This window comes from Lepisosteus platostomus, chromosome 3 (assembly GCF_059453375.1).
Source record: "Lepisosteus platostomus isolate fLepPlt1 chromosome 3, fLepPlt1.hap1, whole genome shotgun sequence".
Lineage (NCBI taxonomy): Eukaryota > Metazoa > Chordata > Actinopteri > Semionotiformes > Lepisosteidae > Lepisosteus > Lepisosteus platostomus.
This window is the reverse complement of record NC_142613.1, coordinates 61,872,151-61,994,046: the sequence shown is the minus strand read 5'-3', so window position 1 is coordinate 61,994,046 and position 121,896 is coordinate 61,872,151. Positions and strand designations below refer to the sequence as shown.

General features: G+C 38.2%; 1 protein-coding gene and 1 long non-coding RNA gene across 10 annotated transcripts; both read left to right on the top strand.

Moving 5' to 3' along the window:
• The first annotated feature begins 3,977 nt into the window (after window positions 1-3,977).
• Window positions 3,978-105,830, top strand: hivep2a (HIVEP zinc finger 2a). Of its 8 annotated transcripts, none has more exons than XM_088626309.1 (10): window positions 3,978-4,725; window positions 12,893-12,963; window positions 68,468-68,612; window positions 89,181-89,251; window positions 89,926-95,517; window positions 96,150-96,304; window positions 98,077-98,252; window positions 98,939-99,040; window positions 99,773-100,698; window positions 103,736-105,830. In XM_088626309.1, the coding sequence occupies exons 5-10, from the start codon at window positions 90,334-90,336 to the stop codon at window positions 104,558-104,560; spliced, it is 7,368 nt and encodes a 2,455-aa protein (XP_088482435.1). In that variant the 5' UTR covers window positions 3,978-4,725; window positions 12,893-12,963; window positions 68,468-68,612; window positions 89,181-89,251; window positions 89,926-90,333; the 3' UTR covers window positions 104,561-105,830. The 8 variants fall into 8 exon arrangements, with proteins under 8 accessions (XP_088482435.1, XP_088482442.1, XP_088482441.1 ...); XM_088626312.1 differs by lacking the exon at window positions 3,978-4,725 and adding an exon at window positions 9,593-9,756; XM_088626310.1 differs by lacking the exon at window positions 3,978-4,725 and adding an exon at window positions 11,857-12,385 and having other exon boundaries at window positions 68,468-68,547.
• A 1,553-nt stretch (window positions 105,831-107,383) lies between these two features.
• LOC148675208 (uncharacterized) lies at window positions 107,384-116,283 on the top strand. Of its 2 annotated transcripts, XR_015935468.1 has the most exons (3): window positions 107,384-113,377; window positions 114,275-114,390; window positions 115,732-116,283. It is a non-coding gene; the product is annotated as an uncharacterized LOC148675208 (long non-coding RNA). The 2 variants fall into 2 exon arrangements; XR_015935467.1 differs by having other exon boundaries at window positions 114,275-116,283.
• The last annotated feature ends 5,613 nt before the right edge of the window (window positions 116,284-121,896 follow it).

Here is a 121,896-nt window from a genome sequence, read left to right as displayed (position 1 = left end):
CATGCAATTTTCTGGCACAGTTTTATAGCAAAGCTCCAGCATTAAAGAGTCAAGATTTCTCTTCATGACAGGCTTAGGGAAAATAGATGTTGGTTGGAGAGCTGTAACAGTTACAATTTAAATCAAATAAGTTCTACATAAAACTAGGTGTCTGTGGGGTGGAGTGAATAATCTTCAGCCATCTGTCAGCTGTCAAGGGTGGATTACATCTGCAGCAACAATAAATGCACACCATGCCTGCTGGTGAAGTTGGTTTGGCACATATACAGGTGAGGTTTTGACAATAGTGATTTGCAAAAGAAACAGGAAATTTGTCTTTGTGCAATGAAGGGTATTTGGGAGTTCCCTTCTCACAGAGCTGCAGATAATGTTTTTCTGCATTCAGCCTATGAATGCAGAATGTGGGGAACGCGACAAACTGATTAATGTGCACTTGGTTGGAGATATTTTGCATGCCTTGTAGCAAGTGTCAACATCAAAGCATCTAATTGTTTGAAAAAATGCTGCATTTAAGTATTTCGGCAAATACATTGCCTTGCAAAAGTGTGTTGATCCCTCCTGTGGTGTCCCATTTTGTGAAAGTATAAAATGATGCAAATGCAGTTTTTAAATGTAATACTTTAGTAAAAAGTCAGCAGAAACAAAAGAGCAAAAGCTGAAATATTTTAATTGTTTAAATTCAGACCTATGAACTCAATATTTGGTAGAAGCACCTCTGGCAACAGTTAGAGCCTCAAGTCTTTTTGCATACGTCGATGTCAGCAGTTTTGATAAAAAATGAATTCCACACAACACTAATAGCAAGCTGCATGGGAATCATTTGATATCAGACCCTATGCATTTGGTAGTGTCTAATGAGATTCTTCAGTTAAATTTCAGAAATTCTGAGTATTTTATAGTTTCAGATGTGCAAAGCTCTTCCATACTGACGAACCTCTCAGATTACCTTGAGCAGATGTAAGAACATTAGCCTCAGTCTTAGCAGGCACTAGGCCTCGTTCTCCCATGTGTGAAATCCCAGTTAAAATATAACCAACACCCCCTAGCCCAGAAGGTATATCTACTTGTTTTCCAACAAGAAGTTCAGGGATTTCAGTAAACTCCCACAAGTGTGGAATATTTGAATGATAAATTTATGTTGGATACTGATTTGGCCTTGACCCATTTCGCTGCAGGAACAACTGCCTGGCTATGAAGATTAGGGCTATGGGAACCTCCCACTAGGTGCAGCGAGCCAAGGACATGATGCAAGTTTGGTGACTGAGGAGGAGGAGGTGTGGTCGAAGCATTTCTCTTCTCTCCTTTAAATTGTTCAGAGCACCATATATTATGTCTTGAAAGTACTCTTCTGTTATTTTGAATTTGGGTTGTGTAAGATGCACTTGCATAATTCAGGATCTGAATTTTGTAGTAATTCACAGGTTTTATAGTCCTACGAACAGCAAATGGTTAACCTCAAAATGATCTCATATACTGTTCCTTTGTACTCATACTATTTACAGGCTACACCTAAAATGGATAAGCATTTCTTCCACTTTTGAATTTTTATATCTGACATCTATAGTGCTTTGCAAATGTATTCAGACCCTGGGACAGTTTTTTACATTTTCTCCCCTTAAAGCCCAGAGACATGACACTTTGAAGCAGCAGTTAAACATTTGTCTATACATCCTACTCCACACAGTCAAAGTAAAAACAAAATTGAAAGAAGTAAATATATAATTAATATGAAAGAAAAATGTAAAAGCCAGGATTGCATAAGTATTCAAACTCTTGGCCATAGCAAACCGAAATTAGTTTAGGTGCACAGAAATATCTTAACAAGCCATTTGCTTGAGTATGTGCAATGATAGAAGTTCTCATGATTTCAGACTAAAAACACCTGACACAGTGGGGTTACTTGGTCAGAGTTGAGCGCTCAACCATAAAAAAGACTAAGGAGCTTTCAAAGTAAAAGTTAGAGCTAGAGAGACCAGTGGTTTAGATGGGTGAAAATGTGCATCAGTCAACAATAACCAGAACAATTTATAAAACTAGTATGTATGGCAGGGCAGCAAGACGGAAGTCATTACTAAAAATAAGCCATCTCAAAGCCAGCAAGGAGTCTGCAATAACACACACAGGGGATCCTGCTCAAATGTGGCAAAGGGTGTTGTAATCACAAGAAACCAGAGTAGAAGTTTGGTTTCAATATCAAGTGAGAAGCTTGGTGCTGACCCAAAACAGCACTTCTCTCAGTCGACTCCATCCCTGCACTAAAGCTTGGTGGTGGAGGATACCTTTCCTCTGTAGAGACTGGAAAACTTGTTCTGATTGACGGAAAAATGTCAATACAGCAATGTACAGTACAGGCAAGTATTAGAAGGAAACCTGATTCAGGCTACTAAAGAGTTAAATATTTGTATTTGACATATATATTTACGCATGGAGAAATTCACAACTATGAATACATACAAATAGGTAATTACAGTGATTAATTTGGGGGTATACTGTATGTATATGCAAGTCTGGCATTAACTCCCCTACAGTTGTAATGCAGTGGGTTTTGGGGTCCAAGTTTTGCTAAATTGTTTAATTTGGTTTTTACAACATGCTTTGAATTTCACCAATGGCGTGTGATCTGTAAGAAATTAAGCCATTCAGATGTAGAAAGTGTGTGCCTGCTTTTCCACTTAAGTAGTAAGCTGTACAGTACGTGCATTTCTTAAAAGTGTGTACTTAAGAGCTTTGTATGATGGAGTACTGTACCAATTATTTGCACAATAATCCTTGATTTCTTCCTTCTACTTTTGTTTTCCCCTCAGATTAGAGACATGTTATTTACAGTGTGCACAATAGAAATCGCCGGATTAGAGTAAAACTGATTGTGAGCTACTGTATAACCTCTTTTACGGAAGACATAAACCAATGTCGCTTTATCCTTTCCCTAGTTGATAATCCACTTAACCCAATATAAACAAGTCACATGCATGTAACAGACACTGATAATGCCTAAGAAGTCTTTATAATGCAGCAAACGCCAAAAAAGCTACAGTATCTCCCCTTCCTTTTAGACCACCGGTGTTTAAATATCTTGATTTCCCTGAACAGATGATCATCTATGCACAAAGCTGCACCACAATTCAAAAGAAGGCAAATGATGCTGGTTCTTAATTGTGCGTTTATACACAGTAATGCAGACCTACTAGTTATGTTTGACTTGAAATGTAATGACTACTAATAAACGTATTGTAGCTGGTTAGTACAACAGTATTTATCAACAATATGGTAGGCAAATCGTATGTTTCTATTGCATCAGTTTTCATAGGTCTGATTAAGAAGGTCTTAATAATGCAAACTGTGTATTATTCTTCACAGTTACTGGGACAGACTGGCGCGACTCTACAAAGAGAATCTGTGAGGGCAGTTCTGATTGAAAGCTACGGCAGTTTCTCGAGATGTCCGTATCCGAGATTCTTCACTGCTGTGAACCAGCCTCTCGCACAATACCCACTAATTAATTTCAAATGTCATTTGCGCTTCTGAAACAGCTTTGATAAACCATTAGCATTGTCTTGTTTAGCAAATTGCCATCTTATCGATGTGCAAGGGTATGCATCAATAACATTGTCAGGTTGTTTATTTGTGGTTGGCCACATTCCTCTCATTCATTTCCTGTTATGAAGCACAATTTCCCCTGAAAATGAATCAGTCTTTCCATTTTTGTTGACAAAACTACAGGTCTGCTTATCGGTGGATATTTAGAATTGTCAGCCTCAGGTTTTTAAGACGTATACTTGTGCTGCATCCTGCAGAAAACTGGGATTTAGAAAAAAAAGTTATATAATAACTAGCCTTATGTGGTATTTTTCCACTGAACTTTTCAATACGTTTGTAGAACGTATTTGGGTAGGCTGTAGTTCGGTGATATCCATGCAGCGTGTTCTTTTGTATAGTCCACCTATTCACCGCCACCTGCAAGGAAAGTGAGGATATAGCTTAATTATGAAGATGAAAATTTGTCTGTAAGTCTTACGGCTACTCGAGACACACTGTAAATACGTGCACTGCTTTAATGCAGCAGTGTTGAAGTGAAGCGAAAGAGGACTTGGGGAAAAAAAAATCTCATCTCAGCAGGCTTCCTTTTCACCCCGACAAGATCTCAGCGCGGCAGTGCAAGTCAAGTTCTGCTTTTCTGCTCGTCACGTCCCGGCCTCGGCGCTGAGGGAGTTCCCTGTGTGCGGAGCCCCGGGAGGTGGCTGGAGCGCAGCTCTCCTCAGCGCGCAGCCTGGTTTCACTAGTTCAGCCTCACTCTGGGACGCGAGGGGGGATCCGATGACGTCACGGGCCAAGCTCTCCTTTTTTTTCTATTCTGGGAAGTGGTGCCAGGAATAACCCTGTCTGTCTCCTGATCACAGGCTCCTTCTGAGTTCACGCTCCTCAAAAACTTCGCGACGGCAGGAATTCACTGACAGCTTTCCTTCCGCAGGTGTAACGAAGCCGAGCGTTAGCTAGACACCAGATTTTATTTTAATTTGTCGTTGTTGTCGTCGGAGATAAGTTGTCATTAACTTATTTCGTTTCTGTTACAAATTCCTCCGACTTCCAACTCTCATCGGAGTGTCCGCATCGAAGAGTTTAAGACGGAGCTGCCAACTAGTTATCGTTTTCACGAAAGGGGCTGACATTTCTCTAGCTGGATGTAGGTGGACGTGTGTGGATGTATGACACTTCAGACGTGACACGGTGAGTGGCTTTGCGCTAACCGGTCGCCGGCGTGACGACACCGCAACGTTTGGTCGCTGAGAGCAGAAACCATCGCCGAAATAATAAATCGAGTTCGTACTAGTTACTGGGATATGTGGGGAATACCCAGTTGCTTGCATGCAGATTAGGAAGGTTGCGTAATATCCCGAGGAATTTGCATAGCTGTTCTAGGGTGTGCGGGGTTGGGCCGCTTGCTTTGAAACGGTCACGATTGCTTAGGAGCCGAAAAGGTCTGTTTTGTGTCCCAACACCCGCCCTTAGTGGGACGCAGTAGGACCGCGCACAAATTTCCTTTTTCGTTGTCCCCTGCTGAAAGCGGTCGGTGATCTCTGTGTGAACTGTCACAGCCCGTCTTGCATGTACGTGTGTGTGAGAGAGAGGGAGGGAGAGGGAAGGTGGGTGGGACGCTGGCTCGTTCCGGGAATGTTCCATGACGCGTTGGACGACAGGAAGGGGGTTAACAAGGGGAGCTCGGCTCGTTTCAAAGAAGATGTTCTCCGCTCGCAAAGTTGTGTCCGCCGTGGGTACAGCAACAGCAACAGAAAAGGGCGCCCTGCTCTTCACGGGTTGGCATTTGAACCGCGGAAGCCGTCGTGTAGGTTTGTGTAATGCACGCTTCAGAAAGCACCACCTCCCCTCCCATCAAGTCTCTCAAAATTCCCTGCAATCACTGATTCGTTTTGCATTGTTGGGAAGATATTTGTATTTTATTTTATTAGTCGACGCTGAAATTATCTCGGTCTTAACGCAGAACGTCCTGCAGTTACAGTAGTAAATGAGTATTACTGAAGTAACACCACCGCAGTGAATTACTGTAATGTAAGAGGGTTACTGCTTTCACAATATCGGTGTCTTCCTATTTCACTCATATTATTCCCTCCAATCAATGCTATGGCTAGTAACCCTTCTAAAAGTACAGAAAATTAAATGTTTACTGTATGTAAACGTCTAAAAGCAATTTAATAAAATAAAATTGCAAGCCAATTTTTATTATTTCTAGGTAGGTGTACAAGTTCTTTTTTATACAAACCACCTTAAGATTGGTGTTCGACATAAACAATTGGGTTGTTTCTTCTTGGTCACCAGATCGTTAATAAAATCCTTTTTTTTCTTCTACTGCAGCCTTTGTTGGAATGATCTCAATAATTCTGTAAGCAGAGAGCTTAACAATTGTAGAAGCAGGGTTGGTAGTTTTTTTTTTTCTTATGCACAAAATAATACTTTTAAGGCAGCGACCATCCAGGTAATTATTTTTGTGTTAAACAAGAGCAGACTGAAGTCATGAAGCCATTGTGTCGGGTGAACCTTGAAGTGGCTCTGATATGTACAACAGGTTTTCCTAAATAAAGACCTATTTAATCAGATATTGACTCTTTTCTGGCTGGAGGTGTTCTGTAGGATAGTTTCTGTAGTATCTGTAGGACAGCAATATAGACATATAGTCATGGTCAAAACTGTGCATCAGTTGCAACTAACCAGAACATTTAACCAAGGCTGATGTACTGAATATGCAACACAAAAGTCAGAGTGCTTGTATTTTTGAAAAAATACAGTAGTTTGCTTTCTTCATGTTCGCTGACGTTTTTTTTTACCAAAACATTTGTCCATGACTGTATTTATTAAGAGGCAGAATGGTGGCACAGTGGTTAGCATTGTCACCTTGCAATGCTGGAGCCCTGTGCTCAGTTCTGGATCTGCAGGGCTGTCTGTGCGGAGTTTGTATTCTCTCCACGTGTTCGCATGGGTTTTCTCCAGATGCTCCGGTTTCCTTCCACAGTCCAAAGAGATACCGGTAGGTTTATTGGCTTCTGTGAAAATTGGCCCTGGTGTGAGTGTTTCAAAACTGTCTGTGTCAGTGTGTGGTCTGCATGGGACTGGTGTGCCATCCTGAGGGTATCCTGCCTCCCACCCGTTGCTTGCTAGGATAGACTCTGGCTGCTCTGTGACATAAATTGGATGAAGTGATTACAACATGGATGGATGTATCCATGAAATGCTTTAAAAAGGTACTCTTGCCAACTGTATATTACAACATGAATTACAACTGTGTTAAAGTTGTTTTAACAGTATAGAATAAAAAACATATTTTCCTGTCCAATAGGCTTTTTTTGTGGTAATGTAACTCTGACACTGTTCTCTAAGAAGTTCAAGGGCAGATTAAGTTTTCTCCATATATTCTGTCTAGTGAATTGTATGAGAACTTAAGTGTTGGTACTATATTTATGGCAATTGTACACTTACTGTAATGGATGAAGAGGAAAACCATCTGTTTTTTGCTGCAGCAGAACGCTGATGGGTTTGGTGGAACAATTGTTACTGTTTTAATCTGCTTCATTTATTGAAGGTGATGTTAAGTACTTCTTCGCATCTCTCAGTTTACTGCAGAAATTTTACATTGAAATACACTGAGGAGAAACATCTGTTTTTAGTTGTAGGAACAGTTCTTGAGTGATTTAAAGCAGATTACATAAAACGGCGATCAGAAGTGAGTTAATGTTGCAAAGTGCTCAGAACACAGAGCAAACAATTTGTTTTTAATGCCACACTCCCCTTTTCATTTATTTAGCTGAGATGATTATGATATAATATACTTCTTATAGAAGTACTTTTCTTGTTTAAATAATTAGGAAGCTAGTAGTCTAAGCAGAAAAGAGAATCACTACAAACAAAGAGATAAAAAGCAGAAAAAACATGAAATAAGTTAAACAATCTGAATGTAGACCTATAATTTCAAACTCTACAGTTTAAACACAAATTGTAAGCAGCTCAGTAGCGATCCATACAAGAAACTTGATAATACTCTTTTCAAAACAGGTACACCTCCTGCACACCCTCTATTATTTATGGTGGTTTTGGTTTTCTTCTGTGAGAAACTAAACAATTTTGTAACCTAAAATGGCACTTTGGTATTAGTGCATAACATGTCCTTACCTGGTTGTGCATTTACTAATTAAATAAAATATGTAGAAAGAGTCCATATTCCTTTTTGTGCCTTACCTAGTAATGGGCCCAAGAGGTTGATTTTCATAGCCACTTGACACACAGGAAGAGTTTTCACCTGTCTCTCTAATTAGTCCTTTCAGGTGTACTTTAAAAATTGAACATGTGAGTTATGCAGACAGGCAATGGTCGAAGTGTGTCTGTGTGTCAGACTCTATGCCAAGAGAATGACAGACCTTCAGTGCATGTTCCCAGAAACATAAGAAATGTTACAAATGAAAGAATATTTGGCTCATCTAGCTCATTTGGTTGCCATTAGATAAGTGATCTGAGGATCAAATCCAGCTGTTTCTTAAAAGAAGCCAGGGTTTCAGCTTGAACAGAGTGACTGGGTAGCTTTTACTATCTCCCACAATGCTCTGAGTTAAAAAAAAAAGTTTGTTGGATCAACCGTTCAATCTGAAGAAGAAGAAAGGAGCTACAGTAGGTGATTTGCATGCCTGACATTGTTTTACATTTCAAGTAAAAAATAACATTGCAATCAGGGAACTGAAACCTCAGAAATATATTGTGGTGACTGATGGCTCACAATGTTTTTGTGCCTTTTCTAAAGTCACTTCAGTACTGTGCCTTATTTGATTTCTTACGCGTGCTTTGTCTTCGTTATTTTATTTGGATGGGAGTAATTGAGAATTGAGAGAAAGTGTCTCTTAGAAACGTTAAAATCTAAATTCTAAAAAAAGAAGCCTTCATTTGTTGTGCAGATGCAGTCTCTGTAATTGGAGTCTACACAAGGATTTTCTTCATGTGTCTGTCAGTGCCTGAGAATGAAAGTCATTGACCCTTGACTCTAAAGATTTGTTTTTGCAGTGTTCCACCATATCGAGTCAACAGTGTTATTGTTTGAGGCAAGCATAATTAATAATTAAGAAAACTGGAGTGTAGCTGACCAGTAGTGGATGGGTGATTAACCATTCATGAGGACATGCAGTGCTGATGTTTTTGACATATATGAACAATATAACCAGTGGCTCAGAATTGCCGATTTTTTTCAATTACTTTCATAATCTGAGAGTTTTAAGATTAAGGATATCCACAGCTTGGCACAGTCAGTCCCCTCAGATCTTCCAAATTTCTGATTATAGTATTCGTAAGTATTTTTAATAACTTTGAGTGGAATCATAGTGTTCCATCTACAAGCTGCAGGCAAAATCACTCAACCAAAATAAAATTTTAATATTGATGAGCCGAATGAGTAAAGAAGTGTAAAGTCCAATATCTAAGTCTTTTAATGTTTCCTTCTCTGTAGATATCATGCAGCTGTAAACTCAACTAAATAGGTGCGAAATTTGAAACTGACCAGCTCCCTTTTTGTTGTTTTTGTCAGATAGGTCATCAGAAGGAGAGGTAAGCAGTTTTGGAAGAGATAAAACAATACATGTATTCATGACCAGGTTGTAGAAGAAAAAATAATAATTTCTGTTTCATTTTGTAAAACACTGACAATTTTCCAAGCAAGTTTTCTGGAGACACGTATTGTTCCAGCTTCACGTTTTGAACTTGCCCTTTGAAGCAGTGAAGCTTTCTTGTGCTCTCTTCCGAGTATCCCACTAATACTGCTGCACTTAACGTAATGGGTATTGCCCTGCATTTAAGCCCGGGTTTTGTGAATTGAGCTATCAGTCGGTGCTGAGTAGCCCCCGGTTTCCTTTCCACTGCGGCACGAGACAGCGCAGCGGCAGACTTTGTTCTCACGGCCTCCTACGGCGCACCAGCTAGTGGGGTGTGCGTGTGGAAACGGAACAGTGCCCAACGTCAGCCGGCGCAGCTGTCAGCCCTTCGCATGCAACGGTGCCGAGGGCATAAGGGGATTTGTCACCAGGTGAATACTTAATTACGAACGCTGTGCTGTCTTTTGTGTTTGAAACAGCTGGCTGTATTTTTATATTTTGGACACAACTGCGGTCCAGCGTGTTTAACTCGCAACCGTCTTCACCTCTCTTTGTATCGAATTCTAGCTTGAACTTTTAAGACCGGAGATTTTTTTTTGTGGAAAGGTAGAAGATCGTGGTAAGTTTCGGATGTAAGTCACTGTACCCGTTGAATTTGTTCATGGCCCTCTTACCATTCACTCTTCCGTGCGCTTGATGCTCGCTTTCTGCGTGCCTTAAAAACTACACTTCATCAAAGTGGTTTTCTCAAACCAGGAACTTGGCTTAGGTGTTATTTTCTATCTGTTGCATCAGTGTCTTTTAAGAACGAGGCACGCTTTGCCAATGTGATTTTAACTATTTGGGGTTCTCCCCGCTCCTGTTATCTGCGTCAGTAAAATGTTAGTCATGTCATCATTCTCTAAAATTCGCTGATGGTAAAAGATAAAGAAACCTACACGTGTCTCAGCATGTTTATCATACGGTCATTTGTAAATGACAGAATCGGCAGACACAAGAAGGAAACATGTCTGTGTGGCCTCTTTGAGAACACCTTGGCAACTCCCAGTGTTATGAAGAAATAAAAATGGGAGATTCCTGTCTTGGCTGGAGAGTAGGATATGCTTTAATAATGGTGTAAATTTAACGTTCCCTTAATGAACAAGGAAAACAAAACACTCAACCACCCCACAACAGAACACAAGTGCTAACACCTCTTTTAAAATGGCAACTTTTTCCTTTTGCATGCTGTCCTTTTGCCTGTCTCCACTTTTTGGAGCCTTGCCATTACTGTACTGCATTTTTTCTTGTTTATACAGTATATGCAATATGTTATGTAGACCATACAGTATGTACACAAAGATGTACACATTGCTTATCACAATAGCGTCTGGACTGTCATTCATTAGAGAAGCAATAATCGCCAAATTTTACAGTCGTTAAAAATTAGAACACTGAAACAAAAATGCAAAATATACAGCAAAGCATAACAACTATATTAGAACATTGTATATTATAAAGATGTTAATTTCCACAATTTTGGAATATATATAGTATGTAAATTGTGCTGAGTTATCTGTGGTGTAGATCTAAAAATGCCTTAAAGACATGTGTGCAGAATTGTGTAGCTAAACATATTAAACTCACAAGTTAAAGTTGGAACTGGTTCTTTAAAAATAAGTAATTTATTAAAATATTAGAGTATTCGTTCGTATGGCATAAACAAGGAAACTCAGTCTGAGCTCTCATTGGAGTTGTTTTCTGCTGGAGTTCTCCTGAAAACCCTGGACGATGAAATCTGTGCGACATTGCCATACAGCAAAGAGATAAAGTGTAGCTTTGAGGGAATTATTAGTAGTTTATTCTTAATCAATCATAAAGCAGCTTTATTTAATGCACTGCAGTAAGAGCTTGTGTGGTGCTCCTGTTTGCAGACCTGTGGAAATGACTGCGCTTGGTGTGATGCGCCTAACGCTAAAACACACAATGAAACTGAGTCCACCGATACTTTGTCGAGTAGGTGCTGCGTTACAAACATAATTTGTTTGAGCCCTATGTCATATCTCCATTTGTTTTGTAGTGTTAAGGTGAATAGTATTTTGCTGTGAGATGTCCATTTACTTAATTTTAATAACAGAATTAGTACAGGAGGAAGTTGGATACTATCTCTGCTTGGATTAGGATCTGTATCCAAACAATGGTGAAACAACTCTTTGTTTCTGGAAACCAGGCCAAATGAGAAGTGCTAAGAATGAACACTGCGAATAAAAAAACACAGGCCCATTAAAAAGGGTGTGAAGAAAACTTTATTTTTTCCTCCTTGTAAATCATATTTTCAGTGAAAGAAAAAAGTGGGAGAAGTTCTTATTTGCATCTTCTAAAACACGTGATAAGAGCTCACTCCTCATCAAGCCACAAAGTATTATAACACTAGTTTCCTGGTATCAAATTTGCTAGGTGTATTGCACAAACTATGACTAAATAGTAAACTCAGTTCCTCACCAGGACCTTGTCTTGTTGAGATAAAGGCAGTTTATTTTGCGGGAATCGTAAAGTCAAAAAGTCTGGTTTGTATCGGAACAGCCAAAGAATTCATTCTACGTTTGTAGAAATAGAATTCCATAAGGAAAAAAATATATTTCTTTAATGCGATTTAATGTGAGATCCAATAACAAAACAAAACTATAATCCCGTGATTTTTAATTCAAAGCAACGGAGGACAAGTTGTATTTACAGTGGGTTCCTTCAGTGTATTTGAATTTGTCTAAACTTTGGCCCCTGGTCCTGCTGACGCCCCCAGGGAGTGTGAACAGTGACGTCCTTGCTTGCCTCAGCTGCACAACAGGAAACACTCATGGCCTCCCCTCCTTCCTGCTTTGAGAAAGTAGTAGTCTTTTTTTTTTCCCTACCTCCCTCTGTCTCTCGGTTTCTGCAGCAGAACCAGCTGAGACCTAATTTTATCTCCGCACTCTGCAAACAGCCACTGCCTGCATCGCTGCTACGATTGATGTTTCCACTGCTCTCAGCCAGCCAATCAGCAAGCAGGTGTTTATGCCGAAGAAATATGATAATTTTTTTTCTCTTTCCTCCTCTGTACAAGCTGGGTTAGTGACAGAGAGGGAGGGAAGGCTGCTGACAGTAGATGGGAATAGCTCACTTTTCAGAGCATGTCAGTGTGTTCACTAACGCTAAGAGGACCTGGATGCTTAGGTGCTAATTTAACCCCAGGAGGCTTCATTACTCAGAGGATGCAAAGGACAGACTGTCAGGTGGGCAGCACGCATGTGAGCCGCCGTGTGCCGGTTTTGAGACAGCTCTCGAATAATGCTGAATAACGTCGGCCTGCGGAGCCCAGAGCAGGGTCTGCTGCTTCAGAGCTTGCAGGGAAATGCTGGCTGCATCTCTGATCTTCTCTGTTTTAGTCCCCATGACTGTGGGCTATAACTTTGGGGTAGTTCTGCATTAAACGGACATAGAGTGATGTCGTGTGCCAAGCTACAATTCTCTGTGCTGTCTTTAGGGCAGAAACAATTATGGGAAAGTTGTTTCATTGGCCAGTTCACTTTGACATGGTCAGGTTTTGGTCTGGTGTGCCCCCAGGCCTGTTCTGAGCACCTGCTCTTTGCAGTGACGTACTGAACTGGTACGTTGTTACCTCACAAGTCCCCAAAAAATGTCTTCCCTTGGACGGGAGCTAGCTGGGTTCGCTTTAGTGTACTGTAGCTGTGTGTGTATGAGAGTTTGTTGGTGACCTTTTCACTGTCTCTCAAACACAGGGCTTGTGAGATGGATGTGAACTGGGATTAGATTGGGACTGCCAAGAAGGGTGGACTGACAGCTGACTGAGGTGGGTGACTGAATATGTTCATTTCTTTGCAATTTGTGGGCTTCAACTTGGGTGCTTGCCTGCATACTTGTTCTGAACAACAGGATGTGTTCTCTCTCTTTCGAGTGGAAAGGGAGAAATGTTTTGCATTGAAAATGCCACTGAAAAGGAAAATCAACTAATGTGGATAAAATTAAACAGTGAAATGACCAATAGTTATTTTTGGATCAAGCCAGTTAGCAAGATGATACAAGATTTTGTTTTTGGGGCAGATATTATTCCTGTTTACCTGATAGAGTGTACGTGGAGCTTATGAAATATGTATTTTTTGATATTCCTATTTTTATTTTCAGCATTGAATTTCATAGGCACCCACTGACAGTGCCCAAGAATATTCTTTGGTTATCATTTTAACTCTGTGAACTTTGAGTTTCGAGTTTGACATGCTCTTCCTGTCACTTTGTAGCAGTGTGTCAGTGTAGTGAAGGTGCCATACCACTGGGTGAATCTAGGTAATATCACATTTGAGAGAATATTGCTCACTGTGCCATTGCGAAAGAACAGCCGTTATTGTTATGGAATTAATCATTTTGCTGTGGATAGGCCTCAATAGTCCTTTTGAGTCAATGGAGTTAGAAAGCAAAGTGTTTTCTTATTTTTAAAGTAATGCTCCGATTTAACCTTTTAATTTGCTTCTTTGAGAAGGGCCTACCATGCTTAATTGTTTCATATTTGCAGAGCTTTGAGGACTAAAGAGATGCCACTGTTTTGCCGGGCTTTTAAAAAATGAATCCAGTGCTATAGTGGGGCAATGAAAAATCCAGAGCATAAAATAATTTAACATGAGTTGTTTTACAGTTTTAAAGAAAGACTTGCCCTTTCTTGAACTGGCTGGATCTTTTTTCCCCTCCTGAACCATCATGTTTGCCTTGAAGGAGGAGAATGAGTAAGCCTTTGAAATGCATTGCTGTTGTGAAATGTGTTCTCCTCTACCAATCTGGATGTCTGCCAGCTGAGAGGGACTGGGATCACATTCTGGTTAGAACACAGAAGTGTTATGCTGGCATCTGTGTCATTGATTTGGCAGTGCTGTGTGGGTTGGCACGGGTGTTTAGTTGTGTGTAAATGTCACAGGTTGCAGAAAGTGGATGAACAAGCTGTTTGACAAGCACTTACAGAACATTTTCTTCATGCTTTCTTAAAATGTAACATGACTATTGAGAGTTGCATATAATATGTATTACAGCACATAAGATGAATGCATATGACTTTCAATAATTGTATTAATTGTTAATGTATAAATGAAGGCTCTTTAAAGGAACAAATAAGTGGTGAGGTCATTTATTCAAGTGTATTTTTTTGTTCAGCCCTTCAAGATATACTGTACAAGCAATGTGCATGCATTTTTATGCCTTAGATTTAGTATACTTGTAAAAGAAAAAAAAATCTTCTCACCAGTTGCAGTGACAGAAACAAATATGATAATGTTTTTTGTTGACAAGCCATCTACGCCATTAGGAGTGTTCTGTAACTGAATAAGACATTTACATAGATCAACAACAAAATAACAGTTTTAGAGAGAGTTCTGGTTTGTTATATCTTTTGTTCTTCTGCTGCTCTACTGTGCAGTTTGCCATATTATCACTATCTCTGAGAGATAAAACACATGGAAATGTCATTCCCTCATATTAGTAGTCCTCAAAATCTGTTTTCTTTTATACTCAGAAAAACATCAAAGACAAAGAGCTGTAAAAAAAAAAAACCCAAGGTTTCTGCGTTCATTTGTAATTTGAAATAGAAGCTGTATCCCTCATATAGGGCAGAAAAAGCCTGTCCTTTAAAACATTTTTGAGAAGAAATTGTGAAATATGTGTAGTATCTTGTTGACTATGTCTGAGGATTCTGCTGACTTGTGGACACAGGCAGTCTGAGTCTTGGACTTGTGACTTGAAGGCAATGATATGTGATTTGTAGGTCTGTTGCTGACAGTGGTACAGTATGATCTGGTAGCTGGTGGAATGGGGTGTGGTGTATGGGGATCATTAGTCCCGAGCATAAGGACTAATTCTGTGGATCAGGCTGAGGAGACCGAGAACGTGAACTGCAGAAACATCCTTGTACTGAAGTCACACCCTTGTTTTCTTCATGTTCAGGAGACAGCATGGGAATGCTTCAGTAGTCGTGATGTTTTGTTACATACTGTATGTTGGAAGCACACCCAATGGCTATTCACCTTGCTGTCGTTTATATATATTTTTTTAATCTAAAAAGTATAAAATTGCTAAATTTATAATCGATTTCACCAATTATTTTAGAACCAACAGAAAATAATTTTGGGGTTATTTTGCTTTATTTTTTGATAGGTGATTAATGCCTAAAATCCAGAATCTATTTCTTGAAGGATCTTATAGTCAGTAGTTCAGCCACATACTCCCCTGTATAAAAAAAATGTTCCCTGCCCTCTGTCTGGACTGGCCCTGAACTTAATTTCACTTGTGCCCTCAGGTCCTCATGTTGCTGCTCATCTAGAAGAAATCCTCTTAGTGCACTTGGTCTTGCGCTTGGTGCCTTTCAGGACTTTTAACACCTGAATCAAATTCCAATGTAGTGCTCTCTATTTCAGGTTAGAAAAACTGTCTGAGTGACATCCCCATCAGACCAGGAAGTAGTCTGCTTGCTCTCCTTTGACAATGAAACTACAGTATCTTTTAGCATGGTTTCTAAAATTGATGACAATTTTAAGATAACTTGATTTACATTCTACACTCTTAACCACATACTGTATATAAGCATTTTATTGACCTTTTTGTTGTTTCCCCACACTGCGTAGTTGAATAAAGTGAAGATTCAGCATGAACACCATCAAGTATGTCTAATCTATGCCTACTTCCAGTTCAGTACCATATATTAGATATTTACAATTCTCTTTTTCTTTCCTGCTTGTAATATCTTTCTTTGTTGTTCATTAAATTTCATTTGCCAGCTATCAGACCAATCCTTGTTTATTTGCTCAAAGAAATCTATCAGGTTAAGCATAATCTACCCATTTAAACCACTCTTTTGCATATCTGATCTGCATGATCTAGATGCTTTTCTAATTTTTATATAATCCTTTGGCTCTGTTTTGAGCCCTTTTCATGAATGAATATTGCATTTCTGATTTTACCATGAGTAGGCACATTTCTTTGAGCACAAGAAATGCATTGGATAAAAAAGCAAAATAAACCGTTTTGTCATTACTCCTTGTTTCCTTGTAGACCGTGAAACAATTTAGAAATAAGATGACTGTTTACCCAGCGTGTGTGCATGAAACTTTGTTTTGAGTTGCCTAGCTTTCTTTAGATAGTTTTTATAACAACTTCCACAAACATTTGTGAGTCTGGTGGTTCTAATATGTACTAAAGCCACTGTGTGTGGGTAACTGCTGAAGTCCTGATAGTGATAGAAGAGCTCAACAGCACTACAAAGCCCCCATTGTTGTTCATTACTGTGCTGTAGTGTAAAGCACTTGAAGACACAGCCTGGCACTGCAGGCCAGATTTCGCCAGCACCAGCAGTGCTGCCTAATACATTCACAGACTTACAAATCACCATAGGACATATAATCTCCCATGGCAGAGATACAAGCTGGCAGTGCGCAGCTGAGAACTTTTGGGAACCTTTTTTGAGTCAAAGGTAAAATTATCCTTGTTCTTTTTCTGAGAAATTAACTAAAAGGTATGTTGACGCTGCTCTTGCCCATTGCTAATTCATTTAACTTAAAAACTGTCCCGCAGCTCTCTGAATTTTTCTTAGATTTCTGTTCTTTTATTTCCAGTCTTTTATTCAGCTTACCTCCTCCGCTAACCATTTCCTGCCCTAAGGATAACTTTTAGATACTGGTGACTTTGTCTTGTTTACTGTGGGATGGTTAAGGGTCTCACAGCTGCAAATGCATTGGAGGGGTTTTCAAGCAGCTGTAGGAATTGTGTGAATTTCTATCTTGTGCCTAACAAGCGATATGCCAGACCTGAGAAGAGCCATAAGACTACATTGTGTAATCTTACCTTTGGAGGGAGGACGCAGGTTTTTCCCCTGACACAGACAGTCAGTAAAGTCATTTTAAAGTTATTAAATTTGCATATAGCAGACAGCTCTGCAGCACCGGTTGGAGATGACATCAATTGTGAAGGCTTGTAAAAGGTTAGGTCTTGTAACAACTGTGCTCTGAGTACTCTGTCACAAGATGATGCGCGCGTGATTCATCCCGGAAGACACGTACCTACAGTACCTACACAAGTGCAACCCATTGCACTTTTGCAGGCAACGTCTGTTAGACGACATAGCACTGCATAGCTAGGCTATATTTAGTCAGAATGCTGAGGCTGTGTGTCTGGTACCCGCCTGGTTAAGTTGGAGGGGACTTTAAGAAAAAAAAAAGATGCCTTGTGTCTTTCAGCAAACAGTATTCTTTGGAGATAATAAGAGTGTAGGTATTCTGCATACAAGGCAACATGATGGCACAGTGGTTAGTACTGCTGCCACACAGTTCTGGGGCCCTGGGTTCAATTCCAGATCTAGAGTGCTATCTGTGTGGAGTTTATAAGTTCTCCCCGTGTTTGCTTGGGTTTCCCCTGGGAGCTCCGATTTCCATTCACAGTCCGTAGACATAATGCAACTTAATTGGCTTCTGAGAAAATTGACTGAAAATTGTGTGCGTTTTTATGTGTGTGTGTTGCCCTGCGATGGACTGGCGTCCCATCCAGGGTGTACCCTGCCTTGGGCCTGTTTCTTGTGTGGATAGGCTCCAGCTCCCCTGCGACCCTGTATTGGATAAAGCAGTTAGAAAATGGATGGATATGTTAATATTCCATGTGTGTTGAAAAATTATTATTCTAAAGTCTTACGTTAAGTAGATATCTCAGTTGTATTTTGTGCATAAAGAACTGTAAATTCCGTATCTGTATTTGCAGTACTGACCAACCATTGTCCTTTGGGAACAGTATTGTAATGAAATACAGCAGAGTAAAATAGTACCTGAATTGTTAGAATTTAAGGAAAGCCCCTAAAAAATAATGTATCCGCCATTTGTGGAGTAATTAACAATTTTCAAACCTAATCATTAGATAGGTGGTGAGACTGTGCAGATGTTGTTGAACTGACTGTAGAAAATCAACATGCTTGTATTTACAGACTTTCGTATTTCTATCAAGCACCTATATAGTAACGATAATGGTTTGTATATTTCTGTTCCTTTAAAGAACATTGTGCTTTTCTGATCATAGGAGGAATCTGAATTTTGCTTGTCCTATTTATTGGTCATTGGTTAGCTTTTGTATGAACCTCGGGTGTAGACAATGCGTGAAACCGAACTGTATAGAAATACAAATTGTGTTACTATGGGAACCCTGACAACAGTGGTGTCCTTCACTGATTCTGATTGAAAGTATAATGGTGTGAACAGGGATTAAAAATAGGGCTGAAGCCGTGGTGTCTGATAAACAGCAATGAGAAAATGTACAATCAGGGTAAAAGAGAAATATTCAGGCTTTTTTGTACAAAAGCTAAACATGCATATGACTAACTGTGATTTCTGCTGTAACATGAGCAGCAGCTGAAAGAAATGGGATCTTTTTATTCTGTAGATCAATAAACTCTAAAGGAAAGAAGTGCTGTTTTTTCCATTATATATTCATTGATATCTATTGGTAAGATTAAATGAAAAGTTCATACTGTATTAGATTATTATTCATATGTGTGTTCTTTCTCTTCATTGCTGTATGTTTTAATTTGAAATGTAGAAACGGGAACTATTCAATCATTAAATGTAAGTATTCTTCTTAATATGGTGCAAAACATTTTGGATTAACACACCGTCCTAATACCCTTACCGGGATGGAAATTTGATGTTTCATTGTAGAGATATTGGATGTAGAAGTATGGTGGAAAACAAGCTGTAGAACAAAAGAAACTAGTCAGGTTGCGTAATATGCATTACTTTTCTCAGTTTTAGCTTCTTCACAGATGCTGCCTCAGAAAAGTAGAGTACCTTACTGTTAGCACCTGCTGCACTGCACTAAAGTGTTCGTGCCTGGCCACCCACTCTCACCGTCAGGAATAAGTAACTTGTACCACATGTTTTAATAATGACTCATTGCGCTGGATGATAATGCACAATGTAGGTAACTACAGTGGGGAATGTTTCTTAGTTTTATGTTTACCTTACGTTGAAACTAAGCTTACAAAACTATCCACGTCCGGATGTAGGAGTATCCGATGAGTTGCTCATTTCACACCTGAAGTTTATGACTTTGTTTTGAACCTCAATTTATTGCTGATTGTGAGCGGGGTAACGTCTAGGTAAACTTCCAGGCAACTGGGATTCGACCCAGCAGGAGCCCTAAGCCCAACCATTTTCAACATACTGTAACTACGTGTTTTCGTTTCCTCCTCAGCACAAATGCAAATGTCTTGTTTAGGAACTTTCTCAGCTGCAGTCCAGTGCTTCCTCTTTCAGTAGAGGTTGCTGATAATTACCGACGCCTGTGGAAAAAGGAAAGTGAAAACGTCCTGAGCTGCACGCTCACAGAGGAGCTGCTCTTATCTTCTGCCCAAGAAGGCACATTGAAACCAGGCACTCATTTCTTGACAAGGCTGCAGTACCAAGCCGCTTGCCTGGGCTGCCTGCAGTTTTTTCTCTTGTTCATTTATCCTCTGTACAGTACAGTCACGTTCTGTGAATACCATACTGTTTTGAGACAAAGGAACATTTATTTGGTCAGCCTTCGTATTTGCAAAGGGAAATAACATATTTCAAATGTTCGTTCGTAGAGGGGCATTAGGGATGTCTGCACTTTTAAATGTTGCAGTGGAGTAAGATGCTTGCATCAAAAGCCTTATATTTGTTGAATGTCATCAAAGTAGCAAAGCATTTATTCCTCTACATGCCTTACTGCACTTGTTTGTCAGTTTCATATTGTAGTCTCACACATAGTTTCAGTGTATGCATGATTATTTGTCTGTTAATATGTTGTAGTCTGTTAAATGTAGTCTGACTTTGCCAGGATATTAAAGAGAACAAACATAAAATAAATACACCTGAGAACCTAAACTAAAAATTCACCTTCTGAAAGAAAAATATATATTTTGTTGGCACAGGCAACATTTGTATGAGTGAAAAAACCCTCACTCCACACTAACACTTTTATAGTTTGCCTGTGAGCAGTGTTTTGTAACTACTTCACCACTGTAGTTCAATTTGTTTGCTTAACATTGTGTTCCCTTAGTGTGTGTCGATAGTTGGGTATTGCCCTAACAAACATAGATCAGCCCCGGCTCCTGTGTAACACTGAATCGGAAAGTTGGGAGATGGGTGGACGTGGTAAAGTGGTCTGGAGTGAATCACAAGTCCTTCTGAGCAACTCGTAAAATTGAAAAGTTAAAAAAAAAATCTGTTTAGAATTTATTATTCACAAAGAGTTTGATGTGTGATGAATGCAGAAATGCTGTTTTGTAGATGTTATGTCTCAACCTCTGGTAAATAGGTACAATGTAATGAAATTACACTTTGAATTTTCTCACCCTTCTCATTCAGTTCCTATGCTGTTACTGTTACTCAGTTACTCAGATATCAACATATCTCTTAACAATAACTCTTTCTCAAGAAGTGGTACGAAATATTCAGTCCTAAAGAAACAGTAGGACCATACTGGAAAGTGTAACAGTCTCACTTGGGTGTGGACTTAACACTTCTTACTTTTTCCATTTAATAGGTTTTGACAGCCATAAGCAGTAGCCGAAAGCAAAGAGTGTACACTGTAGATATAAAGCTTCTGTTCTTCTTCCTGTTTAACGTAGATTCAATAAAATATTATTTAGTCACCTTTTATGTGGTGTGAGTTGGCAGCGGTAAACCTTTAAGGGATCTTCAGATTCACTGAGATGTGTCTGAACATGAGAAAAATTTAGGTTTGGATCTGGCTGTGTTAAAAAATTACATGACTTTCCATTGGTTTTGTACTCAAAGCCCGGGTTTTCAGTTAGTAAAGGGATGCCTTGTGACTGATGACAGTGTATATTCTGTAATCATTGATTGAAAGTTGCATAAAAATTGAAATCTGAGCTTGTCAAAACTGAGTTAACTGAAAAGTGTACAATTATTCAAAAGCTTGACCTTTCTTTGAAAGATTTAACCAGCTGCCTTAAAATATTGTAGATGAATTTTTATCCTTTTATTTTGAAGTCTGTGCAATTAACTGCATTTCATGTAAACTGCTCTTGCTTTTTAGCAATCAGATTTGGTCAATCTTAACTCATGCGTGTGTTATTTTATGTGTTCTGTGTGATTTGTGACATGTTATTTAACTCCTTCAACAAAACAAATTTGGAAGAGCTTTACACAGTGCTGTGGGTGGCATGGTGGTGCAGTGGTCAGCATTGCATTGCATCTGTTCCATTTTGCACCTGGGATGCTATCTAAGTGGAGTTTGCATGTTCTCCCTCTTTTCCTTTGGGTGCCCCTGCCCCTGATTTCCTCCCACAGTGCAAAGACATGCTGGTGGGTTAATTGGCATCCAGGAAAATGGGCCCTGGTGGGTGTGAGTGTGTGTGTCTGTGTGTCTGCCCTGATACGGACTGGTATCCTGACTGGAGTGTATCCTGCCCTGCGTCCACGGCTTACCAGGACAAGCACTGGCTCCTCTGTAACCCTGTATTTGATAAAGCAGTTTAGAAAGTGGATGGATGGATAGTTACAACTGCTCCCTGACCTATTGGTAAATATAAAAAACAGTTTTCACACTAGAGGATATCATTTTCCTAGTAAGTACCTACTAGCAGTCTGGTAAAGGGATATGATGTCTTGTAAAGGTCATGTGATCCCCAGAGTGTTTGCTCTCAAGTCTTGTTTTCAGAAATCGTATATTCTGTAGATAGTAATTCCGCATAGTAATGTAGAGAGAGCCACTGAGAGTGCACATATTTACAAATAAGGAATTAAAAAGCTAAGTGCATGTTATGTAGCCTACCACTTTAACAATCTCTCCTGTCAAAGAGTATGTTTTTTTATGCCACATGTGTGGCTCATGATGGAAAGAGAAAGGAGAGGATGCAGTTTCTCTTGCTGTTTTTTTTTAACTGCCAAGTACAGAACAGGTGGTGAACTCACTAAAGTACCAGTTGGTACCAAAAGCTCACAGCTGCGCTGTGCACAGGCGGAAGTGTTCTTGTGTACACCCACATACTCAAGAGAGCAAATACCAGGGATGCAACTTTTTTGTGCTGGTTTTGATGATGGATGTCGAGGACAAAAAAATATATATATAGTAAGACAGAGAGCAAAGTTACGGTGGACCGAGGGAGACGATAGATGGTCGATCAGAGCTTTGGAACAATCATATCAAGAGCTGGGAGTGATTCTAAGGAACAAGACATTGTGGATAGTAAGAAATCCCGAAAGAGAAAATTATCTGTTCATGTCATCTAGGGAAAATTATGGAGATGTGAATCAGAAAATGGAAAGCATTCCAAATTTAAAAGAATTCAGTGTTGGAATCATCCAGGTATGGAAGCATTACATGGGACTCGCTACATAGTTAATACATCTTATGTTTTTCCCTAGTGAAGAAGTATGAACCTTTACAGTCCTACGGTCTGTCCCTGAGCTGGCCCTTAGTTCAGTGTTGAGATATTGTGCAATAATATGTGTGTCAGATAATGGGAGCTCATAAATGTGGCTGATTTCACAATAACGGTGTCTTGCCGATTCTGAAAACGTATTATTTACTTCAGATCAGATTAACTGTTTCAATACAATCATTTACACCCATCCTTGTATTGAAATGCGGCGTTTTCAACACAGAGGCCGCAACAGAAAATGGAAAAATGGAATAGACGTCACGCAGGGACAGAGTCAAATAGCTGGTATGGAAATCGTGAAGAACTTTACACAATGGACATTTGTGTTGTTCTTGTAACGGCCATTGTACTGGGGTATGGCGTAGCCTGTTGTCTCCCAAGATAAGTTATCAGTATGTTGTAACCTGATTTTAAATTCGATCATGCAGACAGGCCAATTACAAAGAGCAAATGGTTGTTTACAATTGTGTTTGCGTAGTAAAACTAAACTTGGCATGTACTGTATGTTAATTCACCAATTTCTTTGAGGGGTGGGGAGAATTTACATTAATACTTTGTGTTTCAATTTCTAGGTGGCAAAGTATGTTGGCACAGTAAAATCTTGTAGTGGCCTTGTAAAATCCACAAGTAAATTCAAACAGCCAATTTATCTGGTATATAGTTGGGAATAGATGCCAACCAGACTAAATAAATGAAACTGATCAGAACAATCCTTAAGTAATCATCATATCAGTTATGTTTTGTTCCAAAAATATGCTGTGAATCATAATGTGGGGGCAGTTATGTACAGTATAGTATCTGCAGTATTCTACACGACTGCACTGTTTTGTGATTCTTATCTTAATATATATTTTAGAAAACAATTCAGTTGTTAAATGAAGTGTAGGGAAAAAAAAACAACTGGAAAGTAAGAAATCCAGACATTCAATATCTATGATATGAAGCTCATTTGTGTATGTTTATTATTTTTATACTTTTTCAGCAAAAGGATACATTTTGACCTATGGTATGTATAAATATTATACTGAATCATACAGTAAATTACAATTAAGCAGAGTTTTTTAACTGCACATCATTTGTTCAGTAGCACAGGCAGCTACAGTATTTAAATGTTACAAACCAGTATCCAGAAAGAATTATTAAAAATTTTCTCATAACCAGTTCCTGCTCATGTGATTTCCTAAGTAAATATCCCCTATTTATGTTCTGAGGAATGTGCATACAGTGTACTTCCAGTATATTTTCTTCATGAGATAAACTTTCTCATACTGTGTACTTTCACATATACTGGTAGATCCATACCAAATACAGTATCTGATCTTTTACCTTTATTTAACATTTACAGTTGAACTGAGTTGGTTGCTTATTTTTACTTGTAATTTTTGCCAGGGTATATTTATAGAATATTTTAATATTAAATTATATATATTATATGATATCCATAGGTCACCAACTACTTATTCTAAACAGTACATATTAGTGTATTTTTTAAATTGTAATTATTTATTTTGTTTTATTTTAAGTAATTAAAATAAATACCCACACTTGAATTTATTAAGTAAATACAAAATTGAAGTCACACACATTTCTACAATCAACAGCTCAAATATTAGACATATAGTTCAGGTGGGTAGCTGCGTCAGCATGCGTAGGCTGCAAAGGAACAAGTAATAGGTTTATTCCACGCTGAAAAAAAGAAAGAAAACACAACGTTTCGGCAAGAAGGCTCCAGGGCCGAAACGTTGTTTTCTTTCTTATTTTTTTCAGCATGGAATAAACCTATTACTTGTTCCTTATTAGACATATAGCCCATTAAGTAACTAATTGCTCACCTACAGTACTGATATTATTTGAGATAATGTCGTGTAAGAATGAGTTTTATAATTACACTAATATTAACTAAACCTGATTGTCTCACACTGCTTTTAAACTGTGCTTTGAGCTGTTAAAACCTACTTTGGAAACCAATATCAGGGTCTGTCAATGTACTGTATGTTAATAAGGGCTTTTTGGAATATGTACTCAGACTTTGAATCTCAGGCTGAAATGTCTTCATATCTAAAATGTGCAAGTGCTTGCCATTTGAGAGTACCATATTAAAGAGAACTTCACCATCTGAATCAGAATGGTGACTTCATCTTAATGTGATGCATGCCATCTGTGACAAGAAAATGTTCTGAGCTTTGCATCATTTGGCATTTGTAACTGCTATATAATAGCTATCAGACTGGATGTGCTAGGTAAAGCACTTTGTGTTTTTTCTTTCTCAGTCTGTGCGTAGGTGGGTGTGGGCGTGTTTTGTAGTGAACTGGATAAATACATTGAGTAGTGAATATTGTGAACTTTATAAATGTGTGGAAAATTAACAAAAAGCACACACTTTTCAGAATATAATCTGCAACTAAAGAATTATACCCTATTTTGTTGCAAAGAAATTGATTCCTGTATATACAGATATATTCATATGTGATGTATTACTGCAGTAGTATACATTCTTAGAACTGGAACTGCACAAAAGCATAAGAAATTCACACTATCACGTTAAAATCTTAGATATTTGTATCATTTACTGTACAAGTTGTCATCACTTTTGGTACACTAGGCAGAAATAAATTAGTTATACAAAACAAGGCAATAAACACTTGTAGGACTTCAGCCCTTTTCTGCATTTTAAAAAGATGTGTTATTATGAACACAGTATTGAGCTAAAGTACTTTGTGAATTTTTCCCATATTGTAATGTACAGTATGAGTTAAAGCACATATTAGGATATTCATGAAAGCACAAATATACGCATGAGCAGATAATTATTAAGAGGAGTAATGTAGAACATGTTGGGCTTGATTGCTTGTGACTGAAATCAGTTTCTTTTTGTCTCTGCTGTCCACTCTCACCCCGTTCTTTGTCACACTTTGCCGTCAGACTGATAAATTAATACACATCCAAGCTTCCCTGCACATCCATCCTAAAAATTCTGTAGCAGTCCAACATAGATTAGCAAAATTAGAATGGGTAATTTCAAAGTAAGGGGGCATCTTGACTCTGAGTAGTCTTAAGAGTTTTCTTTATCTGCTCATTGTATTTCTGTATGAAGAATTCCATATTTATAATTTGAAATTCAGCAGTGTCAGTGTTTACTTTGGGTACTTCACAATATCGGCATTCCTTAATTCCAATGACTTAACGATTATTAAAACTGGCTTGTCATAGGATTCCCTGGCATTTAGTTACACAATTCATTGTGATGCCTTCAATGATTCAGATCTTTCTGAAACAGCAGTCCAGGTTCCATAGTTGTAAGGTTATTAGAGCCAATAAAATATTGAGTGAGCAAAATGCCGCAGTCAAGCACGATTTTAAATATTGTTCTCATGGTGTCTCAGACTGTCACCAACAGGATTCTGAATCTCCACCCTGCTGAGCACACTACAGCAACTTTCAACATGTTCCGAGTAAAAGTAGCAGGAGGTAGAGTCTCATGGCTTAAGCATCCACTTCACAGAAGTCAGTGCTTCAGTTGTGGAAGATTAGCTGCCTTGACGATGTCCAAAAAACACACCTGTCTCTAGGACAGAAAGGAGAAAATGCAAGTAACAGGGAAACAAAGCACTTGAGAGAAAGTAGCATAGCACACTATTGGATTGGACTCCACTATAAAGAAGATGCCTCTTTACTAAAGAAATACTGCAGGATAACGATGGGCTTAACATGTATTTTTAAACATCACATTTTAAAGTCTTATGAGGAAGTGTTGTTTCCCTCCTGTACATTTTCTATGAAGTGCAGAGGTTGCTAAAAATCATAAAGCAGTTCAGCGAAGGTTTGAAATGAGACTTAATTTTTAGCCATTTTCCAGGGATCACCCAAGAAGACACACAAGGTGCTCAGATTCCAAGCTTTTGTTTTCAGGAACGTTTTATAGTCTGACAAGAGCTTCAGTCACTTTCCATTACTACCATGAATAGGTGTTTAGAAATGATTGTTGATACTTTATGCATTAGAACGTGTACAGAGTATTTATACACATGTTCCTGACAAGGTTATCCCCATCTTTCAGTTCGTGAAATGTCACATACAACAGGTATCTGTAAATTTAGAAAGTACTCATGTCAGTCCAGGAATGATCCCAGGTCAGGTCCTACACAAGCTGTAATTCTTGATAATTATTTTCAATTATTTTCACATGCACATATGTATTTTAAAGTAATGTCAAGGACCTAGGTAAACACAACTGTTAACACTGCTTGACTTTCAGATTCAGAACTGGAAGTGTCTGGTGTTTACACTGTACTGATTTGCTTTCTCCATTCAGACAGAGTCAAAAAGATATTAAAAGAAAAAGAGATCTTTTATCATATAAAATGGAGAAAAAAGTATGTTTAGCGTAAGTGATAGTTACAGTAATTACTCATTACTTTTATTCATTTGCTTTGTAACTGCCATTGCATTTGCTTGTAAGTCAGTAATAAATATAGTATAAAAAATATCAAATGTAGAATGTGACATAATACATTGTAAAACTATAAATGTATAGCAACACGCCAAATATGGAAACACAAATATTATTGTGAAATGTTCATATTGCAATAAAAATATATTGAGAGTGGTTAAAATTTTTTGTTCCAAATCGTTATTAAGTGCAAGGAGAATTACATTAACAGGTTTTCATGAGGCACTTTTGAGAGTGACATTTTTTGTAATTTAGACTTTCTATGGCTTATATGAACACCACATCATCTGAACTTCTGATTCCACAGGGTTATGTCAGTAGGGGGAAGTGTAATTTCTCAGCATTTGATGTTTCTGTGTTTTATAAATGTGCAGTCTGAGACACTTCCCGTGGTTTTGTGTCGTCTAGAACGAGCTGAAATCTAAAATACATCCACAAGTATCATTTAACAGCAAAGCGTGACAGAGTTATCCAGTGAAGGTAATGTATGTGTATCTGAATTAGTTGTTTCTGGAGCTGAAAATATCGTGCAGCAAAGCAATAGATAGGTTATTGTTGCTCCATGTGCTACACGATTTTTACTGTAATACAAAACAGTGAATAAGTCTTTATTGCTGCCCCATCTTACTGCCAGTTAAAGCTTATTTTGGACCAAATGGTGCAGATCTTGAAACTGCTTGAATTAAATTAGAGCGAGGTGGCAGTTTCTTTTTAGATATGCGCCATGAAATGGAGAAACAGCATCATTTGCTCAGGCTGAATCCTGTGAAATAGGTGTTGCAGGTCTTGCACAAAGTCACACTCTTATATTGGTGTTAAAAAGAACTGTAGGCATTAAACAGTCAGGCCTCATGTGTTTTGAAAAACACACAGGTTTTGCATGGATTCAAGCATTATTGATAATGTAAGCAGTTCAGTACATGATGCATTTTATTGCCTTCCTAACAGTATAATGTTATATGTAAAAAAAATAATAATGTGCTGCAAAAGCTTGAATATGAACAGTAGTTTTGTGAAGAGAAGTAGAGAGTCAGGGATAAGCCAGTACAGATCAAGCACTTGACACAGACTTGGCTGACCTGCTAATATTGACCAGTAGGCATGAAAAGAGTGGAATTCATGCTAGCAGATTCGGTAGCTGATTAAGAGTTTCCAGCAAACACTTGACTTGATTACACTGCTGTCAAGGTAGTGTGGCTTTGGCCTAACAGCAAGATTTACAGTAGGGATCGTGAAATGTCGAATGTTTGCAAATAATGACAACAGCGTTGCAGGTTCCAGATTATCCCAATTTAACAGTTTTAAGACCTTTTGTTTATCCTGATACAGTAGGTATTAAGTTAAGCACATCTTTTCTTCTGTGCCTATTTCTCTGCCCCATCTGCAGTCTTGGCAGCTTCCCTAAAACTGACATTGTAACTTCCTGGCCACACTTTTTAATTTAAGCATACAACCTGCCTTAGGACAGCAATTAAATCTGATGCTCGCTGTAGTTATAAACAAAGGCTTTTCACATCCTTTTAAGCTGTTGTATTGAACTACATTTTACCAAACTGCATGCATAGGAGAAGGTATAAGCTAGGAGCTATGTAAGCCCTATGATTAGTCATGGGCCATATTCCTTCTTTCTGTAGTATCCACCTTATTTGCAGGCTTAAGCACTAGCTACGGAACTGATGCCAGGATATATACAAGATACAGCACGATCTGCAGATAGCACAAAGTGCATTATGGTATGTATGAGATGTACCAGTGGCTTCAAAACATACCATTCATTGGGAGCGAGAGATATGACCTCTAACTACTGTAAATAGGACTGAGAGCAAACATTAATTCTAAAAAAAGGAAAGCTCACTGGAAAATATGTGGAACTTACACAGTATGTACAGTCTAGATATCTTTTCAAACTAGAATTCTCAGATATAGTGCAGTAGGATCTTTGTCTTTGAAAAATTGATGTAATTGATAGTCATAACTCTTTGTACTCAACCAGAGGAATAACAGCAGCAGCAACATGAGGTCTGCTAAAGTGTGTAACTGAGCCAAAAACATACAAAGTGTTTGAAACGTTCTCTTTACTGTATGTTGGAGCTACTGTACTACACACATTGTTTCCATTAAGAATGCTTCTGTCTGTAGAAACAACTTCAAAAATTTCCTTTTGCTGTGACAAATTTGTTTAATATTACACAAATGGCAAAGATATGCATTCAGAGGATATTAATAATCCCAAATCTTCAATTATCTTTTCATTTGTTCTTCTTAATCCTGATGGCAACCTTCTGTACTTGCTTATTACTCAGCCCAAAATGAGATTATAGCACAGTTCAGTGGAGTATTTTTGCCTGAAATTTAAAAATGTACTTACCTTTCTGTTTTCTCTGGCTGATGACCTTTCTACATGTAGTATGCTGCACCTATACAGAGAAAACAACAAACAAAATAGTGGTATTAGTGTCTTGCTCCATGCACACAGATGTCTGTTCTTTTTGGAAATAACTGGTTCTCAAAAAACACCCCAAAACCATTGGCTGTATCCAGGTGAGAATCATTTCTAAAGCATCGGTTATTCAGTGTAAACCCCTAGAAGTGATAGCTTCAGGACAGGATCTTAGCAGCTCTGATTGCTTGGCAGAGCTGCTTGGCAACCAGATGGCATGTTGCGTCCACTGCTTGCTTCACTGCATCATTGCCTCAGTCCTCCACACTCTCATTCTCCAACGCAGTACATGTTTATTTTTCATGAAAACCACTTGCTTGCCTGGCTTACATAGTTTCAACATCGTAGCTGTTGTTTTTATATATTGCTCATAAATGACCAGTTTCCACAAAAGCAATGCCTCGCAGACTGAAGGATTAGAGGAAAATCAAGATTATGGCTAGCTGCAGGTACTGTAGACTGTATATTTGTAATAAATGGAACATCTTGTACTATTGTAATATAATTTGTAAAATGTCAAAACAGTAAATATCAGTCAAATTACCTGTAGCTGGTGGTCCACTGTACCATTTTTTCAAATATTTTCACACGGGAAAGTCTAATCTTTAAAGCTGCAGTGTCTGTTGTGAATGCATATAAAACCAAGGCAAATATTGAGAGACAATGCCTAGATTTTGAATAGCACAATAATATTGTACACATCAATGTATATGCTTGGGCAGCTGGTATTCCTGCAGTCTTAGCTGCATATATTCACTTTAAAAAACAACAGTAAGATCCTCTTGCTCTGTCACTACATTACAGCTTTCTCTGGATCATCTTTATCAATTGCTTCTCAATTACTCAGATATAAGAGTTTGAATTCTCTCAAATGAGAGGTCCTTCAGGCTATTACTACTTTTCTAAACTAAGCTGAGTAGTTTACAAGAATAAATTATCAGAATACCTGCAGCCCCGTGTTACTACAGTATCTTCCTATTCTGGAATGTTTATACTTTTAAAGGGACAGCTGCATCATGTGCAACATAAATTTTGTATTATTTACACAGTATATTTTAAATTTGAAATAATTATTGCACAATCCAGGTACTTGCTGAAACGCTTCTCGTGCTTCTTTGCAAATGTGATGTTCTTGTTTTTTTTTGCAAGTGAAGATGTTAGAAGTCCTTGCAACTCCTATTGAAATTCGATTTCATCTGGGCTTTCACACTGTACCAAGGACATCCGCCCAGCATTGCATCAAATTAATCATTTCCACTCTCATCACAGAAAATGGACGCTACTTGTAAAGCATTAAGAAGTGTTATGAGGAACACAAGTTAAATGAAAATTTTCTTAATGGCCAAAACAGCTGCACCTCACTTCTTGAGTGCTTTAGAACATACGTCAAAGACAGATTTATTTTCTCTCTCCAAACTACTGACTGTTTCTCTAATGCTGCACAAGATCTCATGAAGCTCCTCCCGATCAATGTTATTTTGGAGATTTGCTGCCACCACAGCTGCAGGAATTTCTTTCTACTTCAGATGCTGATTGCCTTTAAGAGCCACAAACGGAAGGTTGTGCAAATGATCATCAATTAAAAACTGAAACCACTTCTCTGTGTACTTTATAACAGTGTGAAAAATATTGTAATCTCATTTTCAATTTACCATCATAGGTGCAGAGTGATATTGAAGTGTAGGAACACTGTAAAAAAATGGTGTCCTGTCAGACATTTGATCAGGATGCAGGACATATGTGATGTAATGTATTATCAGCTCTGTCAGAAAGTTAACAAATGCAGCGTTCAGTGTGTTAAAAAAGGACCATGGCACAAAACTGATGAATACATGTCTTCTGTAGTTTACCCTCAGGGATTTTGTGAATTTTATTCACAGAAAACAGAGCCCAGAGCATTTGTGTTTCCCCTCAAATTTGGACTGGGGGAGTCACCCAAATGCAGGCTTTGGCTTTGTAGCATCTAATATTTTATTATGTTTAAATTCATGTATATCCCTGAGGCTGTATAATAGTAATTTCCAATCTAAGCGACCTGCTCAAATCACTCTGTCTCATTACAATTTAAAAATATTTCCTTGCATTTTATAGCATTTTATATTTTCCAGAAGGACCCCAAAGCAATTTAAATATCTCAAGCATAAAAATTAGCTTCCGTAGAAGTGCAAAGCAAGCACAGTGGTAGAAGCAGAACACTGAGGTGCAAGCTGGTGACTGTGACATGCTTTTGATTATATTCGCCTGAAGCGGTGATCCCCCAACAACCAAGTTCACAAACACACACATAAAAAATGTATTCAGAGCTTCCAAAGCGGAAAATGTTCCTTTACTGAAGACACATTGTAGAGCTACCGTTTCATGTTTTGGGCCTACTTAATGCCCTGTAAGCTTACATATCATCCTTTGAATGATGTCTTTGTTAGCACGTGTCATGTTAAAAGGCTGTATTGCTTTCTTACAACTTTACTCTAAAGCTTCCTCTAATGCTCATAGTTCTGTTTGCTGGACGGATTCAGGAGGTCTTAAATTAGCAATTCCCCAGACTCTGTTTTTCTCACTCTGTGTCTGTTAATTGGCTGATACACATAGCATCTCTGAAAGAGAATTCAGTGCTAGACAGATTAAATAGTTCATATAATTTAACTCAATCTATTCCAAATACTCAGTATTTTATGCTGATACTTTGGCTCAAACTGTATGATTTTTAAGTCATTAGGTGAGGCAACAATTTCTTTTTCAAAGAGAAAGATTTCAGGATTGTTAAGGTGTCAAATGTTTTCAAATTGGATTTTAAGATTAAGATCACCCTATTAGCCATATACTGTACAATTTCTTGTATTAGGAATTCATCTTTTCGCATACCCCAACTTGCTCTCCATGAGACAGACAGGGAGAGAAGCTTGGGGTCAGAGCGCAGGGACAGCACCCCTGGAGCAGCTGGGGTTAAGGGCCTTGCTCAGGGGTCCAATGGAGTAGGATCCCTCTGCTGGCCACGGGATTTGAATCAGCAACCTCCCAGCCACAGGCGCAGATCCTTAGCCACAGTGCAACCACTCCTCCCATTTGGGTGCAGAATTACAATCAAAATCCTATTGTGTCCTATGTTGTGTCAGTGTTTCAAATGCCATTGCATTTTTGATAAGTTTGATAAGATAAAGATTAGAGTTATTCTGCTGTAGCATAGACCATTGTCTTCTGTGACATATGAAAAAAGTAACATATGTTGGTCTCAGAATGAGTGGGCATTCTCAATCAGACATACAATTGTGCATTGGAAAGCAAGAGTTGAAGACTGTGCTTTTATCCAGTTCGGAGTTCTAGATAGATGCTTGTACAACTGTTTCATCAGAATAATTTGATCTCCAAATACAATTACTTGATGCAGATTGTAGTACTGTGGATTCCTGAAATTCACTGGTAGGCTGTTTGGTTTCCTTTTATCAGTGAGATGCTGGACAAATATTTGACCACTTTAGTAATGACTAATTTATGTTACGGTATATCAGTGTTATTTTGTTCTGTGGTGCATATGACACTAAAGCATTTATTTTTTCTGCTTTGGGTGTGCTGTGATTAAAAATGACTCAAAGCACAGTTGATTGTTCATGTGTATAGTGACAATGTAGAAGGTGGCACTGACTGGTGGTGTGCACAGTAATGATGTAGAATTAGGCACTGTTTGCTGGTGTGCATGGTGTGCACAGATCTGACTGCTTCATGATGGTATAATGTGGTGTGACAAGGTGTAGTTGGATGAGTGTGGAAATGTATTGTATTTACACCTTGCCCAGATCGGTTGTCTCAAGTATAGCTCGAAATCAACAAGTGGAAATGAGACATTAGTGTCCATAAGAAAGCAATGCAATGGATGCTGGTGATTCTGGCTGTAAAATTATCTTCCAGTAGCATGATGAGGTTAATCAACTGTTTTTACAGTAAGTCTCTCTCATTTAATTTTCATAAACGCAGTTCTCCTTTTAGAGGAGACAATTTCTCATGTCTTCTTCATAGTTTGTGAGTCACATTCTTCCCAGAGACTATCTCCAGTAATGTGTATGTTAGCGTCATTTGTAAAAAGCCAGAACACAGAAATAGCTACAATGTTTGACGCATTGGTGTAATATTGGGCACAAGAAAGTGATAGCAAACAGAGCCTAGGGATTTGAACAGCAATAATCCATGGCAGTGATTCAATTTATGCTGCTGTAGTTGTAATAAAACATCATGGTGCATATGGTTTAGTGCCCTGGTAAAATCCATTTTAGATCTAATTGACTGTCATAAACAGGAATTAAAATATGCACACTGATCTTTTGATGGCATTCACTATTATCTTTTAAAAGATATTTCTTAGATCAGACATTGTCTTTTTATAGATATGGTAAAAACACAAACACAATCTGTGATTTCCTTATTGCTGGAGAAAAACAAATTGTGGCATGTTTTGAACTGATACATACACACAAGATGTGACATTGCTTGTATAACAGAAATACACTTAAAATCATTAACAGTGTGAATTAATATGTTGGCATAAAAGACAACTTAAACCCAAATGTTTTGAATGAAGACAAGGATTTGTGCAGTAGAGCTTTGCAAAATGGATCTGCCTGTGGGATCTGCGTTCTTGACAAATATAGAAGATATACAGTAGTTAAAGATATAGTTATATAGGAAAATAATAAGTGCAATATGATTTATCCTCCATAAAAAAGTGAATAAATGCAATTAAATACACCCTGTGCTAATTGTTCAAAATGGGCTAAAAGGACAGAGGCACTTGGTACAGTGTAGTGTATTTGTGTTGCTACACTGGTCATTCAAAAATGAACTGCAAACTGTCTGAACACTCTTCTGTGTTGGTGGATAGTACTGCATTTAGGCAATACTCAGCTGCTTGTAGTGCCTTCCTTTTCCTCATGGAGGCTGCTGACTGTAGAGGTTTGCGCAGTACACCTTGCGTTCTCTAAAAGTAGTGTGTTGCATTCAGGATGATGTCATGGAGATCCTTTGTCTATGGAAAGAGCTGACCTACATATACTGTAGGTTTCTGGAGACCATACTAAAAGCATTCCATAGACAATTAGGAAAATTTTTAAAAATTACTATCATCTGTTAAATTAAATTAAAAAGATTTTAAAAGATATTGATTTTTAAAGATAATATTACATTTTTGTACCATATAGATGTTAGAAATTGTTCTTAAGGTTGACTAAATGTAATGTGCTACAAAGCAGAAGCATACCATGAAAATCATGTAGTGAGATGATTATACAGTATCGTTTAAAAACTACGCAGTCAATGTATTTATGATTTCAAAGCCCTTCATGCATACACAGTCATCTATAGGCAAGTCTGTTTGCATGCTGAAACATTGAATGAATGAATGAATTAAGCCCCTGCTTTATAGCTTCAGGTTATGCAGGATGAGGAAGGCAATGGAAACATTACGGACTCTATTTGTAGAAACCATCAGAAGCAAAAGCTAATTGCTTCCCTTTTTCTTGGTCTATTTAGTTATCTTTTATCTCCCATATATATTTTCCTCTTTATATTTTAGCAGTATTATAATTTTTAATGCTGCTACTGTTTTAGAGTTGTCTTTAATATTCTTTCATATGCATTTCAGTAAGTATGGTGAAACCAAACAGATTTAATGGGATGAAATTAATAACAATTTAATTGTGCATTTATTGGAATTCTGAAAATATTAGTTTATTTTCTTTTAGTCTGGCATGAAGTGAAGGGGACTAGAAATAAGCTTAAGGTCCTCTTAAGTATGTAAGTATGTCCTCTATGTATGAGAAAATATGGGTCAGGTTTTCTTTCAGCTGTTGTTGTGCTCTTTGCACCAGTGCCATACAGTTTGAGCCCGTGGTGCACTGTTCTATAAATGCTAATGTAAGGACCTAAATCAAATGCAGTTTGCTTCTGTGTTGTACTAGACTAAACTATATGCCCGAGACATGCCCAGCTGTGTAGATTATTCATGGGGTAGACATTCATATTTAGAGATTGAAGCCGGCACCTTAACCTTCACTACCCATCCAGCAACATCAGTTTCAAGGCTGTCCCAGACTACTGAAGTGAACATTAAGGGACTTAAGAGCTACATTGCACATATGTACTCTTCAGGACAGTTGATTTTTACAGATGGCAGGCCTAGTGTTGTACTATACTGAAAACAATACTAATACTTTTTACGTTTTGTTATTAACTTATTTGGAAGATACACTTTCCCCCCAAAACTCTCAGATGAATCACAGGTTACCCACTTCTTCTCCTTCTGCAGCCACTAATAAGACTAAAAACAAGAAAAGCAGTGAGGATCACTGCCTTATTATATACAGTACCATATTTTAACTATTGAATACCTTACCTTGCTCACTTTTTTTATAACATGATTAGATTTAAAGAACATTTCAGGGGAAAACTAAGGGAATTTTTTTTTCCAGCTGGCCAGATTTGTTCAGGTCTTAACACAAGGTGATCTAACACTATTCAGCTGAACTTCACAATATGAATTTCCTATAGGTACCAATGGGAATTTAAACTCTTGGCTTAGTGCTTCGTCTTGTTAAAGTGCTGAAAGAAATGCAGTTTGCAGTGCTGTGCATTTAAAGGGGGAAGCTAATGCACTCTGGAGATCTGTTTAGGAAGACCCTATGTCTAAACATGTTGCCATTTGTCTGGGAGGCTGGAGCAAGTTGATCCTGTTGTGGAAGGAAAATGACCATGGAGACCTAGAGTTTGCCACTTTGACCATTTGATCTTGCCACTGGGGAAACAGGTGCCAGAAGCAACATGAGATCTTTGAAACTAACAGTGCGAGGGGGCACCTTTGGGAATTGTACAAGTAACACGTTTTGCATTCTTGGAGGGCTCCTGATTTCAATGCTGAATTTCTAAATTTGAATCACAACATGTACAGTACTAGACACAGGAGAGTTTCGTGGTAGGGATTAAGGACTGTTAGGGGCAGGATTATTAGCAGAAAATGTGTGGGTTTTTGTAAGATTTGACAGTTACATTGTTAAAACGAAACCTTTAGATTACACACCAATAAGCAATTGTCTCTGATGCATGAAAGCCTGCTTTCACATTACTGTTGAGTGTTTTCATGATTGTTTGCTCCTGTTCTGTCAAGGGACTTTGTACTTCTTGAGGACCTGACGTGGTCTATGAAGACACCGTGTGGGGTTATGAAGTCAGATCTGGTTTTACAATAATGTTCAGCTTACAGTTAGGAAGCTTAAATCTCATTATAACATCACAAACATAACAAACTGTCTAGCACTCAATTTCTCTGATAACCTTTAAGTTTTACCTTTACAATGACATTTGCAATCATGAGATCATAAGAAAAGGCTTCATTTATCTGAAAGTGTTGCAACCTATATGTTGTTCAGAGTTGTTCTGCTTTAGCTTCTGTTTTTCAGGTTTCTTCCACAGGGACTTTGATAAGTGTTTGAAAAAATACATACAGTAACCGCTGTACACTGTACATGGCGTAGGCTTGTGTGATTTTCAAAGCAGCTTGTTATGAATGAGAATATGAAGATCTGCAATGTCTTTTTTTGTCTCATACCCATCATTATTAGTTTAGGAGTTTCAATAGGAATAGCAATCTGTCCTAATCTACTGTACATTATTTTAAACAATAGCTTTAAGTTTTATGTTTTTAAAATACAATTAAAAAACCTTTTAAATTAAAGAAATTCGACAAAATTAAAATTCCTGACATTTTCTATAACAAAATTCTTCTTCCCATAATGTAAATAGTTTTTAAGAGCTTAAGGAAGACGAGCCTCCATTACACATTTAAGATGGTATGTGTATAGTAAATGTGACCATCAGGCCTACCTAAATACTCATCCTCCAGCCCCACTCTCACTACCTACTTCTTCTGCATGATTATATTTCTTAGAAGACAGCTGCTCTAATGACAACTTCCTGTTTTTTTTTTATTCTCTCTGGACTGTTGTATCAGGTGCAGCGCATTCCTTTGTGGTTTGTGCTCGTGGGCAGTGCTGAGGCACTGTCCTTCTGCCTTCTGCCTTCTGCCATCGGTCAGATGGAGATTTTTTCAAAAGATTTGGGTCTGGCGATGGACGCCATATTGCAGTGGTCAGAGCAGAAACAAGTTGTGCTCTTAATTTGTTCTGCTCCAATTATTTAATTAGTCGCACGTTTTTCTTTCTCAGACGGCGCATCATTTCAATGCTGAATTTGAATCAGAGACTAGCAAAAGGTCTTCTGCTACATGCAGAGCAACCCACAGTGTGTTAGGACATTGATACCTCTGTGCCTTTACTCTCACTGCCTTAGTGCTGCAGTATCATTTGCAAAATGAAGTGATTTTTTTTTTATTTGACTGACACATGTATCCATAGTGACTTGCAAGTCCAGAGCCCTAACTGCTACTCCACACTACTGCCTTGAATACCAGCAGTAGTTTTACCATGCACATTTGGTTGCATTATCCTGAAAGTGAAAACTGCTGCTATAATTTCATGAAACAGAGGAGGGCCAGCACCGTGTCACAGTGGTTAGCATTTCTGCCTCATAGCACTGGTGCCCTCGGTTCAGTTCCAGACCTGGGATGCTATCTGCATGGAGTCTGTATGTTCTCCCCTTGTTTGTGTGGGTTTCGTCCAGGTGCCCCTGTTTCCCCCCGCAGTACAAAAACATACTTCTAGGAAAATTGGCCCTGGTGTGAGTGTGTGCGTGTCTTTGTCTACCATGCGATGGACTGGCATCCTGTCCTTAACGTACTGTAGGTCGCTTTTGAACGTAAGCATGTAGTTGAAGAGCTTTTTTTAGTCTTGGATCCACTTGTCTTTCACCTGTTGCTTGCTGGGATCGGCTCCGGCACCCCCATGACCCTAAATTGGAAGAAGTTAAAAAACGGATGGATGAAACCAGGAGTGAGGAAGCTGCTTGTCATTGTTATTCATGATCTCATTTTCTTCAATGTGTATTTCTTATGCTTTCTCTATTGTTGCTTTTTTTGTTAAACTTTTTAACTTAGCTGGATGTAGTACATTTTCAATTGAGAAAAGGAGTATACATTTTCTCGTAAGAGCAAAAAAAGTGAACGTTGTCTTGTAAGACATTGAACTCTGAATGGCCACTTTAGTATTGTTGTTAAACCATGACTAATTGGAGTTGTCATAAATGGCAGATTGTCAACATTTAACTTGCTTTGCCAAGGGCCTTCTGAGAAGCTAATTTTACCCCCCCCCCTCACACCTCACAAGAAAGTATGAAAAGTCTGTTCAGAAAGTATTTTTTTTTAAATAATTGCTAAATATAGCAGTCTAAGATACTTGTTACCCGAAACAGGAAATTAATAGCTATATGCAGGTGTTAAAACTTTTTTTGATGTATTCTAATTGACAGAATTGCTGTGCAGTTACACATTAAAAAGGAAGTCAAATACGCAAACATCAAATGTAAGATGGGTAAGAGTTTTCATGTTTTACTGCATTTGTAATTGGTGTCATATTTGGTTGAAAGAATTCCAATTAAGTAATTATGATTCCTGTTAAATTTCAAGTTTCCTTTTCTACTGTGAAGCTGACTTTTCCCGTGCTGAAAAGTGCATATTAGAAAATCATTAGAACAATGGCTACGTTTGACAAAGTACACAACTGACACACTGTTGTAAATGTGAGTGCCAGTTTAAAACAAAGCCATAAGAGCTTTTTAAACCGGACGTTAAAATGAATGCATTTTAATGTATCAGTCTAGGAGAAAGGGTTTATTGCAGGGGGGGGTTAAGGTTATTAATATGAAAACACTTCAATAAAGATATCAAAGTTCTCATAGATGCACTATGGGAATAGGATACTTTAAGCAGTACTTATAATTAATTATTGATGCAATAAAGATGTAATGGAAGGGATAAAATTCCCCGGCCAGCATCTGAATTTCTTTGTAATACTTCTAGCAATGATAGCCCACAAGAGTCTCTCCTGGTAATTGCTGTTTAAAGGCCATTGCGTGTTCTGTTCATGTCCGAAGCTTTGCTTTATAGGCACTGTTAGTGAAAGCTGAAATAGCAAGCATATTTAATAGACAGACAAGTTGAAAAGCAGATTTACATTTTAACGTACAGTATGAGAAAAGATCCTTCTCCTCTTTCCTGTTGGTTTGCACCCTGGGTTTCCCCTGGGTGTGCTACCCAGAACAGGTCTGCCCAGAACAGAATGTCGCCTGCTTTGTTTTTAGGAATTTGCAGCGAAAACTGGGTTTCGGTGTCTTTCTCTAGAGCAGGCACAATAACTGTGGCGTCACCTCGTTACCCCAGCTCTGTGCCTCAGTCCTACTCTGGAGAGATAAATCATACCCTGTGAACACACTTTAGTTTCATTTTCTAAAGTAGGTCTACAAAAGCACAAGACCAAGAATGACAAATACAGAAAGACAAAGAAGGCCACAACGAATCAAATTTCACTTGTGCCCCAGCTTGAATGCTGGCCGAAAGATATGAATAGTTTCTAAATGAAAAGAAATTATATGCTTTCAACAGCTAAGGCAGGGTTACTACCTGTAGTATTGTTAAGAGATTTAAACAGCATTCAGAATGTTGTTTAGGAAAGATGTATACAGTATATTATATAGTTTGTGCTCTTTACAGTATATTATACATATCACATACATTCACTGTACGATTCAGCGATTAATATCATGCAGAATTTCTCATCTGGGATTCCTGTTCCTATTTCTGTTTGAATATAAGATTATTATCTCTAGAGAGGTAAACCAGCAATGTGAAGCAGTTCATACTTCATAACAGTCCCACCTTCCACAACAGAAAAGAAGACCTATAACAGGATATGATAATGATTTTTTTCTTCTAAATACCAGAAAGTGGACAAATAATTTTGAAAAAATGAACAGCAAATCACCCATTTGAGCTGCTAGGCAGACTGGTTTGTTTTGGAGGATTGTTTTCAGGAAAATCTTTAAATCCCCGCACATGTGTCAGGGTGTACTGATGAATGAGGCACTTCACAGCTGGCACTCATCCACACCAGCACCTCTGCTATTAACTTTCTCATTCAGTGCTAATGTTGTTTGGGAGTCTAAGTCTGACCTTTTGTTTCTGTGGTCGAGTAGCTCAATAACTTTTGTATTGGTGGAATATCTGCTGAGTAACTATGGCATTTATTTTCTTTTCAGCTCCACGCTAGAACAGTGTCACCACCCGCATGTCCAAGGCTACATTTGCCTTATCTTCCCAGCATTGTAGTAGTCAGGCCGCTTGTCTTTGAATTGGGTACCTTATTGCAAGCTTTATATATGGCATGATGTGTCTGCTGTGTTTTTAAATTAGTGTGGGTGTTCTCCTTCTCTTAAGCGTAGTTAATTTGCTGCATTTAGAAAAACAAAAGACTTCTGTAGGTAGATTCATACAGTGTGTACCTGAAGTGGTTTATGAAACTGAATAATATAGTTTAGATATAATTAAATATTGAAGAGATCCATGGCACCTATGTACAGTACATTGCATATTGAAAAAGTAATAGACTCATTTAAAATTGTGACAGATTTTAATTATTTACGCCTGGGGCCACAGTGAGGGCAAGACATTTTACTCTTGCAGAATATAAGTTTAAATTATTGGGCTCTTGAAACATGCTGATGGATGTTCAAGGCACCTTAATATATGACTTAAATCAGTTATAATTTTGATTCACTACAAATTAGAATGCAAAGTAGTTCATTAATGTTTATTTAAACCATGTAGAGACAGCAGATTTGTATTCTGTAGTTCCTTAAATTACTTTACTGGCATTAATATACAGCCATATACTGTATTTCAGACACTGCAAAAGAGCAAGCTACATTGTTGCCAAACACTGGCCAGCCTGTCAGTCCCTTCTGTCCTAAACACAATACTCCTGCGATTGCAGTGGAGTGTGCTCAGTTTACCTTTGGCTTTTAGCAGTTACTGTCTTTGACATGTGAGGTTTGGAGAGGTTGAGTATTTTTAGCTGTTTAAATTGGACCCTGTTATAGGGACAGAATGAAAGCAGTTTAGTAATGGATAGATTGTTTAAATTTGAGACAAATAACATGCAAGCCAGTGTTGTATCTGATCTGCCTCACTGTACTCAGGGAATAAAATGAAGGATTATTTTGCAGGATATAAATTCTTTGTGCTAAGGCTGTGAAACTTTAAAACTCTGTTTTGCTTTGGTCAAACAAGATGGTAAAAAATTCAGTGAAACCAGAATATTTTACTGACTTACTAATATGTAGGAAAACTATACAGAATCTATTGACTTATGCAAAAACGTCATCAATTAAACTACTCATGTGAACAGAATCCTTTCTGAGTTGCAGGCAGCTTTCAGAACCTGAATTGAGCTGAACTGAGTGAAAAATAGGACACTAGTGTGTATGTACACTTAATTTGTATTAGCATCCCTCATACTTAAATGCTTTCCTGCCGTTAAAACCTAGAATGCGTGTGTCTACATATACACAAGTCAGTCCTTGAGCAGCGCAAAGTTTCTTGGAAGATCATTTCTGAAAGCCTGTGCTTTAAGTCATCTTACCAATGTCACATTAAGTATGAGAACAAAGCAGAGAAAAAGCAGGATGCAAATCAGGTCACTGCACTGAGAGCAGCGATTGAGATAGGGGTAGCACATCTCTAAGAGGTTTTGCTAGTATTAAACTTGTGTACTATTTTTAGGGGCTGTGGAGAGGTATGGTAGTTACGAGATGTTGTTATCCCCGGCACTCCGAGGACAGCCAGCAGGGGAAAGACAGGAAGCGTTCTTCACCACTAGACAGTGGTTTCTGCATCACTTCATGTAGAGCTGTGTCAGAATTCACTGAGCAGCCTGTAATTTCTCCTAACTGCTGCCTTTTCGTTCGACCCCTCTATTTGTGGTCATGTCTGCTTAGGGAAATGTAAACTACCGTGTAAACCCTTCGCAGCCACCAATGAAAGCATAGTGAATCGACTGCCGGCCAGGCTGCTGGAAGTGTCTCTAAATGTGGGCTGTTGTATAATCCCTTTGGGGGCCCTATAGCTATTTTTGTTCCTGGATATGCGTCACGGCTGGGTATTTTCTCTGGTGACTAGCTTACATCAGTAGGTCTCCTAACATACGCTCTATCAGTGAGTGGCTTATGATTGATGGGAGTTACGCCTGCTGTTTGGCTTTATTAGTGACCTCAGAGAATGGACAACAGGAATTTCCAAGCTGTGGAATGCTGCGAATGACTGAAGATATGGGACTGGGGAGCTGATAAAAGCAGGTTGGTAGACAGACGTTTCTTTTTGTTGTTTTTTTATTGAGGGGTGATTTCCTTGTGAGAAACACAGTAGCTTTCCGTTTGTGAGCTGAATGCAGGAGGCTTTGCCAGTGTTTTTCAGCATTTGAATCGAGAAGCTGGAAAGAGACCTGTTGTTTTATTTGATGGTGTATGCCGTGTGGTGTTGTGCAGTGCTGTCCTGTTTCTATGTCTTGATTGTTTTCCTTTTTGTTTTGTTTGCTGCTCTATAGCTTTGCAGCTCTTAGTTGTGTTAGACTGAAGCAATATGTCTCATTTCTGTTCCGATGAGTTGTATACACAGCTCTTGCAGGTATTCCACAGCCATTACTGGAGCAGGCGATCGGAATGAAACAGTGACAATTACCTCATACCTTGCACTAAATCTGCCTTTCACTGTTCCTGTTCACAGGTCTCTGCCAGCCACCTCAGAGCTGAGGGACTAGTGTTGTCATGCTGTTTGTCTTGGTAGCAGTAGCTGCAGTAATCCTGTTCTCTTCTAGACTCCGATCGGCAGATTACATGGTAGTAGTTCCCATAATTTAAGGAACCCCCTCACTTACTACAGTCACTATTGCCATATCCCTGCATGGTTAAAATAACACAGACCTCATCCAGGAAAAGCTGTTAAGCCGAGACCAGTTTTATGGGCTGTGCCCTAAGGAATGTTTATTATCACAATGAAATAATAGGATAATTCGTCTTCTTGATAAGATGGGGAAACACTGCTGGTTCTGGCTTTATGCCTCACACGGCAGTCTCCCAGTGGTTCAAAGGTGTGCATTGTTTCTGAGAAGCTTATCTCCCAGCCACTCAGCGTTTATAATTCCCTCCACTCACTAGAAAGGGTAGGGAACCCAGTGGTGAGATTAGTACGACCTTGAAATGAGCTCCCAGGGCTCCAAATTTTATTACCCCCCCTTCCCCTCCCCTCCCTTGCAGGCTGAGTCTGCTGAAGAAATTTCATTTATTTATTTTCCTTTTTTTTCTCTGTCTGCAAAAGAGCAGCAAGACCGCGATAGCTGTGGAATGAGGACTTGTTCCATTGCCAAGTGTGCTAAACCATTTTCCATTCACAAATTCTCAGACGATTTATAATGTATGTGTTATCGCTTCTCGGTGAATTCTCAGTCTCTGTGTCCTAGCCTAGTGGCAGACCCCCCCCCCCCTTACTTTACTAAAGGTCGCTTTGCTGCATGCACTGTATGTGATGAACAAAATGAAGAGCAGCACGCACTAGTTACCTGAGTTCCACTTTCAGAGGTCAAAAAGAGGTCGGAAGGTCAATCTTAGAGCGGAAGATTTAATGATTTGCAAATGCGTGCATCTGTGTTTGGATGTCACTGATTATCACCCTCTTTTTTTACTGTAACATTCCGAAATTCCGCTGTTAACTTCTTTCTCTCCCTCCATTGCAATGTCTCCCTCCAATTGCATTGTCTACCATTGCAATGATATCTTTTCCCTTTAGCAGAGTTCCTTGGAATTGTCCCTTGGTCTTGTCACTTGCCCCTGACCTCTGCCACTTCCCCAGAGGTCAGAGGCTACCTGTTGGTGGTTTTGGAGTGGTAGATATTCTGAACTAAACATTGTTTTTGTTTTTTTTAATGTCTGCAGCATTTCAACAATACAGTTTAGCATTACATTTATCAGTCCCTTATTTTTTTGTGTAATTCAGGCATTTTTATTTTCCTTTTTTGAAGGGGACTGTTGGTAACTTTAGTCAAACATTGGGAGTCAAAGTTTCTTTAGTGCTCTGTTGTTCATTCTGATGAGTTTTGGACTCATTTTGGAACATGGCTAACTGTGTTTTTCTTGCCTGAAAAATCTGATAGTAAGATCTTTTTTTCAGTACAATACAGAGATGCCAGCAGTTTTCTCTCCAAGATGAAGTCTCTGAGAAATAGTGGGTATGTGGTGGGAACTCAGTTATGTTCTTGTCATTTTTTGGTTGAATTATATTTGATTTCCATTGTTTGTAGTTTATTTAATATGGCAATATATGACTTCACTCATTGTTTTTTATATCTGTTCACCATTTTACTTTTGCTGTTCCTTTGTGCACGTCTTCCAAAGCACAGAATTGAACAAACTTCAATTATTGTTCAGCCTTTAATTTTCAGTGAAAAACCTAAAATCTAGCATATTTCCATTTATTAAGGTTGATTTTACGGTGCAAGGAAAACCACAATTCAAATGACACTTCTCGGCAAGAGGCAAATCAGCATGCAGTGCTGAATCAGTAGGTATATTCAAACCAGAGAATTAAAAATGCATTTTCTGAATGTGAAAGACTTTGTTTTAATACTTTGAGCATAAGGATTGCTGGCCTGAAAAAGTGTTAACGCTATCTAACCAAAATAACTTCAGAATAACATAAAATCTAAGCCAATACAAAATTCCTGCTGTTTTCTTCGGAGCGGCATCAAAAGGCTCGTGTTTTTCTTTTTTGGACTGTAAATGTAAATGGAATAAAATGTTTTATACTCTCTCTATATATTGTTTTAAGACAGGTGTTTATTTCTGTTTTTTTGTGTCATTTCCACATCACTCTAAACCTAGGTATGCCTAAGTAATGTGAATATCAGTGAGCATCCACTATTACGATATATAGCCCCTGACATGCTTCCTTAAGCAATCTGAAAAGCTGGGCTCAGAGGAAACTGAGGTCAGCCCGTTGATAGGAAGATTTTCTCTGTTAAGGAAATTACTCTCTTTTTGCAGCAGGTGTTCCTGCCATTGTGATGTTGGTTCTGTGCTATGTTTTTGTTTTCTGTCAGCCATTGTCCGTTTTGTACTGTACTGTATAATAGGCAAATGGGCCTTTTCATGAAGATGAAGATGACGCACTTTATCCTATGAGGCACTTCTAGTAAGGAAACATCTCTCATTTTTGCTTTGCAGCTGTCCGTTATTGCATGTAGTCATCATTTCAAAGAAATTGCGAAAATGACAGCTAAAGCTGTGTTTCCAACATTCAAATTTTTCTTGGGGTTGCATACACAATCACTTACTTCAGCAGTGGAGTAAATTCATGGAATTTCACCCTTTCACCTTTTTATCTTTTGGGCGATATTTGCATCTACTGATAATATTTATATACGCATGTGTCAGTTTTCACAACAAAAGAAGTTTTTTTAACACTATCTTAAACACAGAGATGCTTCTTTCAGAAATTTTTTTATGTGATGATTGATTATGTTTGGCGATAATATCTCATCGGCTCTCGAGAATAAAGGCAAGGTTTGAGTATTTCTAATAAACGTGTGTGATGTTCTGCTGACTCAAATCCATACGGAAGGTTCCATCACTAAATTACAGTCAGTGACTGTCGGTCATTACGATTTTACTCTGTGTAACTGTCGAGAAGAAACATTTATTTTAATTCTTTTTTTTTCTTAAATGTGCCTGCTGAGTCAGCAAAGAACAAATGTTCTTTTCACTGGAGACATTTGAATGCAGTACTTTATTCAAGGATGCAGTATGAGAGAGGTGCTACTGTGATTTGCCATGACACTCTCTGGTCCAGAATTCAGAGCCCCAGCTACTACTCTATACTGTACCCATACTGAACAAAAATGACCATCACCTCAAACTGTACGTTTCACAATAATTTGGTTGTAGCCTACTGTATATACAGTAGTAAAATGTAGATACAGGTGGACTTGGCCACCCAGTGATAAGTGAAACCCAGATGTTCTGAAATCTATTTTTGCATAACCTTGTTAATACTGATTCAGATGATGATATTCAAGAGGAGAGATCTGTCAGAAAAAAGAAATATCCCTGACTTTCATGTTTGATTCTGTTCATGTTTGCGATGCACTTGTGGTTACATAAGACATCAGTATCCATTAGGGTCCACGTTTACCAAAAGTAACTTTTCGTGGTGCGGGCTGTTATAGGAAGTGACATTAAATGTCCTGAGTGTACGCTGGCTGTGGGAGGCATTGTGCCTGTAATTCTCTGCCTTGCGTGAGCTGCAGTCTGAGCCATCATGTTCATATTCATCATGAGAACACAGACTGTGAGGTAGTGAAACTGTGGCATACCAGGCAGGAGCAAAAGGGTACAGAAAGAAATTTAAGCTGCTGAATACGAACAAGACTGGATAATCTCCCCAAGTTCTTTAAGAGTACTCAAAATAATGCTGGAGAATCTTGGGCAAAATATCAAGCCTCCAATGCTCCATCTCTTTCAAGCCCTTGGTGCCAACAGAGGCAAATATATTTTCCTTTTCTGGTAAGTGTGAGCTTGTGATGTTAATAAACTCTGCTAAGAATGAACTTGGTTATTTTTTGTCTGTTGTTCTTTTCCTCTGCGTAGCATTACTTAATAGCCCTTACGAAATGAAGTTCAGGTGGGTACCTGAAGAAGGCTCCACGGCCGAAACATTGTGTTTTCTTTCTTCTTTTTTTTCAGCATGGAATAAACCTAATACTTGTTCCCCTTACGATATGAAGCCTGTGGGGACAGACAGCGACCCCTGAGCCAGTTCTCAGGCTTAAGCACAACCTGACAACATTACAAGCCCTGGAGCTTAAGCATCTCTGCTGTCTTTTTTGTCTTTCAAAGAGAAGCCCTAGGGCTGATTTGTGACAGAGCTCAGTAGGTCTGAGCCTCCGAGACCTTCTGTTAACTGGGAATTGATGCCAGCATCATGGCAGGACTGCTCCCCAGCACCTGGCTCAGCCAGCCAGCCATGCTCTTTCCTCCTTCCTGCACAGCAGGCTGTTTTGAAAGCTGAATGGCCTGCGTTTCTGCTGTCTGAGAGAGCTCTGTGTGTTGCTGCACATACAGTGTAGCTGTGCACTGGGGACATGGTCAGAGCTTTGTTCTCTTGTTCCCTGTCACTGGTGGTTTAAAAGGGAAGTATGCAAAGTGTAAGATATGTGTGTGTGAATATACAACAGAAAAACAAAATGACCTGACCATTTCTATTTGATGGTAAAGTATAACTGAAAAAAGCAAACAATTCACCGAAGAACATAATACAAATTTATTTTTGTGCTATACACACCATACTTTTATATATATAAAAATATCTAATATTTCCTTACTTCTGACCTTCATTGAAGTGATTTCCACCAGAGTAATTCAGAAAAGATCTCACTTCATGATTTTAAAATCTGAGATCCTATGTTATGATCATTTCAGATTTGGTGGCTCGAAGTACCGATTTGAACCAAAACAATTCACAGATTTTAACTTTTGCGTAATTACTGCAGCCTCGCTGTGATTGGAGCAGCCCTGCTCTTCTGTAGAAGTGGTGCCCTACTTGAAGTGGATTAGTGCTGATGCTAATGTAACAGTCAGTGGTTTGGCAGGAAGGTCCGTTCGGCATGCGTGTTGCTTGTGGTGCGGTGTCATTAAATCTGGGCTGCCAGCAGGCTGTGGCAGGCCCTGTTGGCAGTGCTGGTGAGGATCTCTGCCAGGCTGAATGTGTGGAAATGGACAGGAAATGGACTGCAAGGCATGCAGCCCAAAAAGTGGAGTTGAGTGCACAGCTCACAGATGGGCTGGCGACACCACGCACAGCACACAGGCTTGGCTTACAGTGTCTTGCACAGTAAGAGCGGCTTTAACTCTGAAAGCGTTTATTGTGCAGGAAAGCTGTTTTTGGGATCACATGGAGCGGTCTTCTGTGGCCTTACATTTGAACTCCAGGTGAGGCCCACCTGTTTATGATCCTGTAACTTGTAATACATACTTTCAGTTTTTTATTTGGTTAATAATCCTGCGTGATCATGCCAGTGGTTTCAGTCATATTACCCCTTGGTCTGCAGTATTCACAAAATTTCCATTCCTTTACAAGAAAATGTTTTTTTTCCCAGAGTAACCATATTGTTCTTGCCAGAATGAAAGGTATGACCAAGCCATCCTTATAATCATCATTTCAAAGAATTTGCAGATGTTAAAGTGGTTTTTGGTTCCAGAAAACTTTCAGATCTCACAAAGGTCTAGTTTAGAGGAAGATCAGTTGCACTCCTTAAGAAACCTTTGCTATTAAATCATATCTGGCACTTTGTATTTCCCATCTGCAGTACAACACTTAACAATGCTACTTCCAGGAAAGTATGCAGTGCAATTGGATTAATACTGAAAACTGGCACAAGTGACAACACAGGTTGACTAAATAAAAGCATAAAAATATGAGTTGTGTACTCTGACTTAAGTCTTATAACTATGTCTCAAAGTTCAAAGAACTGCTGGATCTTTTATTCAGTTCTGGCCTGGGTCATCTTTAATTTGTTCACATGTGCGTGTGTGTTTGTGTGCCCTGGAATTGACTGGGTGTAGTTCAGTCTTATGCCCCATGTGTCCAGGATCATGACCCCATAGCAGGAATAAGCAGTTTTTTTATAATGGATGGCTGGAGTTTAGCCCACACACTTGTGACTCCAGACCTACACTCTTAAAAGAATGCTGGAACTAGCTGACTTTAAGCTAGACTGATGCTTGTCCAGATGTCACAAAATGTATGCTTCTTAGATCTTCTGCTCTTGTTACAGCATTCCTTTATAACTACAGCCAAGGAAAACAGAGAGGGAAACAAGAGGGAAGCCCACTCTCCCAAAAGATTTCTCTGTACTGATCGTTTGCCTCGACAGGGATCTTAATGACGTGACATTGGAGAGCATATGGCAAGACAACTGGGTAGCCCAATCCATAGCAATAATAAATACTGGTGCAGTATTACAGAGACTGGCGACCGTGTGGGGTGACTGCCATTTGTAATCATCCAACCAAATGCATTGGAACCGAATGAGAAAGGAAATGATACAGTAGCAGGGGTAACGAGATATTTATTTTGTTTCTGTCTATGTCTGTCACCACTGGAAACAGCTGTATTTTTTTGTCCAATTTTAATGTAGAAGGTCAGTCATCTGGACAAAATGAATTTGCTAGTTTTTCCACAGCCTACAAAATGAGACCAAAGAAAAATATACCCTAGTTTAAAATGTGATAACAGAGACAAATACAGGGGAGGGTGTGTATTTAATAGAATTTACATTTAAATGTAAATAATCATTGATTAAGTAGTCCACCGGTCTCACTAATTAATGTAGTTTATTACATTAAACAGACGTTCTAGTCATTTATTGACAAGAGAAGCTGAAAAGGGTGTTCTTCACACTAAATGACATGTATATTACTTCAATTCAGCAGACATGTTCCTAGGTGTGGAAGCCATAAACCTTAAGATATTCTCATACAAAGAAGATCAGTACACTAGTGTTTGTGTTACACCTAAACATGGACCAAAGCCCTCTGCTTGAGGAAATTGTGAATTGTGCCACACTCAGTGGAGCTAGGTCTTCTGACTCTCTCAGGAATGGCTTCAGAATGCCAAATGAAGTACAGGCTGTTCTATAATCTGAAATTGCATCTCACTAACACAGGAATCTCTGCTTACTGGTAGGAATGCCTGTTTAGTATTGATCGAAAGCTTGACTCCCCTTTCACGAAAACACTCAATAAATAAACACCAGTGTGTGACCGAAAAGAAGCCCCCGTTGCACACAGGCCTCTCAGACGCCAGTTGGCAGATGGGGTTTTTTCGTGCTTGCCCTCGTGAGTGAGAGGAATGTGGAAACGCTCGTAATGCACCTCTGATTTTTCCATTCCTGCTGTGTACACATCCCATTATCAATTTTATATGAAAGCAGAAAATTCCTTTAAAGAAACCGTGTGCTCACCCGAGGGGCTGTCAGCCAAGGTGTTTCTGCACTCCGCAGTGTGGGGCTGAAGGCTTAGGGGAGGCCTTATCCCCAGACTGCTTAAGGTGGCCCCTTGAAGGTTGTTTATATTGTAATATAAAAAAGCTTTTTGGCAGATTTGCACTTAACGCTAAATATTGTTTCTAGCTCCTGCTGGCAGCAGTTTGCAACTTGAGGTTAAATGTCACCTTGAAAGGTAGTCAGCAGATAAGTACAATTTTGAAAACATTGAAGTTTTTTCAGGATACTTTCAGTATAATTTTTTTCTGAGTTCAAATTAGTGGCCCTTGTGAAGTGAAGACGAAATTGCCAGTTCCATAAAGCTAATTTTTGGGTGAATCTCAAGTTAATATTGTGTTTTCTGAAGCATGTAGAAACAGTACAAAATGTATTCTTTGCCTAATTAGATTAAGATACTGCATGCTAACACAACCACCAAATTCAAAAGGAGATTTTTTCTGTTCTGTTTTCTATAAAGTAGCTGACTGCCTTGTGTTTAATTTTGAATGTTTGTGGAAAATGTGTCAAACATTTTTTAAACTGAGAGATTTGAACACACTCATTTCATTCTTGCAAGATACTATCACAAAATTTACGACTTAAAAGGAAAATGTGACGGTGATGACGTTATGTGTACTCTTAGTGCCATTCAAGACTGTGATAAAAAAGTACTTTTAGGCTTTTTTAAGGTGAACTGTTTTCAATATATTTCCATCTCCTGCTTTTCCTGTTCACTTACATTAAACATTGCATACTGCTGATGATTTGAAAACAAGTTTGTGTCATTTCTGGGAATAAGCTGGAAGGAACATGAACATTCTGGCTTTATTAGCTCCCCTGTTTAAGACCGAGCACATGGGGGTCTGGGGATTATCAGTAAGAGCTGTGTCTGTCCTCTCCTCATTACCAAACTTTGACATTTCACCTAAAGTAGAATAAAAGTCAGTGACTTGAAGAGCACGTGTGTCTCAGAGGATGCTTTCACTTGTGATGGAACCCTATGGACTTATTCAGAATGAACAGTGAAACAAGCCAGAGGACACGCATGGAAACTCTGTGGAAATGCACTTAAAGCCGAGAGCAGGAGGCCCTTCTTTATGCAGAGGGCTATGGGAGTACCGAACAAGCTTGTTGAAGCTGTGACCCTGCCCGTTTTCAAGAAACGGCTGGATGAGCTATTTGGATCAGCTACTGTAGCTTCTAACTACCAATCAGACTACTGTATATGGGCCCAAGGGCTTCCTCTCATGTACTGTATAAAACATCTTGGGTTCTCGTACCTCGTTCTCATGGAAGTATTGAAGCTTGACAAATGAACTTGAAAAACTGACAAATCAAAATTGAAAGATGAGCAATAATTGTGACTTTTAAAACTAGAAAAACAAATCCAGCATGCTTGCACGCTATATAGTGACCTGTTTGTTGTTTTTCATTCTGTCAGTAGTTTTCTTTTCTTATTTAACACTGCATTAGTAGTGGCAATTGCTTGACTAGGTGGCATGGTATATTGTCATCAGCAGACTGTCTCCCCCATTTCTAGACAGCAGTTCTACCCCGTTGAGACAGGAGCTGCTGCAGTTACGTGTGATTTGGTGTTTGGTGACAAGACTGAGAACATCCGCGAACTTGCTGAGAAATATTTTAACCTCAGCAGCACGTGTGTTCAGGAACTTTATCCTCAGATGCCACAGATGATATATTGTCATCTAAAGTTAAAACGATGTTGTTCTGTATTGCAGCTCAAAGTCTATGGTAAACATGTTCGTTATTTTCAACATAGTAAATGTAACAGTAAGCCTTGAAACTGCGAAACCTTTCCATATCCATTATACAATTGCTTTAAGTCCAGGGAGCAAAAGAACGTATGGGGTTAGCCATTTGGCCCACACTGCTCATTTGATTTCTTGTAGCTAATTGATCCCAGAATCCCATCTATCCACTTTTTGAAGGATCCCAGAGTGTCAGTTTCAACAGCTTGGCTGAACTGTTTGTTTATTCCTCACAACATATCCAAGAAACGACTGCAAAAAAAAAAACAACTTTTAAGGAACTGTTGGAAAACAACAAAGACAAAAAGACAAAAAACAGTTCTATTTAGTTATCAGGTTATCCAGTGCGTGTAGAAAATGTCAATCAGATGGAAAACACAGGGTAATGAAAATGATAAAGGAAATACAAATGTAGAAAAATGATTTTGAAAAATGATTTTGAGAAATGAATGTACTGAACAGCAAGAAACTGTGTATTGGCAAGTGTAGGCTGTGCAGCAGTGAGGTTGCAGTTTGTATATTTGGAGATTGGTCTGCTCAGTGAGATTGTCTGTTTTTGTCCTCTTAATTTGGACCCCTCAGTGCCGTGATTGGTAGGAAACCATTTTTGTTTGACTGATGGGCATTATTTTCAGGTTACGTTGATATTCCTAGTTTATTTATTGTTTATTGCGTGGCTTTTCTACAAAACAGAGCTAGTACCTGGGTCTGAAATCTGGGGTCTCACATATTCTCACATTGCCTTTCATTACACCTCTGTAATTTAGTATCGCAAAACAGTTAAGAGAATGAGCTACTATGCAACTCAATCAACACATACAGTAGAAAAATCAGCATCCTTGGTAGTGAAAAAAATAGCATTCTTAATCCTTTATGCAACCTTGCATTATAGAGTGCAAGTAGTAGAAAGAAAAATCAATGTGTTACATCAAGGAGACATTTATCTTAAAATAAAATAAATTTATACATGCATGTTAAATTTGGTATATAAAATATATTGTACATATTTGTACATCATAAATGCTATATAAGGAATATACTGGTATCATTATATAATCTTTTTGAAAAGATGTCCAGTACTGTATATATTGTTTAATATAATTTCAACCTTAACAAGAGATACAACATGCACACAAAAGACAGATACATTGTGTTAAGACAGATATCCACATATCTTTCTGTGTATGTCTATTTAACTGAATATAATAGTCACTTCCTAGTAGCATTTAAAACAGCATTATTCATAAATAAAAATGGTACTTTCTTGAAATCGTGGCTTGCTATTATTTGGTAGTAATGGCCTAACCACACTAGCTCAGAGTATATCTCAGAGTGACAATTTTCAATGAATACAGGTACATTGCTAAACTTTTAATGGGATCCCCAAAATATTCTACCAGTTGTTGAGTGTTACAGTAAGTTACATTATCCTGTGATCAAAGTGTAAAACTTAACATGGAAGAAAAAAATAGAATTGAAGCTTTGACAGTTTGGTATTAAAGAATAGCTGATTCTAAATGACTAAATAAAAAGAACCAAAATAAAAAAAAAAAAAAAACTCAACCCATCCAATATGAAATGAAGTACAAAGCACTGTATCATGCTGAATATAGTTTTCTGTCTCCAGTGCTCTTTGTTGTTGTCATGTCCTTGCGTGATCCAACCTGAATACAGTAAGACTACGATTTGATATGTGCCAGTTTGAAAAAAGTGGTTTCAAAAGTGCTGTTCAGTACTGACAGGATTATTTGCTCTGGCACTGTCATGTACTGTACTTATTTAAACAAGTTGGATGTTTATGTAGCTCATTTTTATAGATCTGTTTTGACACGTTCTTGTTGATTTACCTGTTTTTCCACATTTAATAAAACTCATGTAACCTACTGTATGTGGATGACTTTGTAATATTAAAAGCGGGAGTGGTACAGTATATACAATGCTGTCTGCAAAATCATTGGACAGGTTGATTTATTGTTTCATTTTATGCCTTGATTATTAATGTATCCCAGATTGATCTGTTGAAACTAGAATGGACTAGGTTTGTTCCCAGCCCCTGAATTTTATCATCAATGTCTCTCTTTAATCAGATTTAACAGTCAAAGAATCCTGTAACAGCATTTGAGTTGTTGCAAATTCTTTCATGAAGAAGGCTTGTCTTTTTCCTCAATTTTGCTGAAGAAACAACATGAGTAACAAATTCCTAGCTTTTTCCCCCAAGCTGCGCCTACATTTTTACTTCCTTCCAGAATCCTGTTGGAAAATATCACCAGATAGTAACAGGAAGTCATTTTAACACCTGCACATGAGCTGTCAGCCACACTGAGCCCCTGGAAGCTGACAATGTCTCTAAAATCTCTGTTTTTGATGTCATCTTGGCTGCTCAAAGTGGGAATATTAATCAGAACATGGTTTTCATACTTGGCTAATATAGTTTTCGTGCCAACACTTTTTGCTACAAATGAGTTTTACGTACAGGAGCAAACGTCAAACATAAAACAAGAACAACTTAAGTGTTGTAGTTCCATATGCTATCTGATTTCTGTAGGGTTAAATTTAAAGAGCTAGCAGTGAGGCCTGTATCACAGAACTATTTTTAAAGTTCTGTTTCCAGTCGACCTTTTTTTCCTTTAACCATAAGTTCATATGAGAGCACTGTATAAATATCTGTCAGGCAACAGCATCTCCAAATCACATTTCACACTCCAATTTCATCACTGTCTTTTCTTAAAGAACAAAAGCTTTGTATGTTGTGTTCAATGGGTTGAAAGACAATAAGCCGCAAACTCTTACATTTTTACAGTGAGGTGGCTTCCTATGCTTAGGAAAATGCTGTCTTTGAGGAAAGTAAAAAAAAACAGATTGCAGTCAGTTTCAGTTTGTTCCACTGATAATAATTGGTGATAGTCTAGTCATTGTGCAGATGCATGTTTCAGGTAATTGCAGGTGGAAATCAGTAACTTTCCTGAGATGGAAACAGTACACTTCTGTGGGTGCAGTGGCAGAGGAATCCTACTCTGTTGGGCCCCTGAGCAAGGCCCTTAACCCCAACTGCTCCATGGGGTATAACTGGCTGACCCTGCGCTCTGACCCCAAGCTTTTCTCCCAGTCTGTGTGTCTCATGGAGAGCAAGCTGGGGTATGTGAAATTGTATGTGGCCAATAAAGTGATCTTATCTTATCTAATCTGAGATGATTCAAGTGTTATCTCTCTTAAGCAGTACACTGAGAAAACTCCGGTTGAGTGAAAAATACTTAAATCAGCAAGTGCTTAGTGTACAGAGATGCATTTCATTTTTGAAAAAGAACAATTCCTAAAATCAACTCCTTTCTCTAAAATTGAAAATTGCTCTTTGTATTTAAAAGTGAAAATAATGGAGTTTTAAAGCTATTCATCATCATGACATCTTATATTTCAATACTTTTTTCCCTGTTCAAGTAGAATGTAAACTAGGGTTACAGAGTATGTTGTAAAAAGTATCCATTTTTTTTCTTGAAAATAAATTCTTAGAATTTTAGTAGAATATCTGGTAACAGTTCATTTATAGGGACAGTACTGTTTTTGTAATTTACAGATTAACAAAATCTGTTTTAGGGAAAAGACAATGCCAGTGCTATTGTCATTGTATAATTTTTATGGACTTTAATTTAGCAGCAATTATAAAGTGAATACTTAACACAAGTGCTCTTATGTTAAAAATCCTTCATTCCCATAAACCTTTGTGTTTGTTCCTCCTAGAAGCTAAACCTTATTTGTACCTGTGAATGTAGGAATTGGTTTAATATATCCTTCAAAGTGGTGCGGCATGAACCAATTATTCAATTATTCATCCAGCGCTATCAGATAACCTGTCCTTACTACAGTACCTAAATAATGCTTGATTAACATGTGTTGAAACCATGTGGTTGTCTTTGTATTGATTCTCTGTTGTATACAAACCAGGATCGCTGGCAATATATGTAATTTATATACGAACCAGAGTATGAAAATAGTGTGTGGTAATTAGCAATTAAGAACAATAACTTGGATTTGTGCTGGCTACCCAACAAGAGAATGTTTTTGGTCACTATCAGCCCAACACTGTATCCAGTAGGAACAAGGGAACAGTAATACTGCTAGTAGTAGCATTATTAGCATTGCATGCTAGTAGTAGTTGTTAATAAAAATAAAAAAATAGTTTAACAGGTTGAAGTAGTTTTTTGTAGTCTTTTTATTTGGAAGCCAAGCACCACAACAAGGAATTTTCACTAAGCTTTGTTCTATCCAGGTGTCAAATTGCTTTATTGTTTTCTTTTCAATTTTAAATGAGGGTGAGAGCCTCTGAATTAACAATTTACATTTTTAAATAGTTCTGAAAATGTACATTTCCATTTCCTTTGGATAAAAAGGGATTGTACAAGTTTCTTTTGCACATGTAGCATGTTGCACATGTTCTTGATGTACAGCATGCCTGGCATTTTCTTAACTGTCTATTAAGGTCACATTTAAAGTTTTGATGCAGCTGTTAACTTCTCAAGATACTGTATAACCCTCTCCGTTTTTGCTGCTTACCTAATTGCTGTGTGTGTCATCTGCATGAATATCATCTGTGTATAATAAGCCCCATAAGCTATAAGGGTCGGCAAAAAAAGTATCACTAATCATCAATTGCTTATGTGCAGTGAAAATGGATCCAGATGACATTCCAGACTGAACCCTGTGCAGAAATCTTGAAAATATCCTATGAACATGAGTCTCAGTAAAGGTTATTAAAGTAGTTAACGTGGGTAGCTGCGTCAGCATGCGTGGCTGCAAAGGAACAAGTAATAGGTTTATTCCATGCTGAAAAGAGAAGAAAGAAAACACAACGTTTTGGCTGCGGTGCCTTCTTCGGGTGTGAGAAAGACAAGGCAGACAGGAAAGATTAAATAGCACAGGAGAACAAAAGCTGGGAGAGTGGAGGAGGCAGGAGCAGGGGAGAGGCAGAGAGGCCACTCAGGTGGTGCGATGTGGAGAGAGGTAAAGAGGTGTGAAAACAAGCCTGTCATTGAGAGAAGGGGGAAGGTGTGAACCACGTTTCAGGATTATTTTTGTTTCTGTTGTCTTTTTGCTATGGGAGTTGAGAAACCCTTCTTTGAGAATGCAGATGCAGAGATCAGTTTGATCATGGCCTTCTGAGGTGAAATGAGAAACTATGGGGTTGGAGAAATCTGTAATCTTCACAGCCCTAACATGTTCTCTGGAGCGGTCTCCTAGTCTCCTTCCTGTTTCCCTAATGCAGATAGCTGGGCAATTCCTGCAAGACATATAGTAAATGAGGTTGCTGGAGTTACAAGATGTCATCTGAGTGATCTGGAATTGTCCTGAGGGCCTTGAATGAGTGTGGTTTTAGATGTGTACTTGCAGGTAATGCAGAGAGTTGTGTTGCAAGGGAAAGCTGCTGGTGTGAATGATTGAGGGCAGTCAAGGGAGCTGTAAATAAGAAGGTTTTGCAGATTAAGTGGTCGGCGATATGAGATGATGGGGTGGTCAGAAAAGAGGTTACTGATGGAGGGATCATCCTGTAAGATGGAAAAGTTGTTGTTAATGGTCCTTGGGATAGAAGTGTGTTAGGGTGGAAGGGAAGCACCAAAGGAATGTGGTTGTTAGGCTGAGGGTTCTGGCCTAACAACAATGTTATTGTTAGGGCCGTCATCAGAGCCAAAAACAGCCCCCAAACCCAAAGACGGCTCCACAGCCAAAACGTGGGGTTTTCTCTCTTCTCTTTTCAGTATGGAATAAACCTATTAAAGGTCATTAAAGTTGTACCTCAGTCTTGGGTGGTGGAATTCTATTCTTAATCTTTACTGACATCTCTACTTGTAAAACTGTACTTGTAAAACAATACTAACAGTTGTTCTGGAGAATCAGCAGTAACTACTGAAACATATGAAGTGTGTTTTCCAAGTGTTATACGGTGCAAGAATGCTTCAAGAAGTGATGGACATTATATGCTTTCACGTCGTTCATCACCTCCCTCCACATGTACACTAGGGAGCTCCACCTACAGTATAAACCCGGATTAATGAATATGAAGGGTCCTTTCCTCTTTAAAAAATTCCTGGAGAGAGTCAGTGCAATGAGGATGCATGTCGGTTAGAGTGAGGAACTGCTTCAGCGTGCAGATTTTTATCTTGCTTTGAGACGTGGGATTATCCTCTCCTTGTTCTCATACATACGGTATATAATAATAATAACATCACTTTATTAACCCTTTACAATTTCTTGCATTAGGAATTTGTCTTTTCTCATACCCCAGCTTGCTCTCCATGAGACACACAGACACAGATAGGGAGAGAGAAGCTTGGGGTCCGAGCGCAGGGTCAGCCATTGTACAGCGCCCCTGGAGCAGTTTGGGTTTTCCCATGAAAAAGCCCCACTTTTACTAAGCAGCTTTCACTGTGAAGAACGTTGAGGGCTTGAGGACTTGAACCGTGCTACACCCATTCTGAAATGAGAGACTGCAGCTGCCTGTGACACACTCCATTCCTTCTAGGCAGCATAAGGGCTCAGAGAAAGGGACATGCATATCTCAGCCAGAAACTTGCCTCGGTTACCTTATTACAGTCAAAGCCTGATAAGTGGCACTTGGCAAATTCCAGATCGTAATCAGTTGGTGACATTAACGGGTTCATTAAGCTTGACAAGCTCTGTTAAAATTGGCGTTAATGTATGAAAAGTCAGTGCGACTGTTTATCCCTTTTCAGCATTGGCTTTTCTTCCTCCTCCCTCCTTCCCATTTTATGGCTTGGGAGGTGCACCTGACAGATTAGTGGCTTCTGTTTCCAGGTGCCATGCAAAGCAGACCCATTTTCTGTGTACAGTACTCAGATATTTATAGCAGCTAAAATCCACCATTGTGTTTTAGAGACAGTTACAGTATGTGCATTGAGATGCGCCACAGTTTGAAAGCTGGCGCTTGGCACAGTTGGGAAGGATGTGGGATTGAGAAAAGGCTGAGAAACGTGTGATATTGCGGATAGGTGTAGGTTCACAGATTCTTTAAGCAGTGCTGCTGTAAAGAACCAATATTGACTCTTCAGCAAGATGTCACTGTCTCTGGGACTGTAAAAGAGAGGTACCGTCCTCCCTTCATTAGGAGAATGAATACAGGGGAGACCATGCAGTTTTGGAATGGCATCACTGTTAGATTTAGAACCCAGGCAACATCAGTGTTTTAAGACAGGCCAGTCAGATTTTATCATCATTTTATCTTACTACAATTATTTTTCAAAACTGGAGACCAGGCTTTTAATATATTTGAATAATCTGGATATCATGAGATTTTGGACTTTAAAAAGAAAAAGTAAATAAATACAGTACATTTTAAGAAATAATTGAAAATATGTAAACAGTCGTGGCTTTTAAAGTACTGGACAAATGTTTATGTTGTTCTTTGGACCTTTGCACATTTTTTTTCTAGTTCCAAAACACACACACTGTATAATGTGACTATTGTATAACATAAGCCTTTTTGATTTGTCTGTGTATGTTAGTGGTTATGAATCAGATTTTTTCCCACATGTCTTTGACCAAAGTCTTTTGGTGGCTCTTAGCAGAAGTATTGCACTTATGTTTTTTTTAGCTCAGTAATTATGTTCAGGCTTATGTTTTCCATATACACATCTGTGGTATAGCATTAACACGGTTTAGTATCTGCCCTGACTGTTTGTCAGAATGTACTGGTGTTTTTAGTTAACAAGGAAGTGTTATTTCAGGAAGATTTTTTCAGGAACTTAGTGGACTTTAACCACTAGATAAACTGTGCCCTAGACATGAGCAGGAAATGTTCCATAATCCTTGTGTCAAGACACAGATAGTGGCTCTGTGAAGTATTTGGTTGTCTCATTTAAATTAATTAAGCTGAGTGGATAAAAATTCTATACACCTTCTAGACAAAGGGGAGAAACCTTCTCCTTTTCACTTCCTTTCCTGTTTTATTATGTCATTGAACAAACAAAATAGGTGTGAAAACAGTCGGAATGTAAAAAGTGGTCTAATGATTATTGCTGTCAAAATTGTATTGGTAGCATTCTGGTGCAGGCAGGTTGGATTCTGACTGGTGGCTGTTGTCCTCTTTCATAGGTAGGTAAATTGATTTAATTTGATATAGAATTTAATTAATATGGGTGGACCAGTGGCGCAATGGTGAGCATTGCTGCCTCGTGGCGCTGGAGTTCCAGATCTGGGGTGCTGTCTGCATGGTGTGTACAGTCCCCCGATGTCCACATGGGCTTACTCCATGTGCTCCAGTATCTCCCCACAGTCCAAAGTTATACTGGTAGGCTAATTGGATTCTGGGAAAATTGGCCCTGTTTTTGTGTGTGTCCTGCAATGGACTGGCTCGAAGGTTTTTAATTTGAAAATACAAATAGACGCCACCTTGAAGAAAAGGATAACATCAGTGCTCATTACTGAAACAATTCTACTTGGTTTAAATAAAAACTGCACACGTTTTAGTATTTATTAAAGTTGGAACATATTATTCTTGGCCCAGTATATACTGTTTGTGTTGTTTTTGTTTCTATTTTTTCAGACAACCACAAACTTGTGAATTTTAAGGGAAATGTTGACTTCTGTGAGTTTTCTAGCCCAGTGCCAGTCATCATATTCATAGAAGGGTACTACAGAACGGGGCACTTACACAGCGTCCTGTCTCACTGCTCAGTCCCTTCAATAACACAACCATAAAGCTCCCATTTTGTGTTCCTGAGAACATTATCAGAAGCACAGAGAATGCCAAAATTCCTAAAGAAGTATTGCAGTCCTTTTAAAACTTGAAAAAAATGCATACAAAGAAAATATTTTTATCCATATGTCAGACTCTGGGTTGTTTAAAGTATGGCGTTTTGTGTCTGCTTCATGTTGAGTCATCACTGTGAGGCTGGAGTTATTTTTCTCTTGTTTCCGGAAAAAGACAAGAGAGCAGAAAGATGCTGGTGAAATCATCGAAAGGAACCAACCAGATGCTCTGAACTCAGTGACCTTCAGTGTCTGTCTTGAGTCAGGCTGTTACAACAGATCATGGGATTCATAGCAGTTGGACTGAGCTTCTGTTGTGTTTGCGGCATCTGTTCAAATCACTACTTAATTCTGTCAAACATTCAGGACATGTCCGCTTTAATTGTTGCTCTATTAAAATATGTTTTCGTGCAGAAACACCTATACAGTAAAAGAAGGACAACTGGATGATTTTTATTTTATTCTGAGAGGACCACTGGCAGTCTTGAGTGAAAAAAGAAAAGACAGGCATGTGGGGGTCAGGAAATTACACTGATTATCCCATGCTGGCAGCAGCTAATTCCCTGCTCACACTGTGAAAGTAATGTGTGATTAATGTCCATTAAAACCATGTGCTTCCCATTCGTTCCACCCAGAATCCTGATTTCAAAAGCAGTGATTACCAAATGGGAGCAGTTTTCTTCAAACGCACCTGCTATAAAGTACTGATGTTATTTTCCGTTTCTGTGGACTTTGATTAGTTATTTATGAAGTTCTGAATATAAAATCTAATCACATTTATTGGAAGATAAAAACAAGCATCTTGGCATTTCCTAAAGTTTTGGACTTCACTTACTTCAAGAACTCTGGGGTAGCCCTAGAATCGATTGGTTTGGTGTGTGAACAATGTGAGATAGAGATCTGGCTTTAACCCACTTGGCTGGGACAGTGATAATTTGGCCGAAAAGGTGAGGGTATTTTGATATTCAACCCATAAGGACTAGGGCTCAGTAATAATCAGGTTATAAGGACAATGGCATCGTGATAACCAGACCATAAGGACAAAATAGTTGGAAAGTACCAATGACCAGTTTCAAGAGTGATGTTGGGAAGGGATGGGGATTGAAGTGTACTGGATAGGGATGTTTGTTGACTGTATTTATGCACGCTTAGCTGACAATAAGCATGCCGGCTGTTCCACATTTTGCACAAATAAACTCAGTGCAGACATATGCAATCAAAGCCTAGAACCAAAGTTCTCATTCACGTTACCTTTAGTACTTTTGTGAGTACTAAGGTATACAATACTAAGCATGTGAAATACACAAAATAAAAGAAGGGGTGGGCTGAGTTATTAAATTATCCCCCCTTAAAAGTCCATCCCAAAGAACCAAATTAACAAGGTCTTCCAAACTACAGTGCTCCACCTCTCATGAAATGTTTCTGTGCTTATTGTTTTTGCCCTCTGTCTTCAAGAGGCCCATCTAAGTTTGTCCACTGAAGGTCAATGATGATTGTTCTGGTATCTTGAGAAAAAAAACCAAGATTAGCTTCAGATTTTTAATGTTTTAGTGAAGTATTAACACAATAAAAATAAAAGACGGTTCTTGCTCGTAAGGAATTTTACTCAAGCTTGTGAATCGTAACATGATGCCCAACCTACAGTATCTGTCAGCGGAATGGTCACCAGAGAGCAAAAAAAAGTGTAATTCTGATGTCATGACCACAGCTATTCAGTGCATTCCATGCTTATCAGTCAGTGCTGGCGCTGCTATTAAGCTTTATTTTTCGGGGAAGGTAAGATAGGACCTTACCAGTTATGGAGCGGCTTACTGTTACTTTCAGAAAATGAAAAGTATCGATTTAAGATTGGCCCATCCAACCCGTCCTCATTACCCCCTTATATAATATAACCATCTCTGCTGTAGCGCTGGTCTCTTCTGGCAAGCCATGCTACTTGAAAACATTCTGCTTATTGTAGCTGAAGCTAATTATGAGATTGCTGTTCTGAGCATCTATAAATAGCGATCCTCCAAGATATGAAAGTTTTAAGGTATTTTGAACCCTTTTGTCTGTTTAACCTAATTAAGAAATACAAGTAATAACTATTTTAAAATGATAATATATCAAACTTACATTAGGTCATTGAAAGTAACTAAAGATTGCCCTGTAACTTTTCCCCTCCTCTATCTTTGTTTTTTAGAAATATACTATTCTTCCACTTTTTCTATTTCCTCCTATAAATTTTTAAGTCTTCCCATTAAATAGAAGGTAATTTCATTGTCTTTATATAATGCCTGAAGCCAATTGCCTAATTAAACCAGAGACGCACAAAGGCATGGAGTCTAGAAGTATTTATTAAGTAGGCTACCATTAATTATGCATGACTTTTATAATGAGTAATATAGAAGAGGGATGGCGATACTATAAGAACAAACCTTGTGACTCTCTTGCTGTAATCTCCCTGGAGTCGTTGGGTCAGGGCGTGGCTAAATGCCTGTGATGAAAGATGTGATGTGTGAAACGTTCTTGATTTATTTCTAATTGTTTTTTTTTAATGTCAGATGTTTTAAAAACATATTTGATGTGGTTTAGATAATCTACTGACAGATGCTTTATTTGTGTACTCTACACTGTGAACAATTTTAAACAGTTGTACAGTATGTAACATGTGTCTTGTGCAAATACATGCAGCAGAGTGATAAGTGGTGTGGGAATGAAGATGCTTGTACCTCTCTCCCTCTGCTAAAGCCCTGAAGGTGTCAAGTCATAACAGGTGCACCTGACAAAAGGTAGTTGCTTCTTCCAGTAGTTTCAGTGCCTATATAAGTGGGTGGCGACACACCTGCTACCTTAAAGATATTTCTTAGGTATTTAATGCCACTAGAATTTTTTTAGTTTCATTGCTTCTCATGAACCCTCACACTACCTGTATCTGAAATAATGCAATAATGAAATAAGGTATTCTTACATTCTGGAGAATTTCATATTATTGAAGCAGCTGAGGATGGAAACAGTAACTTGTCATCATAAACACTCTGTCCGTTGCACATTATTCTTAGTGCTGCTCCAGCAAGGATAACAGTAGAATTCATTCCGTTCAGATGTCTACCTGAAAGTTTAACATACATCCTCTTTCACCCCTTCTTTAAATAGCTCTGTGTCCCTGCCTGGATTCAATCAGATGAGCGTGCACAGTGCCACTTCCTAGACATCCGCTAACTTCAGCCAAAATGCCTTGTCCTCTGCTACAACAGAATGCTCTACCACCTAGGTTTTAAGGCAGTGATATCACTTCTGTAATGTGCCCAATGCCCTGAGCCCTGTTCCACCTACAAGTACAGCACTTGAACATGCTTCAAAGTTAAGTGATACTCTGGAAAATTTGAATGCGGTAAAATAGAAAATGCAAGTGCTTCCGTGGTAAAGTCTAGTGACTTGCTAGGGGAATTTTTTGTAGGATATGTCCCTAGATAATAAGCAGAGTTTGGTTTTGCATTTCTTTGTGGAACATGAGCACAGCTTCAAAAATAACATGTTGACCTATGTTTGTTTATTCTTTACTGACAAAGAACACATTGTATGCTGTAATACTTTTAATTTAAATGGATTCTAAAATCCTGCAAATATTTTATTAGCAAAGTGTAACAAAGATGTGTCTTTTTTGGAGATGATAACAGCACAATTTCATGAATCAATTACCACAAACATGTCCACTAAACACATTCTTAAAAATGTGTGCTAAGAAATGTGGTCTCACCGTAGTGTTTCATTTATTATGATTGGTCATTAGTTTCCAGCAAGATTATACTGTCTGTCAGGCTTAATGAATAATTGAAGAGTGTGTATAGTGAACGTCTACCTCTGATAGAGGTGTTCTGTTCAATTCCAGACAGGGCTCCTGGGGTGATTATGTTTTAATACTTTGCGCTTGTACTTGCAAGATATGCCCTCGGTTCACCAGGCGATGCAGTCTGACTGTATGTTGACTGTATAGTCCAGCAGATCTGTGCTTCTCAGTATTGACTGTGACAGTTCCCTGCTTCACAAATCACAAGTGAAAAAAGGTGAATTATCTCATTAGGTTGCTCATGTGCAAGTCCCAGTGATACTGCAAGTTAGAAGCAAACATCATTCATCAGCAAAATAGTCCCACTGTCCACAAAAAACTCTCCTCACTGGCCAGTCTTGTGGTATGAAATGTTGGCCCACCGTGAACTTGTGAAATCATTGCATTATAGCAGTTGAGGGTTCTAGCCACGCTGCCTTGATCACTGAGAGTACTTGTACTGCCTTTTGAGTCCCTGGAATTTCAAAAAGGAAGGAAATGGTCTGCTGTGAAAGGATTTTTTCCAGGACAGTCTCACAGCTGCAACTTCTCCAGTGCTCTTTTAACGGCTCACATGGATCAATAGCAGATTCATATCCACACACCATATCTTCTCGTTAAACATTTTTCCACTCAGTTTGAATCCAATTTAAAAAAATATAAATATGCCTCTTCTGAAAATAATGTGGTGACACGGGCATGGTTGATTTTGTTCCCCCCTTTTGGCAAGACCGATGTTAAGTTCATACTATATGCTGAAAAATAAGAGTCTGCTAAAATAATACTACTGCTGTTTTTCACTGTATGGCATGATCTGTGCTGTATTTTGTGATGCATCGAATTAAAAGTTCCTTTGCCGTTCAGAACATTTACCCCCCCCAAATACAGTTGATAACCTTCTTCTGCTAAAGTCCGTGCCTTAACATGTTGATGAAAATTCTGTTTAGATTTCAGATGGAGGTTCTCCAAAATAAAAGACATTCTGGAACTAGATTTTCAATGTTTATTTCAGAAATTAAATTATTTGCTCCATCTGTTTTGCATCAGTATTAATGGCATTCCTGACCCCAAGTAATGTCGGAGAGATAGTGCTGTTGCTCCTGTGAACATGTAACACGCAGCAGTGCAATGCTCACTATCAACACACATTTGATTTTGTGAGGAATAAAGAAACATAGATTGGTATGCTGCTTGGGCAGCTGGGTTTATATAAGAGACTTGCTTCATGCTGTGTGATGAATCAGAATGCCTGATGGCTTTTCAGGTATCACTACACCTGTAGACATCTAGTAACCCTGTCCATGTGCATGTGCATGTGAAGTTATAAATAACCTTGAATTAACAATATGAATAAGTTGAGAAAGAAAATACATGAATAATTTTTAAATTACAGTACTGGAAAATTGTGTATTTTTGATTTCCCATAAAAAGGAAAAGAATTTAAATGTGTAGATATTGATAGCAGTTGTATCAGTGACTTTACAGCAAATGCCCCCCAAATAATTTGCTAATGATACAGTGTACTCCTTCAAATTCACACAGAATGAAAGTAGGATCAGATAATGATGAATATAATTTCTTAAAATTGTGAAAGGAAAGTGTGTCCGTTTGTAATTCAGTCGATAATTACTAATTCATATTAATTAGGTTACAGATCGTTTCCATAACTACTACTGCCAGCACCACCAGGATTATTATTGTTATTAGGATAGCAAATAAAGATTTAAGCAGAAAAAGGGCATTCTTGTTCCAGACCCCAATAACTGGCTCATATTAGACTGAATCCGTATACCAAAGTCTTATCTCCCTGCCAAACTGTATTGCATTTCTGAATGAAGGACATAAGAGAGCCTTAGTGTTTAGAAAGAATGAGCACTGCTTTATTTCACTAGCCTGAAGCCATGGGTTTCTGGTCATTTTATTTCTGTGAGATGACTGATTTATCAGTGCAGGGAGAACCTGAATGGATTACATTTTATTGTAAAAAAAAAAAAGCCCAGGAATCAGTAAATAAATCTTTCAGTTAGATTATCAGCATTCCCAGATCCCTGCCCTTTCCCTCCCATGTTTTCCACTGATGTGTACAGCTTTGAAGCAACGGTTCTGGGAGGTGGATCTCAGGAGGAGGCACTGTAGTGCAGAGGATTCTTGAGTGGACTTCATGTTCTGTGCTGGAAGCTCTGTGTTCTTTGTGGCACAAATGAGAAAATCTGGAGAAAACAAAGCATGTAAAGCAAATTAAGAGTGAAAGAGCTAAATGGGATGAAGTTTAAATGGAATGCTCCATGTGAAGAATCTTATTTGCCATTGATTGGCCAATTGGAACACAAAGCCACAAGGAAAGTCAACACATGAGAGGAGGCCTTTTTGCTCATGTGGTAGTTAGTTGCTAATTGATCTGAGAATCTCATCCAGCCTTTTCTTGAAAGAATTGTTTGACTTCAAAACCATGACTGTATAGCTTTTCCCCCTTTCCAAAAAGCCTTTTTGTGAAGAAGTGACTCCTGTTCTTAGATTAAAATGTACTTTCCGCTGTTTTTTTCTGCTTCTTGTTTCTTTGTTGATACTGAAGTATTTCATTGGAATGACTTTGATTTTCTTCCCTTTTCACAACTGTTAATAAGAATCTTAACCACATTTTTAATTTATTAATGCTAGCTTACATCAAATCAGAACATGCTTAAACATTGCATCATACTTATTCAGAGCTCTGGAGAACTGGCTCATGGAGACAAATTTAAGTTTTACTTTACTAATAGCATTTCTATTCCAGTTTAGGGTGGAAACAACTTTTATTCTAAAATCTTGGGATGTTCTGATGAGTCTGAAGGCCAAGGATGCACCTAGAACCACCTGATCTTTCCTTTGTACAGGCTCCATTGTACTTTTAGAGACGGATGATTTACTCTCTTGTAAAATATGTTGGATTGTGGCTCTCAAGGATTAGGGTTGAAGACCTCTGATTTAGATTATTTGCCTCATATATTGATTTTATTCATTTTATTGTGACGGTGCTGTATGAGGGTGAGCCGATGAACCACTGCTGATCTATGGCGACCCTGCGCTTAAAGCCACTCACTGTGTGAGTGAGTGTGTGACTCTCTGGATAATCAACATCCTTTAAAAAAAAAACAGCAAATTCAGAGGAATAGTTTTAATGTTTTCAGATTGAATAAGGCAAGTTTTCCAGTCCTGGAAAGGTCACGTATATTGACTCTCATTACATGAAATTGTTCGGGAGGAAAACATAAATGGGCTATTTTTAACCCTAAATTTAGTGATGCAGAGACTGCAAATTAAAGGCATTGCTTTTAGTAGCATCATCAGCCCAACCAACAGTTCTCATTAGTCTCTTGGATTGTATTAGATGACATAGTAACTGTTCTAGAATGGTAAGGGGATTGCAAGCATGGACATGCTTTGTACAGTTTTAAAATGTCGCCATTGAATCTGTTTGCTTTTCCAAAGGGAATAGGTGCTTGAAACAGCCTTGCTTTTGGTTCTTTGGTGTTCTAAATGAGGGCAGGGTGGCTGTTTTCCCTATAATAACATAAAAGCCTAGCTAAAAATGTCCAATTTGAAAGCAACTGTTATGATCTTGTATTGTGTTGTTTTTTCATAACATACATCAGCTGTAATTTGTCTCTCTCTCTTTGTTTCCCCCCACAGTGGCCTGTGTCATTCTGGAACTCTGGCACAGGGTTTCCCTGAGGGCTGCGGCTGCTGGTCCAAGCCTATTGAGACGCAAGGTGATCGCGGGCCCATTACACATCTCTTCCACTCCCCAGGGCTTTCACAGTTGCTTATCGGCTTTGTGAGTTGTGAGAAGTTCCTAAGAAACTCTTTTAAAGGGATGAGAAGATCAGTTGCTGATGGGTGTAGAATAATATTCTACCAAAGAATGCATTGTGGTTCTCTCAACTAAGGTCCTCAAGGACTACAGTCCTTGAGTGTGTAGAATATTTGAATTACCATCTGTTGCACACCTGGGGAAAGGATTAAGTTGGATGAGTTTAACAACAGCACTGAGGATCCCTGATACAAAGCATTTTTCCTTTTAATTGGAACTTAGATTTATTTATCTATTTATTTTAAGTTTCTGTTTTTCTGTGATTTAAATAATCACACATTTTAAAGCTTAAGATATTCCATTCAATTAGCTTTTTTGTATTTCAGGTTTAACCTGAAATGCTCACACATAGCCTTATAATAATTTCCAAAAAAGATGGGTGGTTTTCAATTCCTAAACCTGGTCTTTGTGACCAGTAAACATACAAAACATGGAATTAAAACCAAAATGCTTTAGATCTGGTGGCTCCTAACCACCTTTGTTTTGGGTTTATACCATGGACCACTTCCACGTACTGTAAAGTGTTGTTCACAGCAACTGTTTGAACATTACACATAAAGGGTATATACTGTACCATACAGTACGTATAATAGAAAATAAAGTCATGGCTAACGTTTTATTTTCAAATTCCAAGTGAGCCTAGATTATGCTTGCATTTTTTACCTATTTTTTCCAAATGTAATTGTGATTATGACATAACGGGCAGCTGAATGTAAAAGGATAGCATGCTAGGTACTTTTTGGGTTAACCCATCTGGCTGAGAAAATGACAGCACTGCCCAAAGATCAGCACTGTCACAAACCCCCTTCACTTTGGAGGAATGAACCAGGGAGGCAGCTGCAAGGATGCAGCTGGTGTGGAGGCAGGTTGCTTGTGACTACTTTTATCCATGTGCAAGGACAAAACAGAGACACATATTCAGAGCAGAGAGCATATGATATTCATTTTACTTGATAATTTGGTTCCTGCTAAGGTTGGTTGTCTGAATAAAGTAATTGATAAATTTGCATTTTGTTAATCATATTACGGAGGTGAATTGACAGAAAGTGACTCTTAATTAAAATGCAGTGTGATATTAAAGTTCTAAAAGCCAATTATGTATGTCCTGATACCATGGAGGATGTTATACTGTATTATGGGAAGTTCACTTACTTGAAAGCAAGGAATTTAGGAAAAAATGCATGCCTTCTTTGATTTTATTCTATTTGTATTTGTTCAACTTTAAAAAAGCTGTTCCAGTATCAGCTTTGAAGGCTGTGCTTGAATTGAATCACAGGAGCTGTATGTTGTGTTCTTTAACATAGAGTAGACAAATACAGTTTCACTTTTGGAAACCTGTCTTGTTAATTTAATTTTGTCAAAGATGTTTTTTTTAACAATAAATAATCCAGCACTTGGTAGCAAGAAAATGGATTTATGGCGGAACAGTTTGGCTGAATTTTGGGAGTTACTTTCAGATAAATTAGAGTTAAGTCATGGACCATGAGTTGGGAAGCACTGCTTTAAATTCTTTGTGCCTGGGGCTTTTTGGGGAAGCTAACTCTGTGGCAATTTATTTATTTTTCCCGTATAATTTGTTTGCTGTGTTTTGCTGTGGGCGCGGCTGTAGAAACATTGTTCTTTAAATCAAATCAATATGTTTTCTCAAAATGCAATTAGACATCTATTTTGGAATGAGTCTGTGGTTATTTAAAAGGCATGGCTAATTATAAATCTGTCAGTCGTTTCTTTTTGGAATATGCTTTAGTATCACATCTGCCCATCTTGTGTTCAGGAACATAAATGTTCCCCTGCTGGATGAAATGGATACAGTCTGTTCATTTTAATATACAGTATTTAGGCAATAGACCATGCATGGCCTGCTTGATCCACATCTGGCAATTGTGCTGGTTTCTGCTTTTGGGTTGGAACAGGGAAGAAAATTGATCACGCATATACTGAATACCTGTACTCATTGATTTCCTATCAGAGACACAAAATCCCAAGTTTAGTTTCATTATATGGAAGGAAGAGGACCTCTAATTTATCTGAATTCCTACAGAGTCCTTTACAATTGCCAATAAAAATATCTATCGTGGATTATTTATGTGTAGGTGAAGGAAAATCCTCTTTACTATATGTGAAAAATGTTAAATTAGATTAAGAACAGTTTACATCTTTTAATATGCAATTGTAGTGCGTAGAAGAGACTGATTAAAGATTTGATTTTAAGTCTTTATTTTAGGCATTGAAAGGACAGAGTTATGTATTACATAAGATTGGCATAGAAAAGTCCTTCAGCTATTAGAAAGCACTTCAGATTGACCCCAACTGTACTTAAGAAGACAACAGATATTAAGTTTTTTTTTTCTAATCACAAAAGAATATGACTGACTTCTATTACATGAAAGGTTATGAAAGCAATAACTTTTACTAAACTTGAAGATCACCTGTACAGTGTCTTGTTTTTTTAGAGACTGCGGTCATGGCACTTTGATGTAGCAATCGTAATTTCAGTTCAGTTCATTTTATTTTCATAGGCACAAGTGCAATGAAATGCTCATTTGCATGTTTGCTCCAATACAAAGACATTAAGGAAACACCAAAAACATAAACACAGAACAGTGGCAGCAACAAGAAGTTAAGTAACACACATCTTTGAAAGAAACATCAGTGTGAGCCAGTGGTAGGGGTAGAGTTCAGTAATCTGACATCTTATGGGAAGAAACTCTTCTTTCTCTGAATCTGGAAGTTAGTGCCTTTATGCTCCTATAATGCTTTTCAGAGGGAAAGGGGAAGAAAAATGAGAAACCACATTGGTTCATATCCTTAGAGATACTTCCAGCCTTCCCAAGACAAAAAATGTGTGAAATAGAGGGAAGCTGTACTCCAATGATGGTATGCGCTGACCTGATCACCACCTGTAAGGCCTTCTGGTCAGACAATGTTTGAACAATATGTGTCTGTAAGGTCCCTCAGTGAGGTAGTCAATTTTAAGCAGATTCAAAAATGAAGACCAAGGGGCTTTCAAAAAAACTCATGGATAAAACTGTAAAAATACGTACATCATAAGTAGAGTATGACAAATTTGAAAAGATCCTTAAAATGTCTAAGAAGTGCAAGGTACCCAAACAAAGCCTACATCAGGCTGACTCTACAAACTTAAAGTTCAAAATTGCGGGAGAAACATGCGTGAGTCTCTACAATATCCTGATCACTCCAGAAACCTGGTCTGTGTGGCAAAGTGAAAAACTTGATCTCAAATCCCACATCAAGTTTTCCATTTATATGATATAGCAAACATGAGGTAAAATCTTATGTGGACAGACAAGACAAAATTGGAGCCTTTTGCTTTAAAGTCAAAGAATTATATTTTATACAGATCCAGCACACTATATCACTCAGTCAGTATGGTGGTGGCAGCATTATGTTATACTTCTGCTTCTCATCAGCAGGGACTAGGAAGCTTGTCAAGGCTGATGGTAACATAGAGCAAAGTACTGGCAAATCTTTGAGGAAAACCTGCTTCAGATCTAAAACTCTGACAAACGTTAAACTTTCAGCATGATAATGACCTAAAGTAAAAAGCCAAAGCTACACTTAAGCGGTTAGGAATAAGAAAGTGAATGTCATTAAGCTGGCTGCTCAAAGACCTGACTTAAATCCTGTTGTGGATCTACAGAACTGCTGTCCATAAGCTATGCCCAAGCAAGTTGAGAGAGCTTGAGAAAATTTACTTAGAAGAACAGGCAAAAATTGCACCAATCTACTTTACAAAATTGCCACAGACTTACCCAAAAAGACTTGCACCTCTAATAGCTGCCAAAGGTGCTTCTACGTAGTATTGAGTTCTCAGGTCTGAATACTGTGCAATCAACATTTTACAGGTTCTTCCTCTTTTTTTTTTCTGGCATTTACTGTAACTTATTTACCCTTAGAAGCCTTCAGTCTGAGCATTCAGGTGATTCAGATTCAGGTTTTGAATAAAGTATTGCGTGTAAAAGCACGTGTATGCATCATTTTGTAGTTCCACCAAATGGGACACCATGGGATGAGTCTCAATACTTTTTCTAAACATTGTATGGAAATAATATCCTAGGGGGATAGTCAACATGAACTTAGGCATTTGCAAATTATTGGAAACAAACAATAAAAGTCATAGACACACTCAGAACAAACAATATGATGTATTTAGATTTTCAGAAGGCTATTGATACAGCTCCTCATACAAAAACAATTGTAGAATCAAAGACAGAAGTTATTCGGGGAAATGCTTCTGTTTGGGTGGAGAACTGATTAAGGGATAGAAATCATAGTATATCTATATATAATACATTTACTACATATAATAGTAAATGCTCAAACTGGGATGATATAATTAGTGGAGCACCACAGGCATTTGCATTGCACTGCTCTGATCATTATATTAGCAAACTAGATTCTGGTAAAGTCAGCAAATAAGTGAAGTTTTCAGACAGTATCAAAATAGGAGGATTTCCAAACACTGTAGAAGAAGCAAATTAAACACTAAGATTTTGCTAAAGTTCAAGCAAAGACCTGCAGACTTGGAATTGTTTTCTGTAATACTTTATTTTATATATACATTTTTCTGTTACTTATGTTATTTTTCTCTTAGGGGAAAACAGCTCAATAATGCTAGTTTATAAATTTTAAATCTCTATATCTGCCTTAAAAATTAGACTTTAAATACACATATTGGGCCATTTTTACAAAAGGTAATCCGTGCTGACAAATTCTTTATATATTTGCCTTCCACATTACATTAAGTACTATTATGTTAGTCATAAAGAAGTCATAAAGAACTGAAATATGTTGTAATGTCACTTAAAATAAAGCATTGCCATCTTTTCTCAGCGTGTTACTTGCTGTTCACGGTTTGAAACCATCCCTGGAGGATTTCATTTGAAGTCCACCATGAATAGCTTCAGTCCAAACAAACCTCACACCATTTGTGTCTATCAGCGAAATTAAGAATTATGGCAGAAAAGTCACAAAGTTAAAAAAGTGCAGCTTTTTTTTTTCTTTAATCACTGATATACATCATTTCAGAAGTGAAGAGCATTGGTTATACTGATTTGCATACATTTGCCCACCTTATCCTACTGCTAACCTTGGAAGGCTGTGTCAGTAATTTATTTGGTCTACTCTGGGACGCTCAGCAGCAGATGTTTAAACTCTTCCTCCACGAACCCTAGCTCATGCAATCCAGATGGTCTCTTTCTTGTTTTGCACCTTCCCTTCCCCAAAATTTCAGTGGTTAAACACTTGGAAGTTATGAAGTATACCGTTCCACTTGCTTTTGCCAGAACTGCACAGTGCCCTGTTTGATAGATTTGTGTCCACATGGTGTAATAAAAGGAGCTGAAAGTCTTTCAGTAGGTTTTTATAGAAGAGAAAAAAATTGGCTTTGGGATTGACAGATGTGAATTGCCTCCAGACCTAAACCTGTGTTAGGTTCAGTCCAAGACAGACACATCTTAAATGTCCTTAGGAGGCAATCTTTTTCCTAAGGTTACATGGTTTTAAAAGTTAACAACAGGTTACAGTTTTATGCTTATATAAAGTTCAGCCTTTCACATTAAGTTCTAATATAGGTGAAAATGTGAATAAAACAGCATATATATTTGATTAAATATAGTGGAGTGGGCTGTGGTACCAGCGAGAAAGATAATTAATCAGTGCCTGTACAGCTGTTTCCTGACATTTCTGCAAAATGTTGTGGAAAATTTAATGAAGGCTAGCTAGCTCAGTAATGGTTTCAAGCTTACCCAGTGGAAAATATGACAGTCTTTCCATAGACTTAAGATTAACATGAACCATTTCTTTTCTTTGTATAGGGGGATGTAATCTGTGACTTTTAGTGTTAAATGGAAACATGTACAGTAGGCACCAACAGCTGTAGAGTCTTACAACACATTATCTGAGGATTGTTGCTCTACTGCTCTATTAAATAAACACCCCGACCATACGAAAGTCCTTTTTAATTGTGTTTTTATTTAAGATATTTGCAAATTCTGTTTTTTTTAAATTAACATGTCACTGACAGGAGTCCTGTGCTGGTGTAATTTGCTGCTAATTTGACTGCCGGAAGAGTCTGTTTTTCCTGTTAATTTTTTGTATTTTCTTTTCATCATGAGAAATTTTCTTTAGCTGGGATGGTTATACACACAGGTAAAGTTTGTTGTCTTTTGCAGAGACATGCTTACTTCCTTTATTGTCATAGATAAGAAATTTGCTTTGCAGGCAGATAAAACACATAACACAATACTGTACAGATTACATTTAACACGGCACAAATCCTTTAACAAGTACGAAATACATGCAAGATGAGATTAAGAGTTTGCAGCTCTTTAAATTTAGAAGGAAAAATAAAAAAGTTCAATCATCAATGAGATGGGTACATGCATAAGAAACACTCATGACGGAAAAGAATAAAATATATCAATCAGTTGTCCAAATTAAGAAGGCTAATGCCAGTGGGAATAAAGGTAGGTAGTCTAAATTGCCACCCTGATGGAAAGAGCTCGAATTCACTGTGCAAGGGGTGGCCATGACAGTCCATGATTATGTTGGGTCTCCTGCACTGTTTGTTTGGTATAGATGTTTGCCAGCTGTAGCTGTTGTGCTCCGATAACTTTGCTGGCTACCTTCACAATCCAGCTCAGTCTGTTTTTATTGTGTGTACTCAGGTTACCAAACCAGGTTGCCACAGCACAGTGAGTGTTGGAACAGATACAGTAAACGTTCTATAGAATAAAAACATCATTTTACTACACACCTTAAAAAGACTTTTTTCATTTTGTTCACGAAATCTAGAACCCATAGGCGAGTGCAGTCTCCCAAAGCTCTTGTACCTAAGGGTGGATTTAGCCTTAACAATTATAGCAAGTAATAAATTCTAAAAGGCAAATTGCTCAACAGCTGCCTAGTGTGAAATAGTGAAGTTTATTTGCATATATCAGAAATTGAATCAGGGAGGATGCTAGTTATATGGTATACTTACTGTAGCCTTTAAAGTCCTCTCTCCTGTTTTCTGTGGAATCACTGAAAGACAAGTGGAAAAGTATAAACCTGCTTTCTACCCCTGCTGATAAATATTGAATCACCAGGAAATTGCTCACAATATTGTCAGTAATAATTCGCCAAGTGTGGTCAAGAAAAATTGCTATGAATTAATTCCTAGCAATTATGGATGGCAAGTATTGCCACAAGACATTTTTTAAAATCTTTTCCTGTCCATCCTGAGAGGCCTGAGAGTTTTTGAGAAAATAAGCAACAAGCAAATAATATATAAAATAGATTTTTACCTGTTTTTGCTCATCTCAACAGAAGTAAAACAGTCTGTACACTATACACTGTTTCAGGGCTCTTTTGCTTTTCATCTGGATGTTTTTAGAGACTACCAAACCATAGTGATTATATTAGTTTCCGACTTCATACTCGTTCAGTTTTCCATTTTCCTGTACCACTGCATGAAAGATATAAGCCTAGTATTAACGTAAAAACAAATGTCCTTGTGAGAGAGGGTGTTCTGATGCTGAATGTCTACCTTTATATGATGATATGAATGCCCATAAAAAACAATCTGTTAATTTTTAGTTAGCATTTAGGCACTCTGCTGCACAACTCCTCTTGCTCAGAAGGAGAAAAGGACAAGTTTAGTTGCATAACCAAACCTCTCATAAAAACAATTTATCAAAACTCTAACCTTGGATCACATTCATGGTTCTGCCTCCCACACAAGAACTGTCTCCCACTCTCTCTCACACTCACAAAGGCAGCTATGGATGTGAGCATCCGTTCCCCCCACACACATGCTCCCAAATACTAATGTGGACACATCCACTCTCATCACCGTCAGCTGCTAAAAATACTAGTCTCCTAATTTAGTTCCTTCCTTTCGATTATTCAAAATATTGGCCAGTATTTTTCTTCCGGTTTTTAATGATGGAGAGTGTGTCCAGCACACGGGGTGAACTTGCACTGCACATGCATGGTTCCAGTAAAAGGACTTAGGAAATGTAATTAGCAGGAACATTGCTTTTTTTATTATCGACATAAAAGGAGCATGTTGCAGGAATTCTGTGAAAGTAATTTCCCCATATCTGAACGTCATTGTTTCTTCTTTGTGAATCACTGTAAGAATATAAGAACCTAAATATGGTAACAGAGAGGAGGTTAATAAGCCCATCTAGTTTGTTTGTTTTTTCAATCGTTAATTGATCCAAGGATCTCATTCGTTTTGAATACTTGGATCAGGTTCTGTCGTATACTTCCACATGTAAAGATTCGTCTCTATCAGTGAAGAACATTCATTTCACTCCCTGCTTGCTTATCTCTGTGCTGACTTCAGAGCAGTAATATCTATTCTATAATTTGGTGACCAAAACCGTATGCAGTATTTTAAATTGTCTTACTAATATACTGCACAATTTTAACATAAAACCCTTTGATTTTAATTTAAAATTCTGCACTTCTGCACAAAGATATATCCTAACATTGTCTTTGTTTTTCCACATTGTATATTGAAGATGAAAGTGACAACATAAGCATAACATGACATACAGTAAGTCTTTCTCATAAGTAACTTCTTCAGACCCAGTGTTTCCTATCTTATATTTGTAGGTTGTTTTTTCTGTTTGCATGCAACACCCTTCATTTGTCCATACTGTGTGTCATTTGCTGGTGTTTACCTACCAGCATCAAATTTGTTCTAAGTTCTTTTGTATTTGCAGCTTCTAAAGTGTTTGCTAATACTCCTAGTTTGGTATCATCTGTCATCTTGACTTATTTCTAATAGAATCTAGATCATTGATACAGATCAGTAATGATGATGTGTGATCTACAGGCTACTGCCAAATTAAAGGAAACACCAACATAAATTGTCTTAATAGGGTGTTGGGTCTCCATGGGCCGCCAGAAGAACTTTAATGCGTCTTGGCATACAGTATATTCTACAAGTGTCTGGAGCTCTACTGCAGGGATGTGACACCATTCTTCTACGAGAAATTCCATCTTTCTCTTTGTTGTTGGTGGTGGTAAACTCAGTCTCCGGTGGTGCTTCAGAATGTCCCATAAAACGTTCAACTGGGTTGAGATCTTGTGACTAGAATGGCCATGCCATTTGATTTGCATCGTTTTCATGCTCATCAAACCATTCATTGACCACTCATGCCCACAGGATGAATGTGATCACTCATAAGGCCTTTGTATTTACTGGCATTTACCTTGCACACTTAAGAGGTTGAGTGGACCTAAACCATGCCAGGAAAATGCACCCCACACCATAACAGAGCTTCACCATGGGAAATACGTTTGAGCCTGTTGGCTTTTATTGGTGTGTGAGACACATGTACCCAGGCCCTCCGAGAGCTTAGATGAGGCTCGGGCCGTTTCACATTGTGAGGCCTCCTCATTGTTTGGGAAGAGGGGTGAAAAATATTTTAATGTAAACAATGGCGTGTATTTTTTTTAATTCGTAGAATGCATTATATAAATAAAAAAACATAATGATTACATAATTGGATGTGTATGACACGCAGTATTGCGTGGAGAAAAGCATAGGAGGATTAAGGCGGGCATTTTGAAACTCCTAAAGAAGGGTAGATTCAGCACTGAAAGGGGGACGTTTCTTCCCAGCCGGGAACTTTAGTCGAGAAACACAGTATATGTTAAAAGTTCCAAATTCGAGTCGAGGAGCCAAAGTTGAGGAGCACAGCCAAAGGGTTAAAGTGGAGGGGCATGCACCCTCGGGTGCGGTGAAGCCCCCCTGTTAGGTGAGGCCTGGGCCAAATGGCCCTGCTTGCCCCCCCTCTTGTAGGGCCTGCCTGTCCTTGTCTGCTTGATGAGAACAGGGTGAAAGATGACTCACCTGACCATATAACTTTTTTCCACTGCTCAGTAGACCACTTACCGTGTACTCTGCACCACTTTTCTAGCAAAAGTGCACTTTAAGGTGTAATAAGGTGTTTATGCACTGCAGCCCAATTATAGCATCCTTCTCTGTGAACTTCTCGACGTGATGAACCTGCCTGCTTAGATTGACATTCGTAGTCAATTGATTCAGAGTTTTGCCATGCATCTCAAACCAATGCATGGACATACTGTAACAGTTGAGAAATATGTGCTTTCGTCCACAGTTGCCTCTAGTTGATGATGTGTTTCTGTCAGACTTCCATGCCAACATCATCTTAGGCACTGCTCCCTATAAAACATTAGCAAATTGAGCAGTCTTTGTCAATAAAGCTCCTGCTAAATGTGCCCCAACAATCACCCCACTCTCAAAGTCACTATGAACTCTTGTGCTAGCCATGGTAGCCAAAATAATGGGCAACTGGGCCTGTTCAGCATTTTTATACATGACCCTAAGCATGCAGTTTATAAACATGGGATGTTTATTGCTTATTTAATTTAGGATAAACACCTGTGTGGAAGCACATGTTTTCAGATCGTTTCTATCCCTCATTTACTCAACTGTTTCCTTTTTTGTGACAACTACCTGTGGATATGTATTGATATCCCTTTAATATTACTCTTGGCTTCTGGGAAAACTGGTCCTGGCCATGAACTGGAAAAAGTGGTTAGAAAATGGATGGATGGTTATCCTCTATTTCCTGCTCCTAATCCAAGTACGTGCTTTACTTTGAATGCCTCCTGCGTTCGATTTGAGGATTAATGTTTTATGAGGAACTTAAAGATTTCTAATCGGGAAGCAGTTTGACACTTCTGGAGATTGGCGTAGTTTGTCTGATATGTCCAGTAAATCTTCTTGCAGGAGATATTTGACTCACAAAATGTTTTCAAGTTGTTATGAACTTATAGGGTGAGTTCATTTCATAGTTACAGGTAGTTGTATGATATATACATCTTCGATTCCAGAAAAAAATGCACCAAACAATGGAATGTTTCAGTTTGCGGTTCAGAGAGATCTTTGGTTCCCTCCACTGTGTTGTTTGTGGTAAGGTATCCTTGCACTTAATAGGAGAAATAAAAATGTTACTTTGACACCTTTGATCTGCAAAATGCCTGCCACTGCAGTCTGTACTGTACTGTAGCTGCTTTGTTTCACTGATGAATGTCTTGGAGTGACAGTTGAAAGGGTTAACTAATACCTTATGTGTTGAGGTACTGTCAGTAATTACAGACGTGCAGCAAGTGCACAGTCAAGTAAGCAGGGTCTGTGGGGGTCCTAATGCCCCAGTATAATGATGGGGACACTATACTGCTAAAAGGCGCCGTCCTTCGGATGAGATGTAAAACTGAGGTCCTGACTCTGTGTGGTCCTTAAAAATCCCAGGGCGTTTCTTGAAAAAGAGTAGGGGTGTAACCCCGGGGTGTCCTGGCTAAATTTCCCATTAGCCCTTACCAATCATGGCCTCCTAATAATCCCCATCTATGAAATAGCTTCATCACTCTGTTCTCCTCCCCACTGAGAGCTGATGTGTGGAGAGTGTACTGGCGCACTATGGTTGCTGTCGCATCATCTGCATGGTGGGGGAGGGGAGTTCCCATTACTGTAAAGCGCTTTGAGTGGAGTTTCCAGAAAAGTTGTATACTGTATAAGTGTAAGCAATTATTATTATTATTATATTCAGAAATCAAATAGTTGTGCACTTCAAAAATTATATTCTAAAGAAGTGGAGATCTCTGTCTTATCTTAAAAACTCAGCAGTTCTTATTATCTGCCAACCCATTGCAGTATAGGATTTGCTACAACAAAGTCTGGTTCTACCTAATGGAAATGATTCATGTTAAATTAAATTATTAAGCAGCATCCTGCATCTAAGTCATCTAAAACTAAGAAAGGCTGCTGGTGAAAAGCATATTCCCTCAAATTTTCTGTTTCTACCCAGGAAAACTAAAACAAGTAGCACACACGGATTCTAAAAAGAAGTTGTTTTTTCATCATGAAAGAAAGTGCCCACAGGACAAACTGATATTTCAACCATTATTTTTTGTTAATCATAATTAAGATCTACATGTGCCCATCAGAACCACAGAAAGAACAAGTTACTGTATTCTTTGTGTTATCATTCATGGTTTTATGCTGAAGAATATTCTATACATTTACAGAACAGATTAGGCAATTTAATTATTTGATTGACAGGTCATGTCAATAAATGAAAGAGAATGGATTTAAAGTACTACAAGTAATTGTGGAAACACATGAAATGCATACATGAATCACAAATTATGTTTTATTAAAATCTAGACATTTATGTAACTCTGTCAGAAGTGTAGAAAAACTTAATACTTCTTACAGTGTATTAGTATTTGATATGGAAACCAAATGTGGTTTGGTTGCTGTTTGAATTTCTCAGAATCCATATGTGTAACGGGAGCCGGTTCAGGCTCCCGTGAAGCGTAGTTCAGGACCCTGTGGAGATGGTATAATCCGGAAGTGAGTGGAGTAGGACAGCGGGGAGGAGACGATGAGGATCAGGGCAGGTTGACAAACAGGGGTGTGACGGTGATGATCTGGTGTAAGGGGGGCGTGGCCAAGGCTAACTAGTTCAAGGAGTCCAGGTAGGAAATCCGGGGCGAAGTCCAAAAGTCCAAAACCAGGCGATCCAATCGAGACAAGACAGAGTTAAAAACCGGAACAGGATCCAGTGCAGGGACAGGGAATAAAAACGGGATGACAAGACCAGGCGCTCTGAACCCTGGATTCAGATGGTCAGGACGCCGTGATGAAGCCTATGCCGTCAGGTCTCTCCTGGACTCGCTGGTTGGTGGGCTTCTGGGCGTCCATCTTCCAAAGCTGAGCCCAGAATGGTGAGAGCGTCTGGCTTAAATAAGGAGGGGTAGGATTGGGGGCAAGTGCACATAATGGGCAATATAAGAAAGAGCCGGAATGCCCTCAAGAGGAGGGAGTATGATCGTGACAATATGACCTTTTATGGTATGATGTTTACTGTATATTAGGACCTTGTGAGGGGCAAGACATCTAATGCATGTCCCAGGTATGCAAAGAAGACGAATCTCTACCTAGTGAGATGTGTCCCTGAGACAGATCAAAACCTGCCAGTACCTGCTGGCCATCAGTGTATCATTGATTGCTCATAACTATTCCACACCCTTGGCTAAAATGCCACATTTCACTTGCCTTGATCCACCCTTTTCCTTTGTTTTAACTGTTGTTAACTATTGACAAGCAATTCAGACTAAAGATCATCTGTAAAGAGCACCTTATTCCAGATTTGGTCTTCTCATCTCTTCATTCTGCAGTAAGTGTTCAGACAGCTACAAATTGCTTGAGACCACTTAAAACTGATGTACAGTATACCGTATAACACTGGTTTTAAACTAACATTATTATTAATGTTACTATGAACAGCTATGTCTGCTGTTGTCATTAGTAAAATTTGTATGTGATATTATGCAGAGAGAATATCCTGAGGTACTTGAAATCAAACCTGGAATATTTGGGTGCCCCTATTGCCAGTGTAATATAATCTCACAAGAATCATGCATTCTGCATCTGGTAAAACACTGGGTGGGAATTTGCTAGACTTTGATTTATTTGTGCTTTAGCAGGATCAGAACATGATAAACCATAGATCTACAGTCCCTACCTAAGTCAGAAGTTTTCTTGAAAGAATCTAGCCATCAACATCATGGTTTGGGACTTGTTTCACACTCCTGTAACACTTTGTATAAAGATGTGCCTCCTGTACTCAGTTTTAAGTGCATTTTGCTGTTAACTTCGATGATTGTCATCTAGTTTATATTGATTCTGGACAAGTTGGCTGGGTTGAATTTGGCAATGCCTTAGAGGATTTTGAATATCTGAAGCAGGTCATCTTGTAGTCTTCACAGATTTTTATTTTTCAGAAGTCATTAAATTTACAACAGTACAATGGGATCACTATACTTTTTTTTTTGCAGGAATGATACTCTTGCATGACAGCCTGTCGTAGTCCACTTGTCAACATCACGGATGTACATTTTTACAGGAGAAGAGATTCTGTCATGTGTCATATGCATTTATTGTTTCCTTATTTATTTCTAGCACAGTGAGCATTTGAAAGGCCTTACTTTAACAGGAAAAATGATTTAGAGAATGCATTTCGATTCAATTAACTGTTTATATCATACTGTTATATCTGATGAAGCAGTTATCCTTAGAAGAGTAGAGCTGTAGAAGGTGTTCCAGCACATACTGTAGCTGTGTCAGCATGCGTAAGCTGCAAAGGAAAACGTAAAAGGTTTATTCCATGCTGAAAAGAGAAGAAAGGAAACACAACGTTTCCTTTGCACACCTGAAGAAGGCTCCACAGCTGAAACCTTGTGATTCCTTTCTTCTCTTTTCAGCATGGAATAAACTTTTTACATGTTCCTTTAGAGCTGTTGATGATTGTGTTTGAGGATAAGCCTTAGGTACAGCCTTTTTGTTTGCACGTACTACTGTAGGTAATAATAATAATAATAATAATAATAATAATAATTACTTACATTTATATAGAGCTTTTCTGGACACTCCACTCAAAGCTCTTTATAGGTAATGGGGACTCCCCTCCACCACCACCAATGTGCAGCATCCACCTGGATGATGCAACGGCAGCCATAGTGCACCAGAACGCTCACCACACATCAGCTAGGGGAGGAGAGCAGAGTAATGAAGCCAATTCATAGATGGGGATTATTAAGAGGCCATGATTGGTAAGGGCCAATGGGAAATTTGGCCAGGATGCCGGGGTTACACCCCTACTCTTTACGAGAATCGCCCTGGGATTTTTAATGACCACAGAGAGTCAGGACCTTGGTTTTACGTCTCATCCGAAGGACGGCGCCTGTTTACAGTATAGTGTCCCCGTCACTATACTGGGGCATTAGGACCCACATGGACCGCAGGGTGAGCGCCCCCTGCTGGCCCCACTAACACTGCTTCCAGCAGCGGTATCGGATCTTTTTTCAATGGCATCTGTCCTCAGTAAACTTGCACTGAGTTAAGCATACTTAGGCACTTCACTATTCATGTCAGTTTTACACATTTGTGTCTCAGGCCTGTATATTAACTTTTGCTAAAAGGAAATGTCCAGATTATGTAAGCAAGCTAAATCCTTTTAAGAGAAATGTAGTGTGTATCGTTTATGCACACGCAAATAAAATACCAATGCTAATCCCCTCCAAAAAAGCGACTGCAGAAATTTTAAGACTTTAATCCCTGAATTAGGTAATAGCGTGTATTTTTATTTCAAAAAGGCACTTGTAAGGCTTGCCCTTTAGCAGAAACAATGGTGATGTGCGTCATTCTGTGGGACTAATGTAGCCTGTGGCAGAGAGCTTCCCACATCCTTGCAGATCTGCGCTACAAAACACACAGGAGCACAAGCCCAAAGCTGTTGTTTAGGAAAGCCTGAGACTAATTTTCAGAAAGTAAATACTATATGTTCAATAATATCCCATCAAGTGTGGCTGACACACTTAAAAAAAAAAGTACGTGTTTCGCAGTGGGGGTGTGAGTGCATTTCATCCTTCAGGTCCATCAATCCTAGCAGGCAGGGAGAAGGCAAAGCAAATTACCCTGTTAGAATGAATATTCATATGGTTGTAGACCTTACATAATCTGTCTGAGTCATAAAGAAGTCGGGATTTCTGTGAAGACTGTATAAATGTGTTTTTGCTACAAAACGGACATCTTACATTCTTAAGCCAGTGAGATCCTTTCAGTTGTCATCTCCCTCTTGCCCATTACATGATGACTGAGAGAGGAGAGATACAGAATATTTATGTTTAGGAGGTGAAAACCTGATATTTTATAATATATCCAGCGACATTCATAATTTATGTAGTGGCTTTTTTCATACAAAAGCACATACTGTGATATAATTGTGAAGTGGCAACTTATGTAAGATACGATTGTTAAGTCTGTCATCACACCAGTCAAGCACTGAATAGCCTTTCGGAATTATTGTAGAGCTAGAACCTTTCTCCTTAGTGTACCCGTAGGGCTGGGAGGATTCCTCTTCCTTTTGATCCGGCAGCTGCTCTTGCCAAGCTGCTGTGGCAGGGCTCTCATGTCAGGAGCGATTTGAGAAACCTTAGGGAAGGGCCTTTCGTTTTTCAATCACGCCAACAGCCCTTCACTGAGAATGAGTAGCAGCCAGCAGACAGGTTAATGTAACACGCAGAGATGTTCACAAGTCCAAATAGAAAAATAAAGAGGCAGTGAGCTCGTCTGCAAATGAGTGTGAACTATAGAGTCCTCTGCCAGCTGAATCCCTTTACTTCGGTATTTGATAAACTCATTTTGGTATTTGATGACTACATCACACCAACCGACCTTGTTCCAATCCAGGTGCATAACCTTCTGTTAGTTCAATCAATTGTGACAACATTGTTCTGTACCTTCTCATAACATAGGCTCAAAACAAGTCCTTTTCTGTGGGTTCTTTAATGGCTTTTACTTGCCAGAGTTAGACAAGTGTCCGTCTGGTCTCTCAATACTTCAGTACTATGTGAAGGTTTGGGAAGATGAATAGAGATGACTTTTTAAAATGGTTTTCAAGATTCTCTTTCTAGACATGGTAGACAAGAGGTGAATAAATTTGAAAATTCTGAAATGAAATCTTCTCATGCTAAATGACATCCAAAATAATAATTCAATTCAAGTTTTTCCTGACACTTTGAATCAAGATATGGTAGTTATACCACTGCACAATCATTTTATAAAAACTAATACAAACTAGAGGAAACTGGAGATCTGAAAATATTGCATTTTTATGGAAAAGCCCTAGAACAGCATGTGAAGAAATAAAAAATAGTATTCTAGTTTTAAAACAAAGAAGTGTCAAGTATACCAAGAGATGATACTCTTAAGTATGTAGTTACAAATCAGAATTGACAATTTGGCCCATTTAACTCATTTGGTGGTTAGTATCTGATGATCCTACCAAATCCTTCCTCAATTCCTCATTATTTTAACTTGTCCAGTATCTTCAAAGTCCAGTATCTTCTCTCTTCTCCACTTATAATCTGCTGTGGTGGGGGGGGGGTGCTGGCACACAATGGCTGTTGTGCATCTTTTTCAGAAGTGAATCAAGTCCCCTCCTGTACTGCATATAAAGCATTTTGGAATGTTTGGGCTATAAAGAACTGTACAGATGCAAGGAACTGTTATCGTTGTTTTTATTATTAATATTAACAAAAAATGCTACTATAGTAAAACAGTTTTAAAACCAGGTTATGGTATTGCACTTTTTATGATAATCCATTTTTAGGTTAGTGAGCCATGTGACTTCTCTACACTATTTCATTTCATGTCTGTCTAAATTATGTCTGTGTTTACTGGAATACTTAGTTGCCAGAGTCTATTTGGGAAAGTGACAGAGATTGTTTTAACTTTTACAAAAAACAAGAAGTTGTGTAAGAGATTCTGATAATGCAGATAATGCAAACCTACATAAAATTTACATTATAATTCATACCGTATATTTAGGAATAAAAAGCTGCACTGAGGAGAATATGAAGCAAGACATTCTCATAAAATCGCATCACTGTGAGAAAAAAAAGTATTTTTTGACCAGAGAAGCTCAGCCTCATAGCACTGATTGGATGGTTTCCCATCACATTAATGTCTAGACTTTGTCAATCCCAGTTGGACACTAAACCTGGAAACTCAGAAACCAGAAGCCTTTCTGTTAATCTCTAAGCCAACTGGGCACTGGTTAGTTTAGTGGAAAATTTAAATAGCCACAGATGCAAATAGCCCTTGTAATGTTTTCAGTGGTGAAAACTGTACAGGAGCTACCATAAAGCTCAGAGAAAGTCCCTAAAATCAAACTGCACAGTAAAGGACAAACAAAACACCTTGTGAGACACTGATTCCTACTTATCATTTAGGAAATGAAAATGTGTAAGTATTGTATCTTTATCACTTAGGAAATTGAAATTTGTAAGTATAGTATCTGACAAACACTCCTGTGTTAAATATGTGAACCTGTAATAGGTGCTATTGAACATAAAATTAATCTTCAATATTATATTTGTTTCCTATTTTATCCCCATTAAAATATAAAAATCTTCTATGATACATTATCACTGCTGTCTGAAAGCTCTGCTTGTATTTATTGTACTTTTCACTTTTTAAATTCTTATTTTCTTGGCTCTAATGATGGCTTGCATTTTGCATTAAAATGATAAAATGATGTGCACACCTGTGTCCACAATGATAGAATCATTCAACAGGACAAGCAGCCTTCTGATAATGGAGAGAGTGTTGTGGCCACCCACAGCCTATTTCAGCGGCACAGGGCACAGGCAAGCGATTCATTACCAAACAGGCTAGATGGGCTGAACAGTCTTCTATCAGCTATAACCTTTCTTATGATAAGTAGAAGTAAACAGACATAGCCAGAAAGCCTATGAGACTGAGAGAAAACTGGGGCATGGACTCCAAAGGATTCTAATGTCTCCCTTTATTTTCATCTGGACAGTAAGCAATGTAGGCTTAGCATTGACAGGGTAATGTGTGAATTACTACTTCAGTCCTGAAGCTACTTACTGTAACTTGAAGGTCTCCTTCATACTCAGCAAACACGGTCTTGGTGACCATATCCTCAGTGGTAGAACTGGTGGACAAAAATGTTATCACCTGGAATATCTCAGCTGCTGCTTCGTGGTGCACAAAAACTGCAACATAATGAAAATTCCAATCATCTTGAAATCCAACCCAACCCACTGGATCAAGGGCTGTCAAAATATGTTTGGAAGATGGTGTGCAACATTTTTTCCTTGAGAACAGATATCATGCGCGGATATTTTCTAGATTTATATTCATACAAAAATACTGAGAAATTCTTCATGTTGCCATGGCTTATATTACAGTTGCTATAAAGGTGAGATTCTACTGAGGTTATTTTACTTGTTGCTGCCTTTTCTGGCTATACATGTACAGTATGTCACAGATGTTCCATTCGGCCTAAAAGATGCACACCAGGGCTGCAGTGTCAGGATTTTGGGCTGTTCTAGTATTTTGGCAAATACTTTTTGTGGGAAGGTCCATCACTTACAATAACAGAAAAAACCAAAAGTAAATGCTTCAGGTGCTATAAATAACAGTGGTGTTTCTGCCTGGCTATTTTTAGAACTCGGCTTTGGCTCCTAGACACCAATGTCACATTATTTCCTCACTCTTGCTGAGGCCATGTAGGGCACTAGAGGTCTGGTGGATTTTTGCAACTTTGAGCTCTTTTGAAATCAGGAAATCATGCATGTTGTCATTTGCAATGTTAAAAGATGTATGATTGGAAGGGAAATACATGAAGAAGAAAAATGGCAGTGACTTTTTAATAGCATGCTATTACAGCAGTAGAGTCTTATCTGGCCACCCACATTCATCTGCCGATGAACGTCACACTTGCAGCATTTCACAGGCTATTTTTACACCTTTTGTGTCTTTTGAGGAACTGAGTGGGCATGCTGGCTAGCAGTGATTCACATCTTTGGCAGTATTTTCAGCAGATACAAACCAGATCTACATTCTGTAGAAATTTAAACATATCTGGGGATGAAAATAAGAGTCATATTCCTTGAGGTTATTAACTGAACATGTTAGCACTTGATCAGAGATGAGTTTTTTTATTTTTAAAACAAATGTGAGATTATTAAATGCTTTGTGAATCAGAGCACACGTCAATCCGGATTGCTGAAAGTACATTTGGTAGATTTGTTTTTCTGCATTGATTTAAAAGTGAAATACTATCTTATAGCTTTTGTCTTCTGGATTTGGGCCATGGATAACTTTACTGCTCTCAGAATTAATTAAAAAATAAAGTAAAACAGGCACATACTGTACATACTGTGTAAGCAACTTGTCTTCACTAAGGAAGAAAGTTTCCACATTGAGCAAGAAGGTATCTTGTTGGCATAATACATGCAACACTGCATGTAAGTTAACTTTCGTTGTTGTTTCTTTAGAACTAAGAAAGTCCCTACTTAGATACTTTCTAAATGCTGTAAAATGTTAAGTAGTCTCTGATTTGTGAAATTTACTTTTTCCTCATGTCATACATTTGATCCTCCTGTTTTTGCAGCTGTTAAAATCAAATTCTTAATTCCTCAAGCAACATACAAAAAGAAGGTTCCATTTGCGGACAAGATGCAGTAATTTTCCATTAAACTGGCACATGTTTCCACGATTCAAACCCTAACTGCACATTCCTACCTTGTGGCCTGTGCCTCTGGGATAGGCTCTGTGTTGCTTTAACCCTGACTGGGATCAAGCGTCTTTCTGATAATGGTTGGTTAAAATTTAAAAATGCTATAGGACAAAAAACTACTATAGAGGGTTTGCAATTGTCGTGGAGGAATTGAAAGTTGAAAAAACTGTACTTTGTAATTCTGTGACTTTTAATGCATCCTTTCAGGTTTATTCATTTGGTGTGCTCTAATGATGTATATTCGGAAGCAATAAAGGATTGTCGTGAAATATTTGTGTACCTAAACCTATACGAAATATGCTGAACACATTTTGTATGGGTAATCCACAAAATGAGAATAAAACTAATATTCTTTGTTTTTCTCTTATAGGTATAGTAAATTTTAAAGAACGAGAAGAAGACACCAAAGGAAGACAGTCGCCTTGCATTGTCATTTGAGAAGTGAGTTCTACAGTCATACTGAAAATGACAATTTGTATTATGTATATTTTGGGTATCCCATTAGTTGTTGGACTTATTCAAAATAATAATATTTAAATTGAAAGGACTAAAAGAAGTGCAGTGCATAAGAAGAAAAAGGAACTCTGTCATTTTTTAGCACTGTAGGGTATATATACATACTGTATCAACATTGGTACACATGTTATGTATGATAGTATATCCAATACTGAGTGTAATGTTGGTGATTTAAACAATAGAATACAGTATATAATTATAATTATATGATTGATTCTAATGGTATCATTATATAATTCTAGGTTTTATATAGGTACTATATGTTACTGGGATGTAATGTTAGGTGATGTTTTGGTTAAATGATCTGTTATGCTAATCAATATAAATCTGTGTATTAACAATAAGCATGGAAAATAGCATGCATATGTTTCTGTGGATAAACAAAGAAACAAAGACATAACAACAACAAAGAATACATTTTAAAATTAAATCCAACATAAGTATGCTGTCATTTCTGAAAGACCACAAGCAACACAAGTGTTTTTTAATTAAATAATTAAGTGTTGTCAATAAATTAGCAAAGTGATTTTGTCAAGAACAGTGAACAGCTGTACTGATAATTATCACCATATTTTAATTTGTCTTTCATTTTGTTTCAGGTAACATGGTGAATGTTATGCAGTGAATAAAGCTTTGCATTCTCTCTTGGAGAGATTGAAGAAAAGACCTAATAGAAGGAAAGATATAGAGTCTGCAATACATATGGCTGCCTTATTTTAAAAACAGAAATATCAATCAGTGTGACAGACTTAAGTCTCCATAATTAAAACAAATATAAAACGTCTGAAAGTAAGTGGTCTGATGCCCAAAAAAGAACATTTTGAAAATACTACAGAAAATACTGAAGAAGAAAATTCTCTTGGGGCAGTCCAAGGGAATTAAAAGAAAATGGGTGGATTGAGCATTTAAGAAACAAATGTTTGGGCATACATTTGACATGTCTACAAACTTTAGAGTGGTTTAACAAACATAAATTTCAGTACTCTGTATAGACGAAAAAGAAGAAAATGGAGCCGGTTGAGCCTACTGCTGGACAAAAACCTACCAAGGAGCCCCGAGAGAAGAACCCACTACAAAGAAAGTGGGTTTCAGAGCCCACAGCTGGCACTAAAAGAAGCACTTTTGCAGATCCAGATGGAAAAAGACACTCACAGCGTGATGTGTTGCATAGCAGTGGTGGCAGCATCACTGTGTCAGCACAACAGTATGGTCCTGGGAATCTCCAGTTGTCATCCACAGTTGGTCAGCCATCTCAAGAGAATCAGTACCCACAGGTATTTCCTAGCACTTACTCTTACCAGCTACCCCATTCTTTTCCACAGCAGTCTATACCGGAAAGATTCCTGCAGAGTGGTAAGCCACAGCCTGGTCTGGAAGCACATGCCTGGCAGTTTGTAAACCCATTGCAGTCTGTCACCTCCGAGGACTTGTTTTCTGTGCACTCCCGTGGTCACGGGGGAGTCTTTCCACGCAGGAAGTCTCCCAGTTTGCCTGCATCTTATGCCCGTTTTTCCCAATCTGGGATGGAACAGTCAGAGGAAGTGCACAAAAAAGATCAGAAACCCAAGAAGCCTGGAAAGTATATTTGTCACTACTGTGGCAGGGCTTGCGCTAAACCCAGTGTGCTGAAGAAGCACATTAGATCTCACACTGGTGAACGACCTTACCCTTGTGTTCCTTGTGGCTTTTCTTTTAAAACAAAGAGTAACTTGTACAAACATAGAAAATCTCATGCCCACGCTATTAAAGCAGGGCTAGTCCCCTTTTCGGAACTGGCAGCTACTCGTCCAGATATGGATCAGGCATCTTCTGTTGGAGAAGCGGAGGTACATTCAGATGGTGATCAAAGCACAGACACGGATGAAGAGACAGCTTTATGTGTTGAAGGCCCAGGTTTTTTGGATAAAAGCAGTCCCATCCCACAGATATCTTTTGAAGCCGAAAAGAGCACAACAGAGAAATTTGGTGAACTTGCTTATGCGGATTCAGCTGATGAACTTGCAGTGGCCCCCATGAAAGTGCCTATTCTGATTGTCCCTAAACAAGGGATTCAGCCAGTGGGGGAGGGACCTCAGTTTGCTGAAACAGAAATATCTCCCCTCAGTGCCCAAGGTGGCAGGGTAGATGAACCTCATGCTGTCAAGCAGAAACTTGCACTGAGACTCACTGAGAAGAAAGGGCAGGATTCTGAGCAGTCTTTAAACCTCTTGAGCCCACACAGTAAAGGCAGTACGGACTCTGGCTACTTTTCCCGCTCAGAAAGTGCAGAGCAGCAGATCAGTCCACCAAATACAAATGCAAAATCCTATGAGGAAATTATGTTTGGGAAGTATTACAGACTGAACCCTAGAACTTCCATGACAGTGGGGATGACAGCAGTAGTGTGCCAAGACACTAATGTAATGAACATAAAAGACAAATCTGATCACATATCACAGCTTCTCACAAATAATGAAACCTTGGTTAACCCAATTAAACTGAATGCCAAGATGTTTCCTAGAGGAGACAGTTCAGAATCACAAATGGTAACAGGTTGTGACCTTAAACAGTATCCCACAGGCACTTGCCAAGGCAGCACAGGTCACTTAGAAACTCCTTCAGATACAGGACCATTGATAAGGAGCAACTCAATGCCAACATCCTCAGCATCAAATCTTAATGTCCCACAGGGTATAAGAGGAAGCCACTCCTTTGATGAAAGAATGACTTCTGATGATGTTTTTTATCCAGGTTCAGGAGGGCTGTCTCATCGAAGCATGCTCAGGAGGCAAGGTGCTTTTGAACTACCACCAGCACATGAAGGGCATGTAGAACTTGACAGCTATGGAAATGTATCCAAGAATATTGTCCCACCTTCAGGATCAGTCAAGCTAGGTTCTTTGATGTCAGAGCTGAAGGGTTCTGGAGGTGAACGAAACCTGTTTGAATGTGAATTATGTGGTACGAGTTACAGAAGATGGGAAGATTGGGAAACGCATAAAAAACTCGAATGCCCAGAAATGCGTGCAAAATATGGAAGAATGGGAATGGAGGCTTATTCAGACCTGTTGAGTCAGTCCCTGTTAATGCAACATAGACAGAGTACAGAAACTGCAACGAGGAAGCGTAGGAAGGAAAAGAGTGTGGGGGATGATGAAGACCTTCCTTCTCAATATAGCAGTGATCAGGGTTCTATGGAAATGCTGGTGTCAGCTAGCGACTTTGACTCAAAACAAGCAAATCAAGAAGCTTCAAGGGTGACACCTACAGGAAAAGCTCACAGTTACAGCCAGCATAGCCAGTCTGACAGTTTTGAAACTGGTGGGGTTCTTTCCACCTCAACGAGCATGTCCGCCGAGGATGTAGTGCTTGTTCCAGATGCTGATAAGCTAACTGACACCAGCAGTAGAAAGGCTGTTGGCAATGTAATTTCTGTAATCCAGCACACCAACTCGTTAAGTAGGCCTAGCTCTTTTGAAAAGTCTGAATCTATTGAATATCCAACTTATCAACAGGAGAAACCCACAAGTCAACATTCTGAACAATCTGACTCAGAAAATATTGAAGAAGTGCAAAGCCCTGACTCTGCCATGCGAGCTGAAAGCATGGATCAGCAGCAAAGTGAGGGAGAGCCAGCAACCTTGCCTACAAACCACCAGCAATATCACATACCCCCTAGGCTGGTCCGCCAACCCAACATTCAAGTGCCTGAAATCAGAGTCACTGAGGAACCAGATAAACCAGAAAAAGAGCCAGAGGTTCAGACTAAGGAACCAGAGAAACACGTAGAGGAGTTCCAGTGGCCACAGAGAAGTGAAACCCTTTCCCAGCTACCAGCAGAAAAGCTGCCTCCAAAAAAGAAACGACTGCGTCTGGCTGAAATGGAGCATTCCTCTGGGGAATCAAGCTTTGAATCTACCTGCACCAGCCTTTCCAGGAGTCCCAGCCAAGAGAGTAATCTTTCTCACAGTTCAAGCTTCTCGATGTCATTTGATAGGGATGAAACTATTAAGGCTGTTTCCCCAACCAAGTTGGATGACTTTGGGAAGCAGCCCGAGTTTTTAACTGTGCCAGGCAGTGGTAACTCACTTTCTATTCCTAGTCAGCACCAACAGAGGGAAATGCGTCGGTCTTCTTCAGAGCAAGCACCCTGTGCATTGCCTACAGAGGTCCCCGAGGTCCGAAGTAAATCATTTGATTACGGAAGCCTTTCATCTACATCCCTGCAGGGCGAATCCTATGCAAGTGCCTCAGGTATGAAAGAGCGCCGACGGGGTTACCTGGTACGACAGGCCTCCTTAAGCGTCTACCCTGAAAGTGGCATACAAGAACAAGGCACAGATCATAGCATTAAACAAGAGCATTCAGAACATGTGCAAAGTGCTCATCATTCATCGCATACTACTTGGCACAGTTCTTCATCACCTTTGCTCCATGGTGTACCAACAGGTGACGTACCAAGATCTAAGAGAGGCACGCAAGCAGTTCTTGGCTCACATCATCATCCATTGCAGCTAAGCATCAGTGAAGACAGTCAACCAGAAAGCCATGCACTTATACAAAAATCCTCTTACGTTCCAAGCCAACATCCTTCAGAAAGTGAGCGGCAAATGCCTGATCTTCCAAGTAGGGAAATTATGCAGTACTCCTCCTTTCACAGCAGCTTGGCACAGGCCCCTTTCCTGCCATTTCAACAAGGCATGTTCTGGCATCCTGAGTCTTCACAAAGGCATAAACATCACCTTGCTTTCCAGACGCACCAAAAGCTACATATCAGGCACCCTAATCTGCAGTCTTTTCACCAAAAAACACATCCTGCTCTCCAGCTGCAGCAGGTTCAAGACCAGGGTGATGCAAAGGCAGTTGAGAGTCCAAGTAGTCAAAACTACCAGTATCTTTCCAGAGCTTCCTCACATCATCCGGGCCATCTCCCAGCAAAGATCTACTCTACAAGCACAGTGCTTGTGCAGCAAGTTCAGCCAATCTTTGCCACTCAGAATGCAGGTACTCAGCCATCACTCCCAGGTATGTTAGTACCTGTTAGAATACAGACTCATGTGCCATCTTATGGTAGTGTTATGTATACTAGTGTTTCTCAGATTCTGGTCACTCATTCACAAAGTACTAGCTCTACAATGGTAATATGTAAGGTCACAGATAATGCTGCCCAGGGCTCCTTTACAAATACTGGAACAAAGCATGGAATAGGATTCAGTTTATCACAAATATTAGGTAATCCTGGTGGACTATTAAGATACCCACTCTGGAAGGTACCGCAGCCTCTGCCAGGGAGATTGGATACAGGGATTCCCTTGTGCTTGACTACTGGAAGCATTTCCACTACTGATGCTTCATCGAGTATCGGAGGAAGCAAGCGCATGCTGTCACCAGCAAGCAGTTTGGAACTCTTCATGGAGACAAAGCAGCAAAAACGTGTCAAGGAGGAGAAGATGTATGGTCAGATTGTGGAGGAACTTAGTGCAGTGGAACTCAGTAATTCAAATGTGACAAAAGGTAATACCAAATCACAAAAAACAGACCATCTAAGACATGATGGCACAGGAGAGTACCCAGAAAGAATGTCACCATCGCTGTTAGATTTTTCTTCTTCCAGAGCACCATTGCTTAAGACTTCTTCACATTCAAAAGAGGCCCCATCTGTTGACAACTTCACTCCACCACGGCAGATAGTGACAAAAACCCCAGATGGCAGGGAATCACCGGAGGAGCTGGACATAGATGAAGCTGTACCTGATATCAGCTTAAGTCCGCAGTCTGTACACTCCATGAGTGACACTCAAGAAGAAAACAAAATGGCAATGAGTGGTAATATCCCAGTTAATATGCTGGTGCAACTGGCTGCCAATCAGGGTGGGACTGCTGTTGGTAGTACCATTCTTCTTACCGACGTGGCTGATGTACAGCAGTTTTTTCAATTCCCCAGTCTTCGCACTACAACAAGTGTTAGTTGGTGCTTCCTGAATTACACCAAGCCTAACCATACCCAGACAACTCCTCTCTCTTCTGTTTATGCATCTTGGTGCGTCAGTTCCTACAATCCAAATCCGCCCAACTTGAACACCAAGACTACCCTTTCACTTCTTCGATCCAAGCAAAGGAAGAATACAGAAACCTACACAATGGCTGCTATGTATCGCCCTGGAACGGGCAAACTTGTGTCCTCTGTCTCCTGGAAGCAGAACCTTGACCAGGTAGGGAATTTGGCTTCTATTATTTTCATCCCTTCCAACATTAATATTTTAGATCTTTATATGGTATAACATAAAATGAATTGCACAGTCAAATTTAGAAACACTCAACAGATCAGCAACTTGTTACTATGACTAAAGATAAGATGATAATGCATCACTCTGCTGAAAAATGCAGCTGTCAGCAGTCGTGTTTTTGCTTGATTAAAAAAAAACATAAGGGATAATAAACAGCTGACAACTACAATTCTGAAACACATTTAGAAGGTAAAGGTTATATTATTCTGAAATAAGACCTAAGTGGATAAAACCATGGTAAGGGGTTGAGTATAATTCATGATAATGTGGAAAAACTTTGTTATATTTCAAAAAATAGTTTTGTTTGATGTTGATTGTTGTCTAAATGAAAGGCACATAGTAATAATGTACTTTGAAGAAATTTGATTAAGTCTTTCTTACATATCAGGAAAAGGAATCCCTTTCTTTGCACTAAATAACTTGAGTGAACATCAAGGAGTTGTCTACATTCCATGATTAATTGTATCCTGAAATAGCTTTTCTGTTGCCATGCAGCCCCTTCTACCCTCCTACAAACAGGAAGAGTGATATTTCATTGGTGATATTTTGCTTCACAGGTGAAACCAGAGCTTATGCAGGTGGAAGCGAGCAAGTTTGAGAAAAAAATTAAAGGAAGCAGCACAAGAGAGCGAGAGAAAGAAGATCACCATGGAGAGAAGGACGGGTCTGCAAAGCAAGCTGAACCAACCCGCATCAAGATCTTCGAAGGAGGGTAAGTGAGCCTCTCGCACATTAATGCCTCGAAGAGTGAATTACTTGACTCAGTGGTTGACTGACAGGCATTCTTAGTTCCCAGTTTGCACTTTTTTTCTTTTCTGAACCTGTGTCAAGTAAAACCACAGGCAAAAACTGAAAGGTTCTTTTGATAAAAACTGTTGATGAGCCCCCATGCTTATATCGCGATTCTTAGTAATTATATCTGGAATGGCATTTAAAAAAAATCTTTTAATGCGCTTTCTTTGACCTGTCATTTATAGTATATCAGAAAATACTGTGTGTCAAGCTATCCCATCTGTCTCTCTCTGGAAAATTCTGGCTTTAAAAACTGATTAAGTAAAAGGCTGATTTTTTTCTGCCTGAAACTTTAAATTACCCCTTGTGTCCCAAAGGAGAGTAAGTACAAAGCTTGTTTCAGGCTTGTTTGAAGGCTTGTTCAAGATGTTATATGTTAGATGTTATATGATTGCACGGATAAACTGCTAAATCTATAGATACTGTACATCCAGACTGTGTGCTCTATAATAGTAAAATGACCAGAGCTAGTTCCTACAAAACATACATGCATGTGTAAATGTTGATGCAAGTGTTATCTCACTCCTTATGACAGTGTGCTGTGGTAAACTGTAAGTACCACAGTGGCGCATCATAGTAAACATTACTCATAGACATTCATCATAGTGTTCCAATATTCCAGTGTAATAAACAATAGTGAAACCATAAAAATAAAAATAAAAAGTGTGGTGGTCATACCACAATATTAGTATGGTAAAAGTGTACTAATCAAAAGGTAATTCAACATCAGGAAACCGTCTTAAGGGAATGTAGTGGAATCCTGTAAGATATTTGTCTTAAAGACTTTTGATATTGATTCATTTTTAGTCAATTCCTGATACATATAACCTTTGTGAAAGAAATTGATAATGGTTTACCGCTGGGCTACTTGACTTCAACCATTGCCTTGGTTACATAATTACTGTGAGCTATTATGTACAATTGTAGGCGATTGTGAAGCTGGAATGTAGCCAGATGTTCTTTAGTTTTATTTTTAATAATAAAAGAGGGGTATAATCATTTAAAATAAATTAAATGACAGCATTTAGCTGGAATTGTTATAAGAAATATGCTACTGGAGTCTGTTGAGACCCTCACCTGCCCTATATGTATTAAAAAGATCTTTGCCTATTTATCTTCATGAAACTGACATGTGACCAGAAACAGTTTACAAATTAAATACTGTTTAATTAGTTAAGACATATAAAATATTTCATTTGGATTTGGATCTTATAAATGGCAAGGAAACTTATCTCATTGAGAGTTTTGGTTAGGAAAGTGATGGGTAAGGTAGAAGGACAGTAATATTGTTCCAGGTATGCATTTCAAGGACAGAATGTCATTTTCATTTGCATGGCTATGAGAACTCATTTGCCTCTGGTTTAGCTCCTGATATCTTGAGTTTGCTCACCAAGTCAACTCCATGTTAGTCTTCAGTGAAAAACGGGTATAACGGTGCAGTGGATCAGTCAAAAGGCATGGTGGCACAGTAGTAAACATTGCTTCCTGTCAGCGATAGACCCTGGTGAGAGTGTGTGCCCTGTGATGGGCTGGCGTCCTCTCCAGGGTGTGTCCTGCATTGTGCCCGTTGCTTGCTGAGATAGGCTCTGGCTCCCCCGCGACCCTGGATTGGATGAAGCAGATAGAAAATGGATGGTTGGATGTATCAGCCAAAGCACATGCAGAAAATTAAAGGATTTGTGTTGTGTTCAGGTACAAATCCAATGAAGACTATGTTTACGTGAGGGGCCGGGGCCGAGGAAAGTATATCTGTGAGGAGTGTGGAATCCGCTGCAAGAAGCCCAGCATGCTGAAGAAACACATCCGTACGCACACAGACGTGCGCCCATATGTCTGCAAATTCTGCAATTTTGCTTTTAAGACTAAAGGTGGGTTTTGTTTTCTGATTCAACCACCATGTTGATATATCGCAGTGAGAATTAGTGCAACAACATGTGCTTTACGACCATGCTTACGTTTTTATGTTTGTTTTATACAGTCACAGGTCAGGCTATTTCAATTTTAAGGTGAAAAATCACGGAAGTGTTTTTTGGAATATGAACAGTCTTCACTATAAATATGTTAGGCATATATATAGCTAAAAAAATATTAACACTAGTAATACGCATTGTTTGAGTTATTTACCTTAGATGGAATAGCTCTTTCACTGTTATTAATTATTATATTTTATTATTAGTTTTTATTATTTTCACTTACACATTTTATTCCAGGTATTCAAATTGCTGTTGGCATCAGTAACTTTAAAGTAATAATGTTCATGAGGTCACCATAAGTGTAGAATTTCAAAGTTATTTCTGTTCTGTAATGAGCCGAGATTGTGCCCTATGCTCCAGGGTTAGGCTCTAGATTGCCATGACCGTTACTTGGGTTTCTGATACTGAATGTATGGATTGTTTTATGAATAGTTAGTGTCTTGAAGGTTTTTTGCCTCACTTGCAGGAACAAGGTACAGTATATTGGTCTCTGCAGTGTGGACGTTGGCTTTTTCAACAGCTAAACATTTTTCTATGTTGGCCCATAGCAGTTGTGAAAAACATTTGAACTGTGTTTTCAGGAAACCTGACAAAACACATGAAGTCCAAAGCCCACATGAAGAAATGCTTGGAGCTCGGGGTGTCAGTGACATCTGTGGACGATGTGGAGGCAGAGGAAGCTGGTATGAATCAGACCTTGGGTGAATTAATCGCAGGAGGAGCCAATGTGTGATAAATACTGTGCTGTATAAACTCCAGAACTGTGGTTCTTCTGGGCTAATTAGCATAATGAAAAACAGAAAATGTATGGTTTGCCATGTTTATATAAAATAAACAAATTAAAGATGCAGCACAAAGATTTTCCTTGACAGAGAAGGAACATGTAAAACACTATTCTTGTTTAGTTTCAACAAGGTATCTCGACAGAAATTATGGCTAAAAAATCTCATATTTTTATTTCCATTTTTGGATTACATCATTTTGTATGATGCTGCACACCTGTCTGCGTTTGCAAAGATGCATCGATGAATCAGGAAAATTAAATCTACACTGGTACTGTACACAACAACACATCAGGCTGTTCCTGTCTACGATATTGCCTCTTCGGGATTTTTAAGTAAATTGTAATATAAAATCTGTAATTGGTACCAGTAATAGAAGTACAGGAGAGTGGGGATTTATGAGGGTGTGTCACTGCACGTTTTCTTGTTTAATTTCCCTAAAAAAGGTTGATTGCTGGCCAAAAAACAAAACAAAAGTCTGACCAAAAAAATTGTGAAAACACAATTATCTGATTGTATTGTCCTGTATTTACAGAGTTGTATTTATTTTTAAAACTCTACGTTTCAGTTAGTGAATGCAGGCTGCACTATTCAAGGGTCTCATAAAATTCTACTGTTCCTGGGTCCTTTCAGATAATGCTGATGATGTCCAGAGGGAGACTGAGAAGATGGGAGTATCAGGTGCCACTGCAGAACACCAGTTCTCTGATGCAGATGACTCGGAGGGAGTTGAGGAAGAGGGTGATGAGATTGATGAGGATGATGATGAAGACGATGAATATGAAGGAGACTCAACACCAAAGACACGATCTAGAAGCACAAGCCCACAGCCTTGTGGGATCTCCTCTTTGTCGGTCACCGCTGCTGCAGCCTCCCAGAGCACTGCATCTGACCTCTCAACTAAGCCTCCACTGGTCAGTTACTTCGTCACCTTACCCAGCATCCAGATCACACAGCTGATGGTGCCCAGCGAGAAAGCAAGTGACCCTCAGATGGCCGAATACCAAAGGCTTTTGCAAGGAGCTCTGGGCGAAAGTTACAAGAACCGTCTGGATGTGCCATGTTCCATGGACGAAGACTTCATGCTGTCTCCAGAGTACAGCTCCTCTTCGACTGACTTCTCACCTTCCCGGCTGTCTTCCCCGGGCTGTGACTCTTCGCCTCACAGAGAGTCCTCACCCACGCCAAGGAGGTACCTGTCGCCCCGGCGAGACCTTTCACCCCGGGGACGCCTTTCGCCTCGGCGCGAGGCATCACCTTTGAGGCATCTGTCTCCCAAGAGGGACGTGACCTTCAAGAGGGATTTGTCTCCAAGGAGGGACCTGTCTCCCAGAAGGCATCTCTCGCCCATTTCCCTCGGGAGGCCCATGTCTCCCGGGAAGGACATGTCCAGCAGACGAGAACTGTCCCCCAGGAGCCGGCATCGGGGCATGATTAGAGCAGCATCACCAAGGAGGGGCTTGCATCACCACAATGCCCCATGGGCACTAGGACAGTACCTGCAGTCTGACATACTCCCACTTGGGCAGAGGAGCAGGAGCCACTCGGACATGGAGACGGTATGTACTGCGTGCCTTTAATTCATGTTGAAACTGCCAACTGCTTTCCCTTTTCACCAAATAAGAAGGTCAGCTTTTTTTAGCTCTGAAAAATAACACCCAATAAAACTAAGAATGTACAAATAAAGGTGTAAAAGTCTATAAACCTCTCCCTGCGTGTATTGTGAAATTCTGCAATTGAAGATGTTTTATTTGTGCGCTAATCTTTTTTTTTGGCTAAAATGCTTGCTGCTTATTAAAATGATTGAAGTAAAGTGATTTCCAGGGGTCTCGGGGGGTGTAAATTTTTCACATATGAGGTACTTATGATCAGCACCATGATGCGCACTACCCCTACCGTAAAAGTTAATGAAACCATTTCTGCTGCTTAAATCCAATGCAAACATATAAATTACTGTTACAAATATATCTTCACATTACTTCAGTTTTATGGAAGGCCCTTTTCTATTTATATTCAGATTAGGATTCCTCAGGGATGAGGAAAATGTAGCATTCATATTACAGAATTATTTTGCATTGTGTAACCAATTGTTTTATTTCATCTGGCTGATATCCATGAAAGCAGGGGATATCAAGATAAAGAAACAATGTTCTGTCTATAATGCATTTTTGGCATTTAACTCACTGCTTAATAAGTGTTGTTTTATTCTTAAGAGCCTCGTTAAAACTTGCTTTCCAGGAACCCTTGATTTAATAAAGTGAGCAGTGGAACAAATGTAAACCACATACAGAACAACAGTTTTTTTTTAAAGCAACTGTTAATTGCCAGCAATTTGAGACATGAAAAAGTTGTATTTTCTTAAATTACATTGTATACAGCACCATTACTTTAAGTTGTACTTTTTGAAATAACGCTTTTTTTTTAACCTTTAATATAGATTCTGTGGTGATTATCATAACACATTTCTACCTTTTTACATGGTCTGGTTTATTGAGTTCTGAAAACTATAGACCCCAGAGAATATTAAAATAATTAAATGTTTAATAACTAATATTAAAAATGTTGTATGTTGAAATAATTTGAATAGATTGAACTTTATAGAGAAAAATGATCTTATACAGGAACAGAAATCAATTTAAAGTGCTAATGTCACTGCTGTTAAAGTCTGAAAACGGCTTTGATTTTCTTATTTTCCTGAATTTAGGCCCCTCCTTTCACCAGATGGTTTCAACAGACGTCAGGTCACTGTAGCCAGCTTCATTTTAACAGGGACACTTCGCATGCTGACTGACTGTCTCTGTGGCTTATTTAACGAGAACACATTAGCAGGTTTATTTCCATTGAAACTCCAGTCCATGCATATTCATTTCTTTTGACAGTGTTTGATATCATTGCCTCTTGAAAATGTGATACAAAACAGTTACCTTTCATGCTGGGCTACATAGAGTACAAAGTGTGTTATACAAGAAAAGGCCCTGTACTCCTAATACACATAATATTTATTTAGCCTGGGCTACCATTCCAGTATGGAACTTTGTTAGCGGAATATATCATCAGAAACAATAATTGGGATCTCTGGTTAAAATATTGTTTTGCAAAAGAGATGTGTGATTCCTATATATTATTGTGTATATCCTATATTTTATTTGGGAAAAGAAAAAAAGATGTATGTATTAATCCAGGGATATTATACTACAATGTAACAGAACAGATATTCAGTGAGCCTTAATGTAAATACCAGAATCTCTGAAGATGAGTTCTGTCCCACTTGTTTTCAGTGGTTAGGTGTAGTGATCTATCACAGTAAATATCACGTGATACGTCAATGGAGAGTTCAAATTAAAGAGAAAATCATCACTAAAGTGGTGGGCGTATTGCAATGTTGCAGTGCCATGTGATGTGTTTCATCTTTGTCTTCTGACAGTCAGTCCTACCACTTCTGCACTGTCTGCTCTGTATGAAAAATACAGTATTGCTGGAAGCCTATTGTATATTTGGACCCTAGTACACAGTAGCTTCCATTTTCCAAGTACAAAGCTGAAAGATGTAGAAAGATCTTCTCTGATTATAAGCAAAACATGTTTTAATTATACAGAGAAGCATCAGTGTGTCTACTGTATGTGTAAAGCCAAGCAAAGACTGAGATATATTTTTAATCTAGTTGTCTCTATGCACATGCACTGACAAACTGCATGTTTGCTTTTTGCTCCCACCTCTGTGAAAGTGATAATACACTGTGCATTATTTCAATTAACAGTTCCGACGTAAATCACATGTAATTCTTGGAACAGAGCTAAATTAATATTGTTTATATATTGACATACAAAGAGACCAATAATAGCCTTATAATACAGCACTGTCTCTTTTAGCTCTGAGGAGGGAGTGCTGTAGGAACCAACATTAATAGAGGCAATTATACCTTGGGTTTAATGGGGTTGCGTTCCCAGGAGCGCTATTTCTTACATGTGAGTGATGTATAAGGGCTTTGTTGGGGTATTGGTAAGATATTGACACTTCTTTTTGATGATGTTTTGAGACTCTATTGATGAGCGATTGCAAATGCACTGGCCATGCAATAAATATATCTATCATGCCATGCTCTCATTGAGAGTACAATACAATACACTGCTACAGCCAGTTCTGTATGTGCATCAGAGACTGACATTCTGCTTTTATACAGATGTATAAGGAGTACAAATAGTAGCCAAGGATAAAAGCAATACGCTGAAGCAGCAATAAGGGAATCATGACTATACAAACATTTGAAGATGCTGGAGAGCTGTAGATCTTTCATGTTATTTGAGCTAAACCTTTACATACAAGTCTAAAGTGGTTCTATACTTCCAGTTCTTCTGTTTGAAGTTCAACTGTAAACAGAACATTTTGTCTGAAAATTTGGTCTCTTCGTCTTCATTGCACTTTTTTAAAGCTCTGCACCTCCCTCTTCCATGAGGGACCCTATCTTACGTGATGAAGTACATTGAATCTCCCTTTGGCTTTTGTTCTCTTATTCTTGTCCTTCATCACTTGCGCACACATACCTTGAGCAGTTTCAAAGCAACAGAAGTCAATAATTCCTTCTTTTTCTGGTTTCAGGATCAAAGGAAGGGCACAGCTCACCCCATAAACCTCCCTGGGGATCAATCTGGGAGCCATGAGCCTCCCAGTACTTCCGTATTCCCTGGTGGTCAGCAAGGCTATCTTTTCAGCCACCTCCCACTGCACTCCCAACAGCAAGTACGGACGCCCTTCCCTATGATTCCCATCGGAGGAATCCAGATGGTGCACTCGGTGCCAGCGTCCGTGACTGGGCTGGTCCATTCCTCACGGCTGCCTCTTCAGAAGAGCACATCAGAGGAATCGAGCGCCAGCGAGTTGTCTTTCCCCCTCTCAGAAAGCAGCATCAGGGGAGCGGAGGACTCATTCAAGCAGCAGGAGAAGCTGGTCTCTTCTCAGGTTCTGGCCGGGTCCCCTCGCATGCCAAACTCTGCCTCACAGAGAGCAAAGGAAGAAACTGCAGAAGGCGCGGAAAAGGAGAGCGAGCAGGAGGAGAGCATACAGACTTGCACGAAAGCTATTGCTTCTCTCCGCATCGCTTCAGAAGACGTCGGCCCTCTCGATAAGCCCACGAAGGCTATGGATCATCGTCACGATCATCACCACCCATTGGAAAGTGTGCAGTTTGGGATCGAGCACTTTAGTGGCTCTGAAACAAGGCACGTGCCTGTGAGTGTTTCGGCCACCCCACCTGACTGTAGTGCTGAAAAGGACAACAGCACGTTAAAGACTGCAGCAGTCCATTCTACTTTCTACAGCAAGAGTGCTGACGAGAGACTGCTAGGTCAGCAGAGCCTGCGGGAATTGCCATCAAGCACAAAGACGGGTAAAGATTCTGCAAGAGAAGTCATTGATAACAGGTAAACGACTGGAAAGAAATGCCAGTAGCAAAACAAAATAACAAGTCTTTAAAGCAAACAACTTTGAACGTTTCTGTAGTTAAAATATATAGCATGCCTTTTATAACTTGGTTTGCTATTTTAAGGATTTTTTTCATATGTAAAAAAAAAAATACAAATAAAAAATAAAGATAAATAAATATAATGTTAACTTATATGAGCCTGACCAAAATTGCTTATGGACTTATTTTTTGTCCAGTCTGGTACTTTTAAATGTACAGATGTTTGTGCCTTTTCTTTACTTTTTGCTTATATTCTTATAAGCATATTAAGCAGGAAATTTGTAAATATATAGAGTTTGTGTATCTGCTTTGTAATAAATGTAATTTCCCTTCTTTTTTGGACACTTGAGTCTGAATGATGTGAAGTATCAATATACGTAAGGTTGCACTAAAACATATTTTTATATGAGTGAAATTTAATTGCTTTTGTGTACAGCAGCAATTCTATACTATTTATTGTACTATGTTTCATAAATTGTACATTTTTCTTAATGTTGTGGATGCCTTTTCTATGTGAAGCATGGGTTTTGCTATTGCTTAATTAGAACAAACAATATGTATACTGTAAACCTGCTATTTAAATTAAAAATATATATCTTACTCTGCACTTATGCATTAGATTGACATCTGCATATTGTAGTTTGTTCTTAATGCTTGTAATTTTTTATCTCCTGTTTGCTGGATTGGCTACAACTAAGTGCTAGTTGTGATTAAAAAGTAGTACTGTTAAGCATTAAGTGAAACAACATATGTGCACTTGTGCATTTTTTTGTTTCAAAACTAGTTGAAATAGTGATAATATATATTAAAGGTATTTGATCTTATGTGAATCCTGTTGCTCTAAATCTTACTTGATTTATTGAATCATATGGGAAAACATTCCAGACAATGTAAATATGTACACATCCCATATATATAGTATATATAATAGATGTATATAATATATATGGGAATCCCATATATACAGTATACACACATACATATTCTTTAATTTACTCTTTGAACGTTTTGTCACCAGGCCCTGCTATTCACTGAATTGTATTACAGTATCTTTAAAATTAAGTAACAAAGCACAACTGATTGTAAAGAAACAAATATAAAGAGGTAAGAAAACAAAAAATGGTAACTTTGTGATGTTTGGTGGAAAATATTCTGTACAACTAAGTTTGGATAATCAATTACAGTGCAGTTAAAAAGGATTGTTGGTTTTAAATAAAAATACAATGAATTGCATGTCATGTTTATTTTAATGAACCTTCATTTCATTACATTAAGAAGGAGATCCCCATTTTTCCCTATTATTCAATTCAATTTATTTTTATATAGTGCCTTTCACAACAAGGTTGCCCCGAGGTGCTTAACAAAGCAAGTGACCATACATGTTGTAAATACAGAACAGAAATGACCAGAAGACAGCGGAGGAGAGGAACCAAAAACTCCTTTTAAGGAGAAAAAAAACCCTCTAGGGGTCCATGGTCAACTGGCTGCCCAACTCCTTTAGGCATGCTAACACTAAACAATTTAAAAAAATGAAAAAATTAATAAGGGTATTAATCCATCTATCATGTCTTCTGTATGTCAGTACTCCATGCAGATCTCTGTAGACCAGCAAAATCCACCTAAACGGTAGCTATATCCACGATGTCCCTCTTGGATCCATGGCAGTGATGCAGCATCCAACTCAGATGGTGCCCAGCCCGGGCGCCATCCGGACATGTGGGGAGGAGAATAGAATAGTTTGGTCAGAACAGACGTATCTATCTGGTGGGCCAACACAGAGACACAATGGCATGTACAGCAGCACCAGCAGCCATGGGTTGCAGCAGGCTATGATGTACGGTGTGAGTATTATCTAACCCAACAATACTTTTTCATATGGGAATGCTGAATTCTGTGTTACAACAGTATTTTTTGGAGCTGTTCTAGGTAGTTGGTGAAGTAATGTGACAATTTCAAAAGGCACTGTTTAGTAAACTATAATAAAGGTGTTACTGGTATTAGAAGAGCTCATGATAGAGATAGATAGATAATACTTTATTAATCCCGTAGGGAAATTGATGTGATACGTTATTCATTAGATAAAAATACAACAGGACGTACAGTATAACAGCCAATAGCACAATTTGCTTCCAGTCCCGCCCTTAAAACGTAGCGAAAATGACAGGTGAAAAGGAATTCAAATGCAGAGCTAGAATGAACTTTAAGCTACTGAAAAATACTGCCGTTGTCATTTTGTTGGATATTGCTGCTTGTTAGTTTTTGTGTGAGTTAGAGGGACTCTGCAGATTAAATTGTGAATGTACAGCATTAATTTTTTAACTGCAAATTTACATTTAAGTGAATATTTTGAATCACAATTTGAATGATTAATCTACACACTTTTATGGGTATATATGGGTATAAGATATTGAATGCCTGGAAAACTACGAAGAAAAATCAAATACTAAAATATGTTAATGAAGTAAGTCTTAACACCTTGAGTCAATGCTTGGTGGGAGCAACTTTGGCAGCAATTACAGCTGTGAATCTTTTTGGATACGTCTCCACCAACTTTAACATCAGGGCATAAAAAATAAGTTGGAATGACAGGCAGTGTTAACAATCACCTACACGTCACCTTAGCAATACAGACTCAAAAGATTGAGACTTAATGAGAGCCTTCATGATGACCAGCTCCACGCTTATTGACACCAGGAAGATCAATTTGCAAAGAACTGAATTGTTGAATAAGAACAGTTTGTCTGAGGAAGTGTGATGATATGGGGTGCAACTATTATGCTACTTTATTTATTCTGTTCAATATAAGTGAAAATGTTTTATACTGTACCAGTAAACATAGAAGTAGCACACAATTTGAGGATCTTTACATCACTTTTTTAATAAAGATCTCTCTTTTAATGCCTTTTGACCATCATGCAAAAGCTGCATTTTGAGTTCTTTAAAAATACCAAAGAATTTCTTTTTTTTCTCATCTTCTAACCAGACGTAATTACCAGTACCAGTCCAACCCACTGGCTTGCAGTCTCCAGAATTAACCACAAAAATGAGACTTCATATTTTCCTCAGAAAGTTAAGGACAGACATTATGCATCTGAAAGAATTAGGGATGTACATGAATGTGTTTAACATATCTGTTGTTTAACACTGTGGCTTGCTAGTGAGGGAATGTCAATGTATACGAAGGTAAATTACAACAATCCAAAAAATATTTTACTATATGGGAAATGTGTGTTAGTTATATCTGTAGGATAATTTTCAAAGTTTTCTGCTTCAATGCAAAATTTCCCTTTTTCTGTTAGAGAATTCAGTTAAATACCAAAGCATAGATTAGGTTACTACATTACTGTGGGATATTCAACCACAGGACACTAAAAAGGCAATTTATGCTCATGTTCTTATTGAAACCATATACTAAATATTTCTATTTATGTTTTGGTTGTATGTTGATGAGCCACAGTGAATTTTATTTTCAGTGCAGGAAAATGAGAGAATGAGCAGAGTTAGATCTTTTTTTTATCTTTGTAGCACTTGAGATGTCTGGAAGTTGTTTTTCATTTTCATTTAGTTTGTGTGATCTGTTTAGTATCATTGATTGTACTCTGTACAAGAATTGTTAGATTTTAATTTACAGCTAACGTATCGTAATTTGATGCAACATTTTGTGGACTGATGCAAATGTTCTGAAATGTAAGCTTAATGACATCTAAGAAATAAGTGAACAGAAATAGTGAAGAAATAGTTAAGATTAGGTTTTACAGTAAATTCCTTATCTTGTGAATAACAAAGCAACTATTCTGACAGTTATCATTTCCTTTTTTTTGTCTGTGTGACACCAGAAGTCAGTTCACATCACTCATCAGGGTTTCAGTGACATTTTGGTGCTGTCATACCTTTTTCTGTGATGTCAACACATTTTTATAATTTGATTGAATGAAAGAAAAGCATGTTGTCTAGTCTATGTACAATAAGGTATATATTTTTTGCAATTTGAAATACTAATAGTGGTGTGAAAGTTAGATGTGCTACCTCTCAGCTCCATCGTTCTGTTTCTGATTCTATTCTCTGGTGTCTGTTTGGAGTTGACTTGTTCTCCCTGCGTTCATTCGAGTTTGCTCCTTGTACTCTAGTTTCTACCTGCTTTCCAAGGGCACATTGGCTAGGCTTGATAAGCTAGTCCTGTCCCTTTCTTTTCGGTCCTGTGATGGACTGATGTCACATCCTGAGAGAGTAGCCACATGCATCTTGGATAGAGTCGCATCCTCTGTCATGTCATGACCCTCTTGTATGGCGTCTTTCAAATTGGCCACTTCACAGGATAAAAGGCTTTGTTGATAATGGAATTGTGGTATTCTGAAATTATTCATGATGCCCATTTCATAGTGTTTGTATTTTGTACTGCTAATAAAGGGACAGAACAAACCATAGGGAGCACAGTTAGCCTAACACAAAAGACCTGATCAACCAAAAGCTCTTACTCCTCAAGCTCTGCCATTGAATAACTCTACATTGGTGTTATGGCATTCCTTTGTTCTCTTCTGAGAATCAAAAGGAAAGCCATACTGTACAAGGAGCTTCTGTCAGCCTTAACCTCACTGGCCATGTTCTCGTTTCCTCAGCCACATGAGTTAACTCCAAATTGTAAATATGCCATCCCTATACATGTTGAGGTCTTGTGACATTAATTAGACTGAGTTACTGAAATTATATCATAGTTTTATACATTATAAGGTAGAAGTGATTTATAATTGGTGCCACACGGTGAACTGTAGCAATTTCTACAGGGTGTTTGCACGTTCTTCCCTGTGCTTACTTCCAGCTTCTGGCGACGTTCATTTTGTTCTCAGATGTATTAATCTAAATTGTCCTTTTGTTCTTGTATGTATGCCCTGTGATGGGCCTGATTCCTGTCCAGTATGTAGTCCTTCCTTGCACTCTGCATTTCTAATATAAGCTGTAGGTTTCTTTGCTCCTTACCAGGAAATAGAAAATGACAATGGAGGAATGATTTGTCCTAGCTTTGCTATGACGAGCTGCTATGTAATAATTGTACTTAACAAGTATAAATGTACAGTACTTAATTAAACTAACAAGTTATACAATTATAGAATAACTCACATTTCATTTAATTAAAACAATTTCAAGTACTGATTGATAACAGGATGAGGTTACAAGTCTTCTGTGTTAGCCTGCTGTTTTTTTTTTTCTTGTATGGGTTCTTTCAAATTGTCCACTTCACACCCTCGGGACAACGTTTCTTTTCAGTGAGACGCCTGCCACAATGTCTGCCCTTGTCTTGCCTTTTCATGTCAAGCCATCTCTGATTAACAGTTCTAAAAACATGTTTCTGTGTTTGGGAATTTACTCCGTTGCCTGAAAAGGTTACAGCATGCCTTTTTAGTAATTCCATCATAGCCTCTGACACCCTTTATTCACATTCGTGTTCTGTTCACAGCACTTTCTTTTAAGAATAGCCCTTCAGGGAACACCAAGCCAGCATGTTACCATGACTATTTTTAGGACACCTTCTTAATTAGTTATCATCTACTACTAAGACCCATGATTTCATTCTTAATTCCAGAGATCAGAACTCATCTGTCATCAATGTGTCAAGGTCTATTTAAAGGTACTGTAGAAGCAGAGATTGTAGAGAGCCTGAAAACCCAAAATGGACAGAATTGGTTTGAATAGCTCTTTATTACAGTATGTGCTAATATTTCAGAACACATTTCAGTAACTAAAAACAATTTGTGATGTAGTAGTGCAAACAAAAAGAGAAATTCTCACACAAATATGAACTAAAAATGAACAATAGTTCTCCATGTATGATGATGTTCTGTAATTCAAATCTAAATTAATCCTTATTTAGTTCTATGTTTAAGTTTTTTTTTTCAAGAAATGCAATCCGTGTCCATTACCACAGGTGTGTTATAAAACGAGATGGAGCTGGAGTATTTGAATACAGTATGCTTCTTTCTGCATCCTCCCTTAATGAACACATCAATTGCGCTAAAAAGATTTTAAAACAAATATTTGTGATGTTTCAATAGGGAACATGCCATAGGTGCAAACAGGCAGGAGAGGTTTTGTAAAGAGAGGTAACACTGCACATATCAATGTTTCGTAATACCAATTACCAGTGTTTTGATACCATGAGACTCTAAATATTAAACTAATATAAGAAGTGCATCACACCACATGACTTTTTGATAAAAGACCAGGGTTCTTGTGCTGTGTAAATGTATGCAGATGTCTTTGCATCATATTGTTGTATTGTTGTTATGAACTGCTCTTACAAATATATAATAAAACTCAGTACAGTATAAACAGAGCGTGACAGGCCATCAGCTCTCATCACCTAAGAGGACATACTGTAGCTGCTCATAGTTAATGTCGCAAACTATAGCGGGTCCAATCCTACATACAGTACAGTATACTGCTGCTCGCAGTAGGTGTGTAAGGGTTAGGCTGAAGGCAAGCCACACACCGAAGTGCTGCAAGGGAGCTGGGATGACTGAGAAAAGAGTAAAGAAGATCCGGAGAGGAATGAGGCCTGGCTAGCAGTCTTTATTCAGCAGCAAGGAAGCTGATGACTCCAGACTGCAAAGGAGAAGAATTTAATTTTTCATCTTTTTTGCTCTTAAAAAATAAATAAGACTATTGTCATGCTGGCCTGATGTCTTTTTTTTTTGTTAAGCCTGTTACACAGGGGTTGCAGATTTTGCTCTTTGGCTTTATTTTGTTTTTTTTTCCATCTGTCAGCCCTGATGTATGAGGGCTGGGGGTGGATGCAGGAGGATCTGTGTGGAGGGAAGGGGGCTGAGAAGACCCCGTCACCACCCTGAATGCTGGAGTGTTGTACATTTCCTGCCAACCCACTGACTATGTGTAGGTTTGTGTGAAAACGTGAAGGGGTGTGCGTGGGCTTGCAGTGAAGTGCGTCTGTGTGGGGGCGTTTGTGTGTTACAGTGAGGCTGCACTTCTGTGGGAGTCTCATAAGGTTCATGTATCATCTGGTACTGACCACACAGATGACAAACATTAGCACAACATGGGAAGGTTTTATTATGAATATTTTGAAAAGGATCCTGACGTTTGTGTATAAAACCATGTTTAATGTTATTAAGATTGTTGTTGATAAAGTACAAAAGAAACATATCATTTGTAACAGCAAGCTTCATTTATTCCTTTTGTGTTTGCTATGGAGTGAACATGCATGCCTTGATTCATTGTTATGCATTCAATATATTACAGTAGGAACACTATGTTAAATTAAAACATAGCATTTTGTTTGGGTAACATAAAACAAGTTTGAAGTTAAATTCGGTTTCCACGTCCATAATGCATCGCGTGGAATGCCTGAAGTCTGTTCTGCTCTGTTCTTCATTTAATAACTCTTCTAAGCAGATCTATCACTTTCCATGAGAAAAATACAGTATGTCAAACCGATAGCCTATGGGCTCTATGTTCTTTCAGTTGTGTTTGATAAAAGTGTTTTTGTTTACTTTGTAGGGTTTATTTACTGTTTTATTTCCAAAGCTGTCAGTAGCTTTATTCTTTCATTCAAAGCTTATTCTAGAACTAAATTAATATTTCATCATCTCACTCCAGTTACCTGAAATGTGTTTTTAAATGTTTTAGAATTCATTATCATCATCTCTGTTATCAAATGTCTCATAACATTCTTATTTCATGGAAGTACGACTTGCATGCAAGCATTTGTATTGTTATCTATTGTGCTTTCCAGCCTTTTAGTTTTAGAAAGTTGTAATTAGCTTTTGAATATGTTTGTGATGAGGTTATTGTGGGGGTGGCAATGGTATCTAAATTAATTTAGGTTTAATTGGAAGCATTCTTGTTTTTCAAAAACTGTGCTTTCATTCACCTATTTAATAAATCCTGTTTTTGTTCTGGATGTAACATTTTTCTCTTTTAAAGAATAACAAGGCAATGACATTAAGTTCAATACATAACACTCAACAATGGCATGCCTAAAATCAGATAGGAAATAATCAGCTAAGCAACAGATGTTGTATCTTTATTTTTATCTTTATACAGAAAATAATAAAAACAAATGTCATCGTTTTATTTCATTCCCCATTTTCACCTCATACATTTCATTATGAAAATAAGAAATTGTTTTTGATGTAAGAGTAATTGAAGGCAAATTTCTGTGTTAATTGAATGTCTACCATTACTTGTTACAGTTAACATAACGATGAACAATTCATTTAATTTCTTTAACAAAGCCAGTCTTCCGAACTGAGTCTTCTGTTTTGTTTACTGCCCTCCTTTCCCTTGGCCATTTCTCAATGATTTTTTTCCCAGCATCAACACCAGTGCAAAAATAATAAAATAAATAAAAGATAATCATATGACTGTGATGATGACGCACTGCATCTGGTTCTTGTTTAGAGATTCAGGTACAGAATATGAATTATATGTATCCATTAACAGAACATCTTGGCTATATGTTTTAGTCTGATTTTATTGGTATATAAAATGGATTCCCTTAATTGTATTGGGAAACAAAACTTTCTGTGCATTTAGGACAAGCTTGATGAATTTGTGCACAGCTCTTTTTTTTTCATGGCAACAGCTGTTAGGAATTGCTGAAAGCTTTCCATTTTTGAGATATATTCTTGCCAGGAAAAAAGCCTCTGCTGCTAAAGATTTTTCCATTCTCTTAAAGAGTTTTGTCCTTTAGGATTTTGGCTGTTCCTTGGATGTTCAGCCAGCTACCCAGAGACATACCAGATAGGATGTCTGGATGCTCCTTGCAGGTATCATGAACTCATTCTAAGACTCCTTTAATGCAGCACCAGTGCTCAGCGTGGGAAACATTTGTACTTCTCTTTCAATTTCTCAAAAGGTGGAAAATGTTTCAGAAATATCACCATTTGTTTTATCCACATGACACCACTCATGGAAAAACAATGTTGCTCCACTGTTCAAAGCAGAGGCCAGGGTTATTCTTGTGTGCATTTTTAATAATAATGAATTGATGACTTAATGGCAATAATTAATGTTATTATTGGTGGTGGTGGAGAGGAGTCCCCATTACCTGTAAAGCGCTTTGAGTGGAGTGTCCAGAAAAACGCTATATAAGTGTAAGCAATTATTATTATTAATTAGCAAAATGCTACATTAAATACCACATTGTTTCTTTTTAAAGAAAAAATTCATAATCTTTGAAAAAATGTCACTATTGTATGCCCCATATACCCATATGAAATCTTCTGAAACACATACAGTATTTAATTTGTAGGATTTGTTAAACTAAAGTGTAAAACTTGTATTGTACATTGTACATAGTATTGTATGTACTTTATGTACCAATATACATATTAGTAAAGGAACCTTAAACAGCTTAAAACCTTTTATGTGTGCTCTATTAAGACCAGATGGAAACAAGTGTTCTCTGACAATTTATTCCAGTTTGTGTAATGCTTGAAGAAAATACAATGAAGGCGCGTATTTGTAATGAAAGTTTGGGAGCGATGACAACAGCCAAGTTCAGTCAACCTCAGCTGTCAGTCATTTGTAATCACTTTTGATTTAATTTCCTCAAACTATAAACACTAAACGTAATTCTCCTTCTCTCCAATCTCTTTTGCATCTCTCCTCCTCCACATCTCCACCTGTGCTGCTGCCTCTTGGTCACTCCTCACACTGCACAGGGGTGCCAGCGTCCTGTAGCCAGGAGGTTAGCCCTCAGCGAACTGTTTTACTGTGAATAAAACACTCCATAAACCTTTCAATACACGTAATTATGGGTGTTGTTTTTCCTAATGAGGTGAGTTTGTTCCCTTTTCTGTCAAATGAAGAAAACACAGTATAAAACAGACATTTATGCAAAATATACATAACATAAACCAACCTTTTATCCTTAGAGCTCATTTTCTTAAGATTAATGAGTGTTATTATGAAGTGCAGATATTACAGCTTTGAGAAAGATTTGAGTTTATGTTCTGTAAATAATATATTCATAAAATACCAAAATGTTCAGAAAGGAAATTAAGCAGTTTTTGTATTGGCATTAAATACACTGTGTTGTTTTCTGGATATTTCTTTTCACTTTTTATTTTTTAATAAGCAAACTGTCTAATTTTTTATGTCAGACAAGTTTCTTATGCCGCTAGCTACCAATATTATGATAGTTGTAGTAGTGTATGTACTAACTACTGTATGACATCAAACCCTTTATGCAGGTCAAGGTCTGTTTTGTTTATACCTGATATACCTGATACTGTATAAGTAGATTTTTTTCATTGAAATTGGAAACAGTCAGATCAAATAATATCTTTACACCCTCTTTACACTCTGGTTGTATTTGTCTTATTTTAAATCAGAACAATAGTAAACAACCCTGGGATAGGGTCACATACAGTACAGAAATTAGTCCATTACATGAATGAACTTTGTACAGTACAGCAACCTTATTGTTTCCCAGTACAACAAGCATTTCCTGAAATTGGATAGAAAAGTAATTTCCACTAACTTTACCACGTGAATCTGTGGACATTAATATCATAAGCTGGGGGGGCAGCAAACATTTATCGGCATCATATTGCTTATTGAGGTTTATTTTGAAGTACCCAACACTGCTAACTTGTGCTTACTTTCATGATGGAGCTAATAGATATATATAATAGCTATGACGGAATGTTAGAATCCACTTTTTTAGGTACCCAAGCAAATTGATCCCAAGCTGTACATACTTTTGAAATACTCTTTAATTTAAAACAATTATCTGTATAATACAAAACTATAGTAGAAATTTAATGGAGAACATTTTATGGTACTGTGTGCTGCTTTTAGGTCTTAGATACCATATTAAATGGTGTCATTGTCCAAATTAATCATTTTTACATGGAAATTAATAATTTATTTTATAATCTTAAAACAAAATTTAAATTTAATTTTGCACACTTCTTTCAGAAGCATTTTTCCAAAACAGTTCATGTCTGAGTTTCATTTCCAAGTTACATATATATTTTAAAGTATATTGTTATGTGTGAAAAGTTGAATTAAAAAATCTCCACCAAAAATACTATTTTTTAACTAGATGAAAATTGCATCAGGAGTGTGTCTTATCTGTGTGTTTCTGTACCCATTTTCTCTCTTTGGTTTACAGAAACAGGGACCGAACAAGTTCCTCTTTAGAATAAGTTCCTATAGAGTTTTCTGTTGGTAGAAACCAAAGGCAATGGTGCAGTAAGGAGTAAACATTGGAGTTCCCTGCACTTCAGTAAACAAATGTAACTCAGTTCTCATTTTCACTCTATGTAACTAGAGATTTTGTTTGAGTGCACATACAGCACTTAAATACATATGGGCAATGCAGACTTTTCCAGTATTGTGCTAGATTAGGATCTATCCTTTCTCCTGAATGTTTGTTATAATCTTAATTTTTTTTAAATAATATTGTTAGTAGAATATTTTGGCCTAAACTGGGGAATGAACAGCCAGCATATGTAAAGAATGCTTCCTCTGCATCCATTTTTAAACCATGTTTGAAGACATTGTTTGATTTATCAGGTTATTTTTCTTATTAATCACCTTACTGTTTGATACACTTACTGCAATTCTGTTTTATAGAGCTGATTTTCTGTGTTCACATGAAACCCTCTGTGGACACTTGCTGCAGAGGGTGTTATGTTAAATAAAATGTTGGTTGGTTTATATATATATGTTTCAAATATTGTTCTTTGTGTATCAGTGTATTTGAAATTACAGATATCATTAAGTTTACAACATCATTAAGTTTAGAGAGAGAAGTGTAATCCCTGTCTTTACTTCAAGATTCTATTGATTCTATTCTATTCTATCTCAGGATCTTCACAATGATCTGTATTTAAGATGAGGACTGCCAGACAGATGTATAAATAGTAAAGACTATATTTGAAATCTACTGAGACAAAATTCTAAGGCCTTTGAGGTATTATCCTTGCCTTTATAAATATGTTGCCAAAGATCTATAGTGCCATCTCTTGGTGGAAGAAAACCTTGGAGATTTGATTGGGTTAGAACTCCAGTTAGAACAGCTGCAGATGGGATGGTTCTTAAAAACCTCCACCTTCTGGTATTATAATGACTTATTATTACTTTGATGGCTGCTGTGTGGTAGCAAATTTACAAGAAATTCTCAATTTAAGATCAAGCTGGCCATGAAAAACTACACTTTCTGTTTGTTCTGACGGAAAATATTTTGTCATCTACTTACATAGTCATCACATTTCCATGTTTAAACATGGATCGTGGATGTGGTGATATGGATGGTTGTGGATTTTCTTTGTTTAGAAATGGCTGTAACTGTGAACTAGAAACTTCCACTCACATCATTTTAATCTTAGCTAACCTGACTTCTGCTCAGTGTGCTTTGACAAAGACATGTTGAATGCTGATACTCGCCTTTCAGTTAGTCTGGGGATAGCTGCACAGGTGACAGTCAAAGCTTGAAGGCAACACAACATTAAGGGCATAAGAATGCTTATATACTGTAGGTCTGTCAATCAGAACCATGTCACTCTCCAGGCTGGTCAGTCTTTGGTGGGCACTCTGAGGCAGTGTGAATAAGAGGCAAATGTCTCATGTACCTGTATTTTTTTGGAGAAATCATGCACTGTTGCTGTTCTCTTGTATGCAAGTACAGGGTTCATTATGATGAAGTCAAGTTGATGAACACTTTGTGATTCTAAATAAAATAAAATAAAATAAAATGTTGCCTCCATAATTCTAATGAATAACATGCTGCTATTTCATAGCTGGGTGTCTCTGCATGGCGACCTTCACCCAGCTGTGTAAATACCATCTGCTTATCTGGAATGCACTCAAAGGACTCAGCAAAACATAGCTATTTTTCTTTACTGTCTGACAGCTTTGAAATCAAAGATAATTATGTCACCTAATTCATTTTTCTCATGATAACATCAGAAAGAAATTCATTAGGTTACTGTGCCACTGAGCCACCACAACCTTTGACTGAATGAGCATCATTTTTAGTTCATTAGAAGTAAAACTATTTTAGTATAGATATAAGATATAAGATATAGATAGATACTATTTTCTATGATTTACAGACATTATTTTTGGATTTTGTGCCCTCATACCTTTGGCCTTAAACTAAAACCCTTGTAGCTTATGTTTTAGTTTTTAAAATGAACTTTAATAAAAGCTTTAAGAACACCAGCACTGTAACTGAGAATTTAGCAGAAAGGTGTTTCACATTTATATAACAATTAGATTTGTTGTCTATCTTTACCTATATGAAAAAAACATAATCATTTTATGAATAAATTAAACATATCATCCTGAGTATTAGTGATCCCTAAGACTAACCATCCTCTGTAATCAAATCTAATCTGGGAAACATATTTGTGTTTGTATTGAGCATTGAGGGGAAATACAGAAATTTGGGTCAATAAGTTGAAAAATGTGCAGTGAACAATGCATCATTAACCTGTACACATCTGTACTTACCCTGGGCAGTTGGCTCTGCCCATATCCAAAGCATTGCAGAGACACTTCCAACCCTGGGGGAAGTGTCAAGAGATTTTGTTAACAAGGCTTCAAAAGCCCCAGTCAGGGGAGAACATGGAAGACTTTTGGAAAAAGGAGGGTTTGTGGAAGAGATTGCAGCACTGGACTCAGGAGAGGACCGCATTTTTCTGGACAGCCAGGACTGGAGAAGATGCCCAAGAACTACCAAAAGAACTACAAGGAGGACAGAACTGCTGGAGTGCAATATTTTGAGATAGTTGTTTGGTAACTGGGGTCCAATGGGGTACTTGTTCTGATCTGGAATGTATGACCCTTGGAGATGGTGCTTATACAGTATAGTGTGGTCTGGTCATTGAGTAGACAGTGTTGAATGCTGTTAACCGTTAGAAAATAAAAAGGGCACTTAAATAATTAATATAAGCTCTTTTGCAGGTCTGTACAGGCACTGGTGATTCTGGGAGATGAATACCTGTGGCAAGGAAAAAAAGGGTACTAGCAAGTTTTATAAATGTTAGGTAGTGTAGTCAACTATATACTGCATATATACTGCATGTATATAATACATGTACACAGTATATGGAATATTCCTTAACATGAGTCAAGCACATTAAACGCCACTCACCAAAATGAGGCACATACAACAATGTGGTGTTGGAGTGGCTTATATAGAAGCAGATTTTCTGTTTACTATAGATTAAAGATGATTTCATATAAAACATTAGGACATTTCCAAGATAAAACAATATCTTGTTACCTCTTATGAGGGCATCAAATACACACTTGAGCAAAACATGGTAAATCCACTGGGCTAATTCAGTCACAACACTGCAGGAAACACAGCTTATTGTGATCTGTATCTTTAAAGAATTGTGTGTAAACACACACAGGAAAACACCTGCAAAGATATAGCTTCATATTGGCTTTCAGTGAGAGTAAATACTAAGGACTTCCCCTGACCCACAAAGTATTATGGATACAATGTCACAAAAGTAAATAAAGATGTTCTTTCTGTAAAAAACACACTCACAGCCCACTCAGTATTGATGGAACGGAAGTGGAAACAGTCACCAGCTTTAGGTTTTTGGGAATTCACATTTCTAAAGATCTAACCTGGACTGTGAACACTGACTCTATCATGAAGAAGGCTCAGCAGCACCTTTATTTCCTGAGGTGCCTCAAGCGATGGGGGATCCCAGTACCTGTGTTGGTGAACTTCTGCCGCTGCACCATCGAGAGCATCCTCACCAACGGGATCACCGTGTGGTATGGCAACACCTCTTCTTGAGAAAAAAAAGGCACTGCAAAGAATGATCAATATGGCCCAGAAGATCATCGGCTGTGGTCTCAGCAAGATTAAACAGCTCTATGAGGACTGCTGCCGTGGTAGACTTCTGGCCATCACAGAGGACAGTCACCACCCCGGGCATGAGCTCTTCACCCCACTGCCTTCAGGCAAGAGGTACAAGAGCATACGGACACTTACCATTAGATTCTTCCATAGCTTCTATCCACAAGCAGTGCAATTGGTGAACACATTTAGCCATGCCCCTCAGACCACACCTACACCATCTACCTCATTATGATTTCTTATTTATTGCACATCTCCAGTCATTGTTTACACGTCTGCATTGTTTACATTTGAACCGTTTACTCGTTTACTTGTACATTGTCTACTGTTTGTTTGTAAATTGTCTTGATACACTGTCTGCACTTTGTGTTTTTACACTTGTTTTAACAATCTAGAGACTTTCTGTAAGTAAGAATTCCATTGTACCAGTACATGTACTGGTTACATATGGCAATAAAGTTCAAGTTCAAGTTCAAGTTAAAAGGCTGAGAGCTGGGTTTAGGCATTCATGTTGGCAGGTATTCTTTTTTCTTTTGTGCTTTTTAGTTAAATAATATACAATTTTATATTTAATTATTAGCAAGCAAAGTTTTTTCCAAAAAAAGTATAATTGAATAAACCTGATACCTATATGAGGATTAAAAAGCGTGACCACCTGACTCTTTGTGCAAAAGCCAAACCCACAAATTTCCTTTAGTAGGTGAGATCAGAAACCTGGACAGCCCTCCAAAAACATTTTACTGCAAGAAAAACTGGGATAATAAGTCTTAAATGCCTGGCATCCTTTCAGATCAAACTAGCCTGTGAAAAAGACACTTCATTAGTTGAAACTATGGTCTGGTATGCCTCATGGCACTGTCCAAGAAGAGTGGTGTAGGATTTAATTAATTGTACAGGACATTACATACATCTGTCTGAAGTGAGCTGCAGCATATTGATTAAATCTAACTGCACTGGGAATGCAGTTTTACATAAGGTATAAGGGTAGTTTCATTTCCTTAACTTGGCTGTCAGCCTGATAGATATATCTAGCTCAAACCAAGTTAAAGGGCTGCCTGTTGCCTCATATGGCTTGCATGGGAACTATGAGTCATAAATAGAACCAGATGCAAAGAAGATAACAACTGTCCTAAAGGCAAGCTAACATTTTTTATTATTCTTTTTTCCATGTTTTTTTATATCACTCAAGTGCCATGGCTTGCTAAGGTTTCTATACCGGTAGGCATTTACCACGTTATCTATATAGTTTCAACATTTTTGCAGGGAATATTTAGTAACTTCCCTTCTTTTTTCTTAAATTGACATTATGTTGGTATAATTAATCCTTTTTGGAATAAGCTTTCTACTTAAACAAGGTCTGAACCTATTTCAGCAGTCTAGCATGGTATCTGAAAGGCATACCTGGTAACTTTAATATTATATACTTTATGTGCTATAACATTATGATTGAATATTTTATTAAATATTGTACAGAGTGGATCAAGGTAAACAAATGAGATGAAACATCTAAACATCTGAGTAGCTTTATAAAACCAGGCCTTGATTGTTGTTAATAACAAATACTCTTTAATAATGTGCAATAGTTTGGTTTTTAAGTTTTATGTTGATGAGTCTTTCCTATTTAATTAAATTCCCTATTTATCTTGTGGCTTGTCCATTTGATAAACATACACAGACAATTTTGTTGTCATTGCTATGAATGTAACAAATAAAAAATGATAATAATAATTTCAGCGTTCATAATAATATAAAACATACTGAATGTGTTGCATTTAAGCAGCAGGCAGTCTAAAAGACATGCTTCATATGTAACAGTAATATTTTCAATTTAAGTTTGTTTTGCAAAGTGGTAATGGAATCTCTAAATTTTCACTTATGTACCTAATTCCAACACCTGAGGCCCCTTTTGTGAGTTCCATATTGCATGTTATGGCTTGTCACATTTGAAATATAACTGTTTTAGCTTGGCTATGCTTACAGTATATACGTATTAAGAAGAACAAACAGCAATGCTGCCTATGCAAGAAAAATCTAAAGTTAGAATCTTTCCATTAAAACCATTTTTGTAATCAATATTCTGACGTTCGTGACAATCTGACCCTACAATCCTTTAGTTTATGTCCCTCTGAAAGGTTCAGATGACGCATAGCATTACCTTTTAAGCAGCAAAATCTCTACACCTCCGGATCTATTTATATGGATTGAAATCATCCAGGGCCTCCACCCCCACATCATGATTTTAAACAGCAAATCTTTTTACGGTGTAAGCTCAAAACCTGAAAATAACAAATGGCACACTCAGAGAGATTAATTATGCTGTATCATACACATATCTGTCACTGATGAGAAATGAAATTTGACGTTAATATGAAATAACTATAATTCTTTTTATGAGCAGACTCAGGTGCATTTTTTATCAATTTAGAAGCACCAATTATTTTTATAACAATC

What these genes read in the sequence shown, in the direction of transcription:
- hivep2a (XM_088626316.1), top strand. Translation starts at nt 90,334, where the DNA reads ATGGAGCCGGTTGAGCCTACTGCTGGACAAAAACCTACCAAGGAGCCC. An exon ending in GGAAGCAGAACCTTGACCAG is followed by an intron (nt 95,518 to 96,149) that starts GTAGGGAATTTG and finishes TTTGCTTCACAG; the next exon opens with GTGAAACCAGAGCTTATGCA. An exon ending in TTTTGCTTTTAAGACTAAAG is followed by an intron (nt 98,253 to 98,938) that starts GTGGGTTTTGTT and finishes CTGTGTTTTCAG; the next exon opens with GAAACCTGACAAAACACATG.